Source organism: Macaca nemestrina, chromosome 15 (assembly GCF_043159975.1).
Source record: "Macaca nemestrina isolate mMacNem1 chromosome 15, mMacNem.hap1, whole genome shotgun sequence".
In the NCBI taxonomy this organism is placed as follows: Eukaryota; Metazoa; Chordata; class Mammalia; order Primates; family Cercopithecidae; genus Macaca; species Macaca nemestrina.
This window is the reverse complement of record NC_092139.1, coordinates 14,778,509-14,904,091: the sequence shown is the minus strand read 5'-3', so window position 1 is coordinate 14,904,091 and position 125,583 is coordinate 14,778,509. Positions and strand designations below refer to the sequence as shown.

The following is a 125,583-nucleotide window of genomic DNA, read 5'->3' as shown; positions in this document are numbered from 1 at the left end:
TGAGTGCCAGTGTGTGCTGCCCTTGCTGGGGGCAGGTAGAAGCAGTGTCCTTGGGAAGGCGTCTCCAGAGCTGCGGGCCCTCTGCCTAACGCCCTCCATCTCAGTCAGATAAAGGCTTCAAGAGAATAAAGAGCCAGCCCCCTTCCATTTAGGCTCCTGCCATTTCCCCAACAGTTCTCCAACAGTTAGACATTGAGGGGCTTCACTGTTAGCGGGCACGTAACAGAAGGAAGACTAATACACGCCCCTGCCCTGTCCCGTCCCCCTCCCCCGAGCCATTTTCTTGCTGTGCTCTCTGGTGCCCTTGAGTTGGTCTCCCTGGCTGCTCTGCGGGGGCTTCACTGGCTTTGGGGTGAATGCGAAGTGCTGGTGAGCAGTGGGCCTGTGACTGAATAGGAAGATATGCATCCGTGGTCAAAAGTCACCTGCCAGCCCTCTGGAGACAGAGCCTCAGGCCGGGATGGGGAGGCCCCACTACTCCCACCTGCATGGTGGGCACGGCCTGGCTTATACCAAAGGCATTGACGGTTTCTCCAAGTAGGGATCTGCAAAGCTTGAATTGTCCTCAAGATGGCAAAGCTTGAATTGTCAAGATGGATGTGAATCTTACATTCCTTTTCATCATTTCCTATGTAAAAATGAAGAGTGCTGGGTTTTTGTTTTAAGAAGCATTATGAAGGCCAGACGTACTCATTTTTCTCCTGCAAGTGAGCTGGGAGAGGCCCCTGTTAGGCCCGTTTCCTGAGCAGTGCTGTGCTGCTCTTCTTGATGGGGCTTCGGGCTGGGGGGGAAAGCGGGTCAGAGGTGGGGGGCCTGTGGCTGCCATGCGGGAGCCCCTGCGCCATCTCTGACTCTTTAAGGGAGTCAGGAATAGATGTGTGAACAGTCATGTCACTGGATGCCTATTTAGAAATAAAGTGTATGCTGCTGAATCGGAGCCAGTGTCTGTTCATGTTCAGGTGGCTTTGCAGATGCACAGGTCACACCTAGACTGGGCTCTGTGGCACACAGCTACCCAGCCCCTGGGCCGGTAGCAGCCATGTCACCAGGAAGTGCAGTGTTTAGGAGCAGGGCTGGGTCAGGGCAGCCTGTGTCTGGTTCCCACCTTTGGCCCTCAGTGAGGAGCATGTGAGGCTCAGCCCCCAGCCAGGCTCAGCTTCTCCTCACAATGCTGGGAGCCCTTCCTCCCTGGGTTCGCTGGCTGTCCGCCCAGGCTGCAGGGCCGCCTGGCCTCCTGCTCGGGGCTTGTAGATCAGTGCCCCACAGGCATTTGCCTGATGGTGAAATGGGGAACTTCTGTCACTGAACCTGCCCTCCCGCAGGAGTGGGGGCGTCCATAGCCTCTGATCAGAGGTGGTGGCGAGTGGGGGAAGAAGGGTCACGAGTTCATCTATACCCCCACATACTTCCAAAGGCATCCAAGCTGCTGATGGTAACAGGCACGAACCAAAAATGCATGTGATATAAAATGAAACCAGTCAGGAGAAGCTGTCCTGGCCCCGGCCACGGGGCAAGAGCTGAGTTTCCTGGTTCTTCCCACCCTGTGCTTCAGCCCACCCTAGGGGAGACTCCCAAGGCCACAGTGGGCTCGCCTTGGTCCGCTTTTGGTGGAAACCCAGATTCAGAGAAATATTTCTCCACCATAATAAAAACTGCAAGTGTGATGACAAGTGGTAGCTGACACTTGGCCTCAGTGTCAGGGAGGCACCACGAGAATGATGAGGACTCTGGCTGACAGAAAGCAGAATTTTCCAGGCCAGGCCTGCCTGTGAGGGCGGCTGGGAAGTGGGGCTGTGCCGTGCTGAGCCGTGTCAGCTGGGACAGAACGCAGTGCTGGCAGCAAAGGTAGGCGGTGGTCCTGAGTGGGCACCTCGCTCCCATGAAGGGAACAGGGCATGTTTCATTTGTATTTCAACCTTCTCAACTCCTAGAAAAAGCTCTTAGGGTAGAGGGGAGCAATCGAGGCAAGAAATATTTTCCTTAGAAGCTAGAAAGCTGGCGGGGGGCTGGAGGGTCACGCACAAACTTGAGGGCCCTGTAACCCCCGCTTATTATTCCACAGGGCACTAGGGGAATGAAGCTGGCCTGAAGCGGGGCCCCACTGCCTCCTGGAGGCAACCCCCCACCCCAGGCAAGGGACAACACAGCCCTCTGGCTCTAGCTAGAGCAGATGGGAGACATGAAGGGCAGTGGGGGTCAGGGGCCAGTACAGTCATCTCAAGGCCCTGAGTGACAGGAAGTGCCCCATAAATGGGGATCCTCTTTGTGAGTATCTGTGGACCTGCAGGAGAGCAGGCAGGCGTCAGCCACACTCCCCCTGCCTGGGGAGACCGCCTGGCAGACCTGGGGGTCTTAGCATCAGTCGGGACCAGTCCGGTGCTGGGGACAGAAGGAACTTCTGCGCATACAAGCAGCTGCCAGCTGATAGCCTGATGTAAATGAGGAAGAAAATAAGTCTTTGCTTAGAAAAAAAAAGGCCACAAAAATGTAGTTGGTTCATTTTGTAGCGAAGATGAGCCATATACTCCTATCTGCTGATGGGAGGGCAGCTAGCTCACACTCTCCAGAGGACACTGTGGTGACAGCTCTCCAGAGCCTGAAAACGGCCCAGCAGTTCCACTCATGGGGCAAAAGGAAAGTGCATGAAAATTGCACTCCAAGAATGGCCATCCTGGCAATATCTGAATGAGGAAAAATGGAAAACAACTTCTTTGTCCATGAATGGGGGATTGGTGAGATAAATAACGATAGAATATTTACCAACAATTCAAGATTCTAAGGATGTGGAAAAACGTTTAGAATGTTATCAGGCCAGCATTTTACCACCTTTAGAGAGAGAGAAGTATTTCACCCTCTCCTTAAATGCTGTTCAGGATTTCAAAATGACTAAAAATGAAAGTAGAAATTTTAGTACATCCTTTTATAAAAATACACATACTGGTACTCCAGCACACACCCATTCATCCCTAATATGGAAGACCTGGTGGTTGGGCCCTGTTGTCTTTGCTAAGAGAACCCATGTGGTTCATGTAATGAGTGACTGTATGCTTCAAGGGGAAACAGAGCCGGTTCTCAGTTCAGGCTATTCCTGGTCCTTCCCTCTACTTGTCTGAGATTGGCTGAGGTATGGGTCTATGACCTTATTTGGCAGGAGAATAAAGCGATTACAAACACACACACACACACAAAACGGAGTCTCACTCTGTTGCCCAGGCTGGAGTGCAGTGGCACGATCTCAGCTCATGGCCACTGCAATCTTTGCCTCGTGGGTTCAAGCGATTCTCCTGTCTCAGCCTTCCAAGTAGCTGGGACTATCGGCCCCCGCCACCACGCCCGGCTAATTTTGTATTTTTAGTAGAGATGGGGTTTCACCATGTTGGCCAGGCTGGTCTTGAACTCCTGACCTCAAGGGATCCACCTACCTTGGCCTCCCAAAGTGCTGGGATTATAGACTTGAGCTACCGCATCCGGCCGATTATAGGTAACTTTTAAAATCTTGCTGTTTGCATATATTTTCTATTTCTCTCATAAAGAATATTAATTCAATAATAAGGAACACACATGTTCTTTGACCAGAACTAGAGGAGCAGCGCATTGGATGGAGTGACGTGAAGGCCCCTAGGGAAACAGGTGAGGGTCCAAACTGATGCAGTCACCACGGGGAGGGTGGCAGCCCTTCCACCCACGATTCCTCTCCTGGCCCTGGGGCAAAGATTGGCAAATTACTGCCTGTGGCCCAAATCCAGCCTGCCTCCTGTGTCTGTACTACCTAAGAGCTAAAAATGGTGTTAACATTTTTTAAAGGTTGGGGGAAAAAACAGAAGAATAAGGCCAGGTGTGGTGGCTCACACCTGTAATCCCAACACTTTGGGATGCCAAGGCGGGAAGACTGCTTGAGCAGGAATTTGAGACCAGCCTGGGCAACATAGGGAGACCCTGTCTCTATTTGTAATTGAAAAAAACTAGCCGGCATGTTGGTGTACACCTGTGGTCCCAATTACTCAGAAGGCTGAGGCAGGAGGACCACCTGAACCCAGGAGGTCAAAGCTAAAGTGAACTATGATCGTGCTACTGCACTGTAGCCTGGGTGATAGAATGAGACCGTGTCTCAAGGAAAAAAAAAAATCATAGATTCACAAGAAGTTGCAAAAAAAAAGTACAGAAAGGTCCCATGTACCCTTCACCCCATTACCCCCAGTGGTAACATCTTGCACAACTACAGAATAGTTTCACAACCAAGAAACTGGCATTGCCACAGTCCACAGAGCTTGTTCTTCAAAGATCTTAAAAAAAAAAAAACTGTAAAACTTCACTAGTTTTACAGGCACTCGCATGTGTATGTTTAGTTCTATGTGATTTTATATTGTGTAGATTCACATAACCACCATCACAGGGAAGTTTCTTTTTATAGAAGTATTCCAGCTGCCAAAGAAGAAATCATTGAATTGGAATATCTCTATTTTGTAACTTCCAGTGAAATAATGGATCTAAGTGGGAAGTAACAGCCTTAATAGCTAATTCCCCAAAGGGAGAGAACTCGACATCATATGCCTCCGGATGAGAGAATATGCATCAAGTATTCTTACCACAGAGATCAAACCTAAACCCAAGCAAACCCCAAGAGCCAACTACCATGCAATGCATGCACACATTCAACACCCTTTCGTCATAAAAACACTCAACAAGCTAGGAATAGAGGGAAACTACCTCAACATAATACAGGCCATCTAAGATAACAGCTGACATCATACTCAATGGTGAATGACTGGAAGCTTATCCTCTAAGATCAGGAACAAGGCAAGGACGCCTGCATTCACCACTTCAATTTGATGTAGTACTGGAAGTTCTAGCCAGAGCAATTAAGCAAGAAAAAGAAATAAAATATACGCCAGTTGGTAAGGAAGAAGTTAAATTTATCTCACAGATGACATGATCTTATATGTAGACAACCCTAAAGATTCCACAAGAAAAAAAACTGTTCAAACTAATAAATTCAGCAAAGTTGCAGGATACAAAGTCAACACACAAAAGTCAGCTGCATTTCTATAAACAATGAACAATCAGAAAAGGAAAGAAAAAAATCCCATTTATAATAGCATCAAAAAGAATTAAATAGGAATAAATTTAACCAAGCAGCAAGAAAGACTTATACACTGAACACTATAAAACATTGCTGAAAGAAATTTTAAAAGATACAAATGGGGCCAGGCATGGTGTCTCATGCCTGTAATCCCAGCACTTTGGGAGGTCAACACAGGGGGATCACTTGAGGCCAGGAATTCAAGACCGGCCTGGGCAACACAGTGAAACCCTGTTTCTACCAAAAAAAAATTAAGAATTAGCCATGCATGGCACATGCCTGTGGTGCCAGTTACTTAGGAGGTTGAGGTGGGAGGATCTCTTGAGCCAAGAGTTCAAGGCTGCAATGAGCCATGATTGCACCACTGCACTCCAGCCTGGGTGATAGAGTGAGACCCTGTCTCAAAAAAAAAAAAAAAAAAAATCTATACTGCTGAAAGTGGATCTACAGATTCAATGCAATCCCTATAAATGGCATTTTTTACAGAAATAGAAAAATAAAACCATCCTAAAACTTATATGGGATCTCAAGGGACCCTGAATAGCCAAAACAATCTTAAAAAAGAACAAAGTTGGAACCTTACACTTCATGGTTTCAAAACATATTACAGAGCTACAGTAATCAAACTAGTGTGGTACTGGCATGAAAACAGGTATACACTCATAAACCAATGGAATAGAGAGCCCAAAAATAAACCCTCACATATATGGTCAAATGATGTTCTACAAAAGTACCAAAACCACTCAATGGGGAAAGGACTATCTCTTCACCAGATAGTGTTGGGAAAACTGGACATTCATAAGGAAAAGAATGAAGTTAGACCCCTACCCTATTCTGTATACAAAAATTACCTCAAAATAGATTAAAGACCTAAATGTATGACCCAAAACCAACTAAGGGGAAACTTCATGACATTGGATTTGGCAATTATGTCTTAGATATTATACCAAAAGCATAGGCAGTAAAAGCAAAAATAGACAAATGGGATTACATCAAACTTTTTTTTTTTTTTTTTTTTTTGAGACAGTCTCACTCTCTTATCCAGGCTAGAGTGCAGTGGCGCAATCTTGGCTCACTGCAGTCTCTGCCTTCTGGGTTCAAGTGATTCCTCTGCCTCAGCCTCCTGAGCAGCTGGGATTACAGGGGTTTCACCATGCTGGCCAGGCTAGCCTCAAACTCCTGACCTTAGGTGATCTGCCAGCCTCAGCCTCCCAAACTGCTAAGATTACAGGTGTGAGCCAGCCGACTACATCAAACTTTTAAACTTTTGCACATCAAAAAATACAACAGAATGAAAAAGATAACCTATGGAATGGGAGGAAATATTTGTAAATCATGTATCTGATAAGGGATCAATATCCAGACTATATAAAGAACTGCAAATAAAAAACAAAAAATTTACGGCCGGGCGCAGTGGCTCAAGCCTGTAATCCCAGCACTTTGGGAGGCCGAGGCGGGTGGATCACGAGGTCAGGAGATCGAGACTATCCTGGCTAACATGGTGAAACCCCGTCTCTACTAAAAATACAAAAAACTAGCCGGGCGTGGTGGCGGGCGCCTGTAGTCTCAGCTACTTGGGAGGCTGAGGCAGGAGAATGGCGTGAACCCGGGAGGCGGAGCTTGCAGTGAGCCGAGATCACGCCACTGCACTCCAGCCTGGGAGACACAGCGAGACTCCGTCTCAAAAAAAAAAAAAAAAAAAAAAAAAATTTACCCTAAAGTGGGCAAAGGGCTGGGCACAGTGGCTCATGCCTGCAGTCCCAGCACTTTAGGAGGCCAAGATAGGAGGATAATTTGAGCCCAGGAGTTTGAGACAAGCCTGGGCAACATAGAGAGATCCCGTCTCTATTTTTAAAATAACAAAAATTAAAAGTGAGCAAAGGACTTGAATAGACATTTCTCGAAAGAAGATATATAAATGGCCAAAAAGCATATGAAAAGATGCTCAACATCACTAATCATTAGAGAAATATGAATCAAAACAATAAGATATCATCTCACCCCATTAGGAAGGCTGCTATAAAAACAAACCCCAGAAAATAACAAGTGTTAGCAAAGATGTGGAGAAATGGGGACTCTTGTACTGTGGGTGGGAATATAAAATGGTACCGCTGGCCAGGCGTGGTGACTCAAGCCTGTAATCCCAGCACTTTGGGGGGCTGAGGCAGGTGGATCACTTGAGTCCAGGAGTTTGAGACCAGCCTGTGTGTATATGATGAAACCCCTCTCTACTAAAAATACAAAAAAATTAGCCAGGCACGGTGGCATGCCTCTGTCGTCCCAGCTACTGGGGAGACTGAGGTGGGAGGATCACCTGAGCCTGGGAGGTCGAGGCTGCAGTGAGCCAAGATCATGCCAACTGTATTTTAGCCTGGGTAATCGGAGTCAGACTCTCTCTCAAAAAAATAAAAAATATTAAGTTCAGGGGTACAATAAGAAAATAAAAATAAAAATGATAAAATGGGTACAGCTGCTATGGAAACAGTATGGAGACTCCTCAAAACATTAAAAATAGAACGCCCTATAGTCCTGCAGTTCCACTTGAACTGCCGCCTCCTCCTCACACAGGACCTGAAATGTGTTGCCAGCGGAGATTCGCATGTCTGAAAACCTGGACCTACTCGCATCCCTTAAGCTCACCGCTGCCTTAGTTCAGTGATTTCCTCTTATCCCTCGTTTATGAAGCTGCAGCCTGGAATCATACCTATAAGAAGTGTTTATTTTTCTGCTTTTGCACAGTATGTGCAAATAAACAGTAGGAAATTGGGGGTAAACAGAGAGAATAACTACCCCCAGTGCTAAAACAACAAGCAGGCTGAAATAAACATTTAGGCTCCGGCAAACTCTAAAGGACAAACAATCCAGTTTCCTCAACAAACACGTCACAAGAAAAAAGTCAGATGTGATGGTAATACTGTCTCAGCCTGTTCAGGCTTCAAAATACCATCGACTGGGTAGCTTTTATACAACAAAAATGTATTTCTTAGTTCTGGAGGCTGAGAAGTCCAAGATGAAGGCACTGGCAGATTCAGTGTCTGGCAAGGGCCCAATTCCTGGTTCACAGAGGGTCATCTTGCCGGGTCTTTTTGTGCTGGGAGAACTCCATTCTCTTCAGCCCTTGTAAGGGCACCCATCCTATTCATGAAGGCCCCATCCACATGACCTCATCACCTCCCAAAGTGCCCTCCTAATACCAGGACACCAGGGGGATTAGGTTTCAACATTTTTTTTGGCGGGGGGGAGGGGGGACATATGCAGTCCGTAGCAGGTATCAGGTTTTAAAAGCCCTTGTCTTTTAGATAAACACTGAAAAATTCACAAATGAGATAGATGTCTAGAATTTGCTTCAGAGGAGTTCAGGAGCAGGGAAGTGGATGGCCAGGGTAGAGACAAAACCAGATTGGCCTCAAGTTGGTAACTAACTGTTCAATTGCTGAAGCTTGGATTCATTATACTAGTTTCACTTTTTTGCTTGTTCCTCCCACCTCAGCCTCCCAAGTAGCTGGGGACCAAAGGCATGTGCCACCATGCCCATCTAATTTTTTTTTTTAATGGGGTCTCACTATGTTGCCCAGATTAGGCTTCACGTCTTTTGTAAACAAAAAGGTTTTAAAAATAGACAAACTGGGGGGAAAGTGACTTAAGTGACGTAACAGTTTATTTTTCATATAACAGACCTAGAGGCAGGCAGCATGGGCAGGCCCTGGGGGCAGCCTCCAGAGCATCAGGGCCAGCTGCTGTACCTGCTGCCCACCCTTTCCTCAATCGGCCCCCTCAGCTTCACAGAGCAGCTCCATCTCCAGCCATCACAGCCATTCCAGCCAGGAAGAGGGGCGGGGTGGGAAGGGCAAGCTCCCTTCCTTGAAGGCCATGCCCAGACACCACACAAACACCTCTCCATCCAGACACCAGACAGTCATCCGACCACATGTGGCTGCAGGAAGACTTTATTATAGCTGGCCACAGATTTGAAAACCAGGGCTTCTACTACAAGGGGGAAGGGATGGAGACTGGGGTACAGTTTGGTGTCTGCCACAGCTCTCATCCCTGAGATTGGTAATCTGGCATCCCAGGTGCCACAGATTGGTCAGTGGAGCTAATGCTGTCCAGCTGGTGGGCCCAATGAGGTTTAAATATGCTTGTCATTTACATGTGCAAATGGAGCAATCTGCTCTGAAGTCCCTGCTCCCCTTTGGATGCGGAGCGAGCGCCTGGCTTCCTTAGCTCTCCCAGGGTAGGTGTGCATCTCCAGGAAACTGGTAACCCCAACAGCCAGGGTGGCAATACCGTTTCCTATGCTATAGCTCAAAGCAATCCAGCACCTGAGCCTCGTTTTGGCCCAAGGCCTGGGTATTTGTTCAGCCAGCGAATGAAATGGAGAAACCTGTTCAGTGTCTGCCCTGACAGCTGAGCTGCCTGGTGGGAGCCCACACAGCAGCATGGTCAGTGGGTGGGCACAGGGCTGCTGCTGCTGCCTTAACATTTCTGCCATGTATTTGGTTTTAAGTCAATCCTCACTTAAGAAAAAAACACCTTGATTTTTTTTTTTTCCGAGACGGAGTTTCACTCTTGTCACCGAGGCCGGAGTGCAATGGCACGATCTTGGCTCGTTGTAACCTCCGTCTCTCAGGTTCAGGCGATTCTCCTGCCTCAGCCTCCCGAGTAGCTGGGATTACAGGCACCCGCCACCACGCCCAGCTAATTTTTGTATTTTTAGTAGAGACGGGGTTTCACCATGTTGGCCAGGCAGGTCAACCTCTTGACCTCAGGTGATCCTCCCGCCTCGGCCTCCCAAAGTGCTGGGATTACAGGCGTGAGCCACTGCGCTCAGCCCTTAAATTTATTTTTAAAGCAAACCTGTCACTGTTATAATGGAAAAGTAGTATGGCCTGCCCTAGACAGAAGGTAACAAAACCTGCTAAGAGCCTGCCACAGGCTGTGTCTGATGCCAGGTTTCTCTGTTAAAGACAAGGAAGCATCAAAATGACTCCCTCCTCGAGACAGTTAAATGGATGGAAAAAAATTTAAATGGAATTAACTTTTAAAAAACATTTTCCAGGCCGGGCGCAGTGGCTCACGCCTGTAATCCCAGCACTCTGAGAGGCCAAGGCGGGTGGATCACGAGGTCAGGAGTTTGAGACCAGCCTGATCAACATGGTGAAACCCCATCTACTAAAAATACAAAAATTAGCTGGGCGTGGTGGCACATGCCTGTAATCCCAGCTACTTAGGAGGCTGAGGCAGGAGAACTGCTTGAACCCAGGAGGCAGAGATTGCAGCGAGCCGAGATTGTGCCATAGCACTCCAGCCTGGGCAACAGAGCGAGACTCTGTCTCAAAATAAATAAATAAATAAATACATCTTCCAATGTTATTAATGCTTCTTTGTCTCTACTAACAAGCATTTCTCCTGGATGATGCAGTCCCCTCCTTGGAAAACATCTGAACTCTGTACCGCCATTTCCCCATATGCAAGATGGAGATCGTAACAGTGCCTATTTAACAGGATGACTGAAGCTAGCAAACAAGATCATGCACATAGTCTCAGGATACAAATGCCTGGTGAAAGGATCACTTGAGCCTAGGAAATTGAGACCAGCCTGGGCAAGATAGTGAGACCCCACCTCCACAAAAAATTAAAATTAGCCAGATGTAGTGGTGCGCACCTGTAGCTACTTGGGAGGCTGAGGTGGGAAGATCACTCAAGTCCAAGAGGTCCAGGCTACAGCTAGCCATGATCACACAACTGTACTCCAGACTGGGAAGTAACAGAGCAAGACCCTGTCTTAAATTTAAAAAAAAAAAAAAAAAACTAGGCCAGGCGCAGTGGATCACACCTGTAATCCCAGCACTTTAGGAGGCAGAGGCGGGCAGATCACGAGGTCAGGAGATGGAGACCATCCTAGCTAACATGGTGAAACCCTGTCCGTCTCTACTAAAAATAACAAAAAATTAGCCGGGCGTGGTGGCAGGTGCCTGTAGTCCCAGCTACTCGGGAGGCTGAGGCAGGAGAATGGCGTGAACCCAAGAGGCGGAGCTTGCAGTGAGCCGACATTGCGCCACTGTGCTCCAGCCTGGGTGACAGAGCGAGATTCCGTCTCAAAAAAAAAAAAAGAAAAAAAAAATCAAAACATTTTTTACAAAAAATTTAAAAAATAAAAAGTGCCAGGCTCACAGTATAGCACTCAAATGCTATTTGTCAGTTTCATGGAAGAGAAAATTTAAGTCTTGTCATTAAAAAACTAAATACCACTTGAGGAAAAATAAACTCCCAAGTAACCAAACTTCAAAGAAGCGGGGACAGAGGACATAAGACCCCAAACACTTCATTTAACAATGGAAGACACTTTATTATTTTTAATCATCTCTCAACATTTCAACTCTTGGTAGAAATCAAATGCAAAACACCTGCATTTTTAAATTAGCATGTATTTAACTACCTCAGTCACGGCAACCTCATCCAGTAAGATGCACACCAGGGAGCAGGGCTGTAGTATCTCCTATTCCAGTCTGTGACCACAGTGCGTCCGTGATGACAGGTACACTGGACTTTCCCTCCTACGATGTGTTAGTCACTCCTGCTTTCGTCCACTGGGTAAGTTACGTGGCATCACGGTTGGTTAAAAAGAGTTAGTTACTGTAATGCTGACGCAATCTGGAAATGGAAAACTAGAAAACTAGGGCTCTCAGGAGCGGGCCAGCCAGTGCCGATTCTGAAAGGTGAAAAGGAAGAACATCAAAGATGAACACCCCGCTAGGCTGGTCTTAGTAATAAAGTTGGTTGAAATTCAGCTTAACATACACACTGTACATCTACATGTGATCTACCAGAGAGAGAGAGAGATATATATATGTATATATTAAAAAAAAGAGCCATAGAAGATTTGGAAAACCTTAAAATCACTCAACTGAGTTGGAAGAACATCAGCAAATTCACAGTGGCCTCAGGATTCAGCCAGACTTAAACTTGCTCAAGAGCTGAATAACTTTCTCCCAGAAAAACCCACTGCATATAAATCCCTTAACATTGTGTACATCACAAACAGTTATGGCTAAAATATGTTAGTTCACAAGGAAGGGGCTTTATTTCCAATCTCTTGCCCCACTCCTGCTCTTGTACCCCCACGAAGAAACTCCGGGGGCTGGTAATTCACATGAGGAGCTGAAGGGGCCTTCAGGCTTGGAAGCGCTTAGGCTTAGCTGAGCATCTGAGGAGCCGTCTGTCTGATGGGCACATGCCGACTCCTGCCCACTTTTAGTGCAAAAAGATCGCAAATGTTGCAGATGAGTCCTGGAAACTGGTGAAGAGAAGAGGACTGAGATGGAGGGGCAGTAGGAATCCCAAATGATTTTCCTTCTGAAACGAGACTCAAGAAGTGTGAAGTGCGAGGTTCCTGCTCAGCAAGCTATAGGTCCGACAGGTGAGGTCCCTGAATTGTCACTAGGTTAGCAGTCTGCGGGCACACAGACCTCGACACCCGCACTCACCCCCTAAGTGCACACTGGAGGTAGGTGTATAGCTAGTTACTGCAGGGAAGACAGTGACTCTCCACCAGCTCAAGAGAAGGAGGCTTCGTGTCTGTTCCTCCCTACCCCAAACTCTCCTCTCCCCTTGGGCCGTAGTGAGTGGAGGATACAATATGAATGGGCGCGAGGCCCTCCCTTGGAAGACTAAAGAACCCAGGGCATTTAATAAATAGCTACATAATTCATTTTTTTAACCACGTTGAAACACACAGCAAGTTGAATATTTATTTAAAAATAAATCTCAAAAATATCTATTGGTAGTACAGTAAGAGGGGCATGTGCAAACAACAGAAAAGGGGGGAAGTCAGTCCTGCTGTGGGAAGCCCCCACATCAGTGTGTTGGAGCAAAGTTCACGAAGGCCATGGGCTGACTGAGCTGTGGTGTACAAAATGACATTCAGCTAATACTGGACTTGGTTCACCTTTGACACCTGGAGAGGTGGGAAAGCCAGGGGTGGAAAGTCCAGCTGGGGATCCTTGCGTTTGGGAAGGGGGCGGCCAAGGGATGAGCCTTTGGGAGAGGCCCCGTGTGGCAGGAGGGCTCATTTCACAAGCCAACAGGCCTCTAGCTCGCCGCTCCAGGTGGATGTCTGGTGGCCTGAAGGGCCCTTCCCAGTCCAAGTCGGCTTTGTAATGGGAGGGGTAGGTGCGGTGAGGGTCCCAGAGATAGAAATCCTCTTTAAAGGAAAAACAAAACAATAAAACCAAACCAAACCCAAAAAAAAGAACCAACTGAACAGGGAGTGGAGAGATCAGCAAAATGAATCTGAACGGAAGTGCCACCTTCTCCCTTGTCAGACAACAAAGCAGCCATTGGTTGAAACATCTGAGTCGCTAAGTGAACTCCCACGTGGACACAGTCAGCCCACGATCTCTGCCACCTACATGGTCAAGTGCAGGCCTCCGCCTCTGAGATCAATGCATGAGTACTTCTTCACCGTGAAACCCGAAAGGTTGGTGATGTAGCCCTTGGAGCTGGAAGGGGCGAGGCCGGTCTATCTGTACACGAGATGGGAGAGCTGGGTGGACTTGTAGTTCAGCTGCTTGTTGGGCATGAACTTGTGCAGCTCACTCTTTTTGTAGCAGGGGTCGTAATGGTAAGCGCTGAGGCAGGCGTCACATGAGACTTTTGAACACTGGGTGCAGGTGTTGGTGGCACCTGGGCGGTTGCAGAAGCCACAGCGGGAAGTGGGCGTGGAGGAGGGCTTCGATTTGGAGTGAAGGTGCGGGAGGCGGTCGAGGCCCTGAGTCTGGCCTGGGTACTTCTCCCGCAGAGATGCCCCGTGGGCCAGGCTGTCATGAGTGGAGGCCTTGCCGGGGAAGACGCTGGGCTTGGAAGCTGGAGGACAGGTGAGCAGGCTGTCACAGCGCTGGCAGAGGGAGGAGCTGCAGGACAGCCCACAGCTTTGGCACTTGGAGAGGGCGGACTCTTTGGCAGGGGGCGAGCGCTTGTGGTAGAGGGGGTGGGCGTCGTTTCTGACCAGCCACACATCCGGCCGCAGAGCATCCTGCCGACGGTAGGTGGCCCTGGGTTCGGAGTCTGTGTACAGATCCACGTCATCCTGAGTGGAGAAGTAGGTACCACGCAGCAGGCCAGGGCCGTTGCTGGGGGAAGCAGGTGGAAGGGCATCCGGGCTGCCGTGGGGAGAGCTGGCCATGGTCAGCAGCGAAGGGGACGGGCGGATGATCTCGTCCTTGAGGTCATCCCCCACATCCGCTGCCACAGGCTCCTTCCGAAGACTCAATGAGGCCTTCAGTGGTGGCTTCCGGCTCTCCCAGTAGCTGTCATAGGCATCCACCGACCTCGAGGGCTTGGTCACGCGGGGCTTGTAGTAGTCCTTGGCCGCCCGCTCGCTGGCTGACTTCTGGAGTGCCACTCGTGACATGGAGGCCGTCAGGTGCTCCCGGCCCTCTGCCCGCCGCCGTAGGGCGTCTGAGCAGCCGCGCACGTCCTCCGCACTGCTCTTGCGCTCGCTCACGATGTCCAGCTCGGAGTAGCCCTTGTCCTTCACTTGTGAGTGGATTTCCAGCATCTGCTCACACTCGACTTTGGCCAGAAAGAGCTCGAAGGAGACCATCTTCACCTGGAGGGTCTCTACGAGCTCTCTGAGCTTGTAGGCAGTGCCCAGCTCAGGTGCGTAGCCCATGCAGCTCAGGATGGCTCGGATGTCCTCTTCCAGTAATGTCGACTTGACATAATAAACAAAAGGGCCCGTGTAGGTCTAGAAGGAAGGGAGTAGAAAAGAGAGGTGGGGTTTTCTCTCAGAGACACAAGACAGACTATGTCAAAGCAAAGGACATCCAGCTCTGAAGTGGGGCGGCGGGGAAAGGGCAGGGCAGGGAAGGATCCTGACAGCCTTACCCTGCGGGAGGCAGAGGAGGCAGGGCTGGGACTTACTAAGCACTCAGGAGTTGTGCAAGGAAATGACCCAGCAGCTCCTTTTTTTTTTTTTTTGAGACGGAGTCTCACTCTGTCGCCCAGGCGGGAGTGCAGTGGCTCGATCTCGGCTCACTGCAAGCTCCACCTCCCGGCTTCAAGCAATTCTCCTGCCTCAGCCTCCTGAGTAGCTGGGATTACAGGCACCTGCCACCACACTCAGCTAATTTTTGTATTTTTAGTAGAGACGGGGTTTCACCATGTTGGTCACGCTGGTCTCCAACTCCTGACCTCATGATTCACCCGCCTTGGCCTCTCAAAGTGCTGCGATTACAGGCGTGAGCCACCAGCAGCAGCTCCTTTCTTAAACACAGGGAGCAAAACCTCTCGCTTCCTAGTGGGGCGCAAAGACTCGGCTCCATATGAAGAGGGAGCCTGGGTGAATAAAGGGGCCAGATTATAGGCAGAGCGGTGACAATCAGAACCTTCCTCTCTGGCATTTCCATGATGGGCTGAGTAACACGGCAGACTGAAGGGGCTGGCTAGGTGACAGCTCTCCCGTGCCATCCCCTCTCTCGATTACTGCTCCTCCCACGGCAGAATGAAGAAGCCTGGCTAGGTGACAGCTCTCCTGTGCGTGGTCTGATTCAGGATCCCTCTCTCAATTCCCCCTCCTCCCCTACTATTACCACTTAGTCCAGAACACCCCTCAGCTTGCTGGGACCGCTGAGAAGCTTCCTAACTGCTCTCCCCACCCCTCTACAGCCCACTTCCCATACCACAGCCAGAATGACCCTCTTCAGATGCAAGCCAGATCCCACACTGCCTCCTTTCCCGCCTACTCTGAACAAATCCAAGCCTTGCCCTGGGCTACAAGACCCTGTATAACCTGGCTGCCCCTGCCTTCCCAGTCTCTCTGCTTAAGGTGTGGCAGCCAGGCCAGAAACAGTTCAGAGGTGATGCTGGAGAGAAGGGGAAGGTGTGGAGCCCAGAAGGATCTGAGAGCAGAGGACGGATGGACTCAGACTGGCATAGCCTCTCAGGACGGACTGCCAGGGGCAGGAAGAGAGGAGGAGGGCCTGTATGGAGGCTGCTCCAGGACCTCACCTTGATGCTCCTGAATTCCTTCTTCCACGGGTAGAGGAAGAGGTTGATGCCCACTGTCTCCAGCATGCTGAAGGCACCGTGCAGAGCCCGCAGGCTGGAGGAGCTGAGCGAGCGCAGGGAGCTCTCCACCACCTCATAGAACTGGATCAGCCGGAATCGATAAAAGGGATCCACCTTGTGCAGGCTGAGCAGGGTCGATGCTGCCACCCGCAGACACTCATCGCCGCCAGGCCGCTGCCTGCTGGTGGTGGTATCCACTTTGCCCTCATGGAACTGCACATACTTCCGAAATAAGTCATCCTTGAATTTTGTATCCATTGAACTGGGCTTCCCCATCCGATCGAGGGGGGCTACCTTATCTCCTCCATGGCTTCTGGATTAGAGGCAGGGACATCGCTAAAAGCAGGGACATGTTGCCGCCTGGACCAGCGGAGTGCTCTGGAAGGAGGGGAACAAGAAGCATGTCATTCCTCGAAACGGTCCGCGCTTCGGCTTCAGGCCGCTGAGGCAAAATGAACAGCAGAACTGGCCTAGGCTACCCCGGGCCCCAGCAGCACGTTACAGAGCAGGTCCTACAAGCAGGGGTACCACAGAGGCCAGAGAGAGATGGACCTTGACTTTGTTGTGCTCGCAAATGAAAAATACGATTAATATTCCTGAAAGAGAAGTGTGGGTGAGTACAGAAAGGGCTCCTGTCCTGGTTTCACTGGGGAAGGGGGAGTTTAGGAAAGCCCTCTTGAGACAGCAACAGACCTGAAGGATGAGGAGTTTGCCAGGTCAAGAGGCCAGGGAAGGAGCTGCAGCAGAGGAAGGCCCTGAGCTAACACTACCAGACGCTCCAGACACGTGACAAGCTTCGCACACACTAACTCGCCTTTTTTTTTTTTTGAGATGGAGTCTTGCTCTATTGCCCAGGCTGGAGTGCAGTGGTGTGATCTAGGCTCACTGCAACCTCCGCCTCCCGGGTTCAAGCAATTCTCCTGCATCAGCCCCACAAGTGGCTGGGATTACAGGCACCCGCCAACACGCCTGGCTAAGTTTTGTATTTTTGTCAAGACGGGGTTTCACCATGTTGGTCAGGCTGGTCTCAAACTCCTGACCTCAAGAAATCAACTGGCCTCGGCCTCCCAAAGTGCCAGGATTACAGGCGTGAGCCCCCACACCCAGCCTCACTTTCTCTTCTTAAACAATCCTAGGAGAGAGGCGCTACAGTTAGCCCCAGTGGACCCATGTGCAAACTGAGACACAGACATTAGAAACTGCTCAAGGTAGGCCAGGCACGGCGGCTCACACCTGTAATTCCTGAACTTTGGGAGGCTGAGAGGGAAGGATGGCTTGAGTCCAGGATCTCGAGACCAGCCTGGGAAACATGGTAAAACCATATCTCTACAAAAATACAAAAAAATTTTTAAGAAAAAGAAACTGCCCAAGGTTACAGAACTCTTAAGAGGCAGAGGAGCTGAGCTCAGAACCCAGCAATCTGGCTCTAAAGTCCATGCCCTTACCCACCACACCCTGCTTTCCTGAGGCAGGAAGCCTGGCACAGGAACAGAACTGCAGCCAGTGAGGCCGAGGCCACGAGGGCAGGGGCGTGAGGAGAGGCAGCTGCCAGCACCAGCGGGACCCTCAGCCCCAAGGCTGCAAGAGCACATTCAGAATTTGATATTTTATACAAAGAGCCACGTGAAGCCACTGAAGAGTTTATAGCAAGGGGAGAGGGATATGGTCTTCTTTACAATTTTCAAAAGAGGCCACAGTGGCTGCCAGCCCCTGGAATGCTGTTACCAGCCTTTGACAGCCTGCATCCCCTTTATCACAAGAGCGCTTTGCAGCCCCTGTTGGGAGAGGATAGAATGTTCTGAGCTGGGGCACAGGCTTTACACAATCTTGTCATCTGCTTAGCCACTTGTTAGTAGAACAGGCACAGATCCAGCAATATTCTTGTCACCACAATGCTGGGAGCGAATCCAGATTAATGGAGGGACACTGCCAGGGCCAAGGAGACAACACGCGCAGGGTCATGGACATGGGGTCCAAGGCCAGGTACCTGCGAGCGAGGCCAGGGCTGCTTCTCCAGGTTACTCGGGCAAATTGCTCCACCTCCCTGGGTGGCGGTTTTCTCATCTGAAACAAGGGGTTAATAATAGCGCCTCTGTCCAGAGCTGGCAAGAGGATTAAGCATGACGGGATATGAAGCTGCTCAGAGAGCCGGCTCCAGGAAGTCCTCGATGGCCGCTGCTGTAGCCCTAAGCGGCCAGGCCTTCTCTGAGTGGGGCAGATACCACTGACTGGGTGGTAGATGTGCATTTTCACATGCTCTGGTCCTGCCGCTCCTGCCCAGAAGCTCCGTGGGTACAGGACTGTGACCATCTTGCTCAGTAAGGTGAGCTGTGTGCTTCATAAATGTCTGCTGAGTGTGGGAGATGGCAAGGGACTGAGAGAAGTTGCAGCAGGACTGGGCCTGGCGTGTGGGGGGCTCCTTTAGCAGACCTGTGTTCAGCCAGGAAGGTCCTACGAGCCTGGCAACTATCATGAGGTCAACAAAATCATCCTCATCTCCATGAGCCACTAGTCTGGCTCCTCCATGGTTTTTGTACCCAGGAGGAGACTCCTGGGGGTATTAATGGTGGGGTGAGAGGTAGGATGTGTAGCAAAACTAGGGACACAGAGAGGCCACCGTCTCCAACACACTGCACTGCTGAGGGAGCCCAGTGCTACAGCGACAAACAAGGCTGAGGAGCACAGGAGGCAAACACATCCACTTAGGGGCCAGGCGCGGGGGCTCACGCCTGTAATCCCTGAAATTTGGAAGGCCAATGCAGGAGGATTGCTCGAGGCCAGGAGTTTGAGACCAGCCTGGGCAACATAGCAATACCCTGTCTTTACAAAAGAAAACAAAATGCACTTAGGATAAAATTATGCCTCATGAAGATTCTCATCATTCAGGCCTCAGTTCAAACATCAGCCCCTAGAGGTACCACCCTATTTCACCTTCCCAGTTCCGTATTGTCACATTCTCCTAAGATAACCACAATCTGAAACTATCAACTTTATTCATTTACTAGCTTCCTCTCTTTGTCCACCCCCCACCCTCCCTGGTAAGCTGGCAAGCTGGTAAGCTCCTGGTAAGCTCCATAAAGGCAAGGACCATGTCTGTGTTGTTCACCACGATGCCTAACACAGAGCCTGCCTGTGCCTGATAAAGTAGGTGAAATGGATGCTGCAGCCGGGCATGGTGGCTCATGCCTGTAATCTCAGCACTTTGGGAGGCCGAGGCAGGTGGATTGCGAGACCAGCCTGGGCAACACCGAGGCAGGTGGATTGCGAGACCAGCCTGGGCAACATGGTGAAACTCCGTCTCTACTAAAATTTTTTTTAAAAATTAGCCGGGCATGGCAGCATGCACCTGTAATCACAGCTACTCGGGAGGCTGAAGCAGGAGAATTGCTAGAACCCAGGAGGCAGAGGTTGCAGTGAGCCGAGATTGCCCCACTGCACTCCAGCCAGCCTGGGTAACAGAGCGAGACTCCATCTCTAAAAAAAAAAAAAAAAAAAAGAGAGAGAGAAAGAAAAAAAGAGAAATAGATGCATGGATGCTGTAAAGGATGTCAGCATTCATGATGCCACCACTTTAGTTTCTCATTGGTACCTCCCAAGAATCCTGGGAGATCAGCTGGAGAGCAAAGAAACAGGCTCAGAAAGACGGCATGAGGTACAACAAGTAGCTCAAGGTTAGCAACAGATGGACCCAATAATCCAAGCCTGGCATTCTGACTTGGAACCTGTATTCCTCTCACCACCCCACGATTCCCATGTCCAACAAGCATTTCTGCAGCCCCCACCTTCTGCCTGAGCTGGACCCAGTGGGGGAATGGGGATGGGTGAGGAAGGTAGAGGACAGCAATGAAGGAGACACATCCTGCCTGCAAATCTAGCTGGGAGAGCATACCACTTAGTATCAAAGTATGTATGTGCTCTATGTTCATACTGTTCTGTCCATAAAAAAATAAACAATTTAAAATGTATATTCTCTTAAAAAATAAAAATGTAGGCCAGGTGCGGTGGCTCATGCCTGTAATCCTAGCACTCTGGGAGGCCAAGATGGGTGGATCGCCTGAAGTCGGGATTTTGAGAACAGCCTAGGCAACATAGCAAAACCCCGTCTCTACTAAAAATACAAAAATTAGCTGGGCGTGGTGGCGAACGCCTGTAATCCCAGCTACTGAGGAAGCTGAGGCAGGAGAATGGCATGAACCCGGGAGGAGAGGCTGAAGTGACCTGAGATCGTGCCATTGCACTCCAGCCTGGACAACAGAGCAAAAACTCCATCTCTACATAAAGAAATGTATTTTGCAACACTGGAGAGGATAGTAACACATGCATTTACCATTCTTGACTTAGAGAAGCTGCAATCACGCCTCTGGCCCCAGGGCTTGTTTTCTGGTAGCCTGAGAACCATTCAAACACAGAGACATTAAGTTTCTGAATACTGCTGTAATTTTTTTCCAAGGAAGTCAGCCTTGAACTCAAAGAGACTGATTTTTTACAAAGTCAGCCAGTCGCAAGCTCGGCTCAGCGTATGCTGCTCTATAATCGCACCACAGTCCACACCCTTGTTTGTTGCTAAAAAACAATAAATAAAGCAAAGGGATCCAAACAGCCCAGCTGATGTTCAAAATCTGAACAACAAGGACAGGAAGTCCAAAATATCTAAAACAAATCTCCAAACAACCTGGGTAGGTGAGGGAAAAGGCGGAAGAAAGTAAAAGCTAAAAGATAATTAAGGGCAAGACATGCCTGGACAACATAGACTCCATCTCTACAAAAATAATAATAATAATAATTATTATTATTATTATTATTATTATTAGGTGGGTGTGGTGACATGCACCTATAGTCTTAGCTACTTGGGAGTCTGAGGTGGGGGGATCCACTGAGCCCAGGAGTTTGAGGCTGCAGTGAGCTATGATGGCACCACTGTACTCCAGCCTGGGTGACAGAGCAAGATTCTGTCTCAATCAGTCAGTAAGGAAAGGAAAGAAAGAGACTAACAATTACTGAGGTCCTACTATGTGCTAAGTATTGGGCTTCCCACTTTACCTACATCATCCCATTTAATCCTCACAACTCTATAAGGAAAACAGGCTCTCCCATTAAAACAACCTGTCCAACAGAGTTTGAAAGGATCAGAGCTGGAATCTGAACTCTTGTTGGCAGGCCCTGATGCCTGGGGCTTTCTCCAATTTATCTCACTCATTTATTGTTACATCAGTACCATTTACTAAGGGATTACTGTGTGGCAGCTCTCTGCTAACTGCTCTATGAAAAACAATGAAATCCATAGGATAGATCCAAGGTTAAAGAGGAAACTGAGGCCGGGCGCGGTGGCTCAAGCCTGTAATCCCAGCACTTTGGGAGGCCGAGACGGGCGGATCACAAGGTCAGGAGATCGAGACCATCCTGGTTAACACGGTGAAACCCCGTCTCTACTAAAAAATACAAAAAATTAGCCGGGCGCGGTGGTGGGCGCCTGTAGTCCCAGCTACTCGGGAGGCTGAGGCAGGAGAATGGCGTGAACCCGGGAGGCGGAGCTTGCAGTGAGCTGAGATCCGGCCACTGCACTCCAGCCCGGGCGACAGAGCGAGACTCTGTCTCAAAAAAAAAAAAAAAAAAAAAAAAGAGGAAACTGAGGCTCGGAGAGGCCAACTCACTTACCCTAAGTCATAAGGCTAGGAAGAAGTGGCTCTGAGCTCTGAACCTAGGTCTAATGCCAAAACTCTGACTCTTGCAAAGCCATCCTGCTGCATCTGCTGGACAGCTCTACTCGAAAGTGTTTGGCTAAGTTAGAATGCCTTATGGCGGCGTGAGCAGAGTTGAGTTACAAAAATTCCTGTAGTAGCAAAATTCCCATCTTCCCACACCGAATGGGGCTAGGAGAGCTAATCTCTATATGATGTAAGCTCAAGGGCCGAGGAAAGAGGCTGGCCAGAGACATCGGCCAGTGATGAAGCAGCTGACATCATCCCTGCTGAAAACATTTTCTGAGAATACAAGATGCCTTGTAGCTGGTCATAGCTGGTGTTTTTTCTGAGCACAGAGCCAGCAATTCATTCCCAGCACTCTGCAAGAACAACAAAATACGCTCTCTGCAAAAACATCGTGGTTACAGGAGACCGAGACAGCCCAACGACAGAAGCTGTTAATTTCTCCAAGCAACCCAAGGATTGGAACGCCAAGCCGTGCCAGTCTGGTGGGAGAAAAAAAAAAAAAACCCCAAAAGACAAAAAAACAGCACTGTGAATATCCTGAACATAGAGGCAGGCAGGTGCCCAGAGTCAACAGCTCCAGTCAGCACCTCCTGAACCCACAATCTAGGCACCCTCTTGAAAAGCAAGTCAATGGAAAGAGAGATATTGCAGTCAGGGAGGCAGTGGCTTATTTAGTTATTTTCTAAACATCTAAGAGGAAAGCTGTATCTGTTTAGACTCCCACTGCATGGAAGTGAAGTGATTCCAAGTAACAAAGCATTCGCTTGGCTTTACCTCAGCTGGCCCATTCAAGCAGAAATGTTCCCCAAGCAGTATTTGAAGGCGCCCCCTCTCTGCACAGGCAGAGCTATTTTGGTCTGTGCACTGCCCCTGTCCACAGGTTTACACATCCCTGGTCTAGCTCCATCAGCCTCCAAACAGCAGACGAGGAAGTCAGTTCAACCCCCTCCACCTCCCCACCCACACCAATGCACTCGTTCCAAGCAAGAGGCTCCGAGACACATCCAAGGCACCTTCCACGGGCTGTGAAACACCAGAAGGTCCCCACACTCCTACTAGATTCCAAAGAAATTCACACAGAGTCCTTCCAAACCTCTGAAAATAACCTCAGCGGTGCCGAAAGAAGCTTCCCTAGTGGCAGCTGCCTCTGAAGGAAGCTGTTTCCCTCCCTGCAAGGGACAGAAGCTGGCGGCTGCTAAGTCCCAGCTCGGTCATTCCTACAGCCTCGGGGGGCCACGTCAGTTGTGAAAAACAGCCCAGTCTCAAATTCTGGCCCTCCCCACGGGTTCGTGAATTGAATGAAGTAACAGGAACTATCACTTACTGGACGCCTGCTGTATGCCAGGGGCCCTGCATGATCTCATTCCATCTCTACTCCAGCCCTAGCAACCAGGTTCAATCACACTTAAACAGGCAACTGAGGCTCTTAAGATGAAGTGACTTATCCAAGGTCACACAGTGAGTACAAACCCAGGTGTACCGCCAGAGTCTGAACTGGGAACCCCTGCGCAGTAACCGCCTCGTGGCGAAATCGGGGTGTCCTTCTGTTTGGCCAGTCGCCGAAGAGAGGGTGCTCCTCTTGAGCGGCCCTAAGCCACCCTCGGTGGGTTCCAGGAGCTTACAAGGCAGCTCCCAGGAGAATGGGGATCCTGAGGATAGGCTGGGGGTCCCGGGAGCGCCGAAACAACGGGCCCACCTGTAGTCCTGCCTGCCGTGAGGGGACCCCGCTCACGGGCCAGCCAAGCCCTGCCGCTGTCTGGCGCCCCCTCCACCTGGGGAAGCCCCGGAGACAGTTTCCGCTCGCGGCCGCCCGTCACTCACCCTGACACTGCCGCCGAGGGCTGCCCGGCCGAGGGAAGCAAGCGGGAGGCGCGGCTGCCGCCGGAGCCGGGCCCCACTGGGCTCTAGCCGCTCCGGCCGGCTGCAGGGGTACTGAGACCAGTACCCGCGGGCCAGCAGCGACCCGGAAACACTCGGCCCGGAAGTGAAGTCGCCAGGAGGCGGGTCCGAAGAGAGGGTGGACCACGGCTGCGCGCTGGCTCCGGGAAGCGGTCGATGCCCGCGGCCGACGGAGACTACAAGCCAGAGGCCGAGAACAAAGCGGAAGGCCAAAGAACGAGGACGAAAGCGGCGGAACGGCAGTTTGGAGCCTAACGAGCCATCGTCGCGTCTGGAGCTGGGACCCGGAAGTAAACAGGCCGGACGTGACGGAAGCCACTCGGTTTAGGGATGGTGGCTGGCCGGGTTGTCATGGAAACCGCTACGGAGCCTGGAGCTGCATTCATGACTCCGCACAAGCAAGCAGGGGCTAACGGTCGGATCCCTCGCCCCCATTGTACGAACAGAAATACTGAGGCTCAAAGAGAGCCAGTGAGACGCTGAAATCACGCGTGATTGGAATCCAGCCTTGCTAGGGCTGTCGGTGTTACGGGCTGTGGGCGACGGTTAAGAGCGTGGGTCCCATTTTTAGCTTTGCCACTTACTAGCTGTGTGACCTTGGACAAGTTACCTAACCTCTCTGAGTCTCAGCTTTATAACCTGTAAAATTAATAAAGCCAGGCGTGGTGGCACGCGACTGTAGTCCCAGCTACTCGTGAGGCTGAGGCGGGAGGATCGCTTGATCCAAGGTGTTCGAGACCAACCTGGGCAACATAGCAAGGCCATGTCTCTTAAAAAAAAAAAAAAAAAAAAAAAAGCCGGGCACGGCGGCTCACGCCTGTAATCCCAACACTTTCAGATAAATTTTATATATATATATAATATATATAAATATATATATAAAATCTGACATCCCCACCAGACCCTGAGCTTCTTATTCATCTGTTTCCCCCCAAGCTCCGCACATGTCTGATGAGGAGGCACACAATAGATGTTCATTGATTGTAGGATTCTCACTCTGAGTCTCGGTGACCCCAGCTAAAACCGGTGGGCCTTGTGTGATGAATCAGTGACTTTAATACTGGGAAACGTTTGGAGAACCAGCAATCTGCTGTCCAAACAGTAGCATTACTGTGTTTACCTGTAATTGCCTGAGCACCGCTCAAGGTCCCTGTGTTCTTTATCAGCTCATGTTTAAGCTCCTCTCTTCATTATCTGCAACGTGATAATGTTCACAGGAATTTCATCTGAGACAAACTGTCCCACCTTAAGTCTGCCTTTACAACAACTCAACACTCTGGTTTGGTACCTCTTACAATATTGCATTTTCACGTGGGACTGCTAAAAAAAAAAAAGTCCCCTCCAGCTCTGTGGGTCTGTGACAGCCAAAAGAGAAACAAAGATTTTGAAGAAGGGCTTTACCAGTAGGAAACCCTGGTCATCGAAACTTGGTGACATCTACTATCAGAAAAGACCCAAAGTCTCCAAAGAAAGTCACATTTCTCATCTTTTTTTTTTTTTTTTTTTAAAGACGGAGTCTCGTTCTGTCACCCAGGCTGGAGTGCAATGGCACGATCTCAGCTCACTGCAAGCTCCAAGCTCCGCCTCTCGGGTTCACACCATTCTCCTGCCTCAGCCTCCCGAGTAGCTGGGACTACAAGGGCCCGCCACAACGCCTGGCTGATTTTTTGTATTTTCAGTAGAGACGGGGTTTCACCATGTTAGCCAGGATCGTCTGGATCTCCTGAACTCGTGATGCACCCGCCTTGGCCTCCCAAAGTGCTGGGATTACAGTTGTGAGCCATCGCGCCCAGCCTTTTTTTTTTTTTTTTTCTTTTTTTTTTGAGACAGAATCTTGCTCTGTAGCCACGCTGGAGTGCAGTGGTGCAATCTCGGCTCACTGCAACCTCTACCTCCTGGGTTCAAGTGATTCTTCTGCCTCAGCCTCCCAAGTAGCTGGGATTACCGGCAAGCGCCACCACGCCCAGCTAATTTTTGTATTTTCGGTAGAGACGGGGTTTCACCATGGTGACCAGGATGGTCTCGATTTCTTGACCTCGTTATCCCCCACCTTGGCCTCCCAAAGTGCTAGGATTACAGGCGTGAGCCACTGTGCTGGGCCATGCTTCTCATCTTTTAAACACAGTTGAAGGCTTGTGACTTCTCTACATGGTGATGTAGAAATGACAGGAGCATCCTTTCCCGACTTTATTATATAATGATTAGCAGATTATATAAGGGTCACATGACAGTGATTAGGCACTTCTACTTCCGAAGAGCCAACAACACGAACAATCTACCTACCTCTTTCTATTTTTTAGGTTTTTTTTCCCATCACCAAAGTAATACATGATTCCAACAATACAGAGGAGTATAGAACAAAAAGCGAAAGAGAAAAGCTACCCCATGACCCAGCAATTGGATTTCTCAAAATCTACTAGAGAAACATACACATGTGCACAAAGAGACCTTTTGCATCATTGTTTCTAATGCAAAAGCAATAATGGGAAATATTTAAATCTCCATCACTGAGGTAATGGTATATCCATACTAACAAATACTGTGGATCGCTTAAAAAGGGTGATGCATGGCCGGGCAGTGGCTCATGCCTGTAATCCCAGCACTTTGGGAGGCCAAGGTGGGCGGATCACGAGGTCAGGAGATTGAAACGATCCTGGCTAACATGGTGAAACTCCCGTCTCTACTAAAAATGCAAAAAATTAGCCAGGTGTTGTGGCGCCTGTAGTCCCAGCTACTTGGGAGACTGAGGCAGGAGAATGACATGAACCCGGGAGGCGGAGTTTGCAGTGAGCCGAGATTGTGCCACTGTACTCCAGCCTGGGTGAAAAAGCGAGACTCCGTCTCAAAAATAATAATAATAATAAAATAAATAATAAAAAAAGAGTGATGCAAACCTACATAACTGCAGGACACACCGTGGAATAAAAACAGAGAGACATACTGTGAAATGGAAAACAAAACATCACCCAATACTTTATATTTTCTTTCTTTTTTTTTTTTTTTTTTTTTTGAGACGGAGTCTCGCTCTGTCACCCAGGCTGGAGTGCAGTAGCATGATCTCTGTTGACTGTAAGCTCCGCCTCCCGGGTTCATGCCATTCTCCTGCCTCAGCCTCCCAAGTAACTGGTACTACAGGTGCCTGCCACCACGCCCAGCTAATTTTTTGTATTTTTAGTAGAGATGGGGTTCACTGTGTTAGCCGGGATGGTCTTGATCTCCTGACCTCGTGAACCGCCTGCCTCGGCCTCCCAAAGTGCTGGGATTACAGGCGTGAGCCATCGCACCCAGCCAATACTTTATATTTTCTAAGGGTATATATATAGTCAACTAGGGGCCAGGGCGATGACTCACACCTGTAATCCCAGCACTTTGGGAGGTTGTGGTGGGCGAATCACCTGAGGTCAGGAGTTTGAGACCAGCCTGGCCAACATGATGAAATCCTGTCTCTACTAAAAAAAAAAAAAAAAAAAAAAAAAATTAGCTGGGTCTGGTGGCAGGCGCCTGTAGTCCCAGGAAGTCCCAGCTTCCTGGAAGGCGGAGGTTGCAGTGAGCCGAGATGGCGCCACTGCACTCCACCCTGGGCTACAGGGTGAGACTCTGTCTCAAAAACACAAAACAAAAAGTCAACTAGGGACAGGAACACAGATACAGATATCTGTCTTTCATTCCACAAACACACATTTATGTGATCTGTATTAACATCTTTCTCCCCCAGAAGTCAGTGAACTCCACGAGGACAAAACTATGTCTATTTTGTTCATAATTATATCGCTACTACCTGGCATATATGCACTACCTAGCACACAATAGGGTGTTCAACATAATTCGTTTCTAACCAGAATTTTCACTGAATACCTACCATGTGCCAGGTTTGATGTCAGATTTTTTTTTTTTTTTAATTGAGACAGGATCTCACTCTGTCACCCTGTCTGGAGTGTAGTGGCATGATCATAGCTGACTGCAGCCTCAACCTTCTAGGTTCAAGCGATCCTCCCACCTTAGCCTCCTGAGTGGTGGGGACCACAGTTGCACACCACCACATCTGGCTAATTTTGTTAACTATTTTGTAAAGAGAGGGTCTCGCAATTTTGCCAAGGCTGCTCTCGAATTCCTGGGCTCAAGTGATCCTCCCACCTTGGCTTCCCAAGGTGCTGGGATTACAGGCATGAGTCACCACGCCCGGCCTGATGTTAGGTTTAAAGGGCATAACTGTTGAGTGAGGACAGACACAGTTCCTGCCCTCACAGAGCATCTAGTCTCCTTATCAGAAACAGAATATTCATAACATAGGAGTAGGATGAATAAAACCCTAGAATTCAGGATAGAAGATGGTGAATGATATGAGAGGGGTATAGAGCTTAGAGCATGGAGAAGTGACCTCTGAAAGGGTAAATTAAGGGTAGCCTCCAGTAGGAGGTAGAATTTGAGCTGGGCTTTGAGTGACTTGGACATGAGAGGATGTCCAGCTTTCCTTCTAGCTGGAGTAAAGGGAGCAATCAAAGGCAAGGACCTGAGGTCAAAAACTCAGCTACCTGTGACTGGGCTCAGTGGCACACGCCTGTAATCCCAGCACTTCAGAAAGCTGAGTCAGGCAGATCTCTTGAGGTCCAGAGTTCAAGACCAGCCTGACCAATATGGTGAAACCCCATCTCTACTAAAATCACAAAAATTAGCCGGCCTGTAGTAGCACGTGCCTGTGGTCCCAGCTACTCAGGAGGCTGAGGCTAGAGAATCGCTTCAATCTGGGAGGCGGAGGTGGCAGTGAGCCAAGATCATGCTACTACATGGTAGCCTGGGACACAGAGGGAGACCCTGTCTCAAAAAAACAAAAACAAAAACACAAATTCAGCTACCTGCAAGTACATAATGTGGACAAATACGAGGTACTAGAGTACTATAGCCTCGCACTGCGTAGGACCGGAAATTGGTAATGTAATCTAACATAGTACCTGGCTCACAGCAGGCATCCAATAAGTACTTCTGTGAGAAAACAAATATTGTTGAATCCCTTCCATCTTCAGCTGACTTGTGGCCAAGCTTCCTGCTCACCAGGCATGACCAGATACTCTGATTTTTGGAGACAAGTTAGAGATCCAGATTGTTTATTTATTTATTTACTTACTTATTTAGAGATAAGGTCTTGATCTATCATCCAGACTGGAGTACAGTGGCACGATCATGGCTTACTGCAACCTCAAACTCCTGGGCTCAAGGGATACTCCCACCCCAGCCTCCCACATAGCTGGGACTACAGGCTCATGCCATCATGCCCAGTTAATTATTTTGTGAAGACATGGGATCTCGCTATGTTGCCCAGGGTGGTCTCAAACTCCTAGCCTCACGTGATCCTCCCACTTCAGCCACCAGAGTGCTGGGATTACAGGCACCAGCCACTGCGTCCATCCTGGAATCCAGATTTTTAAATAAAATTTCTTAATTGTAAACACCATTTGTAAGTATACCTCCTGTTTCTATCTGTTGACAGGGCCTAGAAGAAATGGCACCCCTGTAGCAACAAGCGCCTAGACTAAGACTAACCAGAGCTTAGTCCGTGGAACCAGGGCTTCCTGGAGAAATGGCTGATTCCCAGGGATGGGTCAGGGAAACTACAACATAAGGTTGGAACATATTATTCAGCCAGAAAGTAGGAAGTGCCCAAAGAATGATGGGACATGTTAAAAGCACACAAAAGCCAGGATGGAGAGTCCCTATTGGCCAGATCTGGGGCAATGTGAGTATCAAAATAAATAATAATAGCAGATTATAATAACTTAATTGTAGGGAGAGAAGTTATGAGCCCATACTAATGCTAAACATAAAATATCATGATTCAGCCAGTAATCTCAGCACTTTGGGAGGCCGAGGCAGGTGGATCACCTGAGGTCAGGAGCCTGGCCAACATGGTGAAACCCCATCTCTACAAAAATACAAAACAAAATTAGCCAGTAATGATGGCGGGTGCCTGTAATCCCAGCTACTTTGGAGGCTGAGGAGGGAGAATTACTTGAACCCAGAAGGTGGAGGTTGCAGGGAGCTGAGATCACACCACCGCACTCCAGCCTGGGTGACAGAGCGAGACTCTGTCTCAAAACAACAACAACCACCACAACCATGTTTTATTTATTTATTTTTTTAAGCTAGTCAAGTGAAGCAATGGGAATGGAGAAGAAACAAATCTATAACTGGTTTGGATGAATTAGTTGTAAGCACCACTGCCATTGGACCAGCTAATACCATGGTTATCACAGGAGCGTGTCTGAGGCTGTGTTTGGCCCTGAGTGCCAGGTCTGCACCCTGCACTAAGGATGAGTGAGGAACAACAGGCAGTCGAGCTGGTTGGTGCTACAAGTAACAATAGTACCTACCAAAATACAAGTTAAATGAGATAGTCCTTGTGATACGATAACATGTTAATTACTCAATTAGCATTAGCTATCATGAATCAACCCTTTTATATGTTTTAAAGATTAGAGAAGCACTTTATCCGTAGTGGCTGCTTATTACATTTATTACATTTCTCTTGATTGAATGAAATGATACGGTTTTGCTAACTACTAGCTCTTATTTCCCATACTGTTTTCTTTTCAGGATCCTCACTCTAGTCTAAGAGCATGATTTAATTGTGTTGTCAGACAGCTTATCTTCAGGGTTATGACATGGAGTCATACTGCCTGGGACATCATCTTTATTTATTTAGTTTTTTGAGACAGGGTCTCTCTCTGTCGCCCAGGCTAGAGTGCAGTGGTGCCATCTCGGCTCACTGCAACCTCCACCTCCCAGGCTCAAGCGATCCTCCTACCTCAGCCTCCCAAGTAGCTGAGACTACAGGTGTGCACCACCATGCCCTTGTATTTTTTGTAGAGACAGGCTTTGGTCATGTTGCCCAGGCTGGTCTCAAACTCCTGAGTTCAAGCAATCCACCCGCCTTGGCTTCCCAAAGTGCTGGGATTACAGGCATAAGCCACTGCGCCCAGCCTCACCATCTTTCTAAGCCTCAGTTTCCCCACCTGTAAAATGGAGCTGATCATAGTATCTTCTTCATAAGGTTATTTGCATTTTGAATGGGATAACATGTGCAAAGAAGTTCCCCCGGTGCCTGGAAGGGAGTGATCCTGCATCAAATGTTATCCACGATTAGGATTCTTGTTGTCCCACATGAATTTGCTGGGTGCTACAGATTCCGTCTGGCTCCCAAAGCTCAGAATTCATTCTGGCCTCCCACGGGTGGAGGCAGGGTTTGGGGGAGGTTTGTAATTCTAAAGATGGCACGTCTTGAACTGAAAGCTGGCGCTGTCAAGCTTCTTCACAATCAGTAAGAACGGCTTTCTTCCCCCTTTTCCCTAAATATAAACCCAACTGCCAATCGCTTTAAAGTCTTCATGTCTGCAGCAGAAGCAATCCATGAGTCCAAAAGTGAGGCAGCTGGCAGAGGGCTGTTGTTAGTGGGATCCACCCAGCCCGGCCCAGCTCCAGGGAGACACACTTCACGGGATTGGATGTGGGCAACTCAGCATTTCTTCCTTATGATTCTTAATTGCACCTGAAAACAGTAACCCCGAGGTTACGAGCCCCGGGTGTGTACTACAACAGTCTCTTAAAGTACTGGGTTTCAGGGCCAGGCACAGTGGCTCACTCGTGTAATCCCAGCACTTTGGGAGGCCAAGGTGGGCGGATCACTTGAGGACAGGAGTTCAAGACCAGCCTGGCCAATATAGTGAAACACCATCTCTAGTAAAAATACTAAAATTAGCCAGGCATGGTGGCGCATGCCTGTAATCCCAGCTACTTGGGAGGCTGAGGCAGGAGAATTGCTTGAACCGGGAGGCAGAGGTTGCAGTGAGCCGAGATTACACCACTGCACTCCAGCCTGGGCAACAGAGCAAGACTCCGTTGCAAAAAAAAAAGGTATTGGGTTTTAGAAGACTGCTTGCTGGAAGCAAACATCTTTGTCCTTGCCTCTCCCTTGAAGCAAGCAAAGAAAAGCCACACACAGGTTGTCCTTACTACATAGCAACATTATCCCTAGGCTAGAAGTCAAAGTAGGCTCTGGAGCCGAAAGGCTTGAGTTCAGATCCCAGCCCTGCCGCTTTCCATCTGTGTGACCTTGGACAAGCTATCTAACCTTTCTGGGACTGCCTCCATTTCTTATCAGTAAAATGGGATTAATAGTAACCCTGAGGATTACTGAGAGATTAAATGAGCTAGTAACATACGATGCCAACTGCAGAGTGAGCATTCAACGCAAGCCAGGTATGACTGACTCAGTCACAGAGCTTGCCAGGCTGGGGTGTAGAGTCAGCCTCAGACCAATGGGGAACATAATGGGACTTATGCCATTATGGTCAGGCCTTGACACCTTGCATTTATGCTGCTCAAAAGAGTAGGATTTTGGCCAGGGGCCATGGCTCACCATGTAATCCCAATGCTTTGAGAGGGCAAGGCTGGAGATTGCTTGAGGCCAGGAGTTGGAGACCAGTCTAGGCTACATAGTAAAGCCCCATCTCTCCAAAAAATTTTTAAAATTAGGTAGACACGTGTCATGAGCCCATAGTCCTAGCTACTGGGGAGTCTGAGGTGGGACAATCTCTTGAGCCCAAGAATTTGAGGTTACAGCAAACTATGATGGCACCACTGCACTCCAGCCTCAGTAACAACAGAGACCCTGTCTCTAAAAAAAGTAAGTTAAAAAAAGAGTAGAATTGTATAACATCAAGAATATATGAAGAATTTCTGTAACTCAACAACAAATAGACAATCCAATTTAAAAATGGGCAAAGGTGGTTGGGCATGGTAGCTCACACCTATAATCCCAGCGCTTTCAGAGGCCAAGGGGAGGCGGATCATTTGAGCTCAAGAGTTCAAGATCAGCCTGGTCAACATGGCAAAATCCCATTTCTACTAAAAATGCAAAAATTGGCCGGGTGTGGTGGCTCACGCCTGTAATCCCAGCACTTTGGGAAGCCAAGGTGCGTGGATCACCTGAGGTTGGGAGTTTGAGACCAGTCTGGCCAACATAGTGAAGGCCCGTCTCTACTAAAAATACAAAAATTAGCCAGGCATGGTGGCATGTTTCTGTAATCCCAGCTACACAGGAGGCTGAGGCAGAATTGCTTGAACCCAGGAGGTGGAGGTTGCAGTGAGCCGAGATAGCGCCATTGTACTCCAGCCTGGGAGACTCTGTCTTTAAAAAAAAAAAAAGAAAAGAAAAGAAAAGAAAAATTAGCCAGGCATGGTGGCAGGCACCTGTAATCCCAGCTACTCAGGAAGCTGAGGCAGGAGAATCGCTTGAACCCAGGAGGCGGAGGTTGCAGTGAGCCAAGATCACGCCATTGCACTCTAGCCTGGGTGACAAGAGCGAAACTCCGTCTCAAAAAAACATATATAAGGCCGGGCACAATGGCTCACGCCTGTAATCCCAGCACTTTGGGAGGCCAAGGCGGGTGGATCACGAGGTCAGGAGATCGAGACCATCCTGGCTAACACGGTGAAACCCCGTCTCTACTAAAAAATACAAAAACTTAGCCTGGCGTGGTGGTGAGTGCCTGTAGTCCCAGCTTCTTGGGAGGCTGAGGCAGGAGAATGGTGTGAATCTGGGAACCAGAGCTTGCAGTGAGCCAAGATTGCACCACAGCACTCCAGCCTGGGCAACAGAGCAAGACTCCATCTCAAAAAAAAAAAAAATAAATATATATATATAAAAAATAAAATTTAAAAAAATTAAAATACAAAAATTAGCTGGGTGTGGTGGCAGGCCCCTATAATCCCAGCAACTAGGGAGGCTGAGGTGGGAGAATCACTTGAACCTAGGAGGTGGAGGTTGTAGTGAGCCAAGATCTCACCACTGCACTCCAGCCTGGGCAAAAGAGTGAGATTCTGTCTCAAAATAAATAAATAGGCCAGGCGCGGTGGCTCACGCCTGTAATCCCAGCACTTTGGGAGGCTGAGACGGGCGGATCACGAGGTCAGGAGATCAAGACCATCCTGGCTAACACGGTGAAACCTCGTCTCTACTAAAAAATACAAAAAACTAGCCGGGCGAGGTGGTGGGCGCCTATAGTCCCAGCTACTCGGGAGGCTGAGGCAGGAGAATGGTGTGAACCCGGGAGGCGGAGCTTGCAGTGAGCTGAGATCCGGCCACTGCACTCCAGCCTGGGTGACAGAGCGAGACTCCGTCTCAAAAAAAAAATAAATAAAAATAAATAAATAAATAAATAAATAAAATAAAAAATGGGCAAAGGACTTGAATAGACATTTCTCCAAAGAAGATACACAGATGGCCAATAAGCATGTGAAAAGATGTGTGTCATCACTAATCATTAGGGAAATGTAAGTGAAAACCACAGTGAGATTCTACTTCAAACCCTCTAGGGTGGCTATAATAAAATGTTTTGAAAAGAAAAATAACAAATGCTGGCAATGATGTAAAGAATGGAATACTTGTACTTGCTGGTGGGAATGTAAAATGGTACAGCTGCTGTAAAGAACAGTCTGGCAATTCCTCAAAAAGTTAAATGACCATATGACTCAGAAATTCTACTCCTAGGCATATGCCCAAAAGAATTGAAAATAAGGACTCAAAACAGACACTTGTACATTAATGTTCATTGCAGTATTATTCACATTAGCCAAAAGGTAGAAACAACCCAAGTGTTTGCTGACAGATGAATGGATAAACAAAATGTGGTACATCCATACAATGGAATATTATTCAGCCTTAAAAAGGGAGGAAATTCTTTGGGAGGCCAAGGTGGGCGGATCACAAGGTCAGGAGATCAAGACCATCCTGGCTAACACGGTGAAACCCCGTTTCTACTAAAAATACAAAAAATTAGCCAAGCATGGTGGCGGGCGCCTGTAGTGCCAGCTACTCGGGAGGCTGAGGCAGGAGAATGGCATGAACCCAGGAGGCGGAGCTTGCAATGAGCCGAGATAGACCCACTGCAGTCCAGCCTGGGCAAAAGAGCAAGACTCCATCTCAGGAAAAAAAAAAAAAAAAAAGAGGAAATTCCAATGCTACATCATAAATAAACCTTAAAAATGTTATGTTAAGTGAAAGAAGCCAGTCACAAAAGGACAAACATTGTTGTGATTCCATTTATATCAGATGTCTGTAATAGGCAAATTCATAGAGGCAGAAAAAGGATTAGAGGTTACCAGTGACTGGAGAGGGAGGAATGGAGAGCTATTTCTTAATATATGGAGTTTCTGTTTAGGTTGCTGAAAAAATTTTGGAAGCAGAGGTGATATTTGCACAACATTGTGAATGTAATTAATGCCACTGAAGTATATGCTTTATTGTGGTTACCATGGCAATTTTTATGTTATGTATGTTATCACAATAAAAAACTTTTTGGGGGGACCAGGCCAGTGGCTCACGCCTGTAATCCCAGCACTTTGGGAGGCTGAGGCGGGTGGATCACTTGAGGTCAGGAGTTCGAGACCAGCCTGGTCAACATGGTGAAACCCTGTCTCTACTAAAAATGCGGGAAAAAAAAAAAAAATAGCTGGATCTGATGGCACACACCTGAAATCTCAGCTACTCAGGAGGCTGAGGCAGGAGAATTGCTTGAATCCAGGAGGCGGAGGTTGCAGTGAGCCATGATCACACCACCGGACTCCGTGCACTCCAGCCTGGGCAACAGAGCAAGACTCTGTCTCAAAAAAAAAAAAAAAAAAAAAAAGAATGGTGTGGCCAGGCACAGTGGCTCATGCCTGTAATCCCAGCACTTTGGGAAGCCAATCTGGGTGGATCATTTGATGTAAAGAGTTTGAGACGAGCCTGGCCAACATGGTGAAACCCTGTCTCTACTAAAAATACAAAAAAATTAGCTGGACGTGGTGGCACACACCCGAAATCCCAGCTACTAGGGAGGCTAAGGGAGAAGAATTACTTGAACCCCAGAGGCAAAGGTTGCAGTGAGCCGAGATGGCACCACTGCACTCCGGCCTGGGTGACAAAGCGAGACTCCATCTCGAAAAATAAATAAATAAATAAATAAATAAATAAATAAATAAATAACAAAAGATCTGGACAGACACTTCACAGAGGTAAAACATACAAATGGCCAATAAGCAAATGAAAAGGTACTAAATGGCATTAATCATTATGAAATCTAAAACTGCACGATACCACTACACACTCACTAGAATGGCTAAAATAAAAGTGTCTGACAACCAAATGTTGGTGAGAATGTGAAGCAACTCATACCTTGTTAGTGGTCATGGGAAATAGTTGGAAAATGGCTCGGTTTGGCAGTTTCTAATAAAATTAAACGCACATTGGCCAGGCACAGTGGCTCACGCCTGTAATCCCAGCACTTTGGAAGGCCGAGGTGGGCAGATCACCTGAGATCAGGAGTTCAAGACCAGCCTGGACAACATAGTGAAACCCCATCTCTACAAAAATACAAACATTAGCCAGGCATGATGGCAGGTGCTTGTAATCCCAGCTACTTAGGTGGCTGGCGCGGAAGAATCACTTGAACGCAGGAGGCAGAGGTTGCAGTGAGCCGAGATCGTGCCATTGCACTCCAGCCTGGGCAACAGCGCAAGACTCCATCTCAAAAACAAAACAAAAATTAAACACACATTTACCAAATGACCTGGAAATTCTACTTCTACGTGAATGCTTAGTTTTGAAATGTCTTGTTAATTGTGATGACTTTGTTCTATCCTCAGCCAATGTCTCAAGTCACAATGTACACATGAGGTGCAGTTTATTGTAGATGAAGGTGGATTCAAATCCCCCATTTCAATGTCTTCTTGTTAGTATTCATTATTTGGTTGCAGCTCTTGTCAGATATTATGAGATCGTTATGTTTTTACCATTACGTGGCTGACCCTTGATATAATAGAAACTATAAAGTGCTATGAGCTGGTGGGATAACGAATGAATACAATTTTCTGGAGGCAGTTTTTTTTGTTTTGTTTTGTTTTTTTGAGACAGGCTGTCACTCTGTCGCCCAAGCTGGAGTGCAGTGGAGTGGTCTCGGCTCACTGCAACCTCTGCCTCCTGGGTTCAAGCGATTCTCCTGCCTTAGCCTCCCAAGTAGCTGGGATTACAGGCATGTGCCCCCACACTCGGCTAATTTTTGCATTTTTTTTTGGTAGAGACGGGGGTTTCACCATATTGTCCAGGCTGGTCTCAAATTCCTGACCTCAAGTGATACGCCAGCCTCTGCCTCCCAAAGTGTTGGGATTACAGGCGTGAGCCTCCGCGCCCTGCCAGGGGCCGCATTTTTATGTGATCATTCCCGCGTGGCTTTCTTGTTTGAGATGGAATCATTCACTGTTACATTTCCAACACTTAGCAGGATACTTAGCACACAGGGTTATTGGTTGAATGAATATTTACCTGCCAGTGTCTCCTCTGTTAAGATTCCTTTTAGGCCTAGACTCTGTCTTTTTTTTTATTTTTGTTTTCAGGCAATGTACAGTAAGCCATGATGGGCAGAGGCAGGAAATACTTACAGAACTGGAAAGAATAAAGGAGCCCGTGTTCTCTGCAGAGCCAGGTAAGTCTGTGAGATGCTCATACGCCCCCTGGTGGTGTCAGTAGGAATTCCTCCTGGCTCTCAGCAATTTGGCAATCTTGAAGAATCAGCTGAAACCAAGATGAAATTATCTGCCCACAGGTTTAAATATGTAGCAATACATGATGGGGTAAATTATGCCTAACTTAGATAAGTATAGTGATAAATTTTACATGTGGCCTGAGGCTGATAGAACTCTGACGCCTGAGAGTTACAGGATTTGAGGGCTGGAGTTATTTCTGATTCATCTTATCTGTTCTTAAAGCATCATTGTTTGTTTATTTTTTTCTTTTTTTAAGAGAAAAAAGTCACCCAGGCTGGAGTGCAATAGCACAATCATGGCTTATTGCAGCCTCAACGTCCTGGCATCAAGCAGACCTCCTCAGCCTCCCAAAGTGCTGAGCCTACATGTGCATGCCACCATGCCCAGATAATTTTTGTATTTTTTGTAGAGATGGGATCTTGCTATGTCGCCCAGGCTGGTCTCGAACTCCTGGGCTCCAGGAAAGTGCCTTAGCCTCTCAAAGTGCTGGGATTACAGATGTGAGCCACCTCACCTGGTCCCGAATTTTTAATTAAAAAGTGGTGCATGAAGTTGATATAAATATTCAGACAACACAAAAGGAAACAGAAGGACGAGTCTTTCTCCAGGCCCAGAACCTAAGACCCAGTTCCCTAGATGCCCTTTTGTTGTTGTTTTCTTTTCATATAAAATAGAGACAGGGTCTTGCCATGTTGCCCAGGCTGGTCTCGAACCGCCAGGCTCAAGTGATCCACCTGCCTTAGCCTCCCAAAGTGCTGGGATTACAGGCGCGACCCACCACGCCCAGGCCAGTTTCCCTTTCTAATAGGAACCACTGGTACCAGATTCTCAGAAATCTTCCCAGGGGCTGGACACGGTGGCTTATGCCTGTAATCCCAGCACTTTGGGAGGCCAAGGCAGGTGGATCACCAGAGGTCAGGAGTTCGAGACCAGCCTGGCCAACATGATGAAACCCCATCTCTACTAAAAATATTAAAAAATTAGCCGGGGCCGGGCGCGGTGGCTCAAGCCTGCAATCCCAGCACTTTGGGAGGCCGAGAAGGGCAGATCACAAGGTCAGGAGATTGAGACCATCCTGGCTAACACAGTGAAACCCCATCTCTACTAAAAAAAAAATACAAAAACTAGCCGGGCGAGGTGGCGGGCGCCTGTAGTCCCAGCTACTCGGGAGGCTGAGGCAGGAGAATGGTGTAAGCCTGGGAGGCGGAGCTTGCAGTGAGCTGAGATCCGGCCTACTGCACTCCAGCCTGGGCGACAGAGTGAGACTCCGTCTCAAAAAAAAAAAAAAAAAAAAATTAGCCGGGCGTGGTAGTGGACGCCTGTAATCCTAGCTACTCAGGAGGCTGAGGCAGGAGAATTGCTTGAACCCAGGAGATGGAGGTTGCAGTGAGCTAACATGGTCCCACTGCACTCCAGCCTGGGTGACACAGTGAGACTCTATCTCAAAAAAAAAAAAAAAAAAAATCTTTCCAGTGGGGCAATTGACTCATCCTGTTTTGCCCGGGACTTTCCCAGTTTTGGGAAAGTCCCAAAACTGGGAAAAAAAAGTCCCACATCTTGGGAAACCCCTCGCTCCCAGGCAAACCTGGACACTTGGTCACCCTACTTTCCAAAGGCATCTATTTATCATATACAAACATACACATATATTAGTTGCATTACTTGGCATCTTGATGTTGTTTTAGTTAAAAAATATATTTTGGGCCCGGTGCGGTGGCTCATGCCTGTAATCCCAGCACTTTGGGAGGCCGAGGTGGGCAGATCACCTGAGGTTGGAAGTTCAAGACCAGCCTGGCCAACATGGCAAAACCCTATCTCTACTAAAAATACAAAAGTTAGCCGGGAGCAGTGGTGCGTGCCTGTAATCCCAGCTACTCGGGAGACTGAGGTAGGAGAATCACTTGAAACAAGGAGGCGAGGTTGCGGGGAGCCCAGATTGTGCCACCGCACTCCAGTCTCGGTGACAGAGCGAGACTCCATCTGAAAAAAACAAAACAAAACAAAACAAAATATATATATATGAGATGATTCAATATCAGCTTCATATTTATTTAACAAATATTTATGTAGTTACCTAGCATGCACCAGGCATTATTTTGGAAGCTGAAGATCCAACAGTAAATGAAATCGACAAAACCCCGTGACCTCATGGAATTGACATACTAGTAATTATATCTATTGCATTTATTTAATCAACCCCCAATCATCATTTTGGTTGCTTCCAGTATCTTCCTACTGTGACAACACTGTCCTGGATATCTGTGTGCATGTAGCTGTCTCACATGCATGAGGGTATCTATAGCAGCGCTGTCCAATAGATCTTCCCGCAACGATGGAAATGTTCTATGTCTGCTCTTTTCAATGTGTAGCCACGAGTCACATGTGGCTATTGAGCACTAGACATATGGCTGGTAAGACTGAGGAATAGAATTTTAAATTTTATTTATTTTGTTTTTGTTTTTTGTTTTTTGTTTTTCTTGAGATGAAGTCTCGCTATGTTGCCCAGGCTGGAGTGCAGTGGCGCGGTCTTGGCTCACTGCAAGCTCCTCCTCCCAGGTTCACGCCATTCTCCTGCCTCAGCCTCCCGAGTAACTGGGACTACAGGCACCCACCACCATGCCCGGCTAATTTTTTTGTAATTTTTTAGTAGAGACGGGGTTTCACCATGTTAGCCAGGATGGTCTCGATCTCCTGACCTTGTGATCCACCCGCCTCGGCCTTCCAAAAGTGTTGGAGTTACAGGTGTGAGCCACCGCGCCCGGCCTGTTTTTTTTTTTTTTTTTTTTGAGAAAGGGTCACTGTCAGTCAGGCTGGAATGCAGTGGCACAATCATGTCTCACTGTAGCCTCGACCTCTAGAGCTTAAGCGATCCTCCCACTTTAGAATCCTGAGTAGCTGGGACCACAAGTGTGCACCACCACATGTAGCTAGTTTTTTTTTTTTTTTTTTTTTTTTTTTGAGACGGAGTCTCGCTCTGTCGCCCAGGCTGGAGTGCAGTGGCGCGATCTCGGCTCACTGCAAGCTCCGCCTCCCGGGTTCACGCCATTCTCCTGCCTCAGCCTCCCGAGTAGCTGGGACTACAGGCGCCCACAACCGCGCCCGGCTAATTTTTTGTATTTTTAGTAGAGACGGGGTTTCACCGTGGTCTCGATCTCCTGACCTTGTGATCCGCCCGCCTCGGCCTCCCAAAGTGCTGGGATTACAGGCGTGAACCACCGCGCCCCGGCGCTAGTTTTTTTTTATGTAGAGATGGTGGGCGGGGAGGTGGGGTCTTGCTATGTTGATTAGGCTGGTCTTGAACTCCTGGCCTCAAGTGATCCTCCCATGTTGACCTCCCAAAGTGCTGGGATTACAGGCGTGAGCCACTGCACCTGGCATTAATTTTTTTTTTTTTTTTTTTGAGACAGGGTCTTGCTCTTGCCCAGGCTGGAGTGCAGTGGCAAGATCACAGCTTACTGACACTTTGAACTCCTGGGCTTAAGCAGCCCTCCTCCGAGTAGCTAAGACTACAGGCACATCCATTCCACTGCACTCGGCTAATTTTATGTTTGTTTGTTTGTAGACAGCGGGGTCTTGGTACGTTGCCCAGGTTGATCTTGAACTCCTGGCCTCAAGTGATCCACTTACTTTTGTATTTTTTGTAGAGACAGGGGAGGGAGTTGGGGGCAGTGGGGTGTCTCACTATGTTACCCAGGATGGTCTCCAACCCCTGGACAAAAGCGATCCACCCGCCTCAGCAACCCAAAGTGCTGGGATTACAGGCGTGAGCGGCCATGCCCAGCCCCTTCTTAAATTTAAGCAAACAAATTTTAATAATGATGCCTGACGCCTGTAATCCCAGCATTTTGGAAGACCAGGACAGGAGGACCATTTGAGCTCAAGAGTTTGAGACCAGCCTGGGCAACATGGTGAAACCCCGTCTCTACAAAAAATTTAAAAATTAGCTGGCTGTGGTGTGCACGCCTATAGTCCCAGCTACTTGGGAGGCTGGGGTGGGAGGATGGCTTGCACCCATGAGGCGGAGGTTGCAGTGAGCCAAAATTGTGCCATTGCCCTCCAGCTTGGGCAACAGAGCCAGATCCTGTCTCAAAAAAGAAAAAAAAAACGCCTAGGCAACATAGAGAGACCCTGTCACTACAAAAAATAGAAAAGATAGCTAGGTGTAAATGGCACATGCCTGTAGTCTCAGCTATTCAGGAGGCTGAGGCAGGAGGCTCACTTGACCTTGGGAAGTCAAGGTTGCAGTGAGCTGTGATCATGCCACTGCACTCCATCCTGGATGACAGAGACCCTGTCTCAAAAAAAAAAAAAAGGCTGGGCGCGGTGGCTCAAGCCTGTAATCCCAGCACTTTGGGAGGCCGAGACAGGCGGATCACAAGGTCAGGAGATCGAGACCATCCTGGCTAACACGGTGAAACCCCGTCTCTACTAAAAAATAGAAAAAACTAGCCGGGCGAGGTGGTGGGCGCCTGTAGTTCCAGCTACTCGGGAGGCTGAGGCAGGAGAATGGTGGGAACCCGGGAGGCGGAGCTTTCAGTGAGCCGAGATTGCGCCACTGCACTCCAGCCTGGGCGACAGAGTGAGACTCCATCTCAAAAAAAAAAAAAAAAAAAAAAAAAAAAAAAAAAAAAAAGGAAAAAAACAGAGGAAGAAAGAAAGGGAGGGTGGGAGGGAGGGAAGGAAGGAAGGAAGGAAGGAAAAAGAATTTTTTTTTTTTTTTTTGAGACAGAGTCTCGCTCTGTCGCCCAGGCTGGAGTGCAGTGGCCTGATCTCAGCTCACTGCACGCTCCGCCCCCCGGGTTCACGCCATTCTCCTGCCTCAGCCTCCCGAGTAGCTGGGACCACAGGCGCCCGCCAGCTCGCCCGGCTAGTTTTTTGTATTTTTTAGTAGAGACGGGCTTTCACTGTGTTAGCCAGGATGGTCTCGATCTCCTGACCTTGTGATCCACCCGTCTCGGCCTCCCAAAGTGCTGGGATTACAGGCTTGAGCCACCGCGCCCGGCCCAGAATTTTTTTTTTTTTTGAGACTGAGTTTCACTCTTGTTGCCCAGGCTGGAGTGCAGTGGCTCGTTCTCCACTCACTGCAACCTTTGCCTCCTAGGTTCAAGCGATTCTCCTGCCTCAGCCTCCTGAGTAGCTGGGACTACAGGTGTGCACCACCAGACCCAGTTAATTTTTGTATTTTTAGTAGAGACAGGGTTTCACCATGTTGGTCAGGCTGGTCTTAAACTCCTGACCTCAGGTGATCCACCCACCTCGGTCTCCCAAAGTGCTGAGATTACAGGCATGAGCCACCATACCCAGCTTTTTTTTTTTTAAGATCATGATTCAACTGTATTGCTGTCTACAAGAAACTCACTTTATAGACTGGCTCTGAAAGGATGGAAAAAGATATTTTATGCAAATAGTGACCAAAGAACAGGAGGGCTGGCAATACTAATATCAGAAAAATTACTTGTCCAGGCCGAGCACGGTGGCAGGAGTTCGAGACCAGCCTAACTAATATGGTGAAATCCTGTCTCGACTAAAAATACAAAAATTAGCCAGGCGTGGTCGTGCATGCCTGTAGTCTCAGCTACACAGGAGGCTGAGACAGGAGAATCACCTGAACCCAGAAGGCAGAGGTTGCAGTGAGCCAAGATCACACCACTGCACTCCAGTCTGGACGATAGAGCAAGACTCCATCTCAAAAAAAGAAAAAAGAAAAATTACTCGTCCAAAAGATTACAAGAGATAAAGAAGGCATTGTATATTAATAACAAGTTCAATGCAGCCAGAAGATATAACAATTATAAACATTTATGTACCTAATAACAGACCATCAGAACATATGAAACAAAAATTTGTAGAATTGAAGGAAGAAATAGACAATTCCACAATAATAGGTCGAGACTTCAATGTCCCACTCCCAAGAATAAATAGGAGATAAGTAAGGAAATAAAGGACTTGAGTGACACAGTAAGACAACCAGATCTAACACATATACAGACACTACCCAACAACAGCATACACATTCTTCTCAGGCACACATGGGATAGCCTACAGGATGGACCATATGTTAGGCCACAAATTAAGCCTCAAGAGATTTTAAAAGGTAGACATCAGCCAGCCGTGGTGGCTCAGGCCTGTAATCCCAGCACTTTGGGAGGCTGAGGCAGGAGGATTGCTTGTGCCCAGGACTTTGAGACCAGCCTGGGCAACACAGCAAGACTTTATCTCTACAAAAAGAGAAAGAAGAAAAGAAGAAAGAGAGAGAGGGAAAGATAAGAAGGAAAGAAAGGGCCAGGGGGCGGGGGTGGCTCACGCCTGTAATCCCAGCATTTTGGGAGGCCAAGGCGGGCAGATCACAAGGTCAGGAGATCGAGACCATCCTGCCTAACACGGTGAAACCCCGTCTCTACCAAAAATACAAAAAGAAATTAGCCGGGCGTGGTGGCGGGCACCTGCAGTCCCAGCTACTTGGGAGGCTGAGGCAGGTGAATGGCGTGAACCCGGGAGGTGGAGCTTGCAGTGGGCCGAGATCGTGCCACTGCACTCCAGCCTGGGCGACAGAGCAAGACTCCGTCTCAAACAAACAAACAAACAAACAACAACAACAAAAAAAAACAGGAAAGAAAGAAGAAATAAAAGAAGAGATCATACCAAATGTCTTCTCCAAGCACAACTGGATAAGGCTAGACATCAATATGGGGAGGGGGGATGGAAAAGAAGAAATCAATATCAAAGAAAAACTGGAAAATTCACAAATTTGTGGAAATTTACACACTCTTAAAGAACCAATGGATCAAAGAAGAAATCACAAGGGAAATTAGAAAATACTCAGAAACAGGCCAGGCACAGTGGCTCACGCCTGTAATTCCAGCACTTTGGGAGGCCGAGGTTGGTGGATCACTTGAGGTCAGGAGTTTGAGACCAGCCTGGCCAACATTGTGAAGCCCTGTCTCTACTAAAAATACAAAAATTAGCCAGGAGTGGTGGCAGGCACCTGTAATCCCAGCTACTTGGGAGGCTGAGGCAGGGGAATTGCTTGACTCCAGGAGGTGGAGGCTGCAGTGAGCAGAGATCGCACCAATGCACTCCAGCCTGGGCGACAGAGTGAGACTCCATCTCAAAATAAATAAATAAATAAAATAAATAAAGAGAGAAAATATTGAGAAACAAATGAAAACAAAAACACAGCATGCCAAAATTTACTGGACACAGTGAAAGCATTGCTCAGGGGAAATTTTATAGCTATAAGTGCTTCAAAAGCATAGACAAAATTGCCAGGGTCTGGGGGTATGGGGATGGGAGGAGGGAACAGGAAGTTATTGTTTAATGGGGACAGAGTTTCAGTTTCAGTTTAGCAAGACGACCAGAATTCTAGAGATAGCTGATGGTGATTATTGCACAATTTGAAAGGAATGTGCTTTATTGTTGGTTTTTTTTTTTTTTTTTTTTTTCAGATGGAGTTTTGTTCTTGTTGCCTAGGCTGAAGTTCAGTGACTGTTGGAGTGAGTGAACGATCTTGGCCCACGGCAACCTCCGCCTCCCAGGTGAAAGGCTTCTTCTGCCTCAGCTTCCTGAGTAGCTGAGGCTACAGGCATGGGCAACCACGCCTGGCTAATTTTTGTATTGTTAGTAAAGACAGGGTTTCACCTTGTCGGTCAGGCTGCTCTCGTATTCCTAGGCTCAAGCGATCCGCCCGCCTCGGCCTCACAAAGTGCTGGGATTACAGACGTAAGCCACCGTACCCAGCTCCTTTGTATAAATAAATGATATTGACTTTCTTCTTGCAGCTCAGGAATTAGATGTTTTAAATTTGCTTAAATTTAAGAAATGGCTGGGTACGGTGGTTCACCGCTGTAATCCCAGCACTTCGGGTTGCTGAGGCAGGCGGATCGCTTGCGTCCAAGAGTTCGAGGCCAGCCTCGGCAACAGTGAGACCCGCCCGCTCTCGGCATCGCCCCTTCCCCACCTCCTTTCCCCATCTCTACAAAAAAAAAAACCCAAAAATAAATAAATTAGTCCGGCATAGTGGTGACTGCCTGTGGTCCAGCTACGCAGGAGGCTGAGGTGGGAGGATCGCTTGAACCCCGGAGGTCGAGGCCGCAGGGAGCCATGATCGCTCCACTGAACACCAGCCTGGGCGACAAAACAAGACCTTTTCCCAAAATAGATTAAATAAATAAATAAATAAATTTAAGGAAAAAGCAATTTGATTCGAAGATAAATAGTGATAAGTGCAAGTGGTGCCGAACTAACGACTTAAATTTGGAAAACAGCGGCCCACGCGCAGAGCCCGTCCCAATTCTGGCAGCCTTTGGATTTGGCTTCCACGTTTTCCAGATTTCCCTCGGCCTCCAGCTCGCTAGGGTCAGAGGGGCCCCAGGGGCCGCGAGGGGCGGCCCACCCACGAGCCCCGCCCCCAACCGCTCACCGCCCCGCGAGCCCCGCCCCCTCCGGCCGCGAGCCCCGCCCCCTTGGCCTACTCCTCATCGGCCGCCGTTGCGCGGCGCAGAGCGGCAGCAAGATGGCGGCGCAACAGCAAGACGGCGGGGGAGCTGCGCAGCTGGCGGGGCCGGCGGCGGAGGCTGATCCCCTAGGCCGCTTCACGTGTCCCGTGTGCTTAGAGGTGTACGAGAAGCCGGTACAGGTGCCCTGCGGACACGTGTAAGCGGCGAGCCCGGGCCTGGTCGGGAGGCACTTAACTGACTGGGAAGGAAATGGAGCCGAGGAGCGAGATGCGTCTCAGGGCGGGAGCCAGAGGACCCACCCAGAGGGGCCTCCCGGGGGTGTCCCCCGGGGCTCCTAAGGGCCGTGAAAGCTGCCGGGGCGCTCTTCTGTCCCGCCCTGCTTACTTCTAAGTATCCCGTCCCTCCGCCCGTCTTAGCGGGGCAGCTGCTGTCCGTTGAGCGCCTGCAATGTTCCAGGCGGCCTGTCAGTCTCCTTCCCACACGTGATAGTGGACTCGTGCCCTGCGGGGACTTTAGGCTCGGAAGTCCGCCCTTGGAGAGCCGACGTTTCCTTTCTAGACCGCGTCGCTCTTAAAGCATAGGACATTTGGCATTGAGTCTAGCTGTGGCGAGTTATTCTAATACGAACCAAAGTTGGGAGAAACGCTGGACTAGACTAAAACAACAAAAGGGAAGTCTTTATGGGGATCTGGCCAGTTTGCCCTTAGCTGTGAAAGGGGGTGGGAGTTGGCAGATGGGATTGTTAGCATTCTACTTCCTGTGTAGGAGGTTTGTTTCTTTCAGTTTTCAATTAAGCCTTCATGACCTGAATACTGTGAATAGACTGGTTATAATGATTAAAGCAGATATGTGTAAAGATGTCCAGTCCTGGGCTGTGGCCGGGGCTTTCGAGGTTGGTCGATTTGGATCTAAGCCTTGTTCTATCAGACGCACAGACACACCTGAGTTGAAAGAATTGTAGACAACGTGGCCACCTGCTGCTTGCCTCAGAATTGGCTTTTCCTCTCGTCTCTCTCAGTGCTTACCGTGGGATCACCTTGGCATTGGTCTTGGCACCCCTTCACTAGTCAGCAGGCACAGTAGCCATTGCACTCCATGGGCATTATTCTATAGCCACCCTGCAGCGGGGGAGGGTTGGCAGCCATTTTACAGGTGAATACACCGAGGGTCCGACGCTTGCCTGTCGAAGGGTCGCCGTGGCCTAACTCTTCCCAGATATAATGCAGGTGACCGTTTTAATAGTCTAGAGAACAGTGCTTGGCACCTAACTGGCTGCTTTTTGCCTCATCATGTAGCTTTAGGCTATTCCTCTTTGCAATTCAGTTAGCCTGGAACTCCTCCCCAACCCCACCCCCCCACCCCCCCCCCCCCCCCCGCTTCGGGCTTCAAGTCCCTGGTTAGGTTACCTCACCAAACACCCATCCCCATCTAAATTACTTCCCCCACTTCCTTTCTGGGACTTAACTTCCTTCTCCTTGCTTGCACAGAGCAAAACTTACAGCTCATGATGGAGTGGCCATATCTTTTTTGCCCCTCAGCTGACTGGAATGGCCTCTATGTGCCAGATCTTGGGGTAGACTCTGCCTTCAGAGTTTACAAATCAGTACCAATGACTCGTCAAACTATTGTAAAAATTCATTCTGCAAGTGGGAGGGTATTTCAGGGATCACACCTCTGTGCGTGGGGTGAATGATCAGGTAATGGTTGAATGAACTAATAAGTCGTGTAAGCAAGCTTCATGAGAGTTGAAGTGGTCTTTAGCTTTTTCATTGAATCCGCTTATCCTTGGATCAGGTTTACCTGATTTTGGATTAATTCAGTGGATTTCATTTACTATTAACATTTGTAAAAAGGCTAGACCCAGCACAGTTTGCTAAATGAAGAGCAGCAAAATTTGAGATTTTCTTGAGCTGGGTGAACCTTTCCTAGGTCAGAGGGCAAGGAACTACTGGTATTCAAACCTTGGCTCTTCTCTATCCTATCCTCGCTGTCCTAGCCCCACGTGCTCAGCAGTTCAGTGCAAATTGAAGACAGATGGAAGCACCTCTGTGAGGGCAGCCTGAGTCCCCCTTAGCTCCAACCGAATGCTTTCTCCTGTGCCTACTTGATTTTTACCTTTTGTGCTTGGAAAGTTGAGCATCACTACAACTCTGGCTGGGGCACTGGATTTTTATAAAACTTTATTTCAAGCCCTGAATGACTGCGTTTCCAATCCAGTAGAATACAGCTGGAGAAAGGCAGCTGGCTGGGTGCCCAAGAGAGGAGAATTTCTTCCTAGCACTGTGACAGAGTGGAGCGTCAGAAGGCTGAACTAGGAAAGGGCCCATAAATAGGAAATAGAAACTGAAAAGCCAGCCCAGGATATTTGAGCAGTTCAAAAGCAGTCTGGTAGTTTGGGTATGTCTCAGGCACAAAGTGACTCATGAACATTTGATAGATGAGCTGAACCTGTGTGTGTGCTTGCAAAGAGACTTCGAGCTGCTTTTATCTGCATGCTGGGTTTGGTTGCATTATACTCACTGGACCCTCTGTGCTCTCTTGGGTTCCTGTTGTCATCTGCATTTGTGAACAGGCAACAGAAGTGATGGCCACAGGCCCCGCCTGTGTCTACTGCCTTATCGCTTGCCCTTCTCACCATGGTCTACCGCATTGTGGCCCCCAAGGTCTGCCTGCCTGCCTTTCCAGTCCTAATTTGTGTGTGGCATCATCTTGGTGTGGAGCTCTGCACCCAGATCTGTGTGGCTGTCCTCGTAATCAGGTCCCACCCAGCTCAAATGCCAACTCCTCAGAAGCAGCTTTCTGTGATCCCTCCAGCTGGTCTGTTTGCCATATTTCCTTCATATATTTAATCACTATCTGAAATTAACATTTGTGTTTCCCTTCACTCTAGAATGTAAGCATCATGAGAACAGGGCTTTGTCAAGTTTCCATTGCCCTTAGTGGTGAATGAATAGACTCCCTTACCTTCTCTGTACCTGGTCTGGAATTTTGCCTAACAGCATTAACATCTAACTTAGTGACAAGGAGGAAGGAGATTCTTAGAGGCAATAGAAGATGGTCAAGTGTTCAGAAGATTGCCTTTCATTATATTTCCTTAGTTCTTTCTGGCAGATTTGGTTATACTGCCTTAATCTATCAGGTTGGGTAAGTAGCTCAGGGTGTCTTCTCCATTCTTTCTGTATGCCTTATCTCAGCATTACCATCTGCCTAGGCTTTAGGATAGAAACTCGGTCATCTTTGACTTCTTTTCTTCAAAGTCAGTAAGTTATCAAGTCCTCCTGATTCTGCCTCTCCATGAATGGTTTCCTGAATTCATCCCCTACTGCTTCAGTCAGACCCTCACAGTCCTCTGCCTTTAGCCATCTGTTTGGTTTCTACGTTGTCTCTTCTCACCTTCTCACCTAAAAAAAAAAAAAAAAAAAAGAAGTATAGGACTGGGTGCAGTGGTTCATGCCTGTAATCCCAGCATTTTGGGAGGCCAAGACAGGTGGATCACCAGAGGTCAGGAGTTCGAGACTAGCCTGGCTAACGTGGTGAAACCCCGTCTCTACTAAAAATACAAAATAGCTGGGTGTGGTCGCACGTGCCTGTAACCCCAGCCACTTGGGAGGCTGAAGCAGGAGAATCGCTTGAACCCGGGAGGCGGATTTTGCAGTGAGCCAAGATCGCACCATTGCACTTCAGCCTGGACAACAGAGCACAACTCTGTCTCAAAAACAACAACAACAAAACTTTGTTTTCCGTGATAGCACAGAAATATTTTTCTGAAACCTGGATTTGGTCTTGTTTTGTTAATACCTTGCTTTAAACTTCTGGCTCCCTACTGCTTATGAGGAAAAGTCTGTTAGATTTTTATTTCCTCAGATACATATGAATTTTAAGCCTAAATTAGGCCTAGAATAGTCTTCCCTTCCTCTGCTAGCTGACCTCTTTTTTTAAATGTCAGATGGGTAATGGGCCAACATCTGTAACAAGGTTCGAGGGTGGCACATCTCACACATGCACATGAACACCCAGTCCTCACGTCCATGAACTACAAAAGGATCCAGCTGAACAGTTTTAAGGCTGATCAGAGACGCTGTCTCTGCAGTGTTGTTTTTTTTTCCCCCTTGAGACAGAGTCGCGCTCTGTTGCCCAGGCTGTAGTGCACAACCACCTCTGCCTCCCAGGTTCAAGCGAGTCTTCTGCCTCAGCCTCCCAATTAGCTGGGGTTATAGGCATCTGCCACCTTGCCTGGCTAATTTTGGTATTTTTAGTAGAGACAGGTTTCACCATGTTGGCCAGGCTGGTCTCCAACTCCTGACCTCGTGATCTGCCCGCCTTGGCCTCTCAAAGTGCTGGGATTACAGGCATGAGCCACAGCGCCCAGCCGTCTCTGCAGTCTTTCCAGCCCTTTCCTTCTCAGGTCACAACTAGTTGCTTTTCCCTTTATGTTCCTGTAGAGCTTTGCCTTCACCTCTAATGATAGCAGCTCCCCTTTATAGTGCGTTTTGTACATGCTGGATACTCTGCCAGGGGTCTGCTATACAAACTGTATCCTCCCAGCAATCCTAGAGGTAGGTACTACTCTCTCTATTTCACAAAGTAAAGAATAAGATTCAAGAAACCCCACTGAAGCCGGGCTCGGTGGCTCAAGCCTGTAATCCCAGCACTTTGGGAGGCCGAGACGGGCGGATCACGAGGTCAGGAGATCGAGAAACACGGTGAAACCCCGTCTCTACTAAAAAATACAAAAAACTAGCTGGGCGAGGTGGCGGGCGCCTGTAGTCCCAGCTACTCGGGAGGCTGAGGCAGGAGAATGGCGTGAACCCGGGAGGCGGAGCTTGCAGTGAGCTGAGATCCGGCCACTGCACTCCAGCCTGGGTGACAGAGCGAGACTCCGCCTCAAAAAAAAAAAAAAGAAACCCCACTGAGATCCCTCGGTGGCAGGGCCTAAGGCTTGAACCCTCAACCTTAACACCTTCACTGCATATCACAGGAGTTTGCATTTGTTTCTGTAGTTGTGTGTTCTTTGTAGTCCACTCCTATCCCTCAATTCTTCTGGCCTGGAAGGACTTAGTATTTGAATTGGGAGGAGAGAGCAAGTTGTTTTTTACTCCATTATCCATTGATGTCTTTTTAAAAGTTGATCCATATTTGTTTTCTTGTCTCCATGATGCGTGACAGAGGTTCTCCGTATGTCTTGTTCTAGCTTTTGCTCTGCATGCCTGCAGGAATGTCTGAAGCCGAAGAAGCCTGTCTGTGGGGTGTGTCGCAGCGCTCTGGCACCTGGCGTCCGAGCCATGGAGCTCGAGCGGCAGATTGAGAGCACAGAGACTTCTTGCCATGGCTGCCGTAAGAATGTATGTGGAAGTAATGTGGAAGAGGCCGTGTCTTTCCATGATAAGATGGGGTAAAACGTACAGCTACCATGTTGTTTCTGAAGTTAGAGCATGACTAGGTCACTAACAGCACGCGTGCATGCCAGTTACCTGTGGTGATGGCTGGGCTGGTTTGTTTTCATAACCTACTGGTTTTTGTTTCTTTTTTTAAGAGTTGGTTAAGTATATATTTTAGCTTTGAAAGCCATAGAAATAGTTATCCCAGTTTTTTCCTATAAAAGATCAATTTTGCCCGGGCGTGGTGGGTCATGCCTGTAACCCCAGCTCTTTGGGAGTCCAAGACAAGAGCTTGAGGCTAGGAGTTAAGAGACCAGACTGGGCAACATAGTGAGACCTCATCTTTACAAAAAATAAAAGTAGCCGGATGTGGTGGTATGTACCTGTAGGCCCAGCTACTCAGCAGGCAGAGGCCGGAGGGATCACTTGAGCCCAGGAGTTTGGGATTACAGTGATCTATGATCATGCCACTGCACTCCAGCCTGGCTGACAGCAAGACCCTGTCTCTTAAAAAAAAGTCAATATGAAATCATTGGATTATAGTAACAATAGCTAACATTTGAAATGCTCTTGTATAATCAGAGTCAAGTGTATTTATTTTCATACGTGTTATAACTGCTACTGGAAAGGAGAAATACTGTTGTCTTATTTTCCAAGAGATATACACAGCCTTGTTGATTTTAGAATCATTAAAATTTTTAAAATTGCAGACCATACAAAAATACACAATAATGTAGGCTTGTTCCTCATTCCAGAGATTATTTCAAAAATGGTTCAATTTAAGGCCTGGCAAGGTAGTTCATGCCTGTAATCCCAACACTTTGGGAGGCCGAGGTGGGTGGATTGCTTGAGTCCAGGAGTTCTGGACCAACCTGGATAACATGGTGAAACCTCAGCTCTACTGAAAATACAAAAAACTAGCAGGGCATGGTGGTGTGTGCCTGTAGTCTCAGCTATTCGGGAGGCTCAGGTGAGAGGATGGCTTGAGCCCAGGGGGCAGACATTGCAGTGAGCTGAGTTCTCACCACTGCACTCCAACCTGGGCGATAGAGCTGGACTTTTTTTTGTCTCAAGAAAAAAAAAGTGATTCAGTTTCGAAAGCTACATAACATTTTCTGCCCTTTGACAAATTTTTACCAAAAGTTGGTAAAAACTGTAGAATGTTTACCAACCCAGTTGTAGAATTTTTGCAAAATGAGATCACACTATAATATATATGTTTCTTCAACTTTTTTCACTTGTTTAAATGTACATTCATTCCCAACTTTTTTTTCACTTTCAGTTTTTTTTTTTTTTTTTTTTTTTTGAGACGGAGTCTCGCTCTGTCGCCCAGGCTGGAGTGCAGTGGCCAGATCTCAGCTCACTGCAAGCTCCGCCTCCCGGGTTCCCGCCATTCTCCTGCCTCAGCCTCCCGAGTAGCTGGGACCACAGGCGCCGCCACCTCACCCGGCTAATTTTTTGTGTTTTTAGTAGAGACGGGGTTTCGCCGTGTTAGCCAGGATGGTCTCGATCTCCTGACCTTGTGATCCGCCCGTCTCGGCCTCCCAAAGTGCTGGGATTACAGGCTTGAGCCACCGCGCCCGGCCAGTTTTTTTTTTCTCTTACATATTGGACAGCCTTGCATATCAGTTTCATTATTTTTAACACTTCGGTATGGATGCCCATAGTATGAATATACCTTACCATCTCCTTTTCAGGGCGATTTAGTATTAGCGATGCATAGTAGGACCATTTTAATGCTGAATAGGGCTATTTTCTATATCTTAATTGGGGGCTTCACTATTGAGGCTGGGCATGGTGGCTTATGCCTGTAATCCTATCACTTGGAGAGGCCAAGGTAAGAGAATCACTTGAGCCCAGGAGTTCGAAATCAGTCTGGGCAGCATAGTGGGACACTGTATATACCAAAACAAGCCAACAAACAAAACTAGCTGTGTGTAGTGGTGTCTGCATGTAGTCCCAGCTCCTTGGGAGGCTGAGGTGGGAAGATTGCTTGAGCCCAGGAGTTTGAGAGCAGCCTGGGGAATATAGTGGACCCAGTTTCTACAAAAAAAAAAAATTGGGGATTCCTCAGTTTGTAGCTTAAAGTCAAGTTCTTTAGCTGGAGGTGAGACAATCATCATGGTAAGCTGGAGCTCCAATCTTGGAGCATTTTTCCCCCTTTGAAGTTTACTTTTAGAAACTCAAGATACTGAATTACAGTTTCCTACTGCCTTTTTTTTTTTTTTTTTTTTTTTTTTTTTGAGACGGAGTCGCACTCTGTCGCCCAGGCTGGAGTGCAGTGGCATGATCTCGGCTCACTGCAAACTCCGCCTGTTGGGTTCACACCATTCTCCTGCCTCAGCCTCTGGAGTAGCTGGGACTACAGGTGCCTGCCACCACGCGCGGATATATATATATGTATACATATATATGTATATATCTCTTGTTTTGTTTTGTTTTGTATTTTTAGTAGAGGCAGGGTTTCACCGTGTTAGCCAGGATGGTCTCGATCTCCTGACCTTGTGATCCGCCCACCTCGGCCTCCCAAAGTGCTGGGATTACAGGTGTCAACCACTGCACCCGGTCTCTTCATCTTTATTTATGCATGCATAATGTGGTTTTTGGTTTGGTTTGGTTTTGTTTTGTTTTGTTTTTTGAGACGGAGTCTGGCTTTGTTGCCCGGGCTGGAGTGCAATGGTGTGGTCTCGGCTCACTGCAACCTCTGCCTCCCTGGCTCAAACCATCCTCCCACCTCAGCCTCTCAAGTAGCTGGCACCACAGGCATGTGTCACCACGCCCACCTAATTTTTTTTGTATTTTTAGTAGAGACAGAGTTTTCATGTTGCCCATGCTGATCTGAAACTTGGGAGTGCAAAGTGATGGTCCACCTCAGCCTCCCTCAGGATTACAGGTGTGAGCCACCACGCTCCACCCATGATGGGCTTTTTGTTTGTTTTACTGTGTGCTTTTGCTTTTCTCCATTTTCAAGATTAGTTATTGTATGGTTGGCATGGCTCTAAAAATGTTTTTCTTTCCTCCCTCTTTTCTTCAATTCTTAAAACTTTCTTTCTTTTAGAAAACCTGTAATGAAGCATTATTCTCTGGGTTTTCTTCTCTTTCTATTTTACTATTGCACAGCCTAGATTTTATGTGAAAGGTTGGGCTGGGCATGGTAGCTCACACCTGTTAGCCCAGCACTTTGGGAGGCCAAGGCAGGCATATCACTTGAGGTCAGGAGTTCGAGACCATCCTGGCTAACACGGTGAAACTCCATCTCTACTAAAAATATGGAAATTAGCTGGGCATGATGGCACACGCCTGTAACCCCAGCTACTCAGGAGGCTGAGGTGGGAGAATCACTTGAACCCGGGAGGCGGAGGTTGCAGTGAGCCAAGATGGTGCCACTGCACTTCAGTCTGGACAACAGAGTGAGTGAGACTCCGTCTCAAAAAAAAAAAAAAGAATTTAGATTTTAAAGATTATTTCTCAGAGTCTGGTGATTGATACTTTAATCAGGGTTGGTGGCTTTTATACGTTTTACCTAAATGATCACTTTTCTCTGCTGCACATAACAGAATGTGGTTTTTGGCTTGCTATAAGGAGACTAGTTTAAATGCTAGTATAGAAAACTTTTAACAACATCCTAGATTTGGAACTTGTCTGTGAGCACACAGCCTGTCATGAATAGGAGCAAACCTCTAGAAGAGTTATTTTAGAGTGGAAGCGGATATCCTGATTTAGTCAAATAAAATAGCAGCCTTGTTATTAATGGGAAATCTGCAATAATCAGGGTTTCAGCCCCATCAGCATAGTCAGGAGTCTGGTGAGATTATTTGCCAGGGTGGTGTAGGTCTAGTTTTCTTTGCGCCCTTGTTTGGGACTACATTTGGCCTGTTACAAGGTCCTCACTAACTTGTGGGCTCTGATTCTTCCTATTTGAGTTCTTCCTATCCAAGATCCGGTCCCACGTGGCTACTTGTTCCAAATACCAGAATTACATCATGGAAGGTGTGAAGGCCACCATTAAGGATGCATCTCTTCAGCCAAGGTAAATGACTCAGTCTCCCCTTAGGTGGAGGTCATCTCTTGCTATTAATACAAAGAGGTTGGACACCTTGCATGGTCAGGGGTTTAGTTGTATGAATTGTTATGCTGGCTAAAGCTGATACAAGTATTTTGGGAGGAGTATGCAAGGGAGGACTCTGGTGTTCACTTCAGATGTTAGCTGAGCTATTCTTTTTTTCTTTTTTGAGATGGAGTCTCGCTCTGTTGTCTGGGCTGGAGTACAGTCGCGCAATCTCAGCTCACTGCAACCTCTGCCTCCCGGGTTCAAGAGATTCTCCTGCCTCAGTCTCCCGAGTAGCTGGGATTACAGGCACCTGCCAGTAATCCTGACTAAATTTTATATTTTTTAGTAGAGACAGGGTTTCGCCATGTTGGCCAGGCTAGTCTTGAACTCCTGACCTCAGGTGATCCTCCTGCCTTGGCCTATTGGGATTACAGGTGTGAATCACCATGTCCGGCTAGCTGAGCTATTGTCTTCAAAACACTTGATCTGAGTCTAAAGTGATCATCAGCGTCCTTGTTGTTACACATTTGGTGAGCTTTGCTCCTTTTGGGAGTGTACTGTGGTTGAAGTTGAATGGAAAGGTACTCACAGAAAAATTTTCTTTTTTCCTGTCTTTCACCTTCCAGGAATGTTCCAAACCGTTATACCTTTCCTTGTCCTTACTGTCCTGAGAAGAACTTTGATCAGGAAGGACTTGTGGAACACTGCAAATTATTCCATAGCACGGATACCAAATCTGTGGTAAGAGTAACCTTTTTTTTTTTTTTCTCTTAAACTTTATTATGGGAAAGGATCAAGCTTGGAGAAAAATGATGGGATTAGTAAAATGAACTCCTGTGTGCCCTACACCTAGATTCACAGATTGTTAACATTTTACCATATTTGCTTAACCGTGCTCTATAATACACACTTTTTGCTGACCACTTGGGAATAAGCTACAGATACCATGACTTTTTTGCACCCTGAATAGTTTGCACCCTGATACAGTAGTGTGTATGTCTTAAGAACAAGAGTGTTTTCCTGGAAAATTATATTTTTGTGTGTATAATCATATTCAAGAAATTTAACATTGATACAATCTAATATCTAACATAAAATTCATGTTTTAATTTTAACAATGGTAATGTCCTTCATAGCAATTTTCCCCTCCCCCCAAAGCAGAGGCAGGGATGGTACATGAGTTCTCTGGGTGCTACATTAAGTCATGTGATGTCTATTGTTGCTAACATTAACTTGGATCCCTTGGTATCCACCAAATTTCTCCATGAAGCTTTTGGAAGTAACTTCTTCGTATTTGTGGGGAAAGAGGATTTAGGTGAAATTATTAGGAAAAGGCTTATCAATCCTTGGACATTTTACTCAGATATCACTGACTGGCATGTGTAGTCTCCTTTTAAAAAAAAAAAAAAAAACATAGGCCGGGCACGGTGGCTCACACCTGTAATCCCAGCACTTTGGGAGGCCAACGCGGGTGGATCACTTGAGGTCAGGAGTTCCAGATCAGCCTGGCTAACATAGTGAAACCCCATCTCTACTAAAAATACAAAAATTAGCCAGGCATGGTGGTACGCGCCTTTAATCCCAGCTACTTGGGAGGCTGAGGCATGAGAATTGCTTGAACCCGGGAGGCAGAGGTTGCAGTGAACTGAGATCATGCCACTGCACTCCAGCCTGGGCAACAGAACGAAACTCCCAAAAAAAAAAAAAAAAAAAAAAAAAAAGTATTTGTTCCATCTCAGCAATGCGTTACCTTTCTCTCAATGTGATTGACAGACTAGGTCTTTTTTTATAGTTAGGTGTATACTTCCTCTATAGTTTTGTTTTAATTTTTCCATTTATCTCATACTGCTTCTCTTGAACTACATACTCTGTTGTATGGGCAGCCTTCAGCTCCATTGCTGTAAACAGTGGTGCAGAGATTTTAGAATTTTAATGAGCTTTTGTGAGAGTACTAGGGCAGCTATCAATGCTCATCTTAAGATAGAACTGGCCGGCCGGGCGCGGTGGCTCAAGCCTGTAATCCCAGCACTTTGGGAGGCCGAGGCGGGCGGATCACAAGGTCAGGAGATCGAGACCACAGTGAAACCCCGTCTCTACTAAAAATACAAAAAATTAGCCGGGCGCGGTGGCGGGCGCCTGTAGTCCCAGCTACTCAGGAGGCTGAGGCAGGAGAATGGCGGGAACCCGGGAGGCGGAGCTTGCAGTGAGCCGAGATCGCGCCACTGCACTCCAGCCTGGGCAACAGCGTGAGACTCCGTCTCAAAAAAAAAAAAAAAAAGATAGAACTGGCCATTTTGAGAAACATATCTTTGCCTGTATTTATGTATGTTTATAAGCTAAATTCTTAGATACAGATTGACTTGGTTAAATGTTACTTGCACTCATAATTTTGTTGGATACTATTATTGCTGAACTTTTCTGGTATGGCAGCCTAATTTTCTGTCTTTTTGCCCTCCTTTGGCTTCTGAAATCCCTCTGATTATGTTGTCTATGTTGAGGCTTTCTCTTCAGCCTTTGGCCCTCTGTTCTGTCTTCCTCTTCCTCTGCAAGTTCTTAACTCTGCGTTTCTCCCTTCCCTTTGGAAGCCATCTCCTTTTCAGTCTCTAGTCCTGTCCTATGTTCTAGCTCCCCAGCTACAGCTGCCTGTCCACCTCTTCCACTCAGTCTTCTACCATCCCAGATTTCTCTCATGTCAGTCCCCTTTATCACTGTATCCTCTTTGCTGTGGGGTAGGGTTGCACCTTTAAGTGGGGGCACTTAGGTCATCTCTCTCCCTGGCATGAGTTTTCCATGCTCACTGGTCTGGTCGTTTGCATGTGTTGACAGTAACCGCCACCTTCTGGCCTTTTCTCGGTGCTGCTACCTCTTCTGGAGCAGCATTTTTTTTTTTTTTGAGACAGAGTCTCACTCTGTTACCCAGGCTGGAGGCTGGAGTGCAGTGGCACAATCTCGGCTCACTGCAACCTCCACTTCCAGGGTTCAAGCAATTCTCATGCCTCAGCCTCCCAAGCAGCTGGGACTACAGGTGTGTGCCACCATGCCCAGCTAATTTTTGTAAGTTTAGTAGAGAAAGTGTTTCACCATGTTGGCCAGACTGGTCTCAAACTCCTGACCTCAGGTGATCTACCGCTTTTGGCCTCCCAAAGTGCTGGTATTACAGGTGTGAGCCACTGTGCCTGGCCTGGAGCACTCTATCTTGTTCTCTTTGCCTTTCCAAATACCCAATCTTCAAAACCCAAATCAACCTGTTGCGTGAGGGCTTTTTGGCCCCATCCCCCTTACCTGAGTATTTCCTTTGTTAAGATGCATGTGAGGCTGTGTTTTACTTCCCTGGGACATCACTCATTGGCTTATTTTCTTAGTTTTCCTCGTGCTTTTGGATTGTCTTCTGTGCTGGATTGGAAGGCCAGTCTAGGCCCCCCACCAGGCTGACTCACTTCTCTGCCTACAGTAGGGAATGAGAAAGGGTGGTATCATGATTTGAACTTTACCCACTCCCACGTGTCATTTGACTTGAGTAGGAAATTTGCAGTGTTTTCTGGGCTGCTGATGTGCACAGGAAGGAGTTACTGGCCCTGGACAGTATGTCAGGAAAGCTGTCCTGGAAGAAAGGAGGCCAGACACAGGCTACAGAGGGCTGGTGCAAGCTTGGAAATTGGGTGCTTAAGACCTTGCTTTTGTGTTGAAAGGTTTGTCCGATATGTGCCTCGATGCCCTGGGGAGACCCCAACTACCGCAGCGCCAACTTCAGAGAGCACATCCAACGCCGGCACCGGTTTTCTTACGACACTTTTGTGGTAAGTCTGGAGCCTAGGCTCTGATCCCTCCCCTGGGGGAATGACACGGCTACTTCACTCTTCTCAAAAGGGGAAGTGGGGCCCCCCTGGTGTTGAACTTTGTCACTGTTGTGATGGGCTTCCAGTCTGTATACTGGATACAGTGATAAAGGGGATTGTCAAGAGAGAAATCTGGGATGGTAGAAGACTGAGTGAAAGAGGTGAGCAGGCAGCTGTAGCTGGGGAGCTAGATGGGCTTCCAGTATGTATACTGTAGCTACTATACAGTTTCTATTCATGGGCCAGGCAGGTGGCCAGAGTGACATTTATTTGTTTATTTGAGATGGAGTCTCACTCCATCGCCCAGGCTGAAGTGCAATGGCATGATCTCAGCTCACTGCAACCTCCACCTCCTGGGTTCAAGTGATTCTCCTGCCTCAGCCTCCTGAGTAGCTGGGACTACAGGCGCATGCCACCATGCCCTGTTGATTTTTGTACTTTTAGTAGAGACAGGGTTTCACTATGTTGGCCAGGCTGGTCTCGAACTCCTGACCTCGTGATCCGCCCACCTTGGCCTCCCAAAGTGTTGGGATTACAGGCGTGAGCCACCACGCCCCACCCAGAGTGACATTTAAGAAGATGATCTGGGCCAAGCGCAGTGGCTCACGCCTGTAATCCCAGCACTTTGGGAGGCCAAGGTGGGCGGATCACGAGGTCGGGGTTCGAGACCAGCCTGGCCAACATAGTGAAACCTTGTCTCTACTAAAAATACAAAAAATTAGTCGGGTGTGGTGGCGGGTGCCTGTAATCCTAGCTACTTGGGAGGCTGAGGCAGGAGAATCGCTTGAACCTGGGAGGTGAGGTTGCAGTGAGCCAAGATTGTGCCACTGCACTCCAGCCTGGGCAACAGAGCGAGACTCTGTCTCAAAACAAAACAAAACACAAAGATGATTTGGTCAGTCTTGAGACAGAGACAGTGATGCTTGCTCTTTCCATTTCCTAGCCCTGCCCCCAAAGTTTTGTCTACTTTTCTTGTGGTTTATATAACTTCTGCCTGTTATAGAACTTGGTTTGGGGCCAGGTGTGGTGGTTCATACCTATAATCCTAGCATTTTGGGAGGCTGAGGCAGGTGGATCGCTTGAGCTCAGGAGTTTGAGACCAGCCTGGGCAACATGGTAAAACCTTGTCTCTGCAAAAAAATATAAAAATTAACCAGTTGTTGGTGGTTCCTGCCTGTAGTCCCAGCTACTTTGAGGGAGCTGGGACAGGAGGATCTCTTGAGCCCAGGAGGCAGAGGTTGCAGTGAGCTGAGATCATGCCACTGTACTGCAGTCTGGGCAACAGAATGAGACCCTGTCTCAAAAAAAAAAAAAAAAAAAAAAACAATTTGGACTTGGGAGGCTCAAGCTCACATGTCCATGGGGACCATAATTGAAATGATCCTCCTGAGGATTTCCAAGCCGGGTTGTGTCCGACTCTATGCTGCCATCACCTCCACCCCTTGTTTTCCTGTGGAAATGCAGGCGCAGCATTGCCTAGCTTCTCCATTCCCCCACCCCATGCCCAAAGCAGGACAGGAAAATTTCACAGGAAGTTTCACAGGTTTTAATTATCTTCAAAAGTACTTCAGGTCAAATAGCATATATCCACTAGCCAAATACGGCTGTCAGGTTTATATTCTTTCCCTAGAGCTGGGTGGTTTCAAAGGGGCACACTGTTGTCTTGGCATTATAGTAATAGGTAAATTTGGCCAACTATATCAGGTAAACCTCCTACGTATATAGATGTCAGGTTAGGATTTTAGAGTGGTGTTCGGTCTTAATGGCTGAATTTCAGTATCTAAGAAAGAAAGCTCTTTCCTAAATTGTCATAAAGAATATTTATTCTCAGTCTGACAGTGTCTGAAACTCAGACTTCAGAATAACTCCCTTTTTGTTAATGTGACACAGATGAATGTAATTCCTAAAAATGCCTCATTAAAGAGGGCTGGTTGCACTATAGTTTCTGCTGTACTGTATGGCTCTAAAAAACTGATTCTGTACTGGGCACTGATTCCACCTCTCAGAAACAACTCTTCAGCTCAGTGCATCTGCGTGTTCTGTTCCAACAAACTTATAAACGTTCTGAGCACTTGGTCTGTGCCAGGCTCCATTCATGTGCTGTCTGGGTCTCTCAATCTCCATTTAAAGGAGGCATCCTTATCTTCATTTAAGAATAAGGCAGCAGACTGGCCAGGTGCAGTGGCTCACACCTGTAATCTCAGCACTTTGGGAGGCCGAGGCGGGTAGATCACGAGATCAAGAGATTGAGACCATCCTGGCCAACATGGTGAAACCCTATCTCTACTAAAAATACAAAAGTTAGCTGGGCATGGTGGCACACGCCTGTAGTCCCAGCTACTTGGGAGGCTGAGGCAGGAGAATCGCTTGAACCTGGGAGGCAGAGGTTGCAGTGAGCTGACATTGTGCCACCGTACTCCAGCCTGGCAACAAGTGAGACTCCATCAAAAAAAAAAAAGAATAAGGCAGCAGAGACAGATTAATTTTCCCAAAGTTACATAGCTAGCATCACAGACAGTTGAATCAGGGATCCAGTTCCTGGCAGCCTGCTCCAGATCCAGTTGCTAGGCTGTCCTGCTTCTACTGAAAGCCAGTCTTTGCATCTGGGAACAGTTGCTGAGGCTGCATGTCTGTTTTTGCCCTTAGGATTATGATGTTGATGAAGAGGACATGATGAATCAGGTGTTGCAGCGCTCCATCATCGACCAGTGAGCAGAGTCTGTGCTTGCTGTCTGTCTCATGTTCCAGAGCTTCCATTACATATTAAACGTGAAACCTATGACTCCTGTACCTTACCTGTTCAACAGACCTGAAAATGAGCCATGGCATTGGGACAGGGTCACTTCTGACAGGGGAAATGGGTCCCCAGGTCAGCCCTCCTCTTCCCTTTGGGCTCTTGCCAAAGCTGTCTTCCCCTACTGTTAACCTTGTTTGTCACATGGTTGAGTTTGTGTTGGTTCTCGGCTACTTTCTGGAGCTTCTGCCGCCTCCTGTGGAAGAGAATCTAGCTTCTCCACCTCTTGTTTCACACTCATTCCTCCCATCCAGTGTTTGTCTCTTGAGTCCTGCAAGCCAGCCAGGACCTTTTCTGGGTCATGAATAGCACAATGAAGCAAGCGTCTCCTTTCCTTGTCCCCGAGGTGTGCAGACTCTGGCAGCCGTGCACCTGACCAGAGCTGAAGCTTCCGCTGGGCTGTGGGGTTGCCATCCCGGGGTACATGTCACCAGTCCTCTTGGGGTTTTGCACCATCTGATGCTGGATGTTTTGATTAGTGATATTTTCCTAATACTACATATCCTTAGAGTTCACTGGTTCAGTCTTAAATGCCTGCATGGTGCCTTTTTAGGATAAGGTATAACCATATATTTTTGGTGGAAGTGTTTCTGGGTTAGGGAAGTTAAAGTCTGTTTATCCATAAGTGGGGAGGAGGGTCAGCGAAGAGAAGTGGGAGGGCCAGAGCTTTTTGGTTCTGATTTACAAATTAATGAAGTAGTTTCAAACAACGCGGTCATGTTTACCTCTATTTGGGAGCCTGCCTAATTCTTACTCTAGAAGCACAAAAAAAGAATCCTCAGATGAATTAGAAGAAAGAAGTTTGGGGACTCAGCGGATACTAGTTCTTTTACCTTCTGCTTGGTAACTTAGATTAAACTGAGCATTGTTTTTCTATCACATATGTTTTCCTTATGACACTGGTTTCGACATGTAAAATGTGTTTGAAAACCTGCTTTGTAGATGCAGAGAGAAGCTGTAGGAAACCCAGTACCGCCCCCTGGTCTGTTGTGACGAGACATTGTTCATAAGGCACAGCACATCGCATGATGAACAGTTGTTAATAAAAGCTGTTGCTGGAAACTTGCTTTAGTAACAGCTCAAGAAGCTTGGAGTTCATATTTCACAAATATTAATAAATATAAGTCCAAGAGCTGTCAGCCTAATCTGTAGGAGCAGAACCTCTGACCAAAAGGCATATGGGTTTAGGTTGGTTCTTTGATGTCATATGTCTCTAATGGGGCTGCAAGTGACCTTGTGCTTGTACACTGCTGCTGCGGGGCTCCGTGCCTGCCGGTGAAGAGCTGCAGATGCTGAGAAGCCAGCAAAGACAGGCCCGCTGGAAAAAACAGTTCTTTCATTAGTATTTCTCGGGAGGACCCAAAAGTTAAGGTCAGCTTGTTCGCTGTAATTTCTGGAAACAGTTCTCTCAGACCTCCCTGAATTCAGATCATCTCAGAAGTCTGGAGGGAAATCTGACGAAACCTTCATTTGAGGGAACTGATATGAGTGTATGTCCACCTCACTGGTGGCACCAAGAAACTTATTTCCTTGTATTAAGTGCACTTCTTGTATTTCTAGTAAGATGACTTTCCAGAAAGTGAGATTTGTTATGTTCTGGCTTTTAAAGGTCAAATATAAATAAATTTCATAACTTAATGTAACTGGGAAGCTATGGTTCTTGTTTTCATTCAACATCATTTGCCACAGCATGGGCTTGGGGAACCTCCAGGAGATTGTTAACCCTTTCTAGAAGGGAAGTTCTTGCTTGTTGCTGAGTCCTATTTGGTGTCTAATCTCTGACGCCACCAGCTGGGCCTCATGGTGCCTGTCCTCTGTAAAAAGAACACTTGTTACAGTTGGGAGGCTCTGGGAGGTGAGAAGTGACAGTGCTCCATATAGCAAGGTTTTAGACATGCGGCTTCCGCTGCGTGTGCATAACAGCAGCAGTGCTGAGGGCTTGTAGTAAAGGGACCCTGCAGGGTCAAGTTTCAGGTCCTGGATGTGTTTAAGTTCGTACTCTGCTGTGAGCTGTGGGGCATCTAGTGAATATTTTCTGAACCTGTCTCCTATGAAGTGGAGATAATTTTATCTGCCTCTTAAGGATGCTAGGATCCAAGGAGCAAAGTATACAGAGCTCTCCGTGAACAGCATCGTGGGTGCCCACTGTAGTGTTTGGCTGCTTGAGCTTCATTCCAATCCCATAGAAACCTTAGTTTTTTTTTGTTTTTTTTTTTTTTTTTTTAGTAAGACGGGGTCGCCGGGCGCGGTGGCTCAAGCCTGTAATCCCAGCACTTTGGGAGGCTGAGACGGGCGGATCACAAGGTCAGGAGATCGAGACCATCCTGGCTAACATGGTGAAACCCCGTCTCTACTAAAAAATACAAAAAACTAGCCGGGCGAGGTGGTGGGCGCCTGTAGTCCCAGCTACTCGGGAGGCTGAGGCAGGAGAATGGCGTGAACCCAGGAGGCGGAGCTTGCAGTGAGCTGAGATCCGGCCACTGCACTCCAGCCCGGGCAACAGAGCGAGACTCCGTCTCAAAAAAAAAAAAAAAAAGACAGGGTCTCACTATGTTGCCTGGGCTGGGCTTGAACCCCTGGGCTCAGGTGGTCCACCTTGGCCTCCTAAAGTGCCGGGATTACAGGTGTCAGCCACCGAGCCTGGCCTGGAACCTGTTTGTTTTGTTTTGCTTTTTTGAGTTGGGGTTCCGCTCTTTCTGCCCAGGCTGGAGTGCAGTGGTGCAGTCTTGGCTCACTGCAACCTCTGCCTCCCAGGTTCAAGTGATTTTCGTGCCTCAGTCTCCCGAGTAGCTGGGATTACAGGCGCCCACCACCATACCCAGCTAATTTTGTATTTTTAGTAGAGATGGTGTTTCATCATGTTGGTCAGGCTCGTCTCCTGACCTCATGTGATCCGACTGCCTCAGCCTCTGAGAGTGCTGGTATTACAGGTGTGAGCCACTGCACCCGGCCCTGAAACCTCATATTTAATACAGCCAGCATCTCCAATCTTCACCCATGCCCTCTTTTGTATTATTCCATGTTGCAGTGGTAACTACCCCAGCCAGATACCTGGGAGGCCTCTTCCGCCTCCATATCCATGCAGGCCACCTTTGTCTAAGTATCGGTTGAGTCCTGGACTCCAGTTACCTCAGAGAACTGCAATTTGTGCCTGTTTCTTTGAGGTCTGACATCCTCTGGAAATGAAATCCTGTGTCATGCCAAAACAGGTCGAGAAAATGACATTTGAACTGAGACATTAGTCCTTGTCCAGCTCCCTCTTCAAGGCGCTCTTGATCCCTCCCTCTTTTCACAGAAGTTGCTTCTGTTGACTTTTCAGCTGGGAGGCCCTCCTGGTTTCTCAGTTCTCTGCCATATTCCTATTCTGTTTCCTCGGCAGCCTGCTCCTCCTGGTTCCCTTCTCCTCGCTAGTGGGATTCCTCAGGCTCTGCTCCCACTCACCCTATGTTCCCTTCCTGGGCAGATTCACCCACTCACCCCTCTGCCGTTGGTCTTCATTACCATTCTTGTGTCAGTGCGCCCAGAACGATGATCCTAGGCCTGACAGCTCTCTGGAGCTCTAGGCCAGCTTCCTTGTAGACCTGCTCAGCTGTGTGATTTAAAGGCATCCTAGGCTGGGTGTGGTGGCTCACGCATGTAATCCCAGCACTTTGGGAGGCCGAGGCAGGAGTTTGAGACCAGACTGACCAACATGGAGAAACCCCATCTCTACTAAAAATACAAAATTAGCCAGGTGTGGTGGCACATGCCTGTAATCCCAGCTACTCTGGAGGCTGAGGCAGGAGAATCACTTGAACCCGGGAGGGAGAGGTTGCGGTGAGCCAAGATTGCGCCATTGCCGTCCAGCCTGGACAACAAGAGCGAAACTCTCTCTAAATAAATAAATAAATAAAGGCATTCTAAGTTCTGCATGACTCAAACTGAACTCATCCACCACCTTCCTACCACCCCACGCTGTCTGCTCGGCTTCTCTTTCCCAGCAGACATAACCACCATCCTTGTAATTGCTCAAGAATTAACCCACACCTCATCTTTAACTCCTTGTCCACCTCCATGCCCCATATTACCAAATCAAGTTAATTTTATTTATTTTTATTTTTTTGAGATGGAGTCTCGCTCTGTTGTCTCAAGTTAATTTTAGCTCTTAAATAACACATTTGGGCCAGGTGTGGGGGCTCACACCTGTAATCCCAGCACTTTGGGAAGCCTAGGCGGGCAGATCACTTGAGGTCAGGGGTTTGAGACCAGCCTGGCCAACATGATGAAACCCCGTCTCTACTAAAAATACAAAAATTAGCTGGGCATGGTAGTGGATGCCTGTAGTCCCAGCTACTCGGTAGGCTGAGGCAGGAGAATCACAGAACCCTGGACGCAGAGGTTGCAGTGAGCCGCAGTTGCGCCACTCCAGCCTAGGTGACAGAGTGAGGCACTGTCTCAAAAAAATAATAAAAAAATAATGTCAGCAAAGCCTGAGTCCTGTCCTCTCACTCTCCCCCCTGGACAGCATGAGCTTCACCACTCCACCTTCTCCACCAACTACCCTACCGGTCCCTGGGCTCTGTCCAGACGCCTAGCTATGGCACCTTGCTGGTCAGCAGCCCAGTCAGCATCTATGCAGGCACCAGGGGCTCTGGTTCCCGGATCTCCAAATCCTGCTCCACCAGCTTCCAGGGTGGCATGGGGTCCGGGGACCTGTCCGTGGGGATGGCTAGGGATCTGGCAGGAATGGGAGGCATCCAGAATGAGAAGGAGAGCATGCAAAGCCTGAACGACCTTCTGGCCTCCTACCTGGACAGAATGAGGAGCCTGGAGACCAAGAACCAGAAGCTGGAGAGCAAAATCTGGGAACACCTGGAGAAGAAGGGACCCAGGTCAGAGACTGGAGCCATTACTTCAAAACCATCGAGGACCTGAAGGCTCAGATCTTCACAAATACCGTGGACAATGCTCGCATCGTTCTGCAGGTCGACAGTGCCCATCTTGCTGACTTTAGAATCAAGTAGGAAACAGAGCTGGCTATGTGCCAGTCTGTGGAGAGCAACATCCATGGGCTCCACAAGGTCACTGATGACATCAGTGTCACTTGGTTGCAGCTGGAGACAGAGATCGAGGCTCTCAAGGAGGAGCTGCTCTTCACGAAGAAGAACCACAAAGAGGAAGTAAAAGGCCTACAAGCCCAGATTGCCAGCTCTGGGTTGACCGTGGAGGTAGATGCCCCAAATCTCAGGACCTCGGCAAGATCATGACAGACATCCGGGCCCAATATGACGAGCTGACTCAGAAGAACCGAGAGGAGCTGGACAAGTACTGGTCTCAGTAGACTGAGGAGAGCACCACAGTAGTCACCACGCAGTCCACCAAGGTTGGAGCTGCTGAGATGACTCTCACAGAACTGAAATGTACAGTCCTTGGAGATCTATCTGGACTCCACGAGAAATCTGAAGGCCAGCTTGGAGAACAGCCTGAGGGAGGTGGAGGCCTGCTATGCCCTGCAGATGGAACAGCTCAGCAGGATACTGCTGCACCTGGAGTCAGAGCTGGCATAGACCCAGGCAGAGAGATAGCACTAGGCCCAGGAGTAGGAGGCCCTGCTGAACATAAGGTCAAGCTGGAGGCTGAGATCGCCACCTACTGCCGCCTGCTGGAAGAGAGCGAGGACTTCAATCTTGGTGATGCCCTGGACAGCCGCAACTCCATGCAAACCATCCAAAAGACCACTACCCACCAGATAGTGGATGGCAAAATGGTGTCTGAGACCAATGACACCAAAGTTCTGAGACATTAAGCCAGTGGAAGCAGGGTACCCTTTGGGGAACAGGAGGTCAATAAAAAGTTCAGAGGTAAAAAAAAGCAAAACACACATTTGTGTTTTCTTATCATCCCACTGGCACCTACATCTTAAAAGCCACTGTGATCTCATCTGAAATATTGCCACAACTTTCCATTTGAGCTCTCTCCATTGCTGCCCAGCCAACATCCAATCCCCCGCCACCAAGCAGCCAGAAGGATCTTCCAAAAATCCAAATGTGACCATATCCTTTAAAACCCTTCAGTGGCTTCAGTTACCCTCAAAGCCCCACACCCCACAGGGTCCTCAAGATTCTGTGACCTCTGCCAACTGCCTCCCTCTCCAACCTCGGCTTCTTGTGATTCTACGTTTCAGAATCAAAACATAGTCACTAGTGTTAAACAAAACAACCCTGACACCAAGAGTGAAACTGCCTCTCAAAAAAACCCCAAAAAACCCTGACACATAGTCAGGGAAGGCTGTGCAATGAATGCTTGTATGCCTAATAACAAAAACCATCACAAAAGATTCACAAACATCACAAAACAACCTTGCACAAAGGCCATCGCAATGCAACTTTTTTTTTTTTTTTTTTTTTGAGATGGAGTTTCACTCTTGTTGCCCAGGCTGGAGCATAATGGCATGATCTTGGCTCACTGCAACCTCTGCCTCCCAGGTTCAAGCGATTCTTCTGCCTCAGCCTCCCTAGTAGCTGAGATTACAGGCGCGCACCACCATGCCCGGCTAATTTTTGTATTTTTAGTAGAGACAGGGTTTCACTATGTTAGCCAGGCTGGTCTTGAACTCCTGACCTCAGGTGATCTTCCCACCTCAGCCTCCTAAAGTGCTTGGATTACAGGCATGACTCACTGCACCCAGCCCGGAATGCAACTTTATACAAAAAATACTTCTACAAGGACATCTGCTCAGCAACTGCCTGTACAACCTCACACTGCCGACACCCGTGTTAATGATCTTTGTAGCCAAAGATAAATTAAAAAAAAAATTACCTGCCCAGTGCAATGGCTCCCACCTATAATCCCAACATTTTGGGAGGCCCGAGGCAAGAGGATCGCTTGAGGCCAGGAGTTAGAGACCAGTCTGGCCAACATAGTGAGATCTTGTCTTTGAAAAAAAATTAATTATGTAGGCTGGGCACGGTGGCTTATGCCTGTAATCCCAGAACTTTGGGAGGCAGAGATAGAAGGATCGCTGGAGCCCAGGAGTTCCAGCCCAGGAGTTCGAGACCAAAGCCAGACCCACCTCTTAAAAAAAAAAAAAAAATTAGCTGGGTGTGGTGACACCCGCCTCTGGTCCCAGCTATTCAGGAGGCTGAGGCAGGAGGATTGCTTGAGCCCAGGAGGTTGATGCTGCAATAAGCCAAGATTGTACCACTGTACCCCAGCCTGGATGACGCAACGGGACCCTGTCTCAAAGATAAAAAATAAATTTTTTTTTTTTTTTTTTTTTTTTTTTTTGAGACGGAGTCTTGCTCTGTAGCCCGGGCTGGAGTGCAGTGGCCGGATCTCAGCTCACTGCAAGCTCCGCCTCCCGGGTTTGCGCCATTCTCCTGCCTCAGCCTCCTGAGTAGCTGGGACTACAGGCGCCCGCCACCTCGCCCGGCTAGTTTTTTGTATTTTTAGTAGAGATGGGGTTTCACCGTGTTAGTCAGGATGGTCTCGATCTCCTGACCTCGTGATCCGCCCGTCTCGGCCTCCCAAAGTGCTGGGATTACAGGCTTGAGCCACCGCGCCCGGCCAAAAATAAAATTTTTAAAAAGCATAACCCTCATTTTGTCCTTTAAAAACCTTTGTCTGTTCCATAGCTCGGTTGATACTTGATCATCAAAAAGAACCAACCTTTGTCTATCCATGTGTGGTGGCACGCACCTGCAGTCCCAGCTACTCAGGAGGTTGAGGCGAGATCGCTTGAGTCCAGGAGTCCAAGGCTTCCCTGAGCTATGATTGTGTCACTACACTCCAGCCTGGGCAACAGAGGGGGACCTTGTTTCAAAAAACAAACAAAACGAAAACCTTTGTCTTCCTTTACCTCCCCAAATATACAGTAGTTTGCTATGACACATGTACCCATGGCAATGCTCTATTCCCGACTAAATATCTTTTTCTTCTAGAGAGCCTCTCTCTGTTAATTTAGGTTGACATATATGGTGTCAGAAATGGGACCTGAAAAAGATTAGCACTGGAAAAAATCAGTGATTCTTGGAATTGGTGTACAGTATACACTAGAGCCCTTTGAGCTCACTGCTTCCATGGCTCACCTTTTCTGCGCTGGTGAGTTTTCTCTCAGGTGAGCCTCCCTCTTTTTGGTAGAGGCTTTTTTGTTTTGTTTTGTTTTGTTTTAGAGACAGGGTCTTACTCTGTCCCCTAGACTGGAGTATAATGGCACAATCATAGCTCACTGCAGCCTTGAACTCCTGGGCTCAAGTGATCCTCCTGCCTCAGCCTCCCAAGTAGCTGGGACTATAGACATGTGCCACCACACTCACCTAATTTTTTTTTTTTTTTTTGAGACGGAGTCTAGCTCTGTTGCCCAGGCTGGAGTACGATCGCGTGATCTCGGCTCACTGTAAGCTCCACCTCCTGGGTTCACGCCATTCTCCTGCCTCAGCCTCCTGAGTAGCTGGGACCACAGGTGCCCGCCACCATGCCTGGCTAATTTTTTTTTTTTTTTGTATTTTTTGTAGAGACAGAGTTTCATTCACCGTGTTAGCCAGGATGGTCTCGATCTCCTGACCCCGTGATCCGCCTGCCTCGGCCTCCCAGAGTGCTGAGATTACAGGCATAAGCCACCGCGCCCAGCCAACCCACCTAATTTTTTTTTTTTTTTTTGTAGAGATAGGGACTTACTATGTTGCCCAAGCTGGTCTTGAACTCCTGGCCTCAAGTGATCCACCCTCCTCGGCCTCCCAAAGTGCTGGGATTACAGTCGTGAGCCACTGTGCCCGGTCAAAACTGTGGGTTTTTTTTTTTTTTTTTTATGGAGTCTTGCTGTGTTGCCAAGCTGGAGTGCAGTGGCGCCATCTCTGCTCACTGCAAGCTCTGTCTCCCTGGTTCACACTATTCTCTTGCCTCAGCCTCCCGAGTAGCTGGGACTAACAGGCGCTCGCCACCACACCTGGCTAATTTTTTTATATTTTTAGTAGAGACAGGGTTTCATCGTGTTAGCCAGGATGGTCTTGATCTCCTGACCTCGTGATCCGCCCGCCTTGGCCTCTCAAAGTGTTGGGATTACAGGCGTGAGCCACCGCACCTGACCAAAAAATGTGTTCTTTATTGAAAATAAAAGAATCATTTTGTTTAATTTGGAGGTTATATAAGTTTTTAAAAAATATGGACTGGCTGGGCGCGGTAGCTCTCGCCTGTAACCCCAGCACTTTGGGAGGCTGAGGTGGGCAGATGACCTGAGGTCAAGAGTTTGAGACCAGCCTGGCCAACATGGCAAAACCCCATCTTTACTAAAAATACAAAAATTAGCTGGGCGTGATGGCTCGTGCCTGTAGTCCTAGCTACATGGGAAGCTGAGGCAGGAGAATCGCTTGAACCCAGAAGGAAGAGCTTGCAGTGAGCCGAGATTGCGTTACTGCATTCCAGCCTGGGCGACAGAGCGAGACTCCATCTCAAAAACAGAAAAGAAAAAATGGACTTATGAAGGAAATAGAAACAAGATAGTAGTACCAATAACTGAGAGAGATATGAAGAAAGTTATGGATATGAAGATATATTTTTAATAAGGAAGGTTAAGAAAAGAATAATTTTGTATGGGAAAGAATCTTTGGTAAATTTATGTTCTAAAGTAAAATGATTGGTATTTAACGAAGAGGAAGTATAAGACAGGGCAGAGAGTCAAAGCACATCTTCAGTGGTCCGAATAAGTCATGATGATGTTCATGAAGGGAGAATTTATGAAAAGCATTTTGTGTGTGATTAAGTTGGCTATAATTAGAAGGGAATTATTTATATGTCCTTCTAAAGATATATTAAAAATACACTGCTACAAAACTAAAAACTTGATATCCCCTATGTTAACCAGGTTTTCTTTTCTTTTTCTTTTCTTTTTTTTTTTGTTGAGATAGAGTCTCACTCTGTAGCCCAGGCTGGAGTGCAGTGGCACAATCTCGGCTCACTACAAGCTCCGCCTCCTGGGTTCATGCCATTCTCCTGCCTCAGCCACCCGAGTAGCTGGGACTACAGGTCCCCACCACCATGCCTGGCTAATTTTTTCTATTTTTTAGTGGAGATGGGTTTTCACCATGTTAGCCTGGATGGTCTTGATCTCCTGACCTCGTGATTCGCCCACCTCGGCTTCCCAAAGTGCTGGGATTACAGGTGTGAGCCCCCGCCCCCGGCCCAGGTTTTCTTCTTCTCCTTCTCCTTCTCCTTCTCCTTCCCCTTCTTCTTCTCCCTCCTCTTCTTCTTCTCCCTCCTCTTCTTCTTCTCCCTCCTCTTCTTCTTCTCCCTCCTCTTCTTCTTCTCCCTCCTCTTCTTCTTCCTCCTCCTCTTCCTCTTCTTCCTCCTCTTCCTCTTCTTCCTCCTCCTCTTCCTCTTCTTCCTCCTCTTCCTCTTCTTCCTCCTCTTCCTCTTCTTCCTCCTCTTCCTCTTCCTCCTCTTCCTCCTCCCCCTCCTCCTCCCCCTCCTCCTCCTTCTTCCTCCTCCTTCTTCTCCCTCTCTTTTTTTTGAGACAGAGTCTCGCTCTGTCACCCAGGCTGGGGTGCAGTGTCGCGATCTCAGCTCACTGAAACCTCCACCTCCCAGGTTCAAGCAATTCGCCCTGTCTCAGCCTCCCAAGTAGCCTGAATTACAGGCACGCCGCCACGCCTGGCTAATTTTTGTTGTTGTTGTTGTTGAGATGGAGTCTTGCTCTGTTGCCCAGGCTGGAGTGCAGTGGCGCAATCTCGGCTCACTGCAACCTCTGCCTCCCAGGTTCAAGCAATTCTCCTGCCTTAGCCTCCTGAGTAACTGGGATTACAGGTGTGTGCCACAATGATGGGCTAATTTTTGTATTTTAGTAGAGACGGGGTTTCACCATGTTAGTCAGGCTGGTCTTGAACTCCTGACCTCAGGTGATCCGCCCGCCTTGGCCTCTCAAAGTGCTGGGATTACAGGCGTGAGCCACCATGCCTGGCAGGTTTTCTTTTTCTTTTAAATTTGTATTTATTTGTTGTTGTAGAGATGGGAATCTCACTATGTTACCCAGGCTGGTCTGGAACTCTGGGCCTCAAGTAGTCCTCACGTCTCAGCCTCCCAAAGTGCTGGGATTAACAGGCCTGAGTCACCACGCCCAGCCAATTAAGTCTTTTTGAACTGGAATGAACTTTGGGATTTTGCAGTTGGGCCCATGGAGGGCCTCTAATGATGTATTTCTCAACTTGTAGAGATATTAAACGATTAGATTTATCTGGTAAGTTGTACAGGAAGCATTGTCAAGTGATAAGTGATTCTATTACTAGATCTTTCAGTTACATTTATGGGTATGTTATTGGTATAAATATTTCAAAAATTATATAAATCCATAGATTCCTAATGTTATCTGTCATAATTTTGGTTATGTTAATCTCTTCTAAAGTTAAATGTGTATGGATATTTTATTAATGTGAATTTTTTTTTTTTTTTTTTTTTTTTTTTTATGAGACAGAGTCTTGCTCTGTTGCCCAGGCTGGAGTGCAGTGGCACGATCTCGGCTCACTGGAAGCTCCACCTCCCGGGTTCACGCCATTCTCCTGCCTCAGCCTCCCGAGTAGCTGGGACTACAGGCGCCCACCACTACGCCCAGCTAATTTTTTGTATTTTGTTTAGTAGAGACAGGGTTTCACCGTGTCAACCAGGATGGTCTCGATCTCCTGACCTCGTGATACATCCGCCTTGGCTGCCCAAAGTGCTGGGATTACAGGCATGAGCCACCACGCCCAGCTGTGAATTGCATGAGCCACCACACCCAGCCGTGAATTTTTTGTTTTTGTTGTTGAGACAGAGTCTTACACTATTGCCCCAGCTGGAGTGCAATGGCACAGTCTCAGCTCACTGCAACCTCTGCCTCCCAGGTTCAAGCGATTCTCCTGCCTCAGCCTCCCGAGTAGATGGGACTACACGCATCCGCCACCACACCTTGCTTATTTTTTGTATTTTTTAGTAGACATGGGGTTTCACTATGTTGGCCAGGCTGGTCTCGAACTCCTGACCATGTGATCCACCCACCTTGGCCTTCCAAAGTGCTGGGATTACAGGCGTGAGCCACCGTGCCTGGCCAATTAATGTGAATATTCTACAGATTATATTCAATTTATGAATGTCTGATGTTCCTTATGTGACTCTGTCAGTCATGATTCTGGTTGTTATCTTAAAATCCTGCATATGGCCAGGTGCAGTGGCTCATACCTGTAATCCCAGCACTTTGGGAGGTGGAGGCAGGAGGATAGCTTGAGTCCAGGAGTTCTAAACCAGCCTGGGCAATATAGAAAGGCTCCACCTCTATAAAAAATTAGCCAGACATGGTGATGCACCCCTGTGGACCCAACTACTCAGGAGGCTGAGGACTCTTTCTCTTTTAGAGAGCCTCTTTCTGTTACTTAGGTTGATATTTTCGCATCTACTTCTGCACTCTTTTTACTCCAACCATATGGGCCTTATTATTATTTTAAAAAAACAAAAAAAAAACAAAAAAAAACAGAGTTTCGCTCTTGTTGCCCAGGTTGGAGTGCTGGAGTGCAATGGTGCAACCTTGGCTCACCTCAACCTCTGCCTTCCAGGTTCAAGCAATTCTCCTCCCTCAACCTCCTGAGTAGCTGGGATTACAGGCATGCGCCATCACGCCCAGCTAATTTTGTATTTTTAGTAGAGATGGGGTTTCTCAGGCTGGTCAGGCTGGTCTCGAACTCCCAACCTCAGGTGATCCGCCTGCCTCGGCCTCCCAAAGTGCTGGTATTACAGGGGTGAGCCACTGCGCCTGGCCCCATACAAGTCTTCTTTCTGCACCTCAAGTGGGTCATGTTCCCACCTCAAGGAGTACACACATTCCCTTTCCTCTGAAATATTGGGTGCCCCAGGCCCATCTTTGCCTTTTTTTTTTTTTTTTTTTTTTTTTCCAGATAGGGTCTTGCTTCATTTCCCAAGCCGGAGTGCAGTGGCACCATCAAGCTCGCTGCAACCTCTCCCTCCTGGGCTCAACAGATCTTTCTGCCTTGGCCTCCCAAAGTGCTGGGATTATAGGCACAAGCCACCGCACCTGGCCAAATTTTTTTTAGTATAAATATTTTCCAAATATTGCATATGAGTGTGAATAATTTGCACAAGCAGGCCAGGAAGTAAATGCCAGGAATATTCATACTAAAAATTATTTGCTATTTATCTGAAATTCAGTTAACTGAGCATTCTGTATTTTTATTGGTTAACTCTAGCAACCCTACTCGATATACGTTTGCAGAATAAACGTTCTGAACATCTGCTCTGTGCCAGACGACCGACACCTTCTCATTAAATTATTTGTTCAATTACAAGAAGTTAAGCCCTTGAGTGTAATGACTGTGTCTGTCTTATGCACCACTGGTCTCCATGCCTGACCCCGGGTAGACTCAATAAGTGTTTCTAGAATTGAAATAGAGCTAAAAGGGGGACTTTTTCCAATGGTTACTTTCTTTCCGTGGCAGCTTGTCCACCCTGGAAGGAGTCTGGTGTAGCGGTAAGGAGAGCCTGAAGGGGGCAGTGTCACCCCCTGGCTCTGGCGTCCCGTTGTCCATCACCATGGGGAGGCGGGGCCTCAAATCGGAAGCACATGAAGTCGGAACTTGGAAGGCAGAGAAGGCAAGACAGGTGGGCAGGCAAGATGGCTGCTGCCAGGTGGGGTCCTACCTGCCGAGGTCCTCAATGTGGTCCCTTTATTCCTCCCTTGTTATTTCCTGGCTCTCTGCAGTGTCTTCTGCTGAATGTCCCATGCAGGGCTCAGCTGGGCTCCATGAATACAAGAATAGCGACAATGATGGTAATTATTTTCATCCCTGGTTCCTGACAGTAATTTTGATTTAATCCTTCCCACTTTAGGCCCTGAAAGGTGATCAAAACCAAGCATTCAGTTTCTCCAGGAAAGTGGATCTCATGGAATTAGCTTAGCCAGCGTTGGTGGAGGGATACTAAATAGCATTACCTTTGTAGAGGAGGGAATGGAGCCCAGAGAAGCTGAGGTCATTTGCCCAGGACAAGAAGTGAGACTTGATATTCCAGTGCAGAGGTGCGATTAGATGTATAATCCCCAGCACAGACTCCGTGGAGTCTCCTATTCCCAGCATCCACACTAGCTAATCTAGGGGTCAGGTGACCACTCACTAACTTGACCTTGAACAAGTTATTCTAATCCGTTTGTGCTTATCTGTAAATGGGGCTAATAAGTGTCTTTCTCATAGAGTTGTGGGAATTTAGTGAAATAATCCAGAACATTGCACAATGTAAGTGCTTAATCAGTGCAAGCTACCAATGTCATTATTGTTTGTCTCATCCATTCCTGAGACCTCCCAGGGCCCAACCCCATCCCAGCAGGCTAGCTGTTAATGTTTGATGACTAAACATTACTATGAAGTGAAGTGATTCCCTAATTTGGCCTGAAGAGATGAATTACCTGGGGGGCACTTGCTACAAAAATCTATTCTCAGGCCCCTGCCTTAGGGATTCTAATTGGTGGGGCCTGGGAATCTGTATCTTTAAAAAAGCCTCAGGTGAAATCCATCTGTAGGCTGGTTTCAAAAGTCCTTAGGTAATGTAAGACCAGAAAGGCAGGGCGTGGTGGATCATGCCTGTAATCCCAGCACTTTGAGAGGCCAAGGCAGTTGGATCACGAGGTCAAGAGAAACCCAGTCTCTACTGAAAATACAAAAATTAGCTAGGCGTGGTAGCAGGCTCCTGTAGTCCCAGCTACTGGGGAGGCTGAGGCAGGAGTAATCACTTGAACCCAGGAGGTGGAGGGTGCAGTGAGATCATGCCACTGCACTCCAGCCTGGGTGACAGAGCAAGACTCTGTCTCAAGAAAAAAAAAAAAAAGACAGGATAGTGCTACATTAAACACATTGTGACAGGGGTGGGGTGGAGACTCCTGGTGATTAGAGTCAGGTGGATTAGCTCAGCCCTTACAGGTTGCAAGAATTTAAAGTCATGATTACCTTTCTGATTATAAAAATCATCTAGGGCTGGGCGCAGTGGCTTACACCTGTAATCCCAGCACTTTGGGATGCCTAAGTAGGAAGATCGCCTAAGCCCAGGAGTTTGAGATCAGCCTGGGCAACATGGTGAAACCCCCTCTCTACAAAAAACATGTAAAAAAATAGCCAGGTGTGGTGACGCACACCTGTAATCCCAGCTAGGAGGCTGACGTGAGAGGATCTTTTAAGTCCAGGAGGTGGAGGTTGCAGTGAGCCGAGATCCCGTCACTGCACTCCAGGCTGGGCAACAGAGTGATACACTGTCTAAAAAAAAACCAAAAAAACAAAAAAAATCATCTAGTCTATTTACATGGTCTCAGATGATTGCATACATTATTTAGAAAGGGAAAATTAGTGACTTTGTAGAATCGCTGCTAGTGTCGAAACCTAGCTGATCCCATCTTAACTAAGCGATGAAAGTTACTGTCACAGATAATGGAACAGACCATAGGTGACTAAATTCAATGGGATGTACTGAAGAGGCAGCACCACTCCTGCGGTTCCAGGAAGGAAAACATAGAGGCTGAGTGTCATCATAAGGAAGCATCAGGCAAATCCAATGGAGGGAGTCCGCAAATCTTTCAAAACGTCAAGATCAGAAACTAAAGATGCCTGACAACTAACTGCAATGCTGCACAATCCTGAATTGAATCCTTGAGGTTGTGAGGGTTGCTATAAAGGATGTTATTGGGGGCCGGGCGCGGTGGCTCAAGCCTGTAATCCCAGCACTTTGGGAGGCCGAGGCGAGCGGATCACAAGGTCAGGAGATCGAGACCACAGTGAAACCCCGTCTCTACTAAAAATACAAAAAAAATTAGCCGGGCGCGGTGGCGGGCGCCTGTAGTCCCAGCTACTCAGGAGGCTGAGGCAGGAGAATGGCGGGAACCCGGGAGGCGGAGCTTGCAGTGAGCCGAGATCGCACCACTGCACTCCAGCCTGGGCAACAGCGTGAGACTCCGTCTCAAAAAAAAAAAAAAAAAAAAAAAAAAAAGGATGTTATTGGGCCAACTGAATATGGCCTATGGAATAAGGAATAAGTAATTGATCCCTGTTAGATTTCCTGATTTTGATAATCATATCACAGTTACATAATAGAATGTCCTTGTTCTTAGCAGACATACAGTAAAGAGTATGGGGTAAAGGGGCATGACATCTCTAATCCACTCTGATATGGTTTAGAAAATAATTATGTGCATATAAAAAATATACATATACACACACACATGAGCACACAGGTAGGGTATAATAAAGCAAATATGCACAAATGCACAGTGTTAAAAATTACAATGCCCCTTGTTTAAAAAAAAAGTAACAGGGAAGACAAATATAAAGAAGGAAGTGGAAGCCACTCCTCCTCCTACGGCCCCCCCGCCCCAGTCCCTGAGACAACCAGGATGACAATTTCAATCAGTAGTGAAACTCTTACATGTCTTTGCGTTATTATATATATATATATATTTTTTTTTTTAATTTTTATTTTTATTGAGAGAGTGTCTTGCTCTGTTGCCCAGGCTGGAGTGCAATGGCGCAATCTCGGCTCACTGCGATCTCCACCTCCCAGGTTCAAGTGATTCTCCTGTCTCAGCCTCCCAAGTAGCTGGGACTACAGGTACACGCTGCCATGCCAGGCTGATTTTTTGTATTTTAGTAGAGACAGGGTTTTACGATATTGCCCTGGCTGGTCTTGAACTTCTGAGCTCAGGCAATCCACCCGCCTCAGCCTCCCAAAGTGCTAGGATTACAGGCGTGAGCCACCTTGCCTGGCCCGGGTCATTATAGTTTTGATTGAAACCGAAAATGCGCGAATGCTTTACTGTCCATCTATAACTTGTGTTTTTCACGCTGATATCTGTCAACATCTTTCCATGTTGATGTGGTTTTATTTCCAATGGCCGCATGATGCTGCCTGGTAGGGACGGAGCATACTTTGTTTAGCAATAGGTGTTTAGGTTGTTTCTAGCTTGACTCCTACAGACAGTACTAGAGTGAGCATCCTTAAAAATACATCTTCCCCAACTTGTCAGATTATTTTGTTTGTAGAGCTGCTGGGTCAAAAGGAGAAAGTCTCTGAGAAGGGACAGAGGCTGACAGTCTGGGGAGATTGCGAGAGAAAGACTGAGAGTCAGAGATCTATAGAAGCAGAGAGAGGCGGAAAGAGACAGATGCAGAGAAACAGAGGCTGGGTGCGGTGGCTCACGCCTGTAATCCCAGCAATTTGGAAGGCTGAATTGGGCAGATCACTTGAGTTCTAGAGTTTGAAACCAGCCCGGCCAACATGGCGAAACCCTGTCTCCACTAAAAATACAAAAATTAACTGGGCTTGGTGGCACACGACTGTAGTCCCAGCTGCTCAGAAGGCTGAGGCACAAGAATCTCTTGAGCCTGGGAGGCAGAGGTTGCAGGGAGCCGAAATCGCGCCACTACACTCTAGCCTGGCCAACTGAGCGAGACTCTGTCTCAAAAAAAAAAAAAAAAAAAGAGAGAGATGGAGAGAGACGAGAAAGAGCAAGGTTGATAGAGAGTGAGATTGGGAGAGTGACAGGGAGTTGCTTTCGATGGAGACTGAGAAGGAATTCCTCTGATCCATGGGGTCTCCATGGCCACAGGAATCTAGTCAGGAAAGTGACTAAGCGACTTTTAGGAACACACCCAGTGGATACAATCGTAGATGAGGTCAGAGTCCTTTGTGCAAGGATCTTCATGGGGCTATTGTTCCTGGAAAGCAAAAAATGGGAAACGACCTAATTGCCCATCAACAGGGGACTGGTTATAGATTGTGCTGGAAACGCTGATAGGAGCCCATCTCCAAGTAGGGTTGGCAGATAATAGCAAATAAAACCACAGAAGGCCCAGTTAAATTTGAATTTAAAATGAAGCATGTGTCTCATGCAGCCTTATACACTAAAAACCTATTTGTTGTTTACCTAAACTTCACATGTAATTGGGCATCTGTATTTTATCTGGAAACTATTAATCTCTAAGATAAGTGAGAAAAGCCAGGTGAGGTCAGGAGAGGGGCTGCTCTTGGTGAGGGGGTGTGTGTTGGGGGGGGCTGCTGAGGTGGCCGTCAGTTTCAGCTCCTGTCCTGGGTGTGGTTACAGTTGAAGGGAAGGGACTGACCCGGGGTCACAGAAGCAGAGGTTGAAGGGCTAGGCTCCACCCCAGGCTCCATGCTCTGTAGTGATTTGTATATATGTGTTAAAAGTGTTAATGTTTTCAATAAAAGTACGACAAACAGACCATAATTTTCTAAACTCCATTTAAGCATTTCTGATTTAAAAAAATACTGGCAGTCTCAGCTGGGTGTGGTGGCTCACACTTGTAATCCCAGCACTTTGGGAGGCCAAGGCAGAAGAATCACAAGTTCAGGAGTTCAAGACCAGCATGGCCAAGATGGTGAAACCCCATCTCTACTAAAAACACAAAAATTAACCGGATGCAGTGGCAGGCGCCTGTAATCCCAGCTACTTGGGAGGCTGAGACAGGTGAATCGCTTGAACCTGGGCAGTGGAGGTTGCAGTGAGCCGAGATCACGCCATTGCACTCCAGCCTGGGTGACAATGAGACTCCGTTTCACCAAAAATAAAACAAAATAAAATAACAACAACAACAAAAACTGGCAGTCTCAGAAACTCTAAGGGGCCTCCCTGAACACTTTCATTTCCTGGAACACTCATCTGCCCCTGGGCTTTTTTATCACTGTCACCTGGAATGTCCTCTTACCCCACCCTCCGCCAGCCCCTTCACTCACCTGCTCATGCCTGTGACCTCAAGCTGGAGTCAGCCTGGTTCTCACTCCTCTGAGTCACCTTAGGTGCCTCAGAGTTGCATGAACACTGAACCAGCTGTTACCCCGCTTCCCCCTTGCCTGTGAGCTACGCGGTGCAGGAACCTTGTCTGCACAGCTGGTTTATCACAGTATCCTAGCCCATTCAGCCAGGTACCCACCACAGCTTGCTCACTACGCCTTGGGCATGTTAGTACAGCATCTCTCTGAGCCTCAGTTTCCTCATTTATAAAATGGAGCTGATAATCTTGCCTACCACTCAAGGCCAATGTGACAGAGATGGGAAAGGGAAATGGCATTAACATCACTAAGGTAATATTTGAACTGAGGCCAGCTCTGGGAGGATCTGGGGAAGGGTGTTCCAGGCATCCTTGGGGAAAAAGGAGACTGCGGGCAGCCGCGAGAGCCAGGTCACTATGGTCTGCGCGGCAGCCAAGTCCCTAAATAAAAAAGAAAAAGAAAAGAGTTTGCTCTCACTTTCCTCTTCTTGCCAATACCTCTCACCTGCTGGGGATCAAAGACGCACAAAGCTCTACAGGTATGCAAGGCAGGTGCCGGCAGGGGAGCCCGGAGACTCTGGGATTTTCCTGGAGGCAGATTCTGCTAGGAAGATGGAGAGAGCAGGGCTCTATCAGTGCAGTCTGATGGGTAAGGGGCCAAGTCTGAGACAGTCTGAATGAGAAGTGTGGGAGCAAGTGTGCATGTATGAGACCCTGAGCCCGTCCACCCTGCAAGTGCCCAGAGACTCACTGGGGAAGGTGTGCTTTGCACTATAGGGACATCCCAGTGGCCTATCTCAGGCCTTGAGCTCCAGAGGCATCGATCTCCCAGGTGTGGAACTGGGCTCTGGCAGACATGTGATCGGACCCGGGCAGGTGCACAGAGGCCTGGCTTCGGGGCCCAGCTCAGCCCCCCAACATCCACCTTTGAAGGCTTCCACAACTTTCCTTTTTCCAAGGTGACCACCTCCTCCCACTTTGTCTGGGATTGCCCCAGAACACCCTCAGTGCCAGGCAAACTGGGCTGGTTGGTCACCAGACATACTACTCCATTGGACAGAGGAAGAAGAGTCTCAGAGGCTGTCAGTATCTGCCTCATTTTTTGTCGCTGGATTTTTTTCATGAAAAGTTTATTTGAAATAGTGACACATATCTCTGAAATAAAACATTCATATTCTTTAAAATGGCTTCTAGGCTGGGCTCACACCTGTAATCCCAGCACTTTGGGAGGCCGAGGCAGGTGGATCACCTGAGGTCAAGAGTTCAAGAGCAGCCTGGCCAACATGGTGAAACCTCGTCTCTACTAAAAAAAAAAAAATTAGTTGGGCATGGTGGTGCACACTTGTAGTCCCGGCTACTTGGGGATGCTGAGGCAGGAGAATCGCTTGAACCCAGGAGGCAGAAGTTGCAGTGAGCTAAGATCATACCACTGCGCTCCAGCCTGGGTGACAGAGGGAGACTTCATCTAAAAACAAAAACAAACAAACAAAGACTTCTAGAGGCCGGGCACAGTGGCGCACGCCTGTAATCCCAGCACTTTGGGAGGCCAAGGCAGGCGGATCACCTGAGGTCAGGAGTTCAAGACCACCCTGGCCAACATGGTAAAAACCCGTTTCTAATAAAAATACAAAAATTAGCTGGGCACAGTGGCATGTGTCTGTAGTCCCAGCTGCTCCTCAGGAGACCAGGCAGGAGAATCACTTGAACTTGGGAGATGGAAGTTGCAGTGAGCCGAACTTGAGCCACTGCACTCCAGCCTGGACAACAGAGCCAGACTCCATCTCAAAAAAAAAAAAAAAGTGCCGGGCGAGGTGGCTCACGCCTATAATCCTAGCACTTTGGGAGGCCGAGGCAGGTGGATCACGAGGTTGGGAGATCAAGACCATCCTGGTTAACACAGTGAAACCCCATCTCTACTAAAAATAAAAAATTTAGCTGGGCGTGGTGGTGGGCACCTATAGTCCCAGCTACTCAGGAGGCTGAGGCAGGAGAATGGCATGAACCCGGGAGGCGGAGCTTGCAGTGAGCCGAGATAATGGCACTGCACTCCAGGCTGGGTAACAGAGTGAGACTCTGTCTCAATAAATAAAAATTTAAAAAATGCTTATAGAGAAAGAAGCCATCTTTCTTCCCCGCCCTGCTCCCGTCCTCTGAAGCAGCCAGCTTCTTGGATCTCTCAGAGACAGATATTATCTTATTTACTTCTGCACAAAAGGCAGCCTATTACATATGCTGTTCACCTGATATATTTTTTTAAGAGATGAAGTCCTGCACTGGCTTTGGCAGCATATACACTAAATTTGGAATGATACAGAGAACATTAGCATGGCCCTTGTGCAAGGATGACACACAAATTCATAAAGCATTCCATATTTTTAATTTAAAAGAAAGAAAAAGTGATGGAGTCTTCTCTGTCACCCAGGCTGGAGTGCAGTGGCATGATCATAGTTAACTGCAGCCTCCAACTCCTGGGCTCAAGGGATCCTTCCACCTCAGCCTCCCAAGTAGCTGGGACTACAGGTGTGTGCCACCATGCCCAACTAATTATTAATTTTGTTGTTGTTGACACAGTCTTGCCATCTTGCCCAGGCTGGTCTTGAACTCCTGGGCTCAACTGATCCTCCTGCCTTGGCCTCTCAAAATGCTGGGATTATAGCCATGAGCCACTGCACCTAGCCCGCTTGATTTTTTTTTAAAAAACACCTGTTTTGTTTTTGTTTTTGTTTAGATGGAGTTTTGCTCTTGTTGCCCAGGCTGGAGTGCAATGGTGCGATCTTGGTTCACTGCAACCTCCGCCTCCCGGGTTCAAGTGATTCTCCTACCTCGGCCTCCCAAGTAGCTGGGATTACAGGCACCTGCCACCACGCCCAGCTAATTTTGTATTTTTAGTAGAGACAAGGTTTCTCCATGTTGGTCAGGCTGGTCTCCAACACCTGACCTCAGGTGATCCTCCCGCCTCGGCCTCCCAAAAGTGCTGGGATTACAGGCATGAGCCACCGCGCCCGGCAACACCTGATATTTTTTTCAGTTAAAAATATATGAGTTCAGACTGGGCATATATAACTCTCGAACTGGAGTTCGAGACCAGCCTGGCCAACATGGTGAAACTCCATCTCTACTAAAAATACAAAAATTACCCTGGTGTGGTGGCTCGCGCCTGTAATTCCAGCTACTCGGGAGGCTGAGGCATGAGAATCACTTGAACCTGGGAAGCAGAGGCTGCAGTGAGCCGAGATCATCCCACTGCACTCCAGCCTGGGCAACAGAGCAAGACTCTGCCTCCAAAAAAAAAAAAAATTATACATATATGTGTGTGTACATATATATATATACACACGTGTATGTGTGTATGTGTGTGTGTATATATATGTATGAGTTCATTCATTTCATTCAGCTAATAATTACTGAACCAGACCCTGTTCCTGGCGCTCAGGTCATAGCAGCGGACAGACGAAGTTCCTTCGTGTGCGGAGCTGTCTAGAGCACAGAGTGAATGTTTAGGTTTTGCAGACTTCAATAGCAAGGATGTTGTCAGTACTCATATAACAAGATAAAACAAATTTCCACAAAATTTTTATGGACAATATTTAAATTATGATAATATTTGAGTACAATTTTGTTTTTCATTTTTTTTATTTAATTTTTTTTTTTTTTTTTGAGGCAGGGTCTCCCATTGTCACCCAGGCTGGATTGCAGTGGTGCAACATTGGCTCACTGCAGCCTCGATTTCCCAGGTTCAAGCAATCCTCCCACCTCAGCCTCCTGAGCAGCTGGGACTATAGGTACACACCACTACACCTGGCTAATTTTTGTATTTATTTTTTGGTAAAGGCGGGGTTTTGCCATGTTGGCCAGGCTGATCTCAAACTTCTGAACTCAAGCGATCCACCCTTCTTGGCCTCCCAAAGTGCTGGGATTACAGGTGTGAGCCACCATGCCCAACCTGTTTGTTTTTAAAATATAAATAATCGAGATAGGGTCTTGATACATTGCCCAGGCTGGTCTGGAACTCCGGAACTCAACTGTTCCTCCCGCCTTGGCCTCCCAAAGTGCTGGGATTACAGGTGTGAGGCACTGGGCCCAGCCAGTTTTTTTTTTTGTAAGCATGAATTATTATTATTATTATTTCAAGACAGAATCTCTGTTGTCCAGGTTGGAGTTCGATGGCACAATCACCGCTCATAGCACCCTTGACCTCCTGGGCTCAAGTGATCCTCCCACCTCAGCCTCCCAAGTAGCTGGGACTACAGGTGCACACCGCCATGCCCGGCTGAGTTTCGTATTTTTTGTAGAGATGAGACTTTGCCATTTTACCCAGGCTAGTCTCAAATTCCTGGGCTCAAACAATCCGCCTGCCTCACCTTCCAAAGTGCTGGGATTACAGGCATGAAACACGAGGTCCCGCAAGCATGGAATTTTGAAGGTTTACATATTGCCTTAATTGAGGTTCCAAGTTAGTGTTATCTATCATTAAATCGGTTGCAGTGTTCATCTGTAGAAGCTACTCTTAGCTCAAGGACCATATAAGAAACAAACCTTGGTCAGATTTGGCCTGAGGGCTGTAGTTTGGCAACCTCTGGTCTAAAGGGAAATCAACAAAATAAGTGAAACATACACCATGCCAAATTGTGAGCGAAGTGGAGAAAAACTAAGCAGCAAGTGGGTAAGGAGTGCCAGAGGGAAAGGGAGGAGAGGGGGATGAAATAGTGGCCTGGGAGGCTTTGCTGCGATGGGGGTGAGCCCTGTGGCTATCTGTGAGAAGAGCTGGGAGAAGACAGGGAACACCAGATGCAAGGTCCCCAAAGCAGGAGCATGGCTGATGTGGTTCCCCTGTAGCCGAAGCCTTGTGGGCAGTAGTGAGTATGGGGGCTAGGGTGGGGAGCTCCAATGGTCACAGGGGGCCAATCTTGTAGGACCTTGTTGTGGGCCATGGTGAAGGCTCTGGCTTTTCCTACAAGAGATCCGGGATGGGGGAGGGTTTATGTACCCACAGAAGGGCATCAACTTTTTTTTTTTTTTTGAGATGGAGTCTCGCTCTGTCACCCAGGCTGGAGTGCAGTGGTACAATCTTGGCTCAGTGCAACCTCCACCTCCTGGGTTCAAGAGATTCTCCTGTCTCAGCCTCCCAAGTAACTGGGATTACAGGTGCCTGCTGCCACGCCCAGTTAGTTTTTTGTATTTTTAGTGGAGACAGGGTTTCACCACATTGGCCAGGCTGCTCTCAAACTCCTGACCTCAAGTGATCCGTTCACTTTGGCCTCCCAAAGTACTGGGATTACAGGCATGCGCAACCACGCCCAGCTAATTTTGTATTTTTAGTAGAGATGGGGTTTCTCCATGTTGGTCAGGCTGGTCTTGAACTCCCAACCTCAGGTGATCCATCCGCCTTGGCCTCCCAAAGTGTAGGGATTACAGGTGTGAGCCACCATGCCCAGCCAGGCATCAACATCTTTTTTTTCTTGAGACGGAGTCTTGCTCTGTTGCCCAGGCTGGAGTGCAGTGGTGTGATCTCAGCTCACTGCAAGCTCCACATCCCGGGTTCACGCCATTCTCCTGCCTCAGCCTCCCGAGTAGTTGGGACTACAGGCACCTGCCACCACACCCGGCTCATTTTTTTTTTTTTTTTGGTATTTTTTAGTAGAGATGGGGTTTCACCGTGTTAGCCAGGATGGTCTTGATCTCCTGACCTCATGATCCGCCCACCTCAGCCTCCCAAAGTGCAGGGATTACAGGTATGAGCAACCAGGCCCGGCCGGGCATCAACATTTTAACAGCTGTAAAAAATTCCATTGATGGACCAGTTTTACACTCAACAGTTCCTCTATCATGGACGACTTTTTGCTACCCTATTAAAAATTAATCCAATTGTCCAGATTGATGGCTCACACCCGAATTCCAATACTTTGTGGGCAATAGTGAGTATGGGGGCTAGGGTGGGGAGCTCAAATGGCCACAGGGGGCCAATCTTGTAGGACCGTGTCGATGCAGGAGGCTCACCTCAGGGGTGTCCCTATAGCATCCCAAATTTGTATTCTAGGCTCCTGCACACAGGCCAAGGCCATGTGGGGACCAGTGAATACATTACCCATCTGCCCCAAAAAGGAAAAGTCCTGGGCACCTATAGTCCCAGCTACTTGGGAGGCTGAGGTGGGAGGATCACTTGAGTCCAGGAGGTCAAGGGTGCTGTGAGCGGTGATTGTGCCATCAAACTCCAGCCTGGACAACAGAGATTCTGTCTTGAAATAATAACAACAATAATTCATGCTTACAAAAAAAAACTGGCTGGGCCCAGTGCCTCACACCTGTAATCCCAGCACTTTGGGAGGTCAAGGCGGGAGGATCAGTTGAGGAGGGAGGATTGCTTGAACCTAGGAGTTCAAGATCAGCCTGGGCAATATAGCGAGACCCCATCTCTAAATAATAATAATAATAATAATAATAATGCCGATAATACTTGTAAATGATAAAAAATAAAATCAAGACATGGGAAAGGATATTTAGTAAAGAATCTTCCTTACACCCCTGCTGACAGCTACCAGCTACTCCTCAGAGACAGGCACATTACCCTCTCTCCAGAGATGGTTTATATGTCTCTAAGAAATACCTGTATAATGGTGTTTCACACCTTGTTTTTTTGTTTGTTTGTTTGTTTGTTTGTTTGAGACAAAGTTGTTGCCCAGGCTGGAGTGCAGTGGTGCAATCTCGGATTACTGCAACCTCCACCTCTCAGGTTCGAGCCATTCTGCCTCAGCCTTCCAAGTAGCTGGGATTACAGGCACACACCACCGCGCCCGGGTAATTTTTTTCTATTTTTAGTAGTGACGGGGTTTTGCCATGTTGGCCAGGCTGGTCTTGAATGCCTGACCTCAGGTGATCCACTTGCCTCATCCTCCCAAAGTGCTGGGATTACAGGCGTGAGCCACCGAGCCCAGCTTGCACCTTGCTTTTTAGTACTTAATATCTTGATATGATTTCATTACATCCAGAGCTTTTTCCTTCTTTTCCGGGCAGATGGGTAATGTATTCCCCACATGGTCTCAGCCTGTGTGCAGGAGCCTAGAATACAACTGTGGGATGCTGTAGGGACATCCCTGAGGTGAGCCTCCTGCATCGAGCCTGGCACCCAGCAGGTGTTCAGTAATAGGAATGAAAAGGCTAGCTGTAATCCTAGTACTTTGGGAGGATTAGGTGGGAGGTTCGCTTCAGCCCTGGAGTTTGAGACTAGCCCGGGCAACATAGTGAGACCCCCGTCTCTAATTTTTAAAATTATAAAAAATAAATACAAATTTTAAAAGGCTTGTATAGCTTATCTTGGAGCCTCCACCTGTGGGTCATGCCCAACAGACTTAGACCTTGACCCAGAAACTTCCCTTGGACGCAATTTGTATTCTGAAATGGTGACTTCACAGACGGCTTATTGGGTAAGGCCCACGGCTGAATCACTATTTGTTTTTAGGCAAGTGGGAGACATCGGAAGAGGTTAAATCCAGGATGAGGTTGGCAGTAGAGTATTGACTCATTCATTGAACTTTCTGTAGACAATGTCTTTCTCCTGGTCAAGATAAACTTTCCAACTCCTGATCAATTCATTCACTGATAATGATCTAATCAACAGGGGCCAGCAGCCTAATAAAGAGCTCTTAGAAATTAAGAAGTTCGGCCGGGTGCGGTGGCTCAAGCCTGTAATCCCAGCACTTTGGGAGGCCGAGACGGGCGGATCACGAGGTCAGGAGATCGAGACCATCCTGGCTAACACAGTGAAACCCCGTCTCTACTAAAAAATACAACTAGCTGGGCGAGGTGGCGGGCGCCTGTAGTCCCAGGTATTCGGGAGGCTGAGGCAGGAGAATGGCGTGAACCCAGGAGGTGGAGCTTGCAGTGAGCTGAGATCCGGCCACTGCACTCCAGCCTAGGGAAGAGAGCCAGACTCCGCCTCAAAAAAAAAAAAAAAAAAAAAGAGAAATTAAGAAGTTCATTCACCCGGGAGGCAGAGCTTGCAGTGAGCTGAGATCCAGCCACTGCACTCCAGCCGGGGAGACAGAGCGAGACTCCGTCTCAAAAAAAAAAAAAAAAAAAAAAAGAAGTTCATTCACTGGAAAGACATGCAGGATTTTAAAAAAGGAAAGAAATCAAGTTCATCAATTTGGTGACTAAAGGACATGAAGCAATAGTTCAGAACACAGAGAAACAGAAATGGCTTTGCAGTATGTAAAAAATGCTCTACCCTGCCGGGCACGGTGGCTCATGGCTGAGCATGGTGGCTCATGCCTGTAATCCCAGCACTTTGGGAGGCTGAGGCGGGTGGATCACCTTGGTTGGGAGTTCGAGACCAGCCTGACCAACATGGAGAAACCTCATCTCTACTAAAAATACAAAATTAGGTGGGTGTGGTGGCACATGCCTGTAATCCAGCTACACGGGAGGGTGAGGCGGGAGGATCTCTTGAACCTGGGAGGTGGTGGTTGTGGTAAGCTGAGATCACACCATTGCACTCCAGCCTGGGCAACAACAGTGAAACTCTGTCTCAAAAAAAAAAAAAAAAAAGCTCCACCCTAGTCATGTGAAATGCAAATGACAACAGGAGATCCCATTCTCCCTTATCAGACAGGCAAAGATAAAAGAGTTAAAGGCCAGCAAGGTGGCTCATGACTGTAATCCCAGTACTTTGGGAGGCCGAGGCAGGTGAATCACTTAAGCCAAGGAGTTTGAGACCAGCCTAGACAACATGGCAAAACCTCAGCTCTACAAAAAAAAAAAAAAAAAAAGAAAAAAAAATTGCAAAAGACAATTAGCCGGATGTGACGCCTCGCACCTGTAGTCCCAGCTACCCTGGAGGCTGAGGTGGGAGGATCACTTGAGCCTAGGAGGCGGTGGTTGCAGTGAGTAGGAATTGTGCCATGGCACTCCAGCCTGGGTGACAGAGTGAGACTGTCTCAAAAAATAAAAAATAGACAGGGTCAGGTGTGGTGGCTCATGCCTGTAGGCCTGTAGTCCTAGCTGCTCAGGAGGCTGAGGTAGGAGAATCACTTTAGCCCAGGAGATGGAGGCTGCAGTGAGTTATTATCATGCCACTGCACTCCAGCCTGGGCAACACAGCGAGACCCTGTCTCAAAAAAGAAAAACAAAAAGACAATACTCTGTGTTGGGCAACTTTTGAAAAGGGGCCCTCAACTCCCTGCTAGTGGGAGTATAATTCAGTTTAATCTTTTTGGATGACATTTAGACAAATGTATCAACATTTTATATAACACACCATTTGATCTGGAGTGCAGCTGTGTGTAGAGGGCATTCATTGAAATTGCCACATTATTGGTAGTAGCCAATACATTGCAATCTAACCTAAATGCCCATCATGAGTCTTCTCATTAGGTAAATTGTGATTGTGGTATAATCCATACAATGAATAGTCTGCACCCCTGCAGAAAATTAAGGGAGCTGCGTGTAATGATATGGAATGATTTTCAAAACAATGAATATTGTTATAGCATTACCCGTGTAATGACAATTCAAAAGAAAAAAAAATTATAGCAAGGTGTAGGTTAGTGTGGAGGTTCCTATCTGTAATACATAAAGGGTTGTACATATATATTTATTTTATTTTTTTGTTGTTGTTGTTGTTGAGACGAGTCTCGCTCTGTCGCCCAGGCTGGAGTGCAGCGATCTCGGCTCGTTGCAAGCTCCGCCTCCCGGGTTCACGCCATTCTCCTGCCTCAGCCTCCCGAGTATCTAGGACTACAGGTGCCCGCCACCACGCCCGTCTATATATTTTTAAAAATACAGGATCTCGCTTTGTTGCCCAGGCTGGAGTGCAGTGGTGCTTTCTTGGCTCATGGCCGCCTCTACCTCCTGGGCTCAAGTGATCCTCCCACCTCAGCCTCCCGAGTAGCTGGCTGGTTTTTTGTTTGTTTGTTTTTGTTGTTTTTTTTTGAGATAGGGTCTTACTACGTTGCCCGGGCTTGTCTCAAACTTCTGGGCTCAAGTGATCCTCCCACCTTGCCCTCCCAAAGCGCTGGGATTACACGTGTGAGCCACCACGCACTGCCCCTGCACATATTAATATATACATAGGCCATCCCTGGAAGGTCATACAAGACACTGGTTTTTTAAAAAAAGGTTGCTTTGGGGAGGGAAAAGGAGGTCTGGAATGGAGGGAGACTCTTCTTTTAGTTGGGTAATTGTAAATCACATTATTTAGCTATTGGTTTTACTTCTAGTGGGAGATTGGCACCTGCAGAAAATGGAAGCGTCTATTCAAATGTATCTTCCTTCCAGAAGCCACTAGGTATTCCCAGATTGCTCCCCCCCCCGGCAGTCGTATCAGCCTTCATCTCCGTGAAAGGCGCGTGCCCCCGCGACGATTGCAGGGAAGTGCGTTGGACAGCAGAGGGCGCCAGAGGACCGCGCCCCGGGCCTGGGGCGGGACCCCTTGTGCAGGGAGCTGGGGAGGGCCTGGCCCTGCCGGGTCCGAGGCCACCTGGGCCGCAGATGTCGCCCATTTCCGGGAGGACCTGACACCACAGTATCAAAAGTGTCACCTCGCCTTCCCCTGCAAAGGGAGCTGATCCGCGGCCGAGAGGCCTGGCCTGAAGCCTCCTTACCTCGTGGTCTCCGCCGCCTGCAGGAGGGAGTGGGATGAGGGCGGGCCTGGAAGGGGCGGCGAGGACAATTCGATCCGATATGAGCAATGCCCCTCCCCTCTGCGTTGCCTCCCACCCCCATGCCCCACGCAGGTACCTGACCACTGAAGGAAAGTGGAAAGCGGGAGGCCCAGGCAGTGGCTACCTGCAAGTACTTGATTGAGCCCCTACTATGTGCTTTGAAGAAAACAGAATAAGGCAATGACTGTGGGCTGGGCACCGTAGCTCACTCCTATAATCCCACCAATTTGGAGGCTAAGGTGGGAGGATCAATTGAGCCGCAGAGTTTGAGACCAGCCCGGGCAACATAGCAGGACCCCATCTCTACAAAAAATAAATTACCCAGGCATGGTAGCCCGTCTCAGTGAAAAAGGGGAAAAAAAGAAAACAGAAGGTGGGTGCTGGGGCAGGGGTGGGTCCTACTTTGGCTAGGGTGATCAGGGAAGGCTCCCCTGAGGAAGTGACTTGTATTTTTTGTGTTAAATATATTATTCATACCTAAAAGTGTTTAAATTGTCTCAGTACACTGGATGTCATGAAGATATGGTAAAATAAAGTCTAGGTACAGTAGAAAGACTTACAATAAAGATCCCTCCCTGCCTAGGAAACAGATCATTACCAAAATTCTAGAAGCTTCATGCACAGCCTGTTCTCGCCTCCCCTCCTCACCAGACACTCTTCAGATTTTTGTATCAAACATTTCCTTGCAGCCAGCATAGTGGCTCACCTCTGTAATCCCAGTACTTTGGCAGGCTGAGTCCAGGAGTTCCATGCTGCAGTGAGCCATGATCGTGCCACTGCACTCCAGCATGGGTGACAGAGCAAGACCCTGTCTCAAAAACAGAACAAAAAAAACCTTCCTTGCTTTTCTTTCTAATTCTACAACCCCCACATACATCCCTAAATAATATAGGGTTTCATTTGCCTGCTTCAGAACCTCATATAAATCCAAATAACTATGCATTTGTTTGTGACCTCTGCTGGACATTGTGTTTCTGAGATTTATCCCTGTTGCTACATGGAGTTGTAGTTCATTTTTATTGCTGCATAGTATTCTATTACAGGATCGCACCATGGTTCATTAATCCAGTCTACTGTTTATAAACATTTGTGCTGTATCCAGTTTTGTTTTTGCTTTTGCTTTTTTTGCTATTAGGAAAGAGGGTGCAATGAATATCCTTTTTTGGGGGGGCAGGGTTTGGGCTGGACAACAGTTCTTTTTTTTTTTTGAGACGGAGTCTCGCTTTGCCGCCCAGGCTGGAGTGCAGTGGCCGGATCTCAGCTCACTGCAAGCTCCGCCTCCCGGGTTCACGCCATTCTCCTGCCTCAGCCTCCCCAGTAGCTGGGACTACAGGCGCCCGCCACCTCGCCCGGCTAGTTTTTTGTATTTTTTAGTAGAGACGGGGTTTCACCGTGTCAGCCAGGATGGTCTCGATCTCCTGACCTCGTGATCCGCCCGCCTCGGCCTCCCAAAGTGCTGGGATTACAGGCTTGAGCCACCGCGCCCGGCCGGACAACAGTTCTTTACCTTGCTTGGTTGCTCATTATAATCCCCAAGGGAGTTTTTTAAAATGCTGATGCCAGAGGCCCTACCCAGACTAATTAAATCAATATGTGGGTGGGGGTGGGGTGGGCCGAGGCTTAGGTGTTTTAATCCTTCCCTGTGGGGACCTAATGTGCTGCCAGAGCTGAGAACCCCTGGGATGCAGTTGGTTTGAGGACAGACAGGGAGAGGAGTCACCTGTTGCTAGCTGATGCCAAACTTTCCCAAAGTGACTCTGCCCACCGACACTCTCTCCAGCTCTCACCTCCTCATCAACTCTTGATTGTGACCAAATTTTTCCTTGTTGTCCTTCGGATGGGCGTGAAATGGCAGCTCACTGCGGCTTGAAATTGCCATTTCTCTCTTTATTAAACGAGGCTGAGCAGTTGGTAAAGTTGCTGCTGAAACAAAGAATGAAAGGAAGCCAGCGTGAAGATCTAGGAGCAAAAGACGTAGGGGAGAGGAGGAGCAGCAGGTGCCACGGTGGGAAAGGTCTGGGATGTTGGAGGAACAGAAGGAAGGGTGGGGGAGGGATCCTTGTTCATGGGGGAGGGAGAGAGGCTCAAGCCAAGGTCAGCCGGGGTCAGAGCAGCGGGGCCGAGTTGGCCGAGGAAAGGACTTTGGCTTTTACTCTGAGACAGGCGCATGGGAGGGTTTGAGCAGAGGAGGGGGTGCTCTGGCCTCACTCTGGCTTCGAGCAGAGGATCCTGATTGGAGCTAAATTGACACGGGAGGGAGAGTATTCCGCCTAATAACTGCTTCCTGCCTCTGTCCTCCACCCTACTCCCCGCTCTCCAGCTAGAAACAGGGGAAGACGATTTTGTTCACGGCTGTTACATCCAGCACCAAGTGACCAAAACAGACAGTAGTTCTGCCCTTCATGTTGCTGGTGGTGGTGTGGGGTGCTTATAGGTTTTTCTAGTCTTCCTTCACAGGTGGAAACAAGAACGGTGAGACCTGTGAGGTTTATTTCAGCGCTACCCCCGGGCCTGGTATGCCTCCCAGGGAAGCTGGGGTGGGGGTGCAGCTGCCCCTCACCTGGGCTCACCCCACATGCATTCAGTCAGGGCCCCTACAGAGCAATGTTAGAGCCTTTAGACACAGGATCGAGGATCTTCACAGGGGTGAGGAGACACGCCCGGCCCATCCCTTCTTTCTCCCACCGGCCTACAAGGATCTTTTTCTACGAAAACTCTAACCAGGTCCCTCGTCAGCTGAAAATCCTTCGGTGGCTCCCCAGTGCCTTTGAGGCAAAGTCCAACCTCCTACGAGGCCCTGGGGCACAGCACATCTGACCCCTCCGGGCCTGCCCACCCCACGCCATCCCTGGGAGCTGCTCTCTAGGAGTTACTCTGAAGCAGTTGCCACTTCTTCCCTCGGGCCTTTTCCCTTGATAATTCTTCACTTCCTCTGGGAAGTCACCCCGACCCCCTGTCAGGTGACCCGCCTCTTAACGGTCGCTGCGTCCCGTCTCTCCCCCGCCAAAGCACACTTCCCTTTGCATTGTAATTGTCTGTTTACTTCGTCTGTCTCCCCCACTGGACCGGGAGCTACCCTTCGGGAGAGGCCTTGAATGTCCTGTCCGGGGCTGTGCCCTGCCCCAGGTACAGCTGGGCCCTCCGCAAACACTGGCTAAGGGAAGGAACGGGCGCTCTTCGCTAGCTGGGCCAGGCTGCTTTGCAAAACGGCCGTAGCATTTCACGCCGCCAGGAGCCACGTGCGGTGTCCGTTTCCTCGCTTCCTCCCCAGCAATGTGCATTTCCCTCGTCAATGCCACGCTCTCCAGGCGCCAGCCGGGCGGAGGAAATTTCCGCCCCCTCCTAAGCCCGAGGCGGGGGCGGGCGTCGGAAGGTCAGGTGTCCCGGCCCGCGCGCAGCGCCAGGGGGCGTCAGAAGCGCTCCGACCACGGGGCGCTGAGCAGGTGGGCGCGCGGCGTTCTGGCGGGGTCCCACCTCGCAGGGGCCTCGCTTCGCTCGACGTCCCGCCCCGGACAGTCCCAGCACCACTGACGACCCGCGCTGCGCCTGCGAACTCCGCCTCGGAGGAGCCCCCGCCCGGGCTCCCAGCGCCACGCGGCGCGAGCCCGGCCAGCCCCCGGCGCACCTGCTCGGGGAGTGGCCTTCGGCGGAGACGGGCCTCCGATTGGCGCGGAGGTGACAAAGGGGCGTGGCAGATGAGGCCCCTCCCCTCCCACCCCCTTGGAGTATTTAAGGGAGTTGGCGGCGCGGCTGCTCTCGTTGCGCCGCGGTCCGGCCTTGTGAGTGGTACCTTTGCGCTGCTCCTGCGCGACTCGGCGACCCCAGTGCCTCGGCCACCATGCCGCGCTCTTTCCTCGTCAGAAAGCCCTCCGACCCCAATCGGAAGCCTAACTACAGCGAGCTGCAGGACTCTAATCCAGGTGTGTTGGAGGGATGGTGGGCTCCAGGAGGTTTGGGGGAGACAGGCGAAGGCTGCGTGGGGGCCACCTGAGGGAGGCGGCCTGTCTGAGCCAGGATCGAGTCACAGGGTGTTTTGTGGAGCATTGCGGGCTCGGGCTCGGGCTCGGGAGACCGGGCAGGTGGGTCCCCAGTCCTGGGGATCGGTCTGGGTGGTTGGGGGAGTGCTGTGTAGAGAGCAGGGGTTTTGTGCTTGGGTGGCCTGTGTAGCCGGCGAGAGGCGGAGGAGCTCCGCGAGAGTGGGAGAGGAGGCCTGTGTCAGGAAGGCCCTCTGGACGCTGCTAGGGAGAGTCCGGAGTCCAGAGGGTTGAGGGGAGGGGTGGTGAGACGAGATGTGTGTGAGGAGGGGGATTGGGGCAGGGTGGTGGCTCCAGGGCTGGGGTGATGGGGTTCTGGCCTCAGGCTGGGGACTTGGGACTTAGGAGAGGGAGATCTGGAAATGACCCCCTTCAACTGGGGGTCCTACCTGTGAGAGACTCAGATTGGGTGACCTGGGCCAGGAGGGCAGGAACCTGGTCTGTTCTGTGGATCATTTTTTTGATCTAATTATGTGTTGAGAATCAGCCCACGGCCGGGCGCGGTGGCTCAAGCCTGTAATCCCAGCACTTTGGGAGGCCGAGGCGGGTGGATCACGAGGTCAGGAGATCGAGACTATCCTGGCTAACATGGTGAAACCCCGTCTCTACTAAAAATACAAAAAACTAGCCGGGCGTGGTGGCGGGCGCCTGTAGTCTCAGCTACTTGGGAGGCTGAGGCGGGAGAATGGCGTGAACCCGGGAGGCGGAGCTTGCAGTGAGCCGAGATCACACCACTGCACTCCAGCCTGGGAGACACAGCGAGACTCCGTCTCAAAAAAAAAAAAAAAAAAAAAAAAGAGAATCAGCCCTACCCAGCCCCTGGCCAGCGGTGGGTTCATGTTTGTTGATTGAGTGAATGATTTAATTAACGCCTGACTCTGCTTTTTCTCTCTCAGAGTTTACCTTCCAGCAGCCCTACGACCAGGCCCACCTGCTGGCAGCCATCCCACCTCCAGAGATCCTCAATCCCACCGCCTCGCTGCCAATGCTCATCTGGGACTCTGTCCTGGCGCCCCAAGCCCAGCCAATTGCCTGGGCCTCCCTTCGGCCCCAGGAGAGTCCCAGGGTGGCAGAGCTGACCTCCCTGTCGGACGAGGACAGTGGGAAAGGCTCCCAGCCTCCCAGCCCACCCTCACCGGCTACTTCGTCCTTCTCCTCTACTTCAGCCTCTTCCTTGGAGGCTGAGGCCTATGCTGCCTTCCCAGGCTTGGGCCAAGTGCCCAAGCAGCTGGCCCAGCTCTCTGAGGCCAAGGATCTCCAGTCTCGAAAGGCCTTCAACTGCAAATACTGCAACAAGGAATACCTCAGCCTGGGTGCCCTCAAGATGCACATCCGAAGCCACACGCTGCCCTGCGTCTGCGGAACCTGCGGGAAGGCCTTCTCCAGGCCCTGGCTGCTACAAGGCCATGTCCGGACCCACACTGGTAAGTGCCCCTCCAGGCGCCCCCACCGTTGCTTTCTGTGGCAGCTTTTGTGAATTGGGACTTGCTGTTCTCATTCGCAAAGTTGTGGACACTGAGGCCCCGAGTCTCCTAACTTCTAGCTCAAGTTCAGGGGCCTGCTCTCTGGAAATATTTGGCAGAAACGTTCCTTCATCAGCTAAGCAGATGGGCAAAGCAGACACCTTCCCAATCCCTGCAGCCTGTTTCTCAGCCAAATGGGCTGGAGCTGGATATCGGAAAAGTGCAACCAACACCTTGCTCTGGGGGCCACAGGTGTGAAGGGGCCCACCCAGCCCCACCCTCTCCTGGTCCGCCCCCTCCCTAGCCAGACAGGATGTTGTCAGACCCCCCACCTGGCTCTGAATCCTTTGAGAACTTTCTCAAAGCTTAGGCTGATGTTTCACTTCTGTGAGCCTCATTTTCTCTATCTTTCAGATGGGCATGAGAACAGCTTGTGGGGTTTCTGTACGGGCTAAATGCAGGAATGCATATGGGAATCACCTGGCAAAGTGCCGGGTACCTGCTAAACTGTCACAAAAATGGTTCCTTGGCGTTTGCTCTGCTTCCCTGCTGTGTGACTTTGGGCAAGCAACTTAACCTCTCTGAGACTCGGGAGAATTATGATGGCATATGTTTTAGAGAGTGGCTGTAAAGGTGGCTAATCACTTTATAGTAATTTATTATACCCGAATAGTTCTCAGGTCGGTTTCCCCACCCCCACTCAATCCTAGCACACACACCAGGAAACAGCAATTTTAGGGCAGAAAACACAATCACGTCTTTCGAAAATTTACTAAATATGTAGAAAACTTTCTGGACATGGAGAAAAGGTAGAACTTTTTAGAACTTGAACGGTGGCAGCCACTGTGCCTGGAGCTGCTCTGGAGAGGGACAGTTGAGGGAGAAGATTCCACAGGGTTCAAGCTGGCCAGGTTCTACCATTCCTGGCCCGGCGCCTGACCTCTGAGCAGTGAGGGTCAGTGAGGTATCTGGGAGGACTGGCATTTCGCGGGCTTTATTGGCATCTTATTCGACTAAGGCTACCCATTTCTTTTCCTTCCTGCACCAGTAGCCCTGATTTTAACATGTGAAGGTCCAACTGCTGGGCTCCCCGTGCCTGCCCAGCTCACAGGGCTCTATTTTGGGAGATTTGAACCCCTCAGGATGCTGCTCTCCTGCCTGCCTCTCTCGCCTCCCATCCGGACATTATTTTAATGTAAAGGCATGGCTGAGGCACAGAAATCCCCTTGAAATGTATCATTTCGGTCCTCATTGACTCCCATTGTGTGCCTTAATGGTGGGCCCAGTGGGTGGGGGCTGGGAGGGGTGGAGCAGGTGCATGGGGCAGGGGTGCCCAGCACCTGTTCCAGTCGCAGCTGCTGGCGCACTGCGTGGCAGGCCCCTTTAATCCGGGGGTATCGCATGTACAGTGCCCCCCTCGGCGCCCTTTGTCCCCGCCGGCCTGGTGCCGATTTCACACTTGCCAGGAGTACCATGAAGGCGTCTGGGGGGCGAGGGATCTGAGGAGTGGGGGTCAGTGCCTCCTGCATATGCGTGCAGCCCCCGCCCCCAGCCCATCATGTCCTAGAATGTCTCCTTCCCCTTTTGTTCGGGTTTGTGTCTCATCACACTTAGAGCACTTACTGTGCAGGAGGTAGTGCTCAGGACTTCACCAACAGCCCTGGGAAGGGAAGGGGGGTGCCATCGTAACTCCAGTCTTACAAATGGACTCCAGCCCCTTTTCCAGATCTCTAGAGTCAGCCCTTAGTTCACAAGGGTGAACTTACCCTTCTCATTCACATGAAGACTTAGAATGCAATCAGCAAACGCTTCAGGCCTGGCGTGGGGAGGCTGCTGTGTAATGGCAGAGTGGAGTAGTGCTCAGGCACCCCTCCCCCAGTCCTCTGTGTCCCCCACCCTTTGGAGTGTCGAGTTTCCATTTCTGCCCCATGAGAGTGAGTCCAGCTCTCAGGTGCTCCATAAGTCCCTATGGAATGCATGGGTCCCATTGGAATCATTCTCTGGACTCCCTCCTACCCTGGTAGCTCAGTGTAGCACCCTAGGCACCCAGGAGGTGATGGAATGAATTCACTCTCAGCTCTTAAATTCCATCCAGCGCTGGGATTTCAGACAGGCCCTGGCCTCGCGGGCATGTCAGGCTGGGCGTGAGGGGATTGGAGAATTGCATATTTTTTAAAGAGACTATTCAGTATTATAGAGTAGTGTCTAGCACATAGTAGGAGATCAATAGATTTAAAAAAAAAATTATAGACAGGGTCTGGCTTTATTGCCTAGGCTTGTCTCAAACTCCTGGCTTCAAGCAGTCCTCCTGCCTCACTCGGCCTCCCAGAGTGATGGGATTACTGGCGTGAGCCACCACACCCGGCTTCAATAGATTTTTGTTTAATGAGTTATTGTTATGACCTTTTATGTGGAAAATGCTGCATCCCCCAGAAAAAAACAAACAGCATTATTGGTGTTTTTGGAACTGTAGCCTTTTGGTTGGAGCAGGGATTATTACAAGACATGAGTGAGGGGCAGACTCCTCTGAGGCCTTTTTAATTTTTAAAGCAGACTTAATTATTCTCTAAGGGCTTATTGAGGACTTACTGGGTACCCAGCTCCATATGCAAGACTTTTTCCGACACAGCCTTGGCCAGGCAGATGGTGTGTCAGAGGCACAGGTTTCTGTAGCCTCTTCGGTGTTAGAAAGGGGCCCAGGCCCTGGGCTGGGGCTTAGAATGGACTCAAAGAAGGCCCCTGCCCTTATGGGACTCAGCCTGATTGGAGAACAGACAAGGAGATTTGGGATTACAGCACCGGAGGTGGGGTAGTGAGGAAAGCAGGCTGCTGGCCCAGCCCCAGGAGTGGCCTAACCAGCTTGGAGGTGGGGGTGGGGAGGCCTCTTAAGGCTGACTCTGGCTTTGGCCCCGATAAGTGACAGTAGGACGAATCAGTAAAGATGTTCGGTCGTCGTTGACCACTTCGCACATCTCTGCGGGATGTGGATGAGTACTGTGCCCTACCTTCTGTCACTTACCAACCCCTATGAGTGGGGGATGGATAGCCCGATTTTACAGGTGGAAAAATGGAGGCTCAGAGAAGCCAGACAACTTGCCCAGAGTTGCACAGTGGGAAGCAGCAGAGCTCCGTCAGGTCCCAGCCTTTGGACTCTGGCTGCGTGTTTGAGTCCTGACTTTCCTGGGATCGTGGGATTCTTTCGGGGTTTAGGGTATGCGGGGAGGGATTCCCATCACTGCCAGCTGTTGTCCCACGGCTCATTCGGCCTTTCTGGCATTCTCTCCCCAGGCGAGAAGCCCTTCTCCTGTCCCCACTGCAGTCGCGCCTTCGCTGACCGCTCCAACCTGCGGGCCCACCTCCAGACCCACTCGGATGTCAAGAAGTACCAATGCCAGGCGTGTGCTCGGACCTTCTCCCGAATGTCCCTGCTCCACAAGCACCAAGAGTCTGGCTGCTCAGGATGTCCCCGCTGACCCTTGAGGCTCCCTCTTCCTCTCCATACCTGCCCCCTGCCCGACAGCCTTCCCCCAATCCAGCAGGAAGGACCGACCCCACGTCCTTCTCACTGCCATGGAATTCCCTTCTGAGTGCCCCACTTCTGGCTGCATCAGCCCCACAGGACCTTGAAGACCATTTTCTGGTTCTGTTTCCTCTGCCTGGGTCCCTCAGTGGGCTCTGGAGGAGGCCTTCCCGTGGCCTTTTCTGTGGAGAGAGGGCAGCTGGCAGCCCCAGCCCCCGGGGGATTCCTGAGCTGGCCTTTCTGCGTGGGTTTTTGTATCCAGAGCTGTTTGGATACAGCTGCTTTGAGCTACGGGACAAAGGCCGACAGACTCACTGGGAAGCTCCCACCCCACTCAGGGGACCCCACTCCCCTCACACACACCCCCCTACAAGGAACCCTCAGGCCACCCTCCACGAGGTGTGACTAACTATGCAATAATCCACCCCCAGGTGCAGCCCCGGGCCCTGCGGAGGCGGTGGCAGACTAGAGTCTGAGATGCCCCAAGCCCGGGCAGCTATTTCAGCCTCCTGTTTGGTGGGGTGGCACCTGTTTCCCGGGCAATTTAACAGTGTCTCAAAAGGGACTGTGAGTAATGGCTGTCACTTGTCGGGGGCCCAAGTGGGGTGCTCTGGTCTGACCGACGTGTCTCCCAGAACTATTTTGGGGGCCTGACAGGTGGGCCTGGGAGGAAGATGTTTACATTTTTAAAGGTACACTGGTATTTATATTTCAAACATTTTGTATCAAGGAAACGTTTTGTATAGTTATATGTACAGTTTATTGATATTCAATAAAGCAGTTAATTTATATATTGAAAAGAGTCTGGTGTAATAGAGAAGTGGGTATTTTAAAAGGTCTTTGGTAGGGGAGGAGGAGACAGGAATTCCTGAAGCTTAGATATTTCTGACACAGCCTTAAATCTTGTCCTTGGAAATGTCACAGGGCTTTGGAGTCCTGGGTGTTCTGTCTGCTGGTGTTTGGGTGAGCCAGCAGCATCCATATGAGCTCTTCACTATACACTGTGGCTCTTGTTTACTTTCTCATTCTTGAATTTTGAAACCGATTTGGCGCATGGGGTACAGAGCTGGCTTCCTGGGTCTTATCAACTAGGCAGGCTGCAAAGCTGCCCCAGCACTGCAGGTCTTTTGGGGCCGCTTCCCCCACATGCGAGTGGAATGCGACCAAGGAGACAGAGGATGTCCTTCCTGTTTCCAAGGGCTCCCGGCCCCCTCGGGCCTCCTTGTCAGTCCCACACCTCCGTCTTGCTGCTGGGTACCAAATGGCCTTTGATGCAAGGAAATTGGCTGGCTGGAGCCAGGAGGGTGAGAAGCCAGGCCAAAGGGTAGGGGTCACTCAGCTTCCTGCTCCGAGGACTGCGGGACGGTCAGTTTGCGTCCTGGGCTAGGGTAATTCACTCCCCGCTGGCTGGGCCAACGGTGGTGACCTCACCACTGGGGGCCTCCTGGGGCCAGGAGAAAATGAGTGTCCTTTTTGAACACAAAAGGTGCTGGAGGTGCCAGTTTCCTGCGAGGAGCTGAGGCGTCCCGGAGCTTCGGAGCCCCGGAGTCAGGCTGGGGGTGGGGGGAGCTTCATGTTCCAAAGGAGAGATGATTCTTTCTTCTAAACAGGAAATGGTGACCCGCAGGCCGGGAGCAGCCCTTAATGACTTGCAGCTTTCCTCCCAAAAGGAAAAAAAAAACGTTCTCTAACAATCGCCAAATTGTGGCCTGCCTCCCTGAAGGGAAGTTAGGGAGTTGGGGGGATGGGGATTGGGCATCCATGAGCTGAAGGCCTACTGTGTCCTGGGTCCCTGCGGGTCCCTCTAGGTCGTCTCCATCCACCCACAGTAGGTGCTGACTCTGAGTGAATGATTTCATGACTTCACATAATCCCTGGGGGTTGGGCCTCTGGAAAATGAGGCACAGAGGTGGGCTTGCCTGAGGTCATCAAGCCCAGCCCTCAGGTCATCCTGGGAGTTAGGTAGGCTGGGCTCATGCCCCTGACTCTCAGGGCACTTGGAGCAAGGCTCTCTCCCTCTGGGGGCCCCAGTTTCTGCCTCTATAAAACGGGGTGACAGTAGTGCCTTCCTCTTGGAGACTGTACAGAGGCATTCATTCAGGGGTTTCAAGGGCACCATGTGTGCCAGGCTCTGTTCCAGGCCCTGGGGTTACAGCCGTGAACAAGACAGGCCATCCTTGCGCTTATGGGACGTATGTTCTGGTTGGGGAGAGGGAAAACAAACAAGCGATTAAATAAACAAGCCGCTTTTCTACAGCGATGGTGCCAGGACAGAATGAAAGAGTGCCAGGCACTAGAGAACAACGGGGTGGGGCTCCCCAGGCCAAGGCGGTGAGAGCCCTGAAAGAACTGAATTCCAGCCTGGACCTGAAGGAGAAAGATGCCGGCAGGGGAGGATCTGGGGGAGGGAATAGCAAGCCTGCTGGAATGTGCTGCCCCCATGAGAAAGACCAGGATGGCGGAGGGACTGGGAAGACAGGGTGGGAGAGGAGAGTGGGCCCAGCTCTGCAGAACTTGTGGTGCTAAGCAGGTGGGAATTTTGTCTAAGCCCCTAGGGCAGCCACTGGGGCTCTAAAGCAGGCTGGTGCTGAGGCCTGCTGTACCTTTCCTTCGAAGATCTCCCTGGCTGCTGCGAAGAATGGATCTCAGGGGTCCAGGAGAAGAAAGACAAAGGCAGGGAGACCATGAGAAAGCCAGAGGGGGTCAGACACCCTGGCTCATGCCTGTAATCCCAGCAATTTGGGAGGCCGAGACAGGCCTCACCTGAGGCTAGGAGTTCGAGACCAGCCTGGCTAACATGGCAAAAACACGTCTCTACTAAAATAAAAAAATTAGCCGGGTGTGGTGGCATATGCCTGTAGTCCCAGCTACTTGGGAAGCTGAGGCAGGAGAATCGCTTGAGGTCAGGAGGCTGAGGTTGCAGTGAGCTGAGATCGCGCCACTGCACTCCAGCCTGGGCCACAGAACGAAACCTTGTCTCAAAAAAAAAAAAAAAAAAAAAAAAGGCCAGAGGGCAGGGAGGGAGGAGTGGGAGGGAGGATGGTGGCCTGGCTCAGGGTGTTGGTGGCCTTGGAGATGAAGCCTGTATTTAAGAAACTTGTGGCAGTTGTGGCCACCCAGCCCATGGCGCAGCACACCTGAGCCCTAGTGGGTGAGAGTTATTTAGTAGTATTATCTGGGGAAGCTGGGCATGGTGGTTCACATGTGTGTAGTCCCAGCTATTTGGAGGCTGAAAGGTGAGGATCGCTGGAGCCCAGGAGTCCAAAGTCAGCCTGGACAATGCAGTGAGACATCGTCTCTACAAAAAAATTTAAAAATTGGCCAGGCGAGGTGGCTTACGCCTGTAATCCCAGCACTTTGGGAGGCCAAGGTGGGGCAGATCACTTGAGGTCAGGAGTTCGAGACCAGCCTGGCCAACATGGCAAAACCCCATCTCTACTAAAAATACAAAAATTAGCTGGGTGTGGCATCACACCTGTAATCCCAACTACTTGAGAGGCTGAGCATGAGAATCGCTTGAACTCAGGAGGCAGAGATTGCAGGAAGCTGAGATTGTGCCACTGCACTCCAGCCTGGGCTACAGAGTAAGACTCCGTCTCAACAACAACAACAACAACAACAAAAAAGCCAGGCTTGGTGGAGCGCACCACCAACGGGATGTTGGATCTAGTAGGGGTAGATACTATGAAGCTGAAAAAAGAATGGGAAGAGCCTCTATATTCTGATCCAGAGCAAACCCCAAATCACTAAACGAAAATGAAATCACCGGCAGATGTGCTCCCTTCTGTGGGCAGAAGAGGGGTGAAAATCATCAACACGTGGTTCATTCTTGTTTGTATTTGCATGCGGAGACTCTGGAAGTTAGGACAATATACTAACAAAAGTGGTTCCCTAGGGGGTTGCAGGAGGTGGGACTGGGGTGGATAAAGACTGGAGGGAGGGAGGAAAGGAGCCATCTTTTAAAGATTTTTAAGATGTTTTACTTCGAAATAATTGCAACCTGACAGAAATTGCAAGAAACAGTAAACTGGAATCATTCATTCAGATTCTTCAATATGTTAACATTTTCTCATGTATATATCTTCCCTCTCTCCCTAGACATACACACATTATTTAGTTCTGAACCATTTGAATTTTTTTTTTTTTCAGATGGAGTCTCACTCTGTCGCCCCAGCTGGAGCGCAATGGCGCAACCTCGGCTCACTGCAACCTCCGCCTCCTGGGTTCAAGCGATTCTTGTGCCTCAGACTCCTGAGTGACTGGAATTACAGGCATGCGCCACCATGCCCGGCTAATTTTTGTGTTTTTAGTAGAGACAGGATTTCACCATGTTGGCCAGGCTGATCTCGAACTTATGGTCTCAAGTGATCCACCCACCTCAGCCTCCCAAAGTGCTGGGATTACAGGTGTGAGCCACCATGCCCGGCCTGAACCATATGAGAGTAAGTTATAGACACAATGCCCCTTCACTGCTAAATATTTAAGCTGTTTCCTAAGGATAAGGACATTCTCCCATAGTTTCATGATCAAAATTAGGAAATTTAACATTGGTGCAATGCTACTCTGTAATCCATAGTCATGATCACATTTCTGCATGTGTCCTAGTGATGTCTTTCACAGAATTTTGTGGGGTGTAGTTGGAGGGGAAATGACCAGGATGCAATGCAAGGATCACACACGGCATTCACTTGTCCTGACTCTTTTATGTATTAATTTAATTTTTTTTTTTTTCTAATAGAGACAAGGTCTCACTCTGTTGCCCAGGCTGGTCGCAAACCCTTGTGGGTTCAAGCAATCCGCCCGCCTCAGTCTCCCAAAGTGCTGGGATTACAGACGTGCCCAGTTACTTGTCTTGACTCTTATTTATTTATTTATTTAAGACAGAGTTTTGCTCTTGTTGTCCAGGCTGGAGTGCAATGGCACGATCTTGACTCACCGCACCCTCCAGCCTCCCGAGTAGCTGGGATTACAGGCATGTGCCACTATGCCTGGCTAATTTTGTATTTTTAGTAGAGATGGGGTTTCTCCATGTTAGTCAGGCTGGTCTTGAACTCCTGACCTCAGGTGATCTGCCTGCCTTGGCCTCCCAAAGTGCTGGGATTACAGGCATGAGCCACTGCGCCCTGCCTGTCCTGACTCTTTAATCTCTTTTTTCCCAAGGCAGCTCCTCAGCCTTTCTTTGTCTTTCACAACATTGACGTTTTTTGAAGAGTACAGGCCAGCTGTTTTGTTTAATGCCCTCCAGTTTTTTTCCTGATGTTTCCTCATAATTACATTTGAGATATGCACTTTGGGCAGAACCACAGCAGCAGCGCGTGTCTTGTTTGGTGCAAGGTGTCATGAAGCACCTGAGGTCAGCTCATCCCAGACTGACATCAACTTTGACTGCTTGGTTAAGGTGGTACCTGCCAGGTCCCTCCTTGCTGAAGTTCCTCTTTTTCCCTTTGCACTCAATCTGTATCTTGTGAGGAAATACTTGGAGACCATGTGATGCCTCCAAGTAGCTCCTCACAAGATACGGAAAGGACCATGTGATCCTATGATGCCTCAAACTTCCATCCACAGGTTTCATCCCTTTCAGGTTCTTTTTGCCTAAATCAATCACATGTTACGATGGTAGTTACCAAATGGTGATTTTCTAACCCCATCATTCCTTCTACTTTACTGGCTGGCTTTCTCCTGCAGGACTTCCCCTCTGTCGAGGCAGCGGCTTAGAGCTGTCGGGTTGGGAGAAATGGGGCCGGGAGCAGCAGGATCTGGCCAGGCCATTAGATCCTCCCTGGGGATTTTCTTTAAAACGAGTCCAGGAAATAAAATGGCTATAAAGCCAGTCTCCATGCAAGTGTCAAGGCAGGCAGGTCTGGGGCCAAGGCCATCTCTGGGCACATCTGGGCTGCATTAGTGACCTGGTGGCTACTTATGAATATCCTCTGAGCTGGGACGAGGGTCTCCTGGTAGACAGGGATCAAGACTGTCCTTGTTCTTCTTTGCTTTCGAAGTGTTATTTTTTCTGTTTTCTTTTCTTTTCTTTCTTCTTCTTTATTATTATTATTATTATTATTATTATTATTTTTTGAGACAGCGTGTCACTCTGTCACCCAGGCTGGAGTGTAGTGGCTCAGTCTCGGCTCACTACAGGTCTAACCTCCTGGGCTCAAGAGATCCTCCCAGTTCAGCCTCCTGAGTAGCTGGGACTAAACGCACATGCCATCGTACCCGCCTAATTTTTGTGTTTCTTGCAGAGATGTAGTTTGGTCATGTTGCCCAGGCTGGTCTTCTGGACTCAAGCTATCCTCTCACCTCAGCTTCCCAAAATGCTGGGATTACAGTCATGAGCCACCACTCCTGGCCCAAATTGCCAGTTTCATGAATGTTACAGGAATGTATTCCCTCCTTTAAAAGAGTGAGAAGGTGACATGTGAAGCTCAAGTGGCATGTGATCAACACTCTCTATCCTTATGCCTTTACTGTCCCAGCATGACACCATGGAGATCTTGGTTTACATCTTTGTTAGTTAAAAAGATGAGCAACTGCCGGGCGCGGTGGCTCAAGCCTGTAATCCCAGCACTTTGGGAGGCGGAGATGGGCGGATCACGAGGTCAGGAGTTCGAGACCATCCTGGCTAACACGGTGAAACCCCGTCTCTACTAAAAAAATACAAAAAGCTAGCCGGGCGAGGTGGCTGGCGCCTGTAGTCCCAGCTACTCGGGAGGCTGAGGCAGGAGAATGGCGTAAACCCGGGAGGCGGAGCTTGCAGTGAGCTGAGATCCGGCCACCGCACTCCAGCGAGACTCCGTCTCAAAAAAAAAAAAAAAAAAAAAAAAAAAGATGAGCAACTATATTTCTTTTATTTATTTATTTATTTATTTATTTTTTTTTGAGACAGAGTCTCGCTCTGTTGCCCAGGCTGGAGTGCAGTGGCGTGATCTCAGCTCATTGCAACCTCTGCCTCCTGGGTTCAAGTGATTCTCCTGCCTCAGCCTCCTAGTAGCTGGGATTACAGATGCCCCCCATCATGCCCCGCTAATTTTTGCATTTTTAGTAAAGACAGGGTTTCACCATGTTGGCCAGGCTGGTCTTAAACTCCTGACCTCAGGTGATCCACCTGCCTTGGCCTCACAAAGTGCTGGGATTATAGGTGTGAGCCACTGCACCCAGCCAAAAAAAAAAAAAAAAAAATGAGCAAATACATTCCCATGCATACACGGCTCCATCTCACTTACCTGGTTCCACAAGGGCCTCCACCACCTCTGCCTCATCCCTTTCACCACCCCCCTCACTCCTTCCAGTGCACCAGGCTCACTGCTCCCTCAGGGCCTTTGCACTGCCACTCCCTCTGCCAGGAACACTGGCCCAGAGAGCCACATGGCCACTCACCTCCCATCCCTCTCCATTTCATTCCAACCCCTTTCCCTGTTGTTATTTTCTCCATGTGACCAAACACTCATTGCCCTGTTCAGAGTTTCTCTGCTGACTGTCTTCCTCACCAGAACGTCAGCTCCATGCAGGTGGAAATTTTGTCTGCTTTTTTCACTGTGCAGTGATCCCTGGAGTCCTGTTCACATGTGGGAGGCACACGCTCAGTGAAACATTGCTGAAGGAATGATGAATGAGTTGACGTGTGCCTCTCAGAAACACTGTGTGGTCACCATTCTTTTTTCTTTTTCTTTTTTTTTTTTTTTTTGAGATGAAATCTCCCTCTGTGGCCCAGGCTGGAGTGCAGTAGTGCAATCTCAGCTCACTGCAACCTCCGTGTACCGGGTTCAAGTGATTCTCCTGCCTCAGCCTTCGGGTAGCTGGGATTACAGGTGCCTGCGATCACACCTAATTTTTTTTTTTTTTTTGTCTTTTTAGTAGAGATAGGGTTTCCCCATGCTGGCCAGGCTGACCTCGAACTCCTGACCTCAGGTGATCCACCTGCCTCAGCCTCCCAAAGTGCTGGGATTACAGGCGTGAGCCACCTCACCCAGCTTTTTTTTTTTTTTTTTTTTTTTTTTGAGGCAGAGTCTCACTCTGTCACCCAGGCTGGAGTGCAGTGGCTCGATCTCAGCTCACTGCAATCTCTGCCTCTTCGGTCCAAATGATTCTCATGTCTCAGCCTCCCAGGTAGCTGGGATTACAGGTGTGTGTCACCAAGCTCAGCTAATTTTTTTGTATTTTTAAAATACTGGTTTCACCATGCTGGCCAGGCAGATCTCGAACTCCTGGTCTCAAGTGATCTGCCCACCTCAGCCTTGCATAGTGCTGGGATTACAGGCATGAACCACTGCTCCTGGCCCATTTTGAATTTTTGTTTTTGAGTTTGTTTGGCTAGACTTCCTTCTTCTGTGAAACCCACAGTTGGGTGATATATTAGTTTCCTATATATTAGTTTCCACACCAAATTCCCATGAACTCTGTGGGAACAGCAGAAGTTTATTCCTTCATGGTCCTGGAGACCAGAAGCAGGACATCAAGGCATCCACGGGGCTGTGCTTCCTCCACCTACTCTAGGGTAGACTCCTTCCTTGCCTCTTCTCTATGTCTCCTTTTTTTTTTTTGCGATGGAGTCTTACTCTCTCGCCCAGACTGCTTACTGCAACCTCCGCCTCCTAGTTCAAGCAATTCTCCTGCCTCAGCCTACAGAGCAACTGGGATTATAGGCGAGTGCCACCACGCCTGGCTAATTTTTGGATTTTAGTAGAGAGAGGGTTTTACCATGTTGGCCAGGCTGGTCTTGAACTCCTGACCTCAGGTGATCTGCCCGCCTCAGCCTCCCAAAGTGCTGGGATTACAGGCGTGAGCCACTGCGCCTGGTTGGCTGTCTCTGTTTCTCTTAAGACACCAGTCATTGGTCGTAGGGGCCACCCTAATCCAGGATGATCTAATCTTTACTTGATTGCATCCACGAAGATCCTATTTCCAGATAAGATCACATTCACAAGTCCTGGGAATTGACTTGAACATATCTCTGGGGTCTACAGTTCAACCCCAGGTGTACCGGTGGCTACAACCAAAGGTTTGGCAAGTCTTTCTCAGGGCCTGGAATGAATTCAGGTGCACTTGTCTATTTATTTATTTGGAGGTGGTGGGGTTGGGGGGACGGTCTCACGCTGTCGCCCAGGTGGAAGTGCAGTGGTGCAATCACAGCTCACTGTAGCCTTAAGCACATCCAGGAACTTCTTATTATTCACTCACCAAACCCTGCAGGAGGGTCAGGAAGGTGGCCTGGAGGAGGGGGCCCTTAGGAGGAGACTTGGGAGGTGAGTAGGATTCTGCCTCTGACTCCAGGAAGAGAGAGAGAGCCCTAGGTCAAAGCTCCACCAAGCCCCGATTGCAGAGGTTACTGCATGAGCAGGCACCCCAGGGTTGGGTGACAGTCACAGAGGGAGAGGTCAGCTTGCATCAGGGTCAGGCCATGCGGACCTCGGAGCGGGAACTACAGATTTATCCTGAGGGCACTGGGGAGCCATGGGAGGGGCTGGTAGGGAGGGGACTGAGTGGGTTTACTCTTTGGAAAGATCCCTGGGGTCACTGTGATGAGAGCAGGTCTGGCAGCAGGAAGAGCAGGTGAGGAGGCGACCACCGCCCTGTGGTGGTGGCAGATGAGGCGGGGTGCTGTTGGCGACTCATGGATGAGCAGACTGAGGGCCTGGAGTTTTCACCAAGTGAGGGAAATAAGGACCCAGGGAAGCAAAGAGCAAACACTCAGGCAAATAAGAATGACGACGTCGGTAACAGAAACACTTCATTCCAGTTCACTACCGGGTTTGCACAGATTATTTAATTTAATCCTCACCACAGCCTGAGGCTATATGGGTATAAGAGAAGGTCCTATAAGAGAGGTTAGGGACTCTAGAGTCAAACTTCCTGGGTTCAGTCTCGGCTCCATTGCCTACCTGCTGTGTGACCTAGAGCAAGTTGTTCAACCTCTCTGAGTGTCCATTTTCTTATCTGACAAGCAGCCCCTCCTTCCTGGGGTTGTTGTACAGATTCAGTGAGTAAATACTTGTAAATTGGCCAGGCTCGGTGGCTCACACCTGTAATCCTAGCACTTGGGGAAGTGGGGGGGGGGGGGGGCGGATCACCTGAGGTCGGGAGTTCAAGACCAGCCTGACCAACATGGAGAAACCCCATCTCCACTAAAAATACAAAATTAGCTGGGCGTGGTGGCACATGCCTGTAATCTCAGCTGTTCGGGAGGCTGAGGCAGGAGAATCGCTTGAACCCCGGAGGCGGAGGTTGCAGTGAGCCAAGATTGTGGCATTGCACTCCAGCCTGGGCAACAAGAGAGAAACTCCGTCTCAAAAAAAAGAAGGGAAGGAGGGAAGGAGGGAAGGAGGGAAGGAGGGAAGGAGGGAAGGAGGGAAGGAGGGAAGGAGGGAAGGAAGGAAGGAAGGAAGGAAGGAAGGAAGGAAGGAAGGAAGGAAGGAAGGAAGGAAGGAAGGAAGGAAGGAAAAAACTTTAAATTGCTTGCCCTCGGGCCTGGAAGAGTAAGCTTCAGTAAACAGTGGCTGTAACTGTACCCATTTTATGGATATGAAGAAAGGGCTCTGGGAGAGTAAGGAAGCTTTCCAAGTTCATCTAGAGGATAATCCTACTGTTTCAGGTACTCTGCGTCTCTTACCAAAGTCTGGGGACCTGATCTGTCCTGCAGATTCCAGGGTCTGGCATCCTGTGTCATCTCCTGGAATCCTGAGTACCAGGACTGGGCAGCCCGGACCTGGAGGAGCCGGGAGACTTGCCATGCACACTTCCTCTCTGGGTACAGGCTGGAAGGTCCTCAGGCTAGGGGACCCAGGGCACCAAACTCAATTCTATTTAGCTGGAGCTATGGCAGGAAATGAAAGCTTTAATGGGGCTGAAAAGGTAGCAGCAAGGAGAAATGAAACCCATATGTCACTCGTGGGAGCCCTCGGGATGGGGATCCCTCAAAGAAACCCATCTTTACCCCAGGGAAAGACCCAGCACTGGGCAGGGGGCTTTCCCAAGGCTGTCAGTCTTCTGCTTGCAGGTACAAATGCCACCAATGCCTCACTTCGTGACCCTGGATGAGTCCTTGCCTTCTCCAGGCTTCACTTTGCAAGTCACCAAAATGTGCTCAACCTTTGACCCAATAACAAAATAAAAAGCATATAAACACACACATTTTACCCAGCACGTTTCAGTAGAGCAAACACCTCAACAATCTAAATGCCCAGTACAAGTGGATTGTATACGTTACCTGGAGTCCTGGTGTGTTCTGAAAACGTTGCAATTATAGATGATTATACAATCCCTAAAACATACATGGTATGTATATTTTTCTCTATTTTTTTTTTTGGAGACAGGGTCTTGCTCTGTCACGCAGGATGGAGTGAAATGGTGAGATCTCGGCTCACTGCAACCTTGACCTCTCGGGCTCAAGTGACCCTCCCTTCTCAGCCTCCTTAGTAGCTGGGACTACAGGTGCATGCCACCATGCTTGACTAATTTTTGTATTATTTTTTTTTAAATTTTTTTATTTTTTGTAGAGATGGGATCTTGCCACGTTGCCCAGGCTGGTCTCAAACTCCTGAGCTCAAGCAATCCTCACGCCGCAGCCTCCCAAAGTGCTGGAATTACAGACGTGAGCCACCACGCCCGACCCATTATATGTATCTCATATGAATGAACAGAGAAAGAATAAGCCTGGTACATGATTAGCAGTCCAAATGCTTTTTTTTCTTCTCGAGATGGAGTCTCCCTCTGTTGTCCAGGCTGGAGTGCAATGGTGCAATCTCGGCTCACTGCAATCTCCACCTCCGAGGTTCAAGCCATCTCCTGCTTCAGCTTCCCAAATAGCTGGGATTACAAGCTTGCACCACTACACCCAACTAATTTTGGGTTTTTTTTCTTTTTTTTTTTTTTTTTTGAGACGGAATCTTGCTCTGTTGCCCAGGCTAGAGTGCAATGGTATAATCTGACCTCACCACAACCTCCACCTCCCGGGTTCAAGCGATTCTCTTGCCTCAGCCTCCCCAGTAACTGGGACTACAGGCACGCACCACTATGCCTGGCTAATTTTTGTATTTTTAGTAGAGATGGGGTTTCACTATGTTGGCCAGGCTGGCCTTGAACTCCTGACCTCGTGATCCGCCTGCCTTGGCCTCCCAAAGTGCTGGGATTACAGGTGTGAGCCACAGTGCCCAGTCGCAAGATGTTTCTTTTTTCTTTTTTTTTTTTTTTTTTTGAGACGGAGTCTTGCTCTGTCACCCAGGCTGGAGTGCGGTGGCCGGATCTCAGCTCACTGCAAGCTCCGCCTCCCGGGTTCACGCCATTCTCCTGCCTCAGCCTCCCGAGTAGCTGGGACTATAGGCGCCCGCCACCTCGCCTGGCTAGTTTTTTGTATTTTTTAGTAGAGACGGGGTTTCACCGTGTTAGCCAGGATGGTCTCGATCTCCTGACCTCGTGATCCGCCCGTCTCGGCCTCCCAAAGTGCTGGGATTACAGGGGTGAGCCACCGCGCCCGGCCGCAAAATGTTTCTTAAACAATTAAATGAATGAACGAATGAGCAGTCAGTATTCAGTGAATATTTGTTGACAGAAAGGAAAGGAGGAAAAGAAAGGAAAAAAGGAAGGATCTGGAAGGTTTGTACCCACAGTCACAGTGATTTTCTGGGAGGGGAGGCTGAGGCAATGGCGAGGAGGAGGGCATTTCCTGTGAGGTAATTTTTAACCTCTCTGTGTCTGTATTATGATAGCTTCCCTGTAGGGAGCATCTTTTAGTTCACAATCAAGCAGTCAGTAGTCCCACGGACAAACTTGATTGTCACGCGTTGCCTTGAGAAGGTGCTGACAGGCAGGAAAAGCAGTTTGCCAAGCAGCCTGGAAAAACGGTATGGCCCCATTTCTTTTTTTTTTTTTTTTTTTGAGAGACAGAGTCCCACTCCGTGGCCCAGGCTGGAGTGCAGTGGCACGATCTCTGCTCACTGCAACCTCCGCCTTCTGGGTTCAAGCAATTCTCCTACCTTAGCCTCCTGAGCAGCTGCAACCACAGGTGCATGCCACCATGCCTGGCTAATGTTTGGTAGACATGAGGTTTTACCATGGTGCTCAGCTGGTCTTGAACTCCTGAGCTCAGGCGATCCACGTATCTCAGCTTCCCAAAGTGCTGGGATTGCAGGCGTGAGCCACTGGGCTTGGCCAGCGCCCCATTTCTGTAAAATTTTACCTCTAGCTTTATCCATCCTTGCCTTCACACAGAGGGAAGCGCCTGTCTGCCCTGGGGGTCAACAGTGGTTCTGTCTGGATAGTGGGGTGGCTGGGGTTAAGTTTTCTTTTTTATAGGTCTCTGAATTTCTGTAATGAGCATGCACCAGGCATGGGGTTTGGGTTTTTACAGGCTCACACCTTTAATTCCAGCACTTTGGGAGGCTGAGGCGGGAGGATCCCTTAAGACTAGGAGTTCAAGGCCAGCCTAGGCAACATAATGGGACCCTGCCTCTACAAAAAATAGTAATAGCAAGGAGTATGTATTTTTCTTTCTAAACAGAAGCACACACACAGAAGAAAAACGTGCAACACTTGGCAATGTCCCGGGATGTAGGGGGTCTGGCACTCTGCAGTCATGGCCACCCTGTCAATCTTGAGGGCCATGGAGTGACATTTGGGTGCCCTGTGGTGCCCACCCTGAGCACTGCCAGTGAACTGAACTCATCCTCCACCTCGGTATCTATGGACAGTTCATTCTTCAACCCTGGGGGCCGCTCTTCACCCAGACCACGAATCTTCACCCAGACCATGAATCTTCACCCAGACCACGAATCTTCACCTTGCAGGTGCTCACTGCTGTGATTCAATCATTCCAGGGAATGAGGTGGGTGGGGTGACAGCCCCTTTGAGAGAGGCAGGGACTGAGCACAGAAAAGACAAAGGACTTGTCCAAGAATGCACAGCCATTAGGTAAGTGGTGGTACCAGGTTTGTTTGTTTGTTTGTTTATTTATTTATTTATTTATTTATTTAAAGATGGAGTATTGCTCTTGTCGCCCAGGCTGGAGTACAGTGGCGCAATCTCGGCTCACCACAACCTCTACCTCCTGGGTTCAAGCGATTCTCCTGCCTCAGCCTCTCGGGTAGCTAAGATTACAGGCACGCACCACCATGCCTGGCTAATTTTTTTATTTTTAGTAGAGACAGGGTTTATCAGGCTGGGCACAGTGGCTCACAGTTGTAATCCCAGCATTTTGGGAGGCTGAGACAGGCAGATCACCTGAGGTCAGCAGTTCGAGACCAGCCTGACCAACATGGAGAAACCCTGTCTTTACTAAAAATACAAAATTAGCCAGGTGTGGTGGTGCATGCCTGTAATCCCAGCTACTTGGGAGGCTGAGGCAGGAGAATAGCTTGAACCCAGGAGGCGGAGGTTGCAGTGAGCTGAGATCACGCCATTGCACTCTAGCCTGGGCAACAAGAGAGAGACTCCATCTCAAAATAAATAAATAAATAAATAATAATAATAATAATAATAAGAGACAGGGGTTCTCCATGTTGGTCAGGCTGGTCTCGAATTCCCGACCTCAGGTGACCTGCCTGCCTCGGCCTCCCAAAGTGCTGGGATTACAGACGTGAGCCACCGTGCCTGGCTGGCACCCAGATTTTTTTTTTTTTTTTTTTTTTTTGAGACGGAGTCTCACTCTGTCACCCAGGCTGGAGTGCAGTGGCGATCTCAGCTCACTGCAAGCTCTGCCTCCCGGGTTCATGCCATTCTTCTGCCTCAGCCTCCCGAGTAGCTGGGACTACAGGCGCCTGCCACCACACCCAGCTAATTTTTTTGTAGTTTTAGTAGAGATGTGGTTTCACCGTGTTAGCCAGGATGGTCTCTATCTCCTGACCTCGTGATCCGCCCGCCTCAGCCTCCCAAGTAGCTGGGACTACAGGCACGCACCACCACACCCGGTGATTTTATTTATTTATTTTTTGTATTTTTAGTAGAGACGGAGTTTCACCATGTTAGCCAGGCTGGTCTCAATCGCCTGACCTCGTGATCCACCCGCCTCAGCCTTCCAAAGTGCTGGGATTATAAGCGTAAGCGAACACACCCGGCCCCACACCAGGATTTTAAAAAATGGCTGTATTGAGATATAACTCACATGCCACACAATTCATCCACTTAAAGTCTACATCCGCTTAAAGGGTATTCAGTAGGCTTTAGTATCTTCACAAGGTTGTGCAACCACCATCCCTATCTAATTCTAGAACATTGCATCACCTGAAGAGGAAACCCCGTAGCCATGAGCAGTCACTCCCCATTTCCTCCTCCTCTCAGCTCCTGGCTTTCTGTCTCTATGGCTTTGCCTATCCTAGACATTTCATAGAAATGGCATCATAGTAACGGATCATACAAGTCATCACGTGGTCCTTACTGTCTGGCTTCTCTCATGCAGCATAATGTTTCTGAGGTTCATCCATGTTGCAGTGCATAATAGAACTTCATTATTTTTGTGTCTGGATGAATACAGCACATTCTATTTGTTCATTCATCAGCTGATGGACATTTGGGTTCATAAGTGGAAATACTTTGAGGCTATTATGAAGAATGCAGCTGTGAACATTCCTGTCCAGGTTTGTGTGTGGACTACAAGCAACGTATGTGAGAGTTGAAGTTGTTCTGCATCCTTGTCAGCACTTGTCATTATCAGTTTTAATTTTTTTTTTTGAGATGGAATCTGACTGTTACTCAGGCTGGAGTACAATGGTGCGACCTCAGCTGACTACAACCTCTGTCTCCCGGGTTCAAGTGATTCTCCCACCTCAGCCTCCCAAGTGGCTGGGATTACAGGCGTGTGCCACCACTCCTGGCTAATTTTTGTATTTTTAGTAGAGACGGGGTTTTGCCATGTTGGCCAAGCTGGTCTCAAACTCCTGACCTCAGGCGATCCACCTGCCTCAGCCTCCCAAAGTGCTGGGATTACAGGCGTGAGACACTGCACCCGACCCAGTTTTAATGTTTTGTTTTGTTTTGTTTTTGTTTTTTGGGGACAAGGTCTCATTCTGTCACCCAGGCTAAAGTGCAGTGGTATGATCACAGCTCACTGTAGACTCGACCTCCCAGGCTCAAATGATCCTCCCACCTCATCCTCCTGAGTAGCTGGGACCACAGGTGTGCACTGCCATGCCTGGGTAATTTTTTAATTTTTTGTGAAGAGGAGGGTCTCACTATGCTGCCAGGTTGGTTTCAATCCCCTGGGCTCAAGTGAGCCTCCCGCCTCAGCCTCCCAAAGTGCTGAGATTACAGGTGTGAGTCACCACACCTGGCCTGTTTGTATCTTTTATTTTAGCCATTTTAGTAGCTGTGTGTGTGCATAACAGTTTTCACAAGATGTAATTGATAAACAGTAAAGTGCCATATATAAAGTACAAAATTTGATAACTTTTTCTTTCTCTTGGGAAATAAAGGAGTGGTATTTCTGGGTCACATAGTAACTCTCTTTAGGCACCAAAATTTGAGTGGGATCTGTCCTGTGGTAGGGCCAGGATCACTTCTGCTGGTGGGGTCCGCTGCCTTGGGAAGGAGAAGCTGAGCCCTGGCTGTCATCCCAACTCTCTTCTCTGGGAAGGGGGCAAGTCTGCAGAAGGTTCGAGGATCCAGCTCTGAGCCCCTGCAATCATAGCTCAGTCCTTCCCGCATTCACCACATGTGCACTCAGTCCTAAGGTCGCCGGGCCAGGAGTGACACAACAGGGAACAGACAAGTCTCTGTTCTCAGGATGCTGACAATTCACCTTGGCTTGAGAAGGACACAGCCTTGGGCTGGGCACCGTGGCTTACGCCTGTAATCCCAGCACTTTGGAAGGCCAAGGCGGGCAGATCATGAGGTCAGGAGATCGAGACCAGCCTGGCCAACATGGTGAAACCCTGTTTCTACTAAAAATAGAAAAATTAGCCAGGTGTAGTGGCGCACCCTTGTAGTCCCAGCTACTCGGGAGGCTGAGGCAGGAGAATCGCTTGAACCCGGGAGGCAGAGGTTGCAGTGAGCTGAGATCAGGCCACTGTACTCCAGCCTGGGTGACAGAGTGAGACTCTGTCTTAAAAAAAAAATTTGTGCTGTTTGAGAAGGACATAGTCTGTCCAGGGTCCTGGCTGAGGCAGAGCAACTGGTTCTGAAGCCCAGGAATAGGTTCTCCCTGCAGCCCTCCAGAGAAGAACACAGCGCTGTTACTATCACGACCCCATTCAGATAGATGAGGAAGCCCAAGTCCCAGAGGGAGGAGGGATTTGCCCAAGGTCCTTCCAGGTGATAATGGCTGAGCAGGGATTCGAACCCATTTCTCAGGGAAGGGAGTGATGTTGCCCGGGAAGAGTGCAGGGTGCTATAGGAGAGCCACGGGGGGCACCAGCTTAGTCAGGGACTTGGGGACATTAGGCAGAGCCTTCCCAGAGATGGAAGAAGCAGGAGTTAGCCAGCAAAGATAATTGGAAGAGGGGGAGGAAGTTGTAGGCAGAGAGCATGACAAGTGCCAAGGCCCTTGGGTGGGGAAATGCTTGGGGTGTTCAAGAAATAGCAAGAGGTCAGTGTGGGGGAGAGAGGTAGGAGGAAGGCGGGCAGGGGCTGGCATCCCCCGGGCCTCATAGGCCACAGCCAAGGGCCAGGCGTTTGGATTTGATTCTAAGCTGTGGGAAGACACCAGGGGATTTTATGCAGGGAGCGACTTCCCTCTGGCCGCGTGTGGGAAATAGGCTGTGGGGACTGAAGGAAGTGGGAGGCCAGGGAGGAGGCCCCTGCAGCTTGTGACTTTCCCTGGCAGGTCATCGAGAGGAAGAAGGGGTGGGAGCTGTCTTTGTGGATGGGCTGGGTGGGGTTGGAAAGTGAGTGAATGCAAGGACCAGGCTGGGGAAGGGTTGCAGCCCTCATGAAAGGGTTGGGGGATGGCGGTACCAAGACTGGGTGCCCAGGAGAAGAGACAGGGAGGAAAATGTGGAAATGCATTTCTTTGTTTCTTTTTGAGACGGAGTCTCGCTCTGTAGACCAGGCTGGAGTGCAATGGCATGATCACAGCTCACTGCAACCTCTGCCTCCTGGGTTCAAGTGATTCTCCTGCCTCAGCCTCCAGACTAGCTGAGATTACAGGCACTCACCACCTTGACCTGCTAATTTTTGTATTTTAGTAGAGACAAGGTTTCACCATGTTGGCCAGGCTGGTCTTGAACTCCTGACCTCAGGTGATCCACCCACCTCAGCCTCCCAAAGTGCTGGGATTACAGGCGTGAACCACTGTGTCCAGCAGCATTTCTTTTTTTTTTGAGACAGAGTCTCGCTCTGTCGCCCAAGCTGGAGTGCAGTGACACAATCTCAGCTCAGTGCAACCTCCACCTCCCAGGTTCAGGTGATTCTCCTGACTCGGCCTCCCTAGTAGCTGGGATTACAGGCGCACCTCACCCTCCCCGGCTAATTTTTGTATTTTTGGTAGAGACGGGGGCTGGTCTTGAACTCCTTACCTCAAGTGATCCACCCACCTCGGCCTCCCAAAGTGCTGGGATTACAGGCATGAGACACCATGTCCAGTAAAGGCTTTTTAGAAAAATAAAAACACAGGGGCCCAAGGGACAAGAAAGAATTCCTCTAAGTGCAGGCCTTCCACGATCTATCAATCTATCTATTTTTTTTTTTTTTTTTTTTGGATTTGATTCTAAGCTGTGGGAAGACACCAGGGGATTTTATGCAGAGGAACGACTTCCCTCTGGCCGCGTGTGGGAAATACGCTGTGGGGACTGAAGGAAGTGGGAGGCCAGGGAGGAGGCACCTGCAGCTTGTGACTTTCCCTGGCTGGATCAGGGAATGGGAGGATCTTACCTTGTTATCCAGGCTGGAGTATAGTGGCACAATCATGGCTCACTGCAGCCTCAAACTTCTGGGCTTAAGCTATCTTCCTGCCTCAGCCTCCTGAGACTACAGGCATGTGCCACCACCCTTGGCTAATTTTTTTAAATTGTATTTTAGAGATGGGGTCTTGGTATGTTGCCCAGGCTGGTCTTGAACTCCTAGCCTCAAGTGATCCTCCCGCCTCAGCCTCCCAAGTAGCTGGGCTTATATGCCCCAGCCACTATGCCTGGCTCAGAGTATTTTTTTTTTTTTTTTTTTGAGACGGAGTCTCGCTGTGTCGCCCAGGCTGGAGTGCAGTGGCCGGATCTCAGCTCACTGCAAGCTCTGCCTCCCGGGTTTTTACGCCATTCTCCTGCCTCAGACTCCCGAGTAGCCGGGACTACAGGCGCCCGCCACCTCACCCGGCTAGTTTTTTGTATTTTTTAGTAGAGACGGGGTTTCACCGTGTTAGCCAGGATGGTCTCGAACTCCTGACCTCGTGATCCGCCCGTCTCGGCCTCCCAAAGTGCTGGGATTACAGGCTTGAGCCACCGCGCCCGGCCGACTCAGAGTATTTTTAAACATAAATACAGACATGTTAGCACCTGTGTGTGGTGGCCTCTGTGGAGGAAACTTGGGGTTTGTTTCAGGGTGGGAAGGAGACTGACTTGTTACATTTTTTTCTTTCTTGAAATGTCTGGATTGAAAAAAAATCTTTAACGAAAGCATGACAATATAAAAGATGCATACATCAGAAGTATCCATCCCAAAAAACAAAAAAGAAAAAACAAACAACAGAAAAACCAGAAGTGTTCATCTCAATGCCTGTTTTCAGTGTGAACCCATCTGTGCGACCAGCACCTAGATCAAGAAACAAAACATTTCAGTCCCACACGAATTAGCTTCTTTTTAATTATTATTATTTATTTTGATTTTTGATTTTTTTAGAGACAGGATCTTGCTCTCTTGCCCAAGCTGGAGTGCAGTGGTGCAATCATAGCTTATTGCAGCCTTGAACTCCTGAGCTCAAGTGATTCACCCACCTGAGCCTCCCGTGTAGCTGGGACTACAGGCACACACCACCATGCCTGGCTAATTTATTTTATTTTATTTTATTTTTCATAGAGACAGGATCTTGATATGTTGCCCAGGCTAGTCTCAAACTCCTGGGTTCAAGCAATCCTACCTCAGCCTTCCAAGGTGCTACCACATCTGGCTTTGATAAGTTGTTTTTGTTTTGTTTTGTTTTGTTTTGTTTTGTTTTGTTTTGTTGAGACAGGATCTCACTTGGTTGCCCAGGCTGGATAGCAGTGGCTGGATCATAGCTCACTGCAGCCTTAACCTTCTGGGCTTAAGCGATCCTCCCACCTCAGCCTCTTAAACTGTTGGGATTACAGGCATGAGCCACCACAACCGGCTACAGGTTCCTTATCAGACACATGGTTTATTTCTAGTCTTTGGGGATTGCTTTTCTGATTATCCTTTGCCCAGTTTTTTATTGGGCTATTGAATGGTCTTATTGATGTTTAAGATGGCTTTGTCTGTCTGTCTTTCCTTCCTTCCTTCCTTCCTTCTTTCTTTTCTTTCTTTTTTTTTTTTTTTTTTTTTTTCCCGAGAGAGTCTTGCTCTGTTACCCAGGCTGGAGTGCAGTGGTGATCTCGGCTCACTGCAAGCTCTGCCTCCCGGGTTCATGCCATTCTCCTGCCTCAGCCTCCCGAGTAGCTGGGACTACAGGCGCCCACCACCACGCCCGGCTAATTTTTTTTTTTTTGTATTTTTAGTAAAGATGGGATTTCACCATGTTAGCCAGGATGGTCTTGATCTCCTGACCTCGTGATCCACCCACCTCAGCCTCCCAAAGTGCTAGGATTACAGGCATGAGCCACCACGCCCAGCCTGTATTTCTTTCAATCTTCAATGCCCAGCTACGAATTCCGCCTTCGTCACTCAGGAGGTTGAGTTGGGGGTGTGGAAAGAGAAACATTGTGTAATCCAGGAACAAATTCTATCTCTGCCCTTCACTGCACCTCACACAGCCTCAGTTTGCTCATTCACGTAATGGGCATAAATAAAGTAGACTCGCCTCAGCTTACGTGAGTTTCCGCATGGAGTATGCTGGAAACACTGGCCGCAGTTTCATTACTGTGATTTTCCCCACTGTAGGTGTCTACATGTGGTTTACAGTGCAAGTGTTAGGGCTCAAATCCCAGCTGTGCCGCTCCCTGGCTGCATGACTTTGGGCAAGAGACCCTCCCGTGTTCCGGTTTCCCCATCTGCAATGTGGTAGATATGAGGTTTGAATACATGACTTACGTGAATGCATGGGAAGTCCCTGGTACAGAGTAACGGCTCAGAAAAGGGTTTTGTTTTGTTTGGTTTGGTTTTCGAGACAGAGTCTCACTCTTGTTGCCCAGGCTGGAGGGCAATGGCGTGATCTCGGCTTACTGCAACCTCTGCCTCCCAAGTAGCTGGGATTACAGGCGTGTGCCACCACGCCTGGCTAATTTTTATATTTTCAGTAGAGACGAGGTTTCACCATGTTAGTCAGGCTGGTCTTGAACTCCTGACCTCAAGTGATCCTCCCATCTTGGCCTCCCAAAGTGCTGGGATTACAGGCGTGAGCCACCACACCCGGCCAAGAAAAGGATATTTTTATTGCATGCATCTTCACATAGAGAAGAGCCACCAGGAAGAATCCTACCAATGGGTGTGGAGGTGGGCATTGTTCTCAAACTCCTCCTCTCTTTTGTCCTTCCCTTGCTGCCTGGGACAGTCCCTGTGCTAAAAGATAGGGGATCAGAGGTGAATCAGATCTGACCTTGCCTGGTCACATCAATGTACCAGTGGGAGAGACCCTAGTTCAACTCTCAGCTTGGCTACTGACCTGCTAGGGGGTCTCTTAACCTCTTGGTTCACTCTCTTAACCTCTTTGAGCCTCAGTGCCGTCAGCTGGAAAAGGAACATTCCACAGATTTCTGGAATGGCAGAGTTGTTGAATGGAATAGAAGGAAAGAAAGCATGAGAGGTACCTATAGTAAATGAGGAAGGAATGATAGCTAAGCATGGCCTTGCCACAGGTGGCCTTTGTGTATTCTATTTCTGCTTCTTGGAACACTCTTCCACGAAGATGCTTTAATGAGGGGACTTCCAGCAGCATCACCAGTGGCAACAGGACAGCAGGGCCTGGTGGGCAGGGTCTAGATGTCCACAGGACTCCATCCCTCAAAAAGACCTTCTGGCCAGGCATGGTGGCTGATGCCTGTAATCCCAGCACGTTGGGAGGCCAAGGCAGGAGAATCTCTTGAGGCCAGGAGTTCAAGACCAGCCTTGGCAACATAATGAGACCCGTCTTTATTTAAAAGAAACAAAAGGCCGGGCGCGGTGGCTCAAGCCTGTAATCCCAGCACTTTGGGAGGCCGAGGCGGGCGGATCACGAGGTCAGGAGATCGAGACCATCCTGGCTAACACGGTGAAACCCCGTCTCTACTAAAAATACAAAAAGAAATTAGCCGGGCGTGGTGGCGGGCGCCTGTAGTCCCAGCTACTCGGGAGGCTGAGGCAGGAGAATGGCGTGAACCCGGGAGGCGGAGCTTGCAGTGAGCCGAGATCGCGCCACTGCGCTCCAGTCTGGGCGACAGAGCGAGACTCCGTCTCAAAAAAAAATAAGGCCGGGCGCGGTGGCTCAAGCCTGTAATCCCAGCACTTTGGGAGGCCGAGACGGGCGGATCACAAGGTCAGGAGATCGAGACCATCCTGGCTAACACGGTGAAACCCCGTCTCTACTAAAAAAAAAAACAAAAACCTAGCCGGGCGAGGTGGCGGGCGTCTGTAGTCCCAGCTACTCAGGAGGCTGAGGCAGGAGAATGGCGTGAACCCGGGAGGCGGAGCTTGCAATGAGCTGAGATCCGGCCACTGCACTCCAGTCTGGGTGACAAAGCAAGACTCTGTCTCAACAACAACAAAAAAAAATAAATAAAATAAAATAAAATAAAATAAAATAAAAGAAACAAAAACAGGCCGGATGCAGTGGCTCACACCTGTAATCCCAGCACTTTGGGAAGCCAAGGTAGGCGGAGCACTTGAGATTAGGAGTTTGAGACCAGCCCGGCCAACATGGCAAAACCCCATCACTACTAAAAATACAAAAATTAGCTGGGCATGGTGGCAGGTGCCTGTAATCTCAGCTACTTGGGTGGCTGGGGTAAGAGAATCGCTTGAACCTAGGAGGCGGAGGTTGCAGTGAGGTGAGATCCTGTCACTGCACTCCAGCCTGGGCGACAGAGTAAGACTCCATCTCAAAAAAAAAAAAAAAAAAAAAAAAAAACAGGCCAAGCACTGTGGCTCACACCGGTAATCCCAGCACTTTGGGAGGCTGAGGTGGGTGGATCACGAGGTCGGGAGTTTAAGAGAACCTGGCCAAGATGGTGAAACCTTGTCTCTACTAAAAATACAAAAATTAGCTGGGCGTGGTGGCAGGCACTTGTAATCCCAACTACTCCGGAGGCTGAGGCAGGAGAATCGCTTGAACTCAGAGGGCGAAGGTCGCAGTGAGCTGAGATCGCGCCACTGCACTCCAGCGTGGGCAACAGAGTGAGACTCCATCTCCAAAAAAAAAAAAAAAAAAAATTAGCCAGGTGGCGCATGCCTGCAGTCCCAGCTACTCAGGAAGCTGAGACAGGAGAATGGCTTGAGCCTGGGAGGTGGAGGTTGCAGTGAGCTGAGATGGTGCCACTGCACTCCAGCCTGGTGAGCAGAGCAAAACTCTGGCTCCAAAATAAAATAAAATGAAAAATAAAAGAAACAAAAACAAAAGACCTTCTCTGACCATCCCAGGAGCCATTTCATGCCCACCACCCTCACTTCCCAACCCCCTTCCCTGCGTTATTTCCATCCCTCACCCCCACCCCGCCCGCACTCACTAGCACCTGACACTTTATTTCAGGGGTTTCTTTGCCAATGTCTGCTTCCCCTGATGGAATGTCAGCCCCAGGAGGGCAGGGAGGTTTGCACTGCAATACTCCACAACGAAGCTGGGCTGGGAGCCTGACTCATTGTAATTACCCCACTCCTCCTGCACAGCCTTGGACAACTTCTTCCAACCCCTGAGCCTCCTCTGCCCTCCTGCAAAGGCTCAGAGAAGCCTTTGCCACCCAGGTCGGCTAAGAGGGTGCCACGGGTTCTGAAGCCCCTCTGCACCCTTAGAGGGCCCAGCGCAGGCCGGCCGCGATGTTTGCTCTTTGTCTTTTTTTTTTTTTTTTTTTGAGACGGAGTCTCACGCTGTTGCCCAGGCTGGAGTGCAGTGGCGCGATCTCGGCTCACTGCAAGCTCCGCCTCCTGGGTTCACGCCATTCTCCTGCCTCAGCCTCCTGAGTAGCTAGGACTACAGGCGCCCGCCACCGCGCCCGGCTAATTTTTTGTATTTTTAGTAGAGACGGGGTTTCACTGTGGTCTCGATCTCCTGACCTTGTGATCCGCCCGCCTCGGCCTCCCAAAGTGCTGGGATTACAGGCTTGAGCCACCGCGCCCGGCCTTGCTCTTTGTCTTTACGGTGTTTCTGAACTTGGAGTTCTGGAGGCTGCGCCTGCCGGGCCGAGAAGGCGGCCCTTTCTGCAGCCGCGGGCGGAGGCCCCTCGCAGCCCGGGCGCCCCTCCAGGCCGCGGCCCCGGCGAGACGAATGCAGCACACGGCCGCCTTTATGGGGCCCGCAGACAGCGCGTCGCCAGGCTAACCCTGCGTGGAAAATTCGGAGGTGGAAGGCGAGGCGCCTTAATGAGGGGGCCGCCAGCAGCGGCAGCGGCGGCGGCGAGGGGGCGGCGGGAGCTGTGCGGCCCAGGCCGGAAACGTGAGCCGGGCTTGGGGCGGCTGCAACCCCCGTGCATTCCCCGGCCCTCCCGGGACCACCGCGCGCCCTGGCCGGCAGGTGGAGGAGCAGAAGGCGCCCTCACCGTCCCCGCCCTGTGAGGACGGCTTCAGGGCCAAGCTCCCCTGGCCTCATTGACCCCCTCCGCTGAATTGGCCCTTCCCTTTTGGGGATGCAGGACTAAATCGCGGCCTGGGGTCCAGGACACGGGAGCAACCGGCGACACCAGTCACGGATGCTGTTAACACGATGGTCCGCCCCATGGACCACAAGTTGAGGCTGAGACATTCAGGAGATGGTGGCACACTCAGATGCCAGGGCTGTGCCCCATGGCCTAGGGGGACACCTGAACCACACTAGAAATTGGGGCGGCCCCTGAAAGTGGAGGCCATTAAAGATCAAAGTTAAGGGCCTATGACCTGCAGGTGCCCAGCCCGGGGCTGCCATGGTGGCGCTGGAGCCACCCCGAGGTACCTCTCTGAACCTCAGTTTTCTCATCTGTCAAGTGGGGATGGGCCAGGATCTGTGTCAGAAGCCCAAGGAAGAACAGAGGGCAGGTGCCACCAGCTTCTTGACTCCTGGGTTTCCGTCCCAGGAAACCCAACAGACAGATGCCCCTGGCAGGGG

General features: G+C 49.0%; 3 protein-coding genes, 2 long non-coding RNA genes, 2 other non-coding genes and 1 pseudogene across 11 annotated transcripts; 5 read left to right on the top strand and 3 right to left on the bottom strand.

The window, feature by feature from the left end:
* Positions 1-11,408: 11,408 nt before the first annotated feature.
* On the bottom strand, positions 11,409-23,830 carry LOC105470691 (spermatogenesis associated 2). 4 transcript variants are annotated; one of them, XM_011722885.2, is made up of 3 exons: positions 23,680-23,830; positions 16,091-16,528; positions 11,409-14,828 (listed from the first exon to the last, which is right to left on the bottom strand). In XM_011722885.2, exons 2-3 carry the CDS (start codon positions 16,424-16,426, stop codon positions 13,602-13,604), a joined length of 1,563 nt encoding a protein of 520 aa, XP_011721187.2. In that variant the 5' UTR covers positions 16,427-16,528; positions 23,680-23,830; the 3' UTR covers positions 11,409-13,601. The 4 variants fall into 4 exon arrangements, with proteins under 4 accessions (XP_011721187.2, XP_011721191.2, XP_011721188.2 ...); XM_011722889.3 differs by lacking the exon at positions 23,680-23,830 and adding an exon at positions 23,555-23,661; XM_011722886.3 differs by lacking the exon at positions 23,680-23,830 and adding an exon at positions 23,183-23,529.
* A 188-nt stretch (positions 23,831-24,018) lies between these two features.
* On the top strand, positions 24,019-45,012 carry LOC105470692 (uncharacterized). 2 transcript variants are annotated; one of them, XR_980701.2, is made up of 4 exons: positions 24,019-24,311; positions 29,243-29,488; positions 37,183-37,271; positions 44,778-45,012. It is a non-coding gene; the product is annotated as an uncharacterized lncRNA (long non-coding RNA). The 2 variants fall into 2 exon arrangements; XR_011613260.1 differs by lacking the exon at positions 29,243-29,488.
* An 807-nt stretch (positions 45,013-45,819) lies between these two features.
* LOC105470694 (ring finger protein 114) lies at positions 45,820-63,490 on the top strand. The gene is made up of 6 exons (XM_011722890.2): positions 45,820-45,984; positions 50,980-51,130; positions 55,090-55,196; positions 55,844-55,958; positions 58,907-59,014; positions 61,700-63,490. Exons 1-6 carry the CDS (start codon positions 45,845-45,847, stop codon positions 61,763-61,765), a joined length of 687 nt encoding a protein of 228 aa, XP_011721192.1. The 5' UTR covers positions 45,820-45,844; the 3' UTR covers positions 61,766-63,490.
* LOC139358433 (uncharacterized) lies at positions 49,055-93,616 on the bottom strand. Its single transcript, XR_011613261.1, has 4 exons — positions 93,066-93,616; positions 75,498-75,689; positions 58,500-58,662; positions 49,055-49,189 (listed from the first exon to the last, which is right to left on the bottom strand). It is a non-coding gene; the product is annotated as an uncharacterized lncRNA (long non-coding RNA).
* On the bottom strand, positions 49,729-49,833 carry LOC112424754 (small nucleolar RNA U13). Its single transcript, XR_003015659.1, has one exon. It is a non-coding gene; the product is annotated as a small nucleolar RNA U13 (small nucleolar RNA).
* Positions 64,328-68,910, top strand: LOC105470695 (keratin, type I cytoskeletal 18 pseudogene; annotated as a pseudogene).
* Positions 82,895-82,997, top strand: LOC112424756 (U6 spliceosomal RNA). Its single transcript, XR_003015661.1, has one exon. It is a non-coding gene; the product is annotated as a U6 spliceosomal RNA (small nuclear RNA).
* Positions 93,617-95,030: 1,414 nt separating the features above from the next.
* On the top strand, positions 95,031-101,093 carry LOC105470690 (snail family transcriptional repressor 1). The gene is made up of 3 exons (XM_011722884.3): positions 95,031-95,198; positions 96,209-96,736; positions 100,064-101,093. Exons 1-3 carry the CDS (start codon positions 95,117-95,119, stop codon positions 100,246-100,248), a joined length of 795 nt encoding a protein of 264 aa, XP_011721186.1. The 5' UTR covers positions 95,031-95,116; the 3' UTR covers positions 100,249-101,093.
* The last annotated feature ends 24,490 nt before the right edge of the window (positions 101,094-125,583 follow it).

Coding starts and splice junctions, on each gene's coding strand:
- LOC105470691 (XM_011722885.2), bottom strand. CDS start 16,426: ATGGGGAAGCCCAGTTCAATGGATACAAAATTCAAGGATGACTTATTT. Junction 14,829..16,090: donor AGGAATTCAGGAGCATCAAG/GTGAGGTCCTGG, acceptor CCTTCCTTCTAG/ACCTACACGGGCCCTTTTGT.
- LOC105470694 (XM_011722890.2), top strand. CDS start 45,845: ATGGCGGCGCAACAGCAAGACGGCGGGGGAGCTGCGCAGCTGGCGGGG. Junction 51,131..55,089: donor GCCATGGCTGCCGTAAGAAT/GTATGTGGAAGT, acceptor TTCCTATTTGAG/TTCTTCCTATCCAAGATCCG. Junction 59,015..61,699: donor TTTCTTACGACACTTTTGTG/GTAAGTCTGGAG, acceptor TTTTGCCCTTAG/GATTATGATGTTGATGAAGA.
- LOC105470690 (XM_011722884.3), top strand. CDS start 95,117: ATGCCGCGCTCTTTCCTCGTCAGAAAGCCCTCCGACCCCAATCGGAAG. Junction 95,199..96,208: donor GCTGCAGGACTCTAATCCAG/GTGTGTTGGAGG, acceptor TTTCTCTCTCAG/AGTTTACCTTCCAGCAGCCC. Junction 96,737..100,063: donor CCATGTCCGGACCCACACTG/GTAAGTGCCCCT, acceptor TTCTCTCCCCAG/GCGAGAAGCCCTTCTCCTGT.